Consider the following 144,179-nt stretch of genomic DNA (forward strand, 5'->3'; position numbering starts at 1 on the left):
CTCTTATTAGTTTATCTGGCTTGGTTAAAAAATACAAAATACATAATTTTAGAAAGTCCATTATAATATTGCTAACAACTAGAATAATTATCTTTCACTATTTATTGAGCACCTTTTTCTACATTTTGACATAATTATTACATGTAGGTGATGTTATTTTTTCCTTGGTTTATATTGTGTAGAGGTTAGTGATACCTCAGAGGGTCAACTTATTCATAGAGATATATGCAAAGTCACACAAGCTTTCAGATGAAATTACAATAGAGAAGAGACTTTAAGGTAGCGAAAAACCTCTACAGACTTTATTCTCTCTGGGATCAAAACAACAGTATCCATGTTGCACTAAATTTCATAAAATAAGTTGGAAGATGCCTCCAAAATACAGATTGTGCAAATTCCTTCTTAACAACAAAATTCCTAATATCGTATCAGGCTGTTGATAAATTGTAAACAATGTAGGCCCATAATACAAATCGCTCTATTTCATTGGTTGGACTTATTTACAAGGTGTCATTTTGCAATGGGTGGGGCTTACTAAGCATGCTTTAAAAGACAGAGGGCCAAAAGAATCCTAAATTCTTTCCTAGAGGTCTAAAGACCACATAATACTAGGAAACTAAACATACATACATACGACTCAGGATGCACCTCCCTAGGTCTCTCTTGGTGCGAAACACTGTCCTTGTGATTTCCATCTTATTCATCTCTGGCACACAGTAAGTGTATAATTATATGTATTATATATTTATTTATTTATTACAAATTTAAAGAAAAAACTATTCTCAAAATAATTTCAACAATGGTATTGATTTTGTCTAGAGTCATGTTATCTGTTTAACATAAACAAATAGTTTTTGTAAGAGAACTTGGGGTGGTTTACTAATATGATCTGGCTTACAACCTAGCCTCTGTTTTATTAAGTTATGTTCAATAATATTACAATACATTATGACCTTTAAACTGTTTATTTAACTTTCATACAGGCATGTTGAATTGAATTGTGATTTTTCTTTAAAAACAAACAAACGTTATTTTTACCTTTTAATAACACCTGGCTGCGGGATCACTTAGATCTACCTTTTCATTGTGGTTCTTATCACTCTCTCTTAATCATACGTATAATATATTGTTGCAGATTTTAAAAATGCTAAGACATAAGTCTATTGTGTTTTGTTGTGACATTCGTCTTGTGTTAAAATATCCTGTAAGGAAACGTAACAGAGTATATATATATATGTATATATGCATTGACAAAACATATTCGAAATAACAATTTCAAGAGCATGTACACAAAATGTGTTTTTCATTTTTTTTTCAGACAATTCCACTATGTCAAAACACCTTATTATATTTACCCTGGTCTTAATACAACTATTGCTGTTCACTTGTTTGGAACAAATTACCCAGAAGTGAATGTGACTGCAGAAGTTGTGCATGATGGCAACGTTTTAGTAAATGCCAGCAAAGCATTTAATAATGGTTAGTATCATTAATGTTATTAGTAACACTAAAACAAGCTTATAAATCTTGTGCAAATATCTAATTTCACAAATTTTTCAATGTTACTAAGATTATAAAAGACCTTGGTACATTTTCTTAAATGTTTGTTTTTGTATGTTGCATGTTGAACAAAAAAACATTTTTGTAATTACTGTTGTGTTAAAACAGTGGGATCTATTACCTATAGTTTAATAATTTTTATTACGTCTGTGAATACTTGCATTGTGATCTCAAATGTTGACATATATGTAGAAAATTCACTATAGTTTATCTCCATCCCCCCACAGATTCTATTGGAATGATAACTCTTCCTGCAGTAAGTAATAAGATGATTTTTGGTCTCCATTTCAAAACAATTGCTTAATATGTTTATATTTGATAGAAATTATTGATTCTATTTTATATTTGATATTTTTATTACATTTTTGGATAGTAGCTACGTTATTTTTGTTAAAAATGAAATACATATAAGGTATAAACAAGTCTTAATGTCTGAGTGATGTTTTTGACAATAACATGTTTGTCATTTTATTTGCAGCTTCCAATGAACACATCCTCATCTAGCTATGATATGGTTGTGACAGGATCATTTCAAGATTCCTTGGTTTTTTCTCACAAATCTTCACTGCAGACACAAACATTGAATATGTGCTTTATACAAACTGACAAAGATGTCTATAATCCTGGAAATGCGGTTAAAATTAGAGTCATATCTGTAGATCATGATCTGAGACCATTCAACGGACAAGTGGACCTTATAATAATGGTGTGTGTTTTTTTATTTTTATTACACTTGTTAAAGGAAACTAGACAAAATCAAGGCTATATATCCTTAAACTAATGTTATATGTTTAAAACTATATATTTACAAAATAAATATAAAACTAAACATATATACATTGCTATTCTTCAGCAGGTGAAAAAAGTACTTCCTGAAAATGTCTGCTTTTTATAAAATGTTTTGGATCTACATTATAAATGTATTTGTGTTGCTCCTGTTGCTAACAGACAATCTTTAATACATTTTTTGAAAAGCCTGCAAGCCAAGAGCACCACAAACGTGTCATTTTCTCAGACAGTATATGAATTTATTTGAAATTTTGCATTCATTTTTATTGGTGTGTTTTTCTTTATTCTGTGACAGGACCATAAAAATAATCCAGTCCAGAAGTGGTTGAAGTTGGACACTGATAGAGGAATTGTATCAACTGAGTTTTTTCTGTCTGACAATGCCATGGCTGGCTTGTGGACAATACAGACTACAATAAGTGTAAGTACCCAACATTCAACAATGTCCTTCACCTGACCTGGTGCATATGATGCAAATTGGATTTTAAGTGTTTTATGAATGCTAACCAAATCAAATGGTTTTATATTTTCTTCCTTATTTTTTAGAATCTTGTGAAGAACGCCCATTTTGATGTTCTTGGACAGGGTAAGTTGTCAATTAGTTTACAACACTAAACATCATACACCAGTGTGTTCTACTGTGGCAAGTTGTTTACCATGAGGTGGAGTTTTCATTGCATTATGTTACTTATAATATATTTGTGCTACAAAATAAAATATATATTTTCTTATGTTTCTATCCAGTTGTGCCCAAATTTAGTGTTACATTAAACGTGCCATCTTTCTACATTGAATCAAAGAAGTTGAACCTCACTGGTGCTGTCAGCGCAAGGTAAGTTATGTAACAAAGCCACCATGGTACATGAGGAGATTATAGTTAGTTTTATTTGAGGCCGATAACAGGATGAGTAAAATATAATCTGGAGCGCCATCGATAATAACTGAAGTAAATGACTATATTGATTCCAGATGAGCAAATTAAGTAATTTTTAACATATGTAGCTCAGTATAGTATTGATACAACACATATTTTCTCCATATAAGGCAAATCAAAATTTGACTTTCTTCATTCTGACAATCACAGTTTCTTTTACTTCAAAAAATGCTGACAAAAATACTTTGCCCAAGCTCAAACTTTACAAACATTACACACACACTCTATTTAGTGGCGGTTTAATCATGTTTCCAGCACATTGTTCCAACACATCTAAAGTACAGTTCTAAAACTAAGTGTAAATGCATCATGGGATTCTTTTATGTTCCTCATAATGATGACGATCACTTACCCGGATCCTGTTGGTATGTTTTTACTGCTGAGTGGAGACTTTTGCAAAATAGAGTAACTGGTGTGGAAATATTTGGTATATAAGATGAGCTGTTGGAGAGGGGAAAACGAACGATCATTGTAAGGAACATGGAAAATTTCTGATGAGATATACATACCTTAATTCTTGTATTGGATATTATTGGTATGATTACTATGATTTACATAGACATAAGGGGTGATCAGTCCTGATATTTTTAATATAGTGCTGGTTATATTGAAACAGAAAGGCAGAACGTATGCATCAAATTATTATATATTTATTTGTTTTTTCTTTTAGAAGCATATTTGGTAAACCGCTAACAGGGAATGTAACAGTTTACATGAGCCCATACTTTGACTATTTACCCGCCAATAGCTTTAATAAAACCTATGAGGTAAGTTCACTCAAGTCTTCTTATCCTTTGTTATTTATGTGTTTCAACTTTCAACAAAAATATCCTTTCTTTATACAAAAATATTTTGTGGTTATTTCGAGGAAGAAAATATAAAATGTGGTATCCAGCAGGACTGATAGTGGGCCATCTGATTCATAAATTCTAAAGATGTGTCCCATAAAAATATATTTACATACAAACCTATCACACTGACAATAATTTCCTAAAATACACACATTGGAGACATTGATTTGCTGAGTGCATGATAAAGGAAGTTACATAGATTTTGGAAAGGGAAACTAAGCCAGGCTGCTAAGGAGCCAGTAATTCTTAGTCTGAAAATGAAGAACCAGCATTCCAAAGTCATAATGTAAAATTAACATCGTTCTTTATTGAAATCTAAAATTATTAAAAACAACAATATACATCTTTAGTAGACAAAGAGAGAATCAATGCAAAAAAAATGAAAGAGTGATTGATGTGTTTTGTTTTGCTACTCAAATGTTAATGAATGATGGAGTTGCTTGCTGAATTGTGGTATGCAAATGCATGCACGCTGTGCCAAAGTCGAGGTTTCAACATGACTCAAAACATGGCTTTTAGTGAAGTAACCACTCGGACCTTCAGTACTACACTCCCAAGACAAGCCATGGAATTAGCACATTTTGTTAGGTGCTCTTCTGTGTTCCACCAGAAACTGCTCATTACAATAATCATGTTACCAAAAGGCTATGTTAATCTAATTATAAAAATGTTTGACATTAATTAATGTTTTCATTTTGAATTATAGATGAAGTTAGGATCAGTACATTTTAGTTTCACAAGTGAAGAAGTTTTAACGTTGTCGAATATGAGAGTGATAAATATTACAGCAAAAGTGACTGAAGAACTGACAGGTAAATGATATAAAATATTGAACCATGATTTGACAGCAGATATCAGGCCCATATATCTTGCCTGTCTTACTACACATCTAATGCCTGAACAAATGTAAAGATTTTTCTTAACCGAGATGTTAAAAATAATTACCGCTATGCAATCAGGCAGTAAATTTGTTAGCTTAAACTGACTTTGAGGACCAGGAAGCTTTTAGAATCTAAATTAGTTTGGGTCATTTTCTTTTGACTTATATCTTACTTGCCATGGATATTTTAAGACAATTCAACCAGGAAGCTGTCTGGGGCTCAAACATTTCACTAGGGTCCATTCAACTAGGAAGCTGCCTCTAGGAAATGCTTTCCCAGGCCATCAAATACTTAGGATGAGCGTGTTAAAGCAGGATAATGAAAAAACCTGTAAAATTAAAATGTCTATCAAAATGTATAGATTGTGTTTGTGATACTTTTTGAGTTCCCACTTGGGATTCTCTTTCTGTATGAAATATATGAAGGATATAAAAGTTAATCCCTAAATATTTTTTCCTAACCATATCTTTGTAGGTGTTATAACAAAGGCATCATCGCATATACAAATTGTACATTTTGAGTACAGATTTGTTATCACTACGAAACCATTTATATTTGAAGATGAAATGTATGTCAACACCAAGGTATGTTCCTAAAGTCATTGGACTTAAGTTATTTTATTAAGGTTGATTTCCTAGATTTTCCAATAACCGACACTTTCCTAAAGGGATAACACTGGAGGTTCCAATACTGTTTCTGGACAATGTCTAGAAATGGGCAATTTTAAATGGCTGTACTTAATATAGCGTCTAAATCAAAACACAGTTCTATATTTAGACATATTTTTCAACTAAAATAACATGATGGTTAGTTCATCTGTAATTCCCATACCAAGGGATGTTGTCCAATTAACTTGCCAACATATAATTTCTATGGCCAGGAACTTTGTAAAGTTAACAATTTCATAATTGATTACAAATATCCAACTGAAAATATTTATTATCCATATCATATTCCAGATTATACTCAGTCCTAAACATAGTCACTTCTTGGCCTGCTGCCACTCTGACCACATGCCAACACAAATGTTCTAATTTGGACACCTAGAAAGTTGGTGTATGCACGCCTATATAACATGTTACTCATGTTTGATTGATGCCTTGCTCCAGGAAATTTGTGATAATAGCTTCATAAAGAAAATGCAAACTCTAGAGTTAAAGCCCCACACACAGTTTGCTAACACCAGGCTGTAAGTAGAATCCAATAGATCCTCCACTGAGGGGTCATGGGAAATAAAATCATATTTGCACATAATCCTACTTATGTCTAAGGGAGATGGTAGGGCTGGAAGTATCTGAATAACTTGGAAAATTAGGCAACAGTGATAATGACATCAGCAGTACATGTTTTTTTGTGCTGGATTAGTGCTGGATTCAATTATGATTTCATGTCAGGGGCCACAATTATCCTTAAAAACAAACCATCAATTACATACACAGTAATTAAAGAAGGGACTTATGCAGAAAAATATAAAAAACAAATTTATAGATTTCTGTGATCAGTTTGTTTTTCTCGACCATACACTAATATCTGGCTTATCTGATTGGATGCATTTCGTTTAGTATTGCTTTTGACTTGGTAAAGCAAGGTTGTTACTCCTTAAAGCTTTTCCTGAAAATGAAATGTTAGTCCAATAAAAGTATGTATGATTGCATATTGTTCTACATATCACTAGCTATCTACAACAACCTAACAAAATTTAGAATAAAGACTATGCACACTTGAAACAAAAAACATAAGGTGCTATGCATGATTCTGAATTGTATATCATTCTATGATCTTCCTAAGGACCAAAACATAAAATGTTTATATATTTTTTTTTCCATATAGATTCAGCTACTTCGATTTGATGATGCACCATTAGTAAAAGAAGAAAGAGATAAAAATATTACTGTTACAGTTATTCAAACAAACAATGACACTTTGTTTGCAATGTCAAGCAATAATATAAAAGACAACGTTCATAGTGCTAACTCAAGCTCGTACAGTTTGGCTGTACAGCAATACACAATTCCAGAGTCTGGGGTTATTAACGTCAAATTTCCATTGATAGACCCTTTTCAAATTACAGCTCTTGAGGTATGTACTCAAAAACAACACAAATCATTTGCCTTCTTGTAAGCTTGCGAGCAGGGCTCTCTCCACCAAATGTATCGGTTTGTCCATTCTTGTCTTGTCATATCCCTTGAATTTATGTATTGTATTAAGCGCTGCGTAAACTGTTGGCGCTATATAAATAAAAGATAATAATAATAATATTCATTTATTTTTCAAACCATAAAAGAAAGAAAATATATTTTGATGTAATACATGTCTAATGTCACATACTTATATTTAACATGTGCAATGTAATTTGTCATCTACCATATTACCTTATATATAATTTATCGTATTACCTTTTGTAAATAATTTTTAATAATGTAAAATAAGTAAAAAAAAATGCTTTATGAAATTTTGTCTTTGTAACAAATATATTATATTATATATTATATTAATATATTAGACATTAACTGGTGTACATCCGGTTTTAAAAATCATACTCCTAGACCTGAGAATCAGTTGAAAATCTGTTGAAAACACCATGCTAATCAGAAAGAGATGGAAATGTAAAGAAATAACCATTTATTTTGTTTGTAGGCCCAATATCAAAATATCAGTCAGAAATGGACTCTAAACAAACATATTGGTGATCTGTTTATTCAATTAACAATACCAGACTCAATGAAAACGGTAAGATTTAAAACTGCTTCTCTTCATACTATTTTCACACTGTTGTGCGTTTTACTGCATGTGAAAATGTATTTTTTCTTTTAATTTTGCAGGTTGGTGAAGCATTTGAGGTACACGTTAGTTCCTGCTTAGTGGTTCGGGAGCTGTACTATGTGGTGGGTTTTTTTTTTTTTATAAGGGAATGCATCTATCTATCTATTTACTGTATGTATCATCATCTTGTAATCTGTATACCTATCCATGAGAAAATTCTGAACATCTCGAAAATCTTCCAATGACTGTCCACAATATCCGGTGGTTAATTATTCTTAACAACAATCCAATTGGACCAATACACAAGGCCTGTCATCACTAGATCACATAAGACAAATAATCAAAATGCTTTATTTATTCGATTTCGATTAAATTAAAAGTGTCTATTATGAATCATAGTTAACCACAAATTTGGCTAAACGCCAACCGTATAACACAGTACGATCTATAACGGCTGGTAAGGGCGTAACTACTCCACGTCACCTGTAGAGGCTGCCGGCGTCCAAAGCCCAGCAGCCACCCGTCAACCAACGTATCACCTGAGCAACGCGCCCAGGGAGTGTTCTGCACTTCGGCCCTTAGGCTTGTGCACCACGAGTACAACCATACCTTAGACAGTTGTCTCAAGCACCGAACCAGCCAACCACATTTATACAATGACCATAACATAAACACCAACCGCCACACACAGCAATGGACAATAAATGACAAAGAGGGAAGGGAGGGTGAGAATGTCGCCTACTTAACAAACCTACAAGCACATCTGTGAATAGGTCCCCAAATGTATTTATCTGATGACACCCAGCGCCCTCCCCTTCTTCCTGTTGCTGAATATTCAGAATGGGGGCAAAAGTTCACTCGGAGGCCAAACAGTCATAGAGGATGAGTGTATGTAACAAACATGTAACCCCTTGTTAGGTCATGGGGTGCTCCTTGTTCCTTACCCGGTCATGGTGCCCCTACACCTATTTCTTGCTCCGGGGCTGGTCTTGAACTTTGCTTTTCTTCTAATCAGAGACATTGCTTTACATGTCCTTAAATATGTACCAAAATATCAACTCTAACATGAGTTATAACCCATCAAATCCATTCTCTTCTATCCCCAGGTTATGGCCAAAGGAATGATAGTTTCAACAGGAAGAACAACTAATACATCATTCACCCTAACCCCAGAACACTCCTGGGTTCCCTATGCATCAGTCAATGTTCATATTCTTAATAATAATGGCATTAATGTTGGTATAGTGCATGCTTCCTCTGATGTTTTCTACATCAAGGCTGCACCTATGGAAAAGGTAAACATAGAAAAAATATGTAGTTTTTTACAACATATAGACATTTATAATTCAATAATATTTAGATAATACAACTTTTGGTTAGAATTTCTACATAACAATTGTTTACATTTAGAAAAGTAATTAGGCCTATTTCATACTTTGGATTGTTTTGTACATGCAGTGACAAAGTCTTATTGATTGTGTGTTTTTATCAGGTCTCTTTATTGTGGAATAAGAACAAAGTGAAGCCATCTGAAAATATTTCTTTAACGGTTAATGTGGCAGAACCTCAGTCTTGGATGGGACTGTGTGTTGTAGAAAAACAAGACAATCCTGCAAACAGAAATGGTTTAACTATGAAAAGAGTAAGTATAGAAGTATCTATCTATCTATCTATCTATCTATCTATCTATCTATCTATCTATCTATCTATCCACATATAACATACAAATAAATAAATATATATGTGTGTGTGTATTCCTAGTGCATGCACATATGTCAAGTTAGTAAATCTAGATGAAAAAAACAACTCAAATTTCCCACGTACCGAACATTTTCTGCATCACTCATAGAGAAAATATTTTTGGCCTGGTCAAATCTAGGAAGACCAATTACCTAATCGCCTGTAAATATGGTAGTGGCTGACTTTAACTCTCATTAATGGTGCTGAGTGTGTATTAAAAAATACATTTAACTATGAAACGCAAGAAATAAAAAGCAGTCTATGGAAGTGAACAGCAATGAATGTTGGATTAGTATATTGACTTTCTCATGAATAAAATACCGTTTTTATTATAGGTGGAAATGGAACTTTCTCGCTACATTCAGGTATGAATTACACACATAAATACATGCTAAACTTTGACAATATATGTTGAGAATAGTAAAATATTTGTATGCAAAACAAAAGACTAGAGGAATATAGCACGTTGAAAACACTCCTCACTTTATGGTGGAAATGTGGTGGTACCGCTTATGGTCCTTTTATCCTTTAAATGAGAGTTTGAGTCCCACAGCTGATGGTGCCATTTTATAAGTGAACTAATATATAAATATTGTCTGAAAAATCTTAATCTTTTGTAGTGATCATAATTTACAGTAATACATAATGTAACTTTTTTTTAAATAATTTTCTCCACACTAGGTTATGGCTTCAGATCTAAGTGATTTAGTAATTATAAGAGCTGGCAATGTCTTTCAAGGTGAGTAATTTAGTTTAATACAGAATTAAATATAGTATTTTCCATTGTTTTTCCATTCCATTTTCCACGTGTTTTGTATTTGTATGCTAGGTATAATGTAAGCAAAAATTCTCAAAAATGTACGATGTGCTTTCTTTTTTAGTGAAGAACAGTGAACTGTATTTTGTCTTTTTTTAAAAAAAAACTTGTCATGTTTTTGCACAGCATGATCTAATTCATGTGGTCTTAAAACTATGGGAGGATCTATTGGTTTGTATGGTGATAAGACCACTTATGCATTTATTAGTTTCATGCAACCCATGCAGAGATAGCAACTCTATAAACATATCAGTATATATAATTGTTACATAAACTCCTAGTATTGCTGACACTGTTTAACTAACTGAGAATAAAACCATTTCAGAATGGAGTTCGCTTTCTGACCGAAGAGAAGAACCTGCAATGGAACTTTTGACTTTGCCCACATTTTATCCTGAGACATGGCTTTGGGTTGACAACGACATGTATGTTTGTAAAAATAATCATTTTTCCCAGTAATAATTTCTGCTAAACTTTTGTTTCATATTTGATACTTTAAACATATTTTACTTTTGATATTTTAGCTACTTTATGAGATCAAACCTATATATATATATATATATATATATACACACACACACATTATATGATCAAAAGTATGTGAACATCCCTCCTAATTATTGAAATTAGGTGTTTCAGACACATACATTGCTTGTTTAAAATCAAGCACATAGGCATGTCATCTCCATAAACAGTAGAATGGATCGTACTGACGAGCACAGTAACTTTAAACGTGGCACTGTCATAGGATGCCATCTTTTCTGTGAAGTGTCTGCCCTGCTAGACCTGTGCCAGTCCGCTGTGAGTGCTATCATTGTGAAGTGGAAGCGTCTAGGAGTAACAACAGTGGTAGATCATGTACATTTAGATATTTGGGACGCCGTGTGCGTAGCATGTAAAAATCACCTGTCCTCTGTAGCATAACCCACTACAGAGTTCCAAACTACCTCTGGAAGCAGCATTAGCATAAGGTCCATGTGCTGGGATCTTCATGAAATGGGTTTTCATGGCCAAGAAGCTGCACACAAGCCAAAGTATGCGCAATGCCAAGCGTCATTTAAAGTAGTGTGGATGCTGGAGCAGTGGAAATGTGTTCTCTGGAGTGATGAATCACCCTTCACCATTTGGACATTTGATGGACGAATCTGGATTTGACATGTGCCAGGAGAACGCATATTCTAAATCTTGGTGGAGGAAGGATAATGGTCTGGGGCTGTTTTTCAGGGTTTGGGTTAGGCATTTTAGTTCCAGTAAAGAGTAATGTTAATGCTTCAGCATACAAAGACATTTTAGACAATTGTATGCTTAGAACTTTGAGGCAACAGTTTGTACTGCTCCAGCAGTGGACTACACAGAGCTCTGACTTTAGACCCTTTGAACACTTCCGGGATTAATTGGAATACTGATTGCGAGCCAGGCTTCCTCACCCAACATCAATTCTTGACTTCACAAATGCTCCTTTGTCTAAACGGGCACAAATTACCACAGACACTCCAAATTTTGCATTATGTTACAGCTGCAATGGGAGGCTGACTCCATATTAATGGCCATGTTTTTTTAATGGGATTTCCAACAAGCTCATATTGGTGTGACGGTCAGGTGCCACATACTTTTAGTCATATAATATAATGTCATAAAAATGTACTAATTTAGCTATACATATATGAGAACTTGGAAGCCATTCACAAGCTCTCATTCGAAAAATCTGAGCAGATATTTGAATCTGGTTCTCAAGATCTCTCAGTTAAGACCAACTATCACACATATGTCATTATATTTGTATCAGTATGTATATACAATTATATGTATTCTTATTTGCAGCTCGGGTGTCACTACCACTCTTGAAGTGACTGCCCCACGTAGAAACAGTACTTGGGTGGCCAGTGGTTTTGTTATTTCTGAGAGACTTGGACTACAACTGATAGAGGAACCCATTGAGGTAATATATCATTTATTCAAATCTTAATTCCAGCAGAATGGGAAACACAGTGTCCAGAGGAGCTAAATGTTATATTTATTTGTACTTCCAAATATACCTACTCCAAGAGAAGAGGTATTTAAGGATTTTGTTTCAGAAACAATCTCAGCCATTTAGTTTCTCACTTTGATATATATTTTTCTTGTCTTTTTCCAGCTAGAAGTAATCCAGTCCTTCTTTATTTCACTAAATCTCCCATACTCTGTAATCATGGGTGAACAGTTAGTTCTGGAAGCTACCCTGTTTAATTATTTAGCCGAAAACCAAGAGGTATGTGTTTTTTTGCATGAAAAATGTGTATATTGATATATAATATAGTTGTAATTAGAGTTACATGAGGTGGATCTGGGTTCTTTAAGAGTCACGTAGGAGCATGTAAAGAATTGATGCTGGTGGTCTGACTGGTAGACAAATGGTTTGGTTGTAACACCAGTGCACCACTATGATCAAGCCTGTGCTTTAATGAATTGTGGTGATTTTTTAAGACCCATCTAGACACACATGCTGTTTTGTTATGAATAAATTGCTAACCATGGAATTATTCTTCCGTGTATAGTGTAATATAAGTAGATAAAGGGCTTAATCGATTTTGATTGGGTTAACAATGCATGAATGGAAAGGGTGTTTGATTGCTTAATAATGAGGCAACTTATGATTGTTCTGTACAAATAGCTTAATTGTGATGGTAAAGGCGTATTAACTTGGAACATTCTCCCTGTATTTGCTAGTACCTCTCATTAATGTCTCATTGGTGACATTATCCTTATAAAACAAATGTTATATTTTGGATATTTTTATATCATATTCTTTTTTCAGGTCACAGTTACACTGGAAGATAATGAGTCATTTGAAATTATTGCACTAAATTATGATGCCAGTACAGCAGCTGGTCAGAGTAAAGTGACCGTTCCCAGTCAGGATACCAAGAATGTTCTGTTCCCAGTAAAGCCAAAACAACTGGGTCAGATCTCATTTACAGTGAAAGCAACTTCATCTGCTGCTTCAGATAGTGTAACCAAGAATATATTTGTAAAGGTAAGTCACATCAGCTCATTTGTTTAATTTGGTAATAGAGTACAAAGAAATGTAAACTCCTACATGGTGCTTACATATCTACAGGGCATTTGTCATCCTCAACGTGTGTGTATGTCCACTGTGATAAAAAAATATAGTCGCTGAATGTCGTCAAATTAATGTAATAGTGACACAATATTAAATGTCATATATTTTGCATTTATTTTAGGCTGAAGGAGTGAAGCAGTTCTATTCCGAGTCAGTATTATTTCGATTGGCCGACACAGAAAGTTCACCCAAGGCTATGTCAAAACATTTTTCATTCACCTTTCCTTCAGATGTTGTACAAGGGAGCGAGGAAGCATTTGTCACGGCTGTTGGTAAGAATTTATATTATATTACATTTGTATTATTTTATTTCATGGTTATTTATGTTTATTATATAAAAAAATTGCCAATATGGGTTTTCTTTGTCAACTATTATACAATGTGAAATTTGTTTTTATTTACAATTACAAAGGTATGTAAAAACTAAGATCAATTTGACACACTGTGCTATGTGTTCTCAAAATTTCAACAGGAGATCTTCTTGGACCATCTATAGAAAGTCTTGAGTCTCTGATCCAGATGCCATATGGTTGTGGGGAGCAGAATATTATTAACTTTGCACCAAACATCTATGTTCTTCAATATTTAATGGCGACCAAACAGATAACGGAGAATATTAGAGAGCGGGCAATAATCCACATGTTACTAGGTGAGTAGACGCTTTAATTAAAGGGTTAGCGTTAAATAATTGATATGCCAGGAAGCTTACATGGGCTCCCAATACAATACAGGAAATAAAACCCATTAACATCTATGCTAAAAATGTAGACTTTTGACTTTTATCTAAGTTATCCATTTATCTTTAAAGTAGCATTCATTCTATCAGGAATTCTAGTATTTAGATTGTTACTAATTAAAGAACTGATAAGTGTTCTATGTAGCTCTAGACATTATTAAACATATATTGTACCATTTGTACTGTCTCCATAGGATATATTAATATATTTAAAAGTTTACAACAGTACGATAATAATTGCAGAGTTTAAAAGTTTTTTCTTTATTCAGGTTATCAAAAGGAATTAACATATAGGCGAGACGATGGCTCATTTAGTGCTTTTGGAAACAATGATGCTTCTGGAAGTACTTGGTAAGAAATTTAACACTTAACATGTTTTCAGCACCAGTGCCAAAGTAACTTATGGCCTATTTCACCTTCGAAACATGTCACAACTACTTATGAAATGAATATACTGTACAGTCAGTTGTTACCAAGTACCTAAAACTTTTTTACACAACTAGATGTTTCAAAAGATTAGAAAAAAAAAAGAATTTGTTATTAGAATGTAGTTGCTGAGTGAGTAAATAAGTCTGAAATCGCCTCAATTTCTTATTTATTTACAGTAATTCTGCATTCAGTAAAATGGCAATTCCAATAATTACAAAACAATTGTCTCAGATGCGTCATAACAATCATTATTCACCTGTATGGATAGTTCATTGATTTATTTGCATTTTACCTTAAATTTGTCTAGATTTACATGCTATATGTTTGTAATATATATTTTTAACTGATTTCAAATTGTCAATTGTTATATTTCATTAAAATATAATCATTGACATTTCTAGTGTTAAAAGGGCAACCTAATTGCTGATATGCAGTTACTTTTGTCTGCAATATAGTCAGAAAGTGTTCTTAATGCAAAATCTTACTATTCCAATAGAATTTTGAAATATTATTCGAACAAACTACTTTAAAAAAGTTATTATTGAGATATACAGTATGTCAATCATATGTGACAAGCATAGGAAATTGTCTCACATATACCTCCGTTTTGCTATTTATTTAATACACACTCATTTTCCCCCCCAATTTTTAGGATTTCAGCATTTGTGCTTCGATGCTTCCTTCAAGCTCGGCCATTTATTTATATAAGCCCAGACATTTTAACCCAAACCGTAGAATGGTTGGTTCAGTACCAGGATATGAACACTGGTGTATTCTCAGAACCTGGGCGTGTTATTCATTATGAGCTCCAGGGTGGGTTAAATGGTCCCATCACTCTTACTGCCTACATACTTACCTCACTCATTGAAGATGAGGGATATAGGGTAAGTATGATAAGTAAATCTGCTTTTACAACCAGACACTTAATATACTAATTAAGAAAGTTTAGACATATTGTGATGGTAATTTTAATAAAATTTTCCCTAATAAAATATTGCTACTTTTTTTTAACGTGGCGAATTTTATTTCAGAATCAACATTCATCTAGAGTGCTTAAAGCAGTGCAATACCTTGAGAATGAGTTTGATAAAGGAATTTCCAGTAACTACACCCTGTCGGTAGTAGCGTACGCTCTGTCTTTGGCAAACAGCACTAAAGCAAATGCATCTCTTACTCAGCTCAGTTTGAGAGCAAACAACATTGGTAAGTACTTAAGTACTATGGTTGATATAGATTGTAGGGTCTTGGGATCTATTCTGTTAACCACATTTGACTAATGGGAAATGGAAAAGCAAAGAACACCATTGATGCTTACTTCTGATGCTTTCTGTGTCTTTAGGAGGGCTGAAGTACTGGTCTTCTCCTACTGAACGTTATGGGCAAACTAGCTCATCAGATATCGAGATAGCAGCGTATGCATTAATGTCCCATCATAGACAGAATCGTATTTCTGAGGGGATCCCTATCATGAGGTGGCTGAGTCAGCAGAGGAATGGTTTTGGGGGATATTATTCTACCCAGGTAAAGTAGGCTACTAATGTCATGTTTTTGTAGCATCAGCAGCAGTCATAGCACAATGGATATCCTGCAAACTGTATAAAGATAAAATTATAACCATGAGTTCATTGAAAGTTTAATTGGGGACTTTAGTCAATATTTGACTGATAACTAACCTATACCCAGATCTGTGGGTAACCAATCACCTAATACACATAAGTTGACATAAGGTAAAGCTGCATAGAGATTTTGTTTCACACACCTGTGCCCAGTGTCTGATAAGCCCTATATATAGCTGCATTTCTGATGTCTATAGACAGGATTGGCAACATTTAGCTGGGTGCCACACCAAGCAAATTAGCCTTGTAGTGCAGTGCCCAGAAAAACATTTGTCAGTCAAACTCAGGCTCATAAATACTGCCTGAAGGCTCAACACCCCCTAGTGGATGTACTTAGAATCACAAGTCAAACACAAAAAGAAAAAAATATTCTGTAATTAGCTCGAAATCTTTGAATTAGAACACCTCTGGCAAACAGTTGCCCCCTGCCATGCCTTACCATTCATCCTCTCTATTAATACATTATTCTTTCCTGTTCACCTACTACTGCTTTTCAATACACAATTTTGCATTAATAATCATTTGATTATTAGAAGAATAAATTGTAATTTTTTTTCCCATAAAGACTTCGTCCCCTTGAGTCGTGTGACATGTTTTCTTTTTCCAGGATACAATAGTGGCTCTGCAGGCTTTGTCGCAGTTTATGGTTGCGGTACAAATGATGGAAACTTCTTTAACCGTAACAATTACCGGTCCAGGTTCATTTGTGCCAAAAACATTTCAGATCAACAGTGGAAATATTCTGCTTTTACAAAGTCAGCAGGTAAATTCCATGTACATGACACCATATTTCTTTAAGATTGGGAGGATTCCACATAAACCAGTAAACCAAATTCTCATGATATATATTTGTTTTTTAAATTAGATTGCGGTTTCCCAACCACTAACAATCAATGTTACTGCAGCTGGAAGAGGATTAGTGATTTTCCAGGTATTAATGCATTACACTCACATGTATCAATGTTGACAAAAGATGTAACTTTGTGTCAGCATGTTAATGATAAATAGTTTTTTGTTTACATATACTATTCTGTTTTACAGCTCAATGTAAATTATAACCAGAGAGTATCATCCGCACGTAAGAGAAGAGCGCTTAGCTCAGAAGCATTCAAGTTAGATGTAATAGTTAATGAAGACAAAAACAACATTTATCGACTCTATGTGAATATCTGCACAAGGTAAAATGTCTACTTCATATAATATGTATGTTGAATGTAGCTGCATATATTTAAGTATAGTATATTTAAGCCACCCACGCACAACACCCAAGAATACACACACCGAACACAATATACACTGACTACTGTGATAAGAATCACATTTCAAAGAAGCATTATGTGAGACGGTGTATTTTTGAGCTCACACTGAATTTATAGCCATTAATAAGCTTAGTGAATTTTTTACTGAAGCAAATGCATTACTAATTAATTTATTAGTTGAAATTCAACATTTTATCAACTAATGAGATACAGATTTAGACAGTCTTGAAAGATGTGGCTTGTTATACATGAAGCTTTTTAAGCAGTTTCTCTGGTGCTAATGGAAACATCCCCATGGTTTCCATCTTCCTTTTAATGGGAAAGTTAGTAGAATTGACAGTTATTTATGTTTTTGTGTTAGTTTAACAGGGTTTATTTCATAAACTGCATAAACTACACTAAATATTTTCTAAAGCATTTGTATGGCTTACTTACTGTAATATTGCATTTCTAAAGCTACCAAGGCCTTGGGAATGAAAGCGGAATGGCACTGTTGGACGTTGGATTTCTTAGTGGATTCACATTGGACCCAGCAGGAATTCTTCAACAAGGATCCCTTAAGTTGGTGGAGAAAAAGGATGACAAAGTATACCTTTACTATGATTCGGTGCGTTGAATCAATTCATTAATAAAACAATACAAGTGCTACTATGTCTGCATCTGCATAATAAAAATTATTCTCTTATTGTTTAGCCACATATATTAAAATGATATTTGTAAAGAAATTGGAGAAATGTTTATAGTATATACTTATAATGTTGTGTTGAAGAAATGAAAGTGCAGGATGCTTTAATGTTTTTTGGTTTTTTTTAGGTGACCAAAACCCAGTTATGTGTATCCATTCCAATGATTCGTGTTGCTCATGTTGCTGGTTCTAAGGACGCAGTCGTTAAAATTGTGGATTATTACAACCCAAGTAAGTATTGAATGTTACAGCATTCTTTAGTTTTTGGTTTATTAATTTATTTCATGAAATATAGTTTTAGAAAATAGCATAGTGTTTTAACACTGAACTGTTACATTGAGCATCATTGCTTCACTATATCAACCACCAGCGCAACTGGACCAGTAGAATTAGGAACCCCACTAGCAAAGCAAAATTTACATTCCAAGGGTACCATGACACAAAGCCTAATGATGTCCCTTTACTCCAACAATGTTAAAGTTAAGTGATAATGAATAATGCACTAATGACTCTACAAAGCTGGTTCAGTCTTCACAAGAGAATATAAACTTTTAGCTCTTCCTTGAAGGTGATACAATAGAGTTATTAACCCTTAGTATGTGCAAAGGTTTAAATGAAACAACAATTTGTAAAACAGGATTTAACCTCTGTTGCTGAGTGAATAGTATTTAGTAGCATCTACTAACGAGGTTAGCATCTTACTTATGAACCAAGTTATAAATTCCTTTTGTTTTCTCCAGCAAACACAGCGACAAGATCTTATAATTCTCTGATGATGAAAAGAGTTTCCTTTTGTGACTTCTGCGGACTGAACTGCACTCTTTGTAAATCGAATGTGTTGGTAAAGCCCCAAGAAAGCAACGCTACTTCACTGTCATTCCACTTCTTTTTATTCTTTATACTGAGCATATATTATATTTTGCTGCTTTCATCATAGTAATTAACGATTAGCATTTTCTTTTTGCTATAATCTAACAGCATATTTGGTTTAAAAATATATAAAAGCAACGTTCAACGTTTCAGAATATAAACAAATGTATTACTTCAAGATAAAACACAGTTGTGTTATGCTTGTATTCATTTTTTTATTAAATAAAAAGAATGAGTAAGGATGCAATTTAAATTGCAAGACACCACTAAAACTGTTATATGTATTTTTTTTTATTAAACATTGAAGACACGGGTGTTTTCTACAGCAATCTATTTTGTAATTTGTTTATTAAACTTCTGTAGTTTGTTTACTTTGATCAGTGGTTTGTATATTGATGTATATAGTTGGAGTGTAATATAGAAACATCCTTAATGCCTTTGAGCTGAACATTTTATCTAGTGGAAACATTCTTGGTGGTGGGATAAACACTATTGTTATCCCTGGAGCTCAGGACAAACGTTTATTCCCAGAGGCTGATAAAGATCAAGATGGTATTAACTTTGTTTTTTCTTCGGCTTATACAACAATATCCATATATGTTTATTCATAATCAATAGGTAGCAGAAGCCAATCACATGTATACTCTCCGAACATTGAACATTTTCTAGCCATTATTATTCAAAGATTCCATCACATCATGTGGCCTTATATTGCTTAGCCCAGTACTGTGTAGAAGTACCCACATTTCCAAAGAGCAGGATCAGTGGAATTGCACTGCATGTTAACCCACCGATAGTTTTTAAGCACATAATCATACCTGGGAACTCTCCGGGTTTGACCTGAGATTGCCGGCTGAGCGCTGCTCCTCCGGTTCTTCAGGTCAACACCTGAATCTTTTTTCCTTTACACGGGGGTGTTTCTCGCTGCCATCAGCAGGAACGCCCCTGACATCAGCGGGACCACCCACCAATGTCAGCGGCACCGGTCCCCAGACCTCAGCAACCCTGGCCGCGTCCCGCAAGGGAAGGCTCCGGGTAGCTGGAGCCAAGAAGTTCCCAGGTATGCACATCATAAAAGTCATACACATTCAGATTATTGGGCTACTGCTAAAATAATAATGACCAATAAGTACATAAAACAGGGCAAGAATTCATTGTATACCCAGCAAATCCCCAATATTTATGCCTCAGATCTAAATTCGTGTTTGTTTAGTGAAAATATTAACCATTATTATTGTAGGAGCAACCAGGGAATCTGAATGTGAATCCCCTTTTATATTATTCGGGCTGAGCTCCCCTTTCTGTACATTTGTTAGCAGGGCCGGCCCGACAATGGAGCCAAGTGGGGCAACCACTCCAGGCGACACTTTTTAAAAAAGCGAAAGAGAGAAAGGGGTGCCGAGTGGTTTTCGCTTACCAAGCTGTCAGTACCCGCTCGGCGCCCCTCTCTCTCTCCTCTGAGGCGAGTCTCCCTGTTCGGTCTCGGTGCCGGCTTATAATGCTGAGTGCCGGAAGATTTCCGGAGCTCAGCATTACAAGCCGGCACCGAGACCGAACAGGGAGACTCGCCGCAGGACTGCTGAAAGGTAAGTACAGGGGGGGGGGAGGAAGGGTAGATAATGGGGGGGCGGCAGGGACGGAGGGAGAGGAAGGGTAGATAAGGGGGGGGGGCGGCATTTTAAAATTCGCCCCAGGCGGCATTTTGCCTTGGGCCGGCCCTGTTTGTTAGTAGAAGTGCTACTGAGCATTTGCAAGGAGTTTACATATTAATGCTTTCTAGTTTCAGTAGAGAAAGGGGAAGACTTAACTGAGACCGAAGCCTCATTTTCTAGTGAACGAATGCTTATAGAACAGACTAAACTTGCTTTAATAAAAAAATATGACTTTGTGAGCTAGACTGGTTTATTCATCCATCGTTAATTGTGTAGGTTCTGATTATTTTTTTCACCCTGGTCAATGAGTACTTACAAGGGGAAGGGACAAGCATTTAATTTATATGTGTGCTGATGCCATTTTAACTTTTCAGTAGCAGCAGTTACATACTGATGAGAGTTGGAGTGTGAGACAGCGACAGCTAGGTTAGCAGAGGCTGAGATTAATGCCAGGGCCGGACTGGGTATGAAAAGCAGCCCTGGAAACATTTGGAGACCAGCCCCATATATTGTATCTCGTGGTCGAGCTCTTGTACCCACATGCACCCCTTATACATACCCAAGTCACACTATTTGCCATACAAATAACTAACCTTATTTTTATCAAATTATTTGTATTAAAATACCAGAAAGCAAAAGTGTTAACCCCTTCGTGACAAAGGCTGATTTTACTTTTTGTACCCTTCGTGACAATGGTCTTTTTAACATTTCTGCGCTGCTTGTGTTTAGCTGTAATTTTCTTCTTTCCCGTTTACTGAACCCACACACATTAGATATTGTTTTTTTCAGGACAAGAAGGGCTTTCTTTAGATGACATTGTTTTGATTGTATCATATTATTTACTACTAAAAAAAGTATAAAATATGGTGAAAAATTTAGAAAAAAATGACTTTCTAACTTTTAGTTGAAAAATCTTTTACTCATCTATAAAAGGTAATGAAAAAACCTGCTAAATGGATTCTACTATTTGTCCTGAGTTTAGAAATACCCAATGTTTTTATGTTTTTTTGCTTTTTTCTACCCATTATGGGGCAATAAGTACAGGTAGCGTTTTGCTATTTCAAAGCCATTTTTTCCAAATCTGGTAATTCTTCCCCCCATGTGCCATTTCGGGTATCTTTGAACCCGGCCAATGCAATTTACCCCATCAAATCATATATTTTTGAAAACTAGACAGCCCAGGGTATTCCAAATGCTAGTATTTTAACTATTTCCATGCACCATATCTACCACCAGTTTTTGTCAAACTTTGTGGTAGTCATTTTTTTGCATTTGGTTTTCCACACACATTTTACTTCAGGTATGAATTAAAAAGTTCTCGTATATGTCACTATCACAAAACACCCCAATATGTGTTCAGCAACATCTCCTGAGTACAGCGATACCTCACATGAATGATTTTGCCTGGCCGTTTGGGGGCAAAAGGGCCACATTTGGGGCATGCGCATTTTTCAATGTTGAACTTTGGCATTTGGGGATCCACTGCCCATGCCCTATTTGGTACATCTTTGAGCCGGGCCATTTCAGTGTGCCCAACAAAACCATATATTTTTCAAAACTAGACACCACAGGGTATTTTAAATGCTGGTATTTTAACTCTTTGCATGCACACATTTTACCACCAGCATGTTTTCAAAGTTTGCAGTAGTATTTTTGTGTGTGTATTTTTCCCACACACACCTACTTTATGTATGAATTTACAGCTCCTGGTATATGCCGCTGTCACACGACACCCCATAATGTGTTCAGCAACATCTCCTGAGTGCAGTGATATCCCACATGCATGGGTGTGTCATTTTTGTGGGAACTAAAAGGCCACATTTGGTACGTGTGCATTTTTCTAATTGGAAATTAGATGTGTGGCCATCCTTCCCCCAGTGTTAATTGGGACGTTGTTGAACCCGGCCAATTCAATTTACCCCATCAAATCATACCTTTTTTAAAAGTAGACACCCCACGGGCATTTAATATGCCAGTATTTTAACTCTTTCCATGCGAGAATTGTTTTAAGCTAATATGCTAATTTTAGGACTTGCTCACAAAAATATATTTTTTATATATATATATATTTTTTTTGTCTTTTTAAAAAAAAAAAATTTAACTTTTTTTTTCAACTTGGAGGTTCCCCTGATAGTGACATCAGTGGGAAATGATTTTTACATTTTACTAGTTTTTTTACTATTTTTTTTCTAATTATTATTAATTTTATTTTTTAATTTATTTTTACTAATCACACTGTGATTAGAAAGCTGGGTTCCATTGACTTGCATGGTGAATGCAGTACCTGTATTCAACCTGCAAGTGGAGCCAAAGTTCTCTAGATGGTCTGGACCATCTAGCGAACGTTTAAACTTTGTTGGTTCCTGTTACAGGGCAGCGGCCATCTTGCTTGATGGCGAAGATCATCGGCAGCTGCGGCTGTGACCGCTCTCCGGAGCGGTCACAGCCCATCGAAAGGTAAGTGTTTGGTGTCGCTGGATGCCTCCTGATCGAGGCATTCCAGCGACAGCATTCCAGCGATCGTCGATCGCCTCCTAAACGCTTTTAAAACGGGCGTCCGCCGCCATACAAAGTATGGCGGATGTTGACGCCCCGTGGAGGGGCCAGAGATGGCCCCTTCGTTCCGATCGCGGCGTTGCTGAATGCCTCGAGGTCGAGGCATTCAGCAACGTTTTTTGGGTGCAGAAAGCGAAAACAGATCGCTTTCTGCACCGGTTTAAAGACATGCCGGTCCTGGCACGTCAATTGTCGTAAAGCACATGCTTTTCCGTGTCGTGCCAGGACCGGCAATTGTCGTTAAGGGGTTAAAAGTCCCTAATAAATTAAATACATTAGACGTAATGGAATCAAAACATTTGCAAACATGCAAGCATTTTTAGATGAAAAAGTTCCATTTTATTCAGTGGAACAAAACAGTGATCACATTATTCTTCACGATATCCTTGTAAGAAACATTTGGCTATTAATACCACCAAAACTGTTACCACAACTGTTCTACTACCTCATCCCAGATACATTATTATTACTTTTTTTTAAATGCACACAGTTCATGGTGCAAAGCGGTCTGCCAGTATGTTTATGTAAAAGGTCCTCTCTTAACGGGGAAGGACTGTGAAACCAAAGGGAATAATAAAATCAGTTCTTACACCTAAATTAGGTTTCACTCTGAAGATCCCAACCACCATTCAACTTTCTGTGATTAATCCTTTGTGATAAAATATGCAAATTGAAATGAGTAAATAACATACTTTACTTTTCTGGGCCTAGAAAGTTTTGCCCTCTGAAGTGACTACAAATTCAGGAGGGAGTTTTATCTCTGGATAAGTAAACATTAAATAAATCAATGTATTACTACAGTAAGTACAGTGCACACACCGACACCCAGACACACGCACACCAGGACAGGCTCTGCCACACTGACACCCAGACACACACACACACACACCAGGACAGGCTCTGCCACACCGACACCCAAACACACACACACACACACACACACCAGGACAGGCTCTGCCACACCGACACCCAAACACACACCAGGACAGGCTTTGTCACACAGACACCCAGACACACACACCAGGACAGGCTCTGCCACACTGACACCCAAACACACACACACACCAGGACAGGCTCTGCCACACCGACACCCAGACACACACACCTGGACAGGCGATGTCACAGAGCTGGATTGTCCGAGCGACTACCTCCCCTGACTTGTGGTCCCTTAGCTTGGGACAAAATACTCCTTTCCCGGTTTCCCAGTCACTAGCCGAGACTCAGTGTAGGGTATAACCAAAACAAAGACTGATTTATTTTTCACACACAGGGCTGGATATATCCAGCAAAAACACACATTAAACAAGATATTGGGATACAAACCGCTCTCTTAATCTGCCTCCCAGAGACAACAGGGGCAGTAACGGGATTAACAATACAACAGGGTTCCAACCTCCACTATCTATTACTGGCCCAAATCAGTTCCAAAATTTGGCCGGGGTAAATGTCTGTAGTGGTGGAACTGGGGGTAACAACATAGTAGTGCACCATGGGGTGGGGGGGGCTGATATTAAACTAAAACAATGGTGGTTACTCACTGGTTGCTGATCCTGGCTGTCTGCCAGAGATAATCCTCTCAGTAATTGATGGGATGATATACTGCTGGGGGTAGCCACAGAAGTATTTACAAAGTCAGGGCCCATAGTCAATAGGGAGGAGGCTGGCAGTCAGGCCTCTCAAGTGGTCCCAGTGATGGAGGGTTCCATCACAAGGCTCTACCACACAGACACTCAAACACACACCAGGACAGGCTCTGCTACTCCGACACCCAGACAAACACACCAGAACAGTCTCAACCACATCGACACCAAAACACACACCAGGACAGGCTCTGCCACATAGACACCCAAATACACTCCAGGAATGGCTCTACCACACCGACACACCCAAACACACACCAGGACAGGCTCTGCCACACAGACACATCCAAACACACACCCACCAGGACAGGGTCTACCACACCGACACACCCAAACACACACCAGGACGGGCTCTGCCACACCGACACATCCAAACACACACCCACCAGGACAGTCTCTACCACACCGACACATCCAAACACAAGTTAAAGCGGCCTGGCGGAAGCGGTCTTACAGCCACATGACGGCTGATTTGAACTTTGCGGCTGGGCGGCAGCTTGGAATGTTGGTCTGCCGGCCCATCGGGAACCTGGCCCTGCTTGCTCAGCACCCAGATTGCACTTGATCACCTATCTCGCCCCTTTCTCACTATATATATCTCCCATTTCTCACTATTTATCTCTCCCCCTTTTTAAATCACTTACCTTGAAGTCCTGTGGTGTCAGCAAAACGTCTCTGTCTCACTCTCCTTTGCGGTGGACGTGACTTCACTGCTAATATGATGTCATATTCTGGTGCTCAGCATCAGGCGCCAACACCCTGACGGAGCAGAGAGTCAGAGGCATTGCGCTCCAATCACCGGGGCTGCGCCGAGAAGGGTGGTGGTAGGGAGAGGAGGATAGAGGAGCCGAGCAGTAGCTGAATATTTTTGACATGAACGTGAGAAAGCGTTAAGTGACCACTTGGCACCCTTTAATCCGCACTGCTCCCTGTCACCTGGGCCCTGTGCACCCCAGGCACCCGCCTCGGTGTGGACTTGGTCACTTTTTAGTTTTTCATTTGCGTTCATATGTCATTTGTTTACAGCAATATTTATTGTATTTGCATATTTTTAATCAGATTTTAAATATACCAATTTATTAGATTAAGTATTATTGATCAAAACCATCCAGAAAATGCACTACATTTTAAAGTAGTTTGATGGCAGATAAAAACTCATCCAGCCTGATGCAAAGACTCAGACCTTAATCAGTCATTGGGCTCCTATGCCTCACTGTATTAACCTCTGCCACCTCTGATGGGAGGCTGTTGCACTTATCTACCGCCATCACAGTGAAGCAGAAGCCTGCGATCCTCTAGAATGACATTATTTTTGTAACATTTCTCCTCCTATTTAATACTGAAAAGTTGCAGTCTAAGGGAATTTAGCTTCTGGATGGAAACTTTGGGGATGTAATTTAAACGGTGTACCATGCCTTCATTTGTGACTCATTTGTGGCTAGGGCATATTTTCCACATTATTATTAACTTACTTCACGTCTGAACGGATCAGCAAGGGTGCGGTGCATATTTGTGCTACATGGGCTCATCCTATACACTGACAAGTCCTCTGCAGCCTCCAAACCCTTTGCTTTTCGTTTGGTCACATGATGAGCGCTTTATGATTGTTTACACTTACACGAACCTCGAAGAAAGAGACATCCAGTGGAACTGAAGCAAAAGACAGAAAAGGGGTGGGGCATTGCTGACTGCTTGGCTCCCTTTGCTGCATCTGACCATATTAATACAATTTACTCCTTTCCTCCAATAAGCCCTTCCCGAAGATTAAAAAAAAAGGAGAAAAGAAAAAAAAAAAGAAAAAAGAAAAGGAGCCAGTGGAAACAGGGAGGAATTAAACCAGACAACAAGCAAGATGTTGCTGCTCCTGAAGACACTTCTAAGTCTCCCTTTTACATTTTACCTCTTCCCTTCACTCGCTGCAGCAGGGTAGGAACTCAAACTGTACCTTTTGTCTGAAAAAAGAATAAAAACAAAATTACCTAGAGTGAGATGTAGATTTGTATACACTGCACGTGCAGTACTATTTACAAGTGGCTTTCCCAGTTTATTAGCTTGTTGTGTTACTTGAAATTTGCTCTATTTCCGATTTTTGTTTTTAAAGAGTTAACCCCTTCCGCGCTGGTTGCTATGATTTGTTTAGCCCTCCGAAAAAAAAAACCCTCAAAACATATATTGATGAGATTGGCTTCATTTTAGGTTGTACTCAGCATATGGATTTTGGGAAGAAAGTCTTGTTATTTGATAGCCCCTTCTCTGGGTGTTCAGCCTCTTTCACAGCTGACTGATACAGAACTGGTTAACTGAAGCTAAATACAATCTAACTAGTAAAGGAAAACAAAATCAGGTTTGCGTATATGCAGGATTAGGTTCTGCTTAAAATAGACTTCAGTATATAAAACACACGCACATATAGTCTGTAAATGCAGGAAATGACATTTCACTCCACTGGGATATTCCCTTCTGTAAATGTAATTCAGTGTTTTACAGCCAAAATACTAGAATACAAAGACCAACCCTGTTGGAAGTAAATCTCTAAATCCACTTTCCCGAAATGTTTTGCTGGTTGTTTTGGCAGCGATATACAGTACTGTGCAAAAAGTTTAGGCTAGTGTGAAAAAATGCTAAAAAGTACGAATGCTTTCAAACATAGACATCTTAATATTTTATTTTTTTTTATAAATTAACGAAATGTAAAGAGAGTGAACGGAAGAAAAATCTAAATCAAATAAAAATTTGGTGGGATCGCCCTTTGCATCAATTCTTCTTGGTACACATGCACAATGTCAGGGATTTTGTTGGCTCATAGTTAGGTGAATGATTAAACAACTAACAAAACGTGTTACGTCTTACCATTTCCTCTCCTGGTGGTGTCACTGGCACCTTGCTGCACAATAAAAGAACGTTGCTAAAATTAAACTTTTTCACGTCGCTGGTGGTGCTCGTGGGAGCATCTGATACCCTCTGCACCTGGTTCTGTGCGAAGGATTTGTCCAGTGAACTGATGGTTTTGGTACCTTCGGGGGTGACACGTTGACACAGCATGATAGCCCATAGGGGAAGGTAGTAACTGAAACAGAAACAGCTGCGTAGGAGGAATAAAACTGGGTGAGGAACAGCTAAACTAACAAGGTGAGGTTGCTGAAGACAGCTTAATGTCACACCATTGCAAGAATGAGCAAGGTGTCTCCCGGGCAGAAATTTTAAGGCAGACAAAGAAGCACAAAGAAACAGGTAATGTTGAGGACTGTATATCCAGTGTTAGGAAAAGGAAACAGTACAGCAAATGAAATACACATTATGCTTACTTCTCTTTGTAATCGGAAGATGTCCAGCAGTACCATCAGCTCAGCATAAGCATAAAACTGTGGGACCCTGGTACATCCATCTATTGTCCTGAGAAGTCTGGTCAGAAGTGGGCTTCATGGAAGACTTGTGGCCAAAAAGCCATACTTCTGATGTGGAAACAAGGCTGCCGAAAAATGGAAGCAGGTGTTCTTGACTGATGAGTCAAAATTTTAAATATTTGGCTGTAGCAGAAGGCTGGTTGGCCTGGAGAGTGCTACAAGAATGAGTACAGGCAACAGTAAAGTATGAGGGAGCATTTCTTTCAAGTTTGGATTCTGCAAATGGAGTTGGGAATCAGAATTAATGGTCTCCTCAATGCTGAGAAGTACAGGGAGATACGTATCTATCATGCAATATCATCAGGGAGGTATCTGATTGGCGCCAAATTTATTCTGCAGCATGACAACAACCCAAACATACAGCCCAAGTCATTAAGAACTATCTTCATGTAATATAATGAAATCTTCAGCACAAAGTGGAACTAGGAGTCCTGGAAGTGATGGTGTGGCCCCCACAGAGCCCTGATCTGAACATCATCAAGTCTGTCTCGGATTACATAAAGAGTGAAGCAACTGAGGCTGCCTCAATTCACAGAAGAACTGCGGATGAGTGGAACAAACTACCTGCTGAGTACCTTACAAAACTGTGTGCAAGTATACCTTGAAGAATTGATGGTGTTTTTAAGGCAAAGGGTGGTCACACCAAATATTGGTTTAATTTAGATTTTTCTTCCGTTCACTCACTTTTCATTTTGTTAAATGAAAATGTATTTTTTTGAATGCATTCTTACTTTACAACATTTTTTTCACACTAGCCTAAACTTTTTCCGTATAGTTATTAACCATTCCTTTTTTTTTACACTTCAGAATCAAAGGGTTTTTAGCACTTTTGCTGTTTTGTTTTCAACCATAGCCCTCCTCATTTAGTTTAACAGAACAATCAGTGTTCTATAACACATTGTTTAAGCAGACAAAATGAACAAGCTCACAACACCGAGCACTAGGGCCTCTTGATGACATAAGTGCAGCCAACGCCTAGATACCCTCATATAACATGTGGCCCAGCATTTCCCACCAGTGGCCGCACACTGCAGCACCATAACTGCTACTGGAACAGCAGATCAGGTGAATGTGACTTGCTGTCCAGTTTGCCAGATGGCCAGTCTGGGAGAAAACACAAAATGATGTGGAATCTTGTGGAATGCAGTGTTAAAACATATCACAATCTTCTGTCTCTAAGATGATGTGGCAGTTAACAAATAATTTTACATAAGACATTGTATGGCTTGATTCCGCCTCTTTTTCCCAGATATATTTTTTGGCACGACGGTCGCATTGTAGAAAAAACAGCCACAATCTTTTTGCCAAAAGGGAAGTAAAAAAATAAATAAAAAATCTCCAAAATGTCTAATGAGAATTGGTATTGTCTTTTATGTAGTTGTTCCTCTTTTGTAGATGATGTATTTTAATGTACATAACATTTTGGCATGCCCTTAGCATCATTTCGCATAATCAAAACATAACTGATTGCTGAGAACATGGGAGAAAACATGTTTAAGTGCTTTTGCCGCAAGACGTTTTGTTCTCTAAAAAAGTAGTCTTTCTTCTGCAAAATGAGAGCAGCCAAATTATTGTTTTATTTATGTGGTTCTGACTGATTCTGCAGGGGGAGGCTTATACATTACAACAACGGCTTACAAATTAAAGAGACAAAATAGATAATAATAGCTATATTTTTTTATTGTTCAGAATAGGGAAATTTCAGCTAACACAGGCATACACATTACTATAGTTTTTTTATAGTGTAGTTTTCGGCTGTTATTTTTTACGTAGGCTTAGGTCACTCATTTGATGACCGTTGTCCCTTGTAAATTAAAGTCTAAGGTATACTGAGGAACGTACGTAAAGCTCTATCTGGGTTACAGGTACAGATCATTGAAAATCAGCCCCAAATTGATTAACGTATCTGTTTGGATGTAGGTGAAACAGCAGCTTTAAAAGTGCACTGCTCATATAAAATTTACCTGTAAATAATTTGTCATTATTCTTACTATTATATAACAGTTAACGACTTTGCTTGTTCATTAGACCCACATTCCTGATCACGTTTCCTTTGGATATTCGTCCTGGCGTAAATCTGGCATTAGGCATTGATTTGCTGGCGGAGAGTCCAACCCCAGTGAAAGTGGCAGCTGAAATTCAAAAAGATAACATGACCATGGTTGCAGGAGATGGAGTTTTTCAAAAAGGTGAGGATAACAACTCAAACTTGTCAGAAAATGTACCCAATGAGAAATAAACACTTAAATAATATATGACATCCACAGGAAACCAAACTCTTATATTATTGCCCAAGAAGCAGGTTTATATCTCTAGGCAAGTGCTTACTCTGCCTTTTGGGATACCCTTTCCTGGCAAGTAGGTGAATGATGCATTTTATTATATGTGAGTAAAAACACACTTGATTTTTAAAAAATGTTTTGTTGAATAATATTCATAATCTGATTAAAATTAAGATATTTAAATCTGTGGAACTAAACTATGCTTCTTGGTTATAAAATGGTAAGTCATGCTCATGTTTAGTTTGTTTCTTTTTTGAGACAATTGTACTTAATACTCTGGTATTAAAGAAGTAGCATACATTATCATTATATGTCTACATTGTAAACACATGCTTTAGGAAAATGTATTGTAATGGCAGCTGTTTTAGGTATTGTTACCAGAGCAATTATGTCATAACTGAGTTGTGTTGTCTGGAATAGGCGGGAAAAAGTACATGAGGTGAAAGAAGTGAAATTCTACGGACTACAATGGGGCAGATATACCATTCTTTATTTTTTTTTTCTTTTACTTAGTGCTACAGGTGGTTTATGAGACAAAAACTGTAATATACATATATATATATATATATATATATATATATAATTACACATTTTAACACCATAAAAGAGGGACTTAATGTGGATTCTGGTTTCCTTACACACTACCAGAACTTCATATGAACTTCATCTAAATGTGTGTCTAATTGCTGTTATTATCTTTGATGTTTTACTGTGGTTTTTGGTTTCCCTAGTTTATTTGTTCTGTCCCTTGGTTATCTCTCTACCTCTCTGCATTTCTCACCTCCAGACCTATTATTTACGACACCCCACTCAACCCCAGTGGCGTCGGCAGGGGGGGGCCAGAGGGGGCCATGGCCCCCCCTACATCATGCTGTGCCCCCCCAATTGAAACGCCGTCTTTTTTTTTTTTTTTTTTAATAGACCCGGAGGAGAGAGTGAGAGGCGCCGAGCGGTTGCTGAGGAATAAGTTCTCAGCAACCGTTCGGCGCCTCTCACTCTTCTCCACGACCGCGAGGCCTCTTCCTGGTTCGCAGTGCCGGCATTTCAAGCCGAGCGCCGGTATATGTCGTAATATCCGGCGCCCAGCAGTGAAGCCGGCAGAACCAGGGATACAGAGACCTCGCGATCTCACCGCTGGACAAGCCCAAGGTAAGTGAACTTCAAAGGGGGGGGTTAGAAAGTTAGGAGGGGGTTAGACAGTCAGAAGAGGTAGATAGGAAGTGAGAAGGGGTAGATAAGGATAGATTGGGAGGGAGAGGGGGTAGATAGGATAGATTGGGAGGGAGAGGGGGTAGATTGGGAGGGAGATGGGGGTGGATGGGATACATTGGGAGGGAGAGGGGATAGTTAGGATTGATTGGGAGGGAGAGGGGGTAGATTAGATAGATTGGGAGGGAGAGGGGGGTACATAGGATAGATTGGGAGGGAGAGGGGGGTAAGTAGGATAGATTGGGAGGGAGAGGGGGGTACATAGGATAGATTGGGAGGGAGAGGGGGGGTACATAGGATAGATTGGGAGGGAGAGGGGGGTACATAGGATAGATTGGGAGGGAGATGTGGTAGATAGAGAGGCAGATGTGGCAGATAGGGAGGGAGAGGGGGTAGATAAGATAGATTGGGAGGGAGAGGTCTTTATGGGACAAAAACGGCGTACGTTCAGCTGTTTGGGGACAAAGTTGACATAATGTGTAACTTAGGTGCTGGTCAGGTTCTATGTGGGCAGCGTGGACACCAGGGTTGGCTTTGGGGTCACTTTGTGACCAGTGATCTATGCCTGTAACTTAGGGGGTTTTATCTATACCTTTAATGCAGAGTTTATATGTAATTTCCAATTGATTTATATCTGCAAAGCTGGGTTTTGTGTCATTCTGTATTGGCTATATTTCCATACATTATTAATGTTTACCTGCAAATATAGGATTTGCATGTCTTATTCAGTTGATCAATACCTGGAGTGCTGTTTCCATGTGTTGATTATTTGATCTAAACCTTCAGTGCTGAGTGTACATGTGATTACCAGTTGATATATACCTGCAATGCTGGGTTTGTGTGTTCTGTTGGTTTATACCTGCAATGCTATGTTTCCATACATTATTTATGTATACCTGCAAATACAAGTTTTTTTTTAATCTCATTCAGTTGCATGTGCTGTTTCCATGTGTTGTTTATTTGATCTATACCTGAACTACAGGGTGTAAGTAAAAGAGCGCTATGGTTTAGTGAATGAGGGGACAAAGGGACTCTGGGGATGATTACAGGGGAGAGGACCTCTCAATGTCACGGTGCAGTCAGAAGGAGGGAACACTGCACTGACTATCACTGTCTTCCCCTGATCTGCAGTCAGTGTGGCAAATATATTGGCAGCAGGGTCTAATATTAATATATATTGGCTGCAGGGGCTAATATTAATATATATCGGAAGCTGGGACTAATGTTTATATATATCGGAAGCTGGGACTAATGTTTATATATATCGGCAGCAGGGGCTAATATTAATATATATTGGCTGCAGGGCCTATTATCAATAAATATTGGCTGCAGGGACTAATACTATATATCGGCAGTAGGGGCTAATATTAATATATGTTGGCAGCAGGGTATAATTTCTATGTATATCGGCAGCAGGGTATAATATAAGTATGTATCCGCAGCAGGGGCTAATATTAATATATATCCGCAGCAGGGGTTAATATTAATATATATCGGAAGCAGGGTGTAATATTTCTATATATCTGCAGCAGGGTCTAATATTTATATATATTGTCAGCAGGGGCTAATATTAAAGAATGAAAAATAACTGTCACTTTAGCTGTTATTTTGAAATCATATTTTAATCACAGTCTTTACTTCAAAGAGATAAGTGCATATTATGTAGTTAAAAATGCACGTCTAACGTGTGTGTGTGTGTATATATATATATATAGTGTATATGTACCGTTTTATAATTGGCCCCCCTACTTTGATCCCTGGCCCCCCATGTGCCCCCCCTAAATATGAAAGCTGGAGACGCCACTGCTCAACCCCCCATCCTTCTTTTATACCATCACTTGTTTTAAGTTGTAACCTCTATCATGTTGATTAGTATTGCTTCGGACCTGATGAAGGGAGGATAACTCTCGAAAGCTTGTCTTTTTAATATAATGTTAGTCCAATAAAAAAGGTATCACCGCATACTCTGCAATACTCTATTTTTTGACATCGTGTCTAGTGGACTAATACGGCTTCACCCTTTTACACACACATATATATATATATATATATATATATATATATATAACACAACCTGTATACCTGAAGAAATGTGTGACAATGGCACAGTCCTGCACTACCTATAGGCAAGGTAGGCGCTGGCCTAGAGCGCAGGTCTACGATTAATTGCCATGTGACACAATAGCACACGCTTATAGGATGTTGTATTGAAACTCAAGGAGCTTCGTAAAAGCTTATATGTTGTTTACATATGATTAAATACCGAGAAGAGAAAATAAATTTTTTTCTTTTTTTTATGTTTTGTCAACATAGCACAAAGCCTTTAAATGGTATACCTCTTGTACGTAAGATATTTTGTTAAACACGTAAGAATTTGGTGAAGCTGTGTACAGAAATGATAAGGCTGACAGAGACAGCTTGTCAAGAGGGAAGAAGCATAAGCTGTAACTGAGATAAAACAAACCATTCCTTGTCCACTTTTGAGGACCCTCTATATACAAGGGCAATATATTCCTGAGTCTATGCACTCCTTGCCAATGTCTGTAATGTATCATAATCTCACGTATTCTGTTGTTTGTAGACAAAAGTTATACATGCTCATTAGAGATTAAACATATGGGCTGTAAATTTGTTGGTAAAGGTAAAGGGGAGACTTCCTTAGTGGGATAAGTAACTTCTGTTGCTCTCCTGGTCTGATTATATTTCTCATTTTTGTATTGTTTTCTTAAAATAGGTTCCTTTGGTACACTGATTCTTCCAAAAGTAAGTCACTAGCCATTTATACACTGTTCTTTACTGATTCATTATTTGTATATACCGTATTTCCCCATGTATAAGATACTCCCATGTATAAGACGCACCTTAATTTTGGGGCCCGAAAATTACACTTCTATCATGCCCAGGTTCCAGGTTGAGTGTGATGTTAGCTATACTGGAATCTGGGTATGCCTGGGCATGATAGGAGAGTTATTGATCTTAGCAATCACGTGTATTTAATATAGCAATCACACTCCTATCATGCACAAGCAGCCAACACATGTTCATCACTTTCAGCCTTCCTGTGCCCTGCCCCCCTACTTACACATCCATGATATCACACACACATATTCATTCCCCCATTCATGCTGACTCATACACCCACCCCACCCTTACCTAAACTGCAGATCTTCTAGTGCCGCTTGCAGACTTTGTTTCCCTCTTCGATGCTCGAACTCAGAGTGAACTTCTCTTGTCCAGCCCAGGGGAGCAGGAACGGAGTGGAGTCATGTGATGTGATGTACATTCACGTGACTCCACTGGATTCCTGTGTCTCCTCAATGGAACAAGAGACACAGAGGTAAGTGAAAAAAATAAATAATCCACATCTACTGTATAAAACGCACCCTGATTTTACACATTTTTGGAATTATACATGGCGAAATACGGTGATTTTAATTTACAATTAAGTGTGAGCTACTGAGCAAGTATACTTAATCTTTAATTAAACATACCTTGGCTCATCCTTCTTTTACGTTCCTTGCCTAATCCCTCTTTTACGTTCCTTGCCTCATCCCTCTTTTCAAATTATGTACACATTGCACCTTTCCTGGATTACTGTCTACTGCTGTGCTTCTTTTAGCGGGCTTGAATGAAGCAACTATGGAAAGCTGTGCTGCACCCCCAAGGCTTTTTTCCTAGAAGGCATATAACGCTGTAAATCATAGAAGACTCATAAATAAATTGCTATGTAAATTTTATTAACAATATTATAAAAGGTCTCAAACATAAGGTATGTTATATTGCAAATGATACAAAGGCCTGCAACACGATAGACATTCCTGGTGGAATAAGCTGGATGGCTGCTAATTTAAGTGAATTAGAAGAATGGTTAAGAGTGTGGCAGCTGCAGTTTAATGTTGATAAATGTAAAACAATGCACATAGGATATCAGAGTTTAAATGCAAAATATAGCATTGGGAGTTCTGTATACTTTCTACCTTTTGGACTCCAGGGTTGCTCCCTCATTTCTTTGCTGACCCTTTTAGCCTCTCTACTCTTATTTTCTTTCAGTAGCATACCTAAAGGGGGGCAGGGGGTTGTTCTCCCCAAGTGGCACTCATCAGGAGGGTGCCCAGTGGACCGCCTAACGTGGGTCCCTGCTTCCCTGTGTAGAAACAGAGAGTGTGTGAGCGCAAGCTGCGGGCCTGCGTTAGGCAGCCCCCGGGACGCATAGACTTCTGCGCAAACCCATTGATGCTAGGCAGGCCCCCGGACCAGTGAAATCCGCGAGTGTTTAGGGACAGAAATGAGACATGCAGGCGGTTTAGGGGGGCAGAGGTGGCACAGACAGTCTGCTAGAGGGGCAGAGGTGGCACAGGCAGGCTGCTAAAGGGGCAGCAGTGGCAAGGCTGTTTTAGGTGCAGAGGCCTACCACGTCAATGTCTGGCTCAGTGTATAGTGATAGGAGTTATGCTGTACCACCATCAATGTCTGACTCGGTATATAGTGACAGGAGTCACTGTACCATATACCGTATTTGCTCGATTATAAGACAAGGTTTTTTCCAGAGCAAATGCTCTGAAAAATACCCCTCGTCTTACAATCGGGGTCGTCTTATAATCAGACCTCAACTAGGTCTGACTATGAGACTAAGATCCAGGGACCTGGATCCTCCTGTATTATGCCCCCCCAACTTACCAGTACTTCTGAGTCCCCGGGGCTTAGTCCGGGCAGCGTGTAGAGCTCTACGCGATTCGCCTACACAACTTCCGCTGCAGCCGGGAGGAGGTCGGTTAGCAGCGGGGATTGTCTGAGCCCAGATCAGAGTTCCCCGTGATGCAGCGGAAGTTGTCTACGCGAATCGCGTAGAGCTCTACACGCTGCTTGGACTACGCACCGGGGACTCAGAAGCTCCTGTAAGTTTGGAGGAGGGAGGGGGAGGGAGTGTTAAATGGGGGGGCATAAGGCATTTCTGGAGGCAGAGTGCTCTGTGAAATGCCTTTTAACCCCCTTAATGCCACTTTGCCTCCAGAAATGCCTTTTTACCCTCTATATGCCACTCTACCTCCTGAAATGGCTTATACCTCCCTATATGCCACTCTGCCCCATAATATGTCAAAAGGCATATCATGGGGCACAGTGGCATTTAGAGGGTTAAAAGGCATATCATGGGGCACAGTGGCATATAGGGGTATAAGGCATTTCTGGGGCAGAGTGGCAAGCCAGGGGGCAGGTTGGAAAAAAAAAAAGGAAATAAAAACAAAATAGTTTTCTCAATCATAGCTCTTATTAAAAAAAAAAAATTGTTCACATAGTTTACATGAATTAACATTTACTGGTAAAACTTTTTTCCTATAGGGTCGTCTTATATTCAGGCTTTTTCTTTTTTTCATAAATTAATATTCAGATTGGGGGGGTCGTCCTATAATCAGGGTCATCTTATAATCAAGCAAATACGGTATGTTCAGTAAGTTTTATTTATTTAAACTTATTTCATTTATTTATGTTAATAATTTTTTCAGATTTATATTTTGTTTCCAGTTGACATACAGTTTATAAATTTGTGGAAAAATATTCTTGCCAACATTCATTTTTTTGTATGGGGGTGCCACATATGGGATCCCCCCTGGTGCCAAATACTCTAGGTACACTCCTGCTTTCTTTTAAAATCTCTTGACTTTTTCCACTGATCCTTTAGCTTTTTCTTCCACCTCTGTTATACAGCCTTCCCTTAATACCCCCAGACCTTTCTTTTCTATTTCACTTATTCCTATTCACTTCCCTTTACTGTTCCCTCCTTTCTCAGCATTTTGCTCCATGTTTTTTTGAAACTTTCCCCCCACCACTTTCACCACAATTACAAAAACATGGCTGACATCATCCACCTCCCTTTTTAGCATTTGATGGCCTACGGTTCAGACATACTTCTAGTTTTATGGATGGAAAGAGTAGGGGTATAGGCATTTTCTCTAACTAGACTTTATCTTGACATGATGCTGCTAGACATCAGCACTGTTGGTTGACATCATGTTGGTTGAGTCAGCAAGGCCTTCTTGTAAGTCAACAAATATTGAATTTGAATTACATTTTTTTGTAACTGGAATGCTCTTTGGCATGAAATAAAAAAAAAAAAAAAGATTCTGTTAATGTGGTGTCACTCAACCTCATTGCCACCTGGCTAAGTATTCTTTCTAATAATTGCTTAGTCTCAAAGAGTATTCCCTTTGAAAGTAAATATGTTTGCAGTAACCCATGGACCAATGACAAAATACTGTATTTTGATTATAAGACGACCCCCCAAATCTGAATATTAATTTAGGAAAAAAACGACCCTATAGGAAAAAAGTTTTACCAGTAAATGTTAATTCATGTAAACTATGTAAACTATTTTTTTAAATAAAAGCTATGAATGAGAAAAATATTTTGTTTTTATTTCCTTCTATTTTCCAACCTGCCCCCCCGTTATGCACATCTGCCCCAGAAATGCCTTATACTCCCTATATGCCACTGTGCCCCATGATATGCCTTTTAACCCTCTAAATGCCACTGTGCCCCATGATATGCCCTTTAAAAGGCATTTCTGGAGGCAGAGTGGCATTAACGGGGTTAAAAGGCATTTCATAAACCACTCTGCCTACAGAAATGCCTTATGCCCCCCATTTAACACTCCCCCCCTCCCCAAACTTACCGGTGCTTCTGCGTCACCGGTCATGGAGCCGGGGCAGCGTGTAGATGTCTACGCGATTTGCGTAGACAACTTCCGCTGCAGCCGGGAGGAGGTGCGCTTAGCAGCGGGGGTTGTCTGCGTCCATCGCTCAGGCCTTCCCCGACTGTCAGAGAGAATTCCCCGCGCCGGTGACGGTGCCGCACCAGTGGGGGATGAGACTAAGATCCAGATCTTAGTCTCATAGTCAGATCTATTTGAAGTCTGATTATAAGACGAGGTGTATTTTTCAGAGCATTTGCTCTGAAAAAACCTTGCCTTATAATCGAGCAAATACGGTAATACACAGACATTTTATATGCAATGCTGTATTTATAGAATTGTTTCCCTAGATCCGACCCACAACAGTAGACCCCCAGATCTTTTGTTCCGTTACTAGACTAAATTGTGAGATTTACAACTTTCTTTTTTTCTTCCCCTAGCTTCCACTGAATAGTGTTAAAGGCAAATATGAACTACATGTAAAGGGATTTTCTAACAATGAAGTGGTATTCTCCAAAAACACATCTCTCCAATTTAAATCAAAGAGTTTCTCTGTGTTCATTGAAACAAATAGTGTATTTTATAAACCCGCCCAAGAAGTGAAGATACGAATACTGGCTATTTCAATGGACTTGAAACCATACAAATCTACAATAGATATACATATTTTGGTAAGTTTTATTACACTTTAACTACATGCATTTATATGATGTCCCCTTAATAAAATATATATATTTTTCGTTTATGTTAGTTAAACTCAAATTCCAAGTCTGCATCCACAAATACTAAGAAAAGTAATGTTAAACAAATAAGAAAGAACTTAACCCCCCTGTTAACAAAATGAGGGATTGTGCACATCCATGCCTGCCTTACACCCCATCCCTAATGCAGTTGGATGGAGGGGTAAAAAATCCAAAATACCATATGGCATGTATGAATGTATATATCACTATTCGTTGGGATGTGTTGGTTAAAATGTAAATAAATAAACATAAATTACCACCACCTCCAAGTAAGCCAGGTAGGGAAAGGTAGAGGTGCAAGTGTAAAAAAACAAAAAAGCTTACCTTAATATGCCCATCAAGTGATGTCCACCATCGTCTGTAGCCCATGGTAAAGGATTATTCAAGAAATTAAAACCATACAAAAACCAGAGTTACCTGTATAATTATTACAATTCGGTGTATTATAGTGTCTGAAAACAAGGTGAAAATATACTTTACTGGTAATTAAGTGTATGAAAATTGGATATTATCTTAATTGCCAACGCTCTTCATCAGGTATAAATGTAAATGAAACCAACAATTGTAAACATTTTGTTTTTTCTCTATTAAATCTAAAGTTATTAAAATATAATGGACATTGTCATTTTATCTTTGATTTCCCATCTTATTGTATATGATAATACAGTGATGTAACCTCTTTTTGCTTTGAAGGACCCACATGGAAATTTGATTGAGCAGTGGCTAGAGGAAGAAACTGAGTTAGGGATTGTGTCCAAAAGTTTATATCTAACTGATAGTCCTCCCATTGGTGATTGGTCAATAAAAGTAAAGTTGCACGTGAGTATAAAATTGGTAACCCTATGGTATTGCATAACACATAAACACTGTGTAAATCTCAAATCTTGTATGTATCCCAGAAAATGAATAGAATTACTTGAACACAGAAGAATTCATCTGTAGACCTAAACCATCTGTACATATACATTTGTGTGAAAAAAAAAGTAAACCTCTTTGAATTCTATGGCTTTACATATCAGGACATAACAACAATCAATAACAAGAAGAATGTGTGTTTTGTGAGCCATATACTGACAGCAGAATACAATTGTTACATTGGGAATCATAATATAAAACTATTTGAACAATTACATATTTAGCCCATTAAATTAAGTTATTTTACATATTCAGTAACCAAAAAGAAAATCCAAATAAGTTAAAAGCCCTCAATATACCTAGACCAAGAATACAGAAGACTGGTTATTCGGCTGTAATTTCTGACACTGTGTCAGGTCGGGATGTGGAGCGTAGCACAGGAACTAAAACAAAAGTCCAGCAACACTTATGCAAGAGGGCAAATCAAAAAAAGGGCAGTTGGGGTCACGGTCCAGGGATCGAGGCAGACACCAAGTATCAATAATAGGGTCACAGTCCACGGGTCGAGGCAGGCGGCAATCAGTCAATATCGGGGTCACAAAGCAAGGGTCAAAATCAGGGAGACTTCAAGGTAGTAAGAGCAGGTAAGGTATAGGTACACAGCTTAACTAGTAAGCCCTGTGTGAGGTGTCTGTTGAGTTTATATAGGGGTAGATAGCAGGATCCCCTCCCCCTCTCCTATGCCCCCCCCCTTGGCACCTGATAGGAGGTGAAGTCATAACACTTCACCTCCCCTCCCTTCCCCCTAGCGTCTCCTCGCCAGGCTGCCACACTCACGGAGGTGAAGCCACGCCCCCTCATCTTCGGAGGCTGACCACGAGGTTGAGGATGCGGCCTGTCTCGTGGCAGTGCGGCCGTGTCGTGGAGAGACCGGTGGTCGGAAGCGGCGATTTGGGGTGGTGGTCCCCGAAATGAGGTAGGAGGTGGTCTCCATGCCTCACACAATGAGGGAATACTGATAGAAAGAAGCCATTGCATCAATATATGCATGATTGCATCAATATATGCATGAACGCCCCCACAGCAGTTACTACTTCTCAGTCCCTCCCTGCAGTCACACTGATGATTGGCCCCTTTCCTTATAATATTAATATTTGGGCTGCTGAAAGTTAGAGGAGGTGGAGGTTAATTTAGGGGCAGTTATGGTTAATGGGATCTTTAGGGTTAATTTAGGGGCAGTTATGGTTGATGGGATCTGTAGGGTTAATTTAGGGGCAATTATGGTTGATGGAGTCTTTAGGGTTAATTTAGGGGCAGTTATGGTTAATGGGGTCTTTAGGGTAAATTTAGTGGCAGTTATGGTTAATGGGTTTTTTTTAGGGTTAATTTAGGGGCAGTTATGGTCATGGGCGTAGGAACCGGGGGGGGACAGGGGGGACAGATCCCCCCCAGTAACTCATGCGGGGGGACCGATAATGAAGAAATCCCCCCCAGGGCCGTAGGAACCCCCCCAATAGAAACGCTGCAAATTCGGCCCGCGAGACCTCGAGGTGCGGCCCGTGTAAGATCAGCAGCCAGGGCATCCGATCTTACGCGGTCTGCACCTTGAGCCCTGCTACAACAAGAGCCCTGCTACTTACCTGTGGGAAGCGGAACCCAGCAGAGTTCACGTGACATCACATCACATCCTGCTTCCTCCGTGCAGTACCAGAGAACGCAGAGGGAGGCCGCGCCCCCTGCTGAAGTCTGTGAGCGGCATCGAGGAGCTGCAGTGCAGGTAAGGGGGGTGGGGAGGGTGTTTGAATCAGTATGCGTGATTGAGGGAATGAATCTGTGAATGAATGAGTATATGAATGAGTGTGTGTGTGATAGCATGGATGTGTAAGTGTTGGAACCTAGGCATGCTGTTAGCAATCACACTCCTATCATGCCAAGTCAGCCAGTACATGCTGAAACCTAGCTATCTGCCCCCCTTGTGTATTGATGCTGCCAGCAATATGGGGTCTGCACATCACTTACAGCCACCCTGTACCAACATGTACTGGCTGCCTGGGTATGATAGGAGTGTGATTGCTGGTGATTGATAGTGTGAGAAGGGAGGGTAGGGAGGGGGTAGATAGTGTGAGAAGGGAGGGTAGGGAGGGGGTAGATTGTAAGAAAGTGTGAGAGGGGGTAGATAGTGTGAGAAGGGGTAGATAGTGTGAGAGATGGGGAGAAAGTGGGGATCTGATGGGGGAAAATGCTGTCCCCTCCAGATTTTTAGGGGTTCCTACGCCCATGGTTAAGGTTAGGGGTGGGCCAATTTTAGATTAGGGGGGTGTCCATGTTTAGTCTTGCCTAGGGCAGCACAAAACCAAAATACACCACTGGGCATTATGATATTTGAAACATAGCTATATGAAACATAGTATAATTTTTTTCTTGATGTATGCATCCAGGCCTTAATAATAATATATAATAATATTTAATAATAATATAATGTGTGTTACTGTAATCAGCAATTCATAGTTGCGGTGCTTAAAAGGTGCCACTAGATGGAAACATACCCCAACTTATGATCATGAATTCTAATTAAAGGCACAACTCTTGTAGACTTTAACATTTATTAAGATGATGAAGTAGTTTATAGATCATTCATATTGTTTAAGGTGAGACATAATATAGATATCTCAGAAATAGAATAAATGATTTTGGTAAAATTCGAGCAATTCTAATACAATAGCAAAAGGTATATCCAAAGCACCTTATGCATTTGCTGTCAAGTAAATACAAAGACACCAGCACTGAGGCATTTATATATGAACTCAATTTGTGAGACCTGTATGGTAAATGGTTGTGTTGAACTATTCTTGTCTCTGAGCAAACAGTGCTTTATTGAAATTGGCTAAGCTCTTGGTGGGTTTAGAATTGTCATCATGCAGTGTATTCTAAATTTCAGATGACCTCCTGTATTAGATTAGAACAGATGAGTACTTCACTTATTATGGTCACTCCCTTGCAAATGCATGGGAGAATTCTGCAGAATCACTCTATGTGCATTTACCTGTTTCCCCACACCCCAGCTATTTTCCGTGTAGGAGATGTGTGGCCGAACTTATCTTCAGCCATGTGATATACTTACCTGCAGTCAACTCCGGCGCTGGCTTGTCAAACGTAGTGAGTGGTCTAACACATGTATCTATGCATGTTTAAAGCAGCTAATTAGTGTTCAGTTAGACCGCAGGGGTGGAGAGGAGCTGCAGGCACCCAAGGCATTCTTTTTCATTTTTACTCATAAAGAACTTTAAATGACTTGTTGGCGGCGCTGTCTGGGACATGCTACTGTCTCTTTACCTCCCCTAAAGTTTACAATGTTGATAGAAACTTGCAAGTGCAATATACAGTATGTAGCTATGTATAATAATGAATGGAGAAATTGATCATGAATATGCAGGCTCTTGCTATAAGGGTGGTTTGATCGTTCAGTCATTTGTTGCTAGACTGTTGCTTTACTTTCCTTTCTATCCAGAGAAAATTAAAAACATACTACAAAACATAACAAAAGCCATTGTCCTGTTACGGGAGATTTTAAGATTGCTCTGTTTACCTCACATTTTCCCATTTACAATTAAAGTCTATAGGTTGCTTAATGCTGGCACAAACATGCTTAGAAATTCTGGAGATTTAGCTGACTGAACACCATATCATAGGAGGAGAACACTAAATCTTAATACAAAACATATATTTGGATAAAACTGTTAAAATCTGGCATTTTTGTCAATAAATGCTGGGGTTTCCAGTTATATGCAGCTTCTTGATTCGAGTGCTTTGGAAAAAATAGATTTCTTTAAATAAGTGAATACTTAAAACACATCACTTTTTAACATCTCTTCGTTTCCCCAAATATTAACAGAAAACATATTTGATTTAGAGTGTATTGTTATTTTCTCTAATCATTAATTCAAACCCTACGATAACGGGATGGGACATGCATATGCTAGTAATTAGTTGGTAGTGAAGATCCATGCTGAAATATATTACATAAGTATCACATTTGAAACAAACAATTTTATAATGTGATGAAATGTCAGAACCATTATACTTATTTAACTTATTTATGGTTCAGAATAGCTTGAAATTTTTTTTATCTTTAAAATATGTAAAACAAACAAGCCAGAGTCTTTTTTTAATTGAATTTTTTTCAGGAACATCATATAAATTATTATTATTATTTTGTTTTGTTTTTTTATAGCAGAGTTTAACAGGCCAGTTGGCTTCTCTCTTCACCTGTGATATTCAGTTAAAAGAACTGGGATAATATTGTGAATGGAAAGAAAAAGTGATGACGCCCATCTATTCCAAAATACTAACAATTCATAGCAGATGTTGGGCTTGGAGAAGTGATTGGATGGACAACTTGAACTTGTTTAATCTGTTTCATGATTCATTTTATAACATGTTCTTATTAATAGCACATTGCTATTGTGATATATTCAGGTGGCTTGAGTAAAATGGAATGTCATCTACCAAAAGTTCCCAAGTTATGGTTATGTGGGGTTTAGAATTGTTGTTCATTTGGCAGGCTGACTTATCCTTGGTATCTAAGTAACTAGATTATTCTTATCTCTATCAGGTTTTGCAGAAGTCAAAATATTGGCCATTAGAAAAAATACATAAATTGTTTATGGTCTCACCTCCGCCCTTATGTCTTGAGAGGTCAGTCATTTATGTGCAGATTTAAAGATAGACTGAATTAATCATGAGCCCACAATTTACTCTTGTGTGCTCCGGTTTGAAAGCAAATGATCTATAGGCTTTGAAACCATACAGTGCCCTTTAAACAGTATGTTTCTGTTTGGTTAAACATGTCATTGTATGCAAAGTACAACTTCATAGTGCAGCACTGGGAATCTGTTGGCACTATAATAGAATATGATAATAATAAGCCCATGTTATGTGTAAAAATGCAGAAAACTGTCAACCAAACAAGCATCATAATACAGTTAGTGAACGTAAATATACACGTATGTCCATCAAGAAATAGTATGTATTTTTATGTTTCCCATACTTACATGCAGTGGCGACTCTAGAAACAATATATAGGGGGGGCACACAAGATATCACATTCAAACTGGGGGGGCATTCATAATTTCCAAAAATAATGTGCTATGGAATTATACTTTTGTTATTGGGCTAAAATAATACTTGATCATTCAACATGGGAAGCCTGAAGCCACAATTGAGTGCAACTAATCCTTGAAATAAATATTATAACACAATAAATAACTTTTCCACTAAATGATTTCAGGGGCTTGAACGTTTTGTCCCCTGAAGTCACTACAACTTCAGGAGGGCATTTTATCTCTGGATAAATATAAATTAAATAATTCCTACTGTAAGTTAAGTGCCAGGAACAGATGACCAAACACACACACCAACACAGGATCTGTCACACCGACACCCAGACACACACACCAGGACAGGCTCTGTCACACCAACACCCAGACACACACACCAGGACAGGCTCTGCCACACCGACACCCAGACACACACACCAGGACAGGCTCTGCCACACCGACAACCAAAAACACACACACACATCAGGACAGGCTCTGCCACACCCACATCCAAACACACACACACACCAGGACAGGCTCTGACACACTGACACCCAGACACACACACCAACACAGGCTCTGTCACACCAACACTCAGACACACACACCAACACAGGCTCTGTCACACCAACACTCAGACACACACATACCAGGACAGGCTCTGCGACACCGACAACCAAACATACACACACACACCAGGACAGGCTCTGCCACACAGACACCCACACACATCAGGACAGGCTCTGCCACACCCACATCCAAAAACACACACACACCAGGACAGGCTCTGCCACACAGACACCCACACACATCAGGACAGGCTTTGCCACATCCAAACACACACACACACACCAGGACAGGCTCTGCCACACAGACACCCACACATACCAGGACAGGCTCTGCCACACTGACAACTGAACACACACATCAGGGCAGGCTCTTCCACACCCACATCCAAACACACACACACACACACAGACAGGCTCTGACACACTGACACCCAAACACACACCCTAGGACAGGCTCTGCCACACTGACAACTAAACACACACCAGGACAGGCTCTGCCACACCAACACCTATACACACACACCCGAGGACAGGCTCTGCTACACTGATAACCAAAAACACACAAACAGCAGGACACAATCCACGTCACAGACGTCTGCATCAGGATGGATTTTTCACACTGCATTGTCGTTTATACCCCCCTTAGTGTTTTTGCCCCTGCTGCCCATATATATTAATATTAGCCCCAGTTGCCGATAGCAGGTATAGATCAACACATTAACACACAAACCAAGCTTTGCATGGATAGATCAACTGAAATTCACCTGTGATATCAGCACTGAAGATATATATCAAATAAACAGAATCAGACATACAAATCCTGTATTTGCAGGTATACAATAATAATATATGAAACGTAGCATCGCAGGTATAGATCAAATAAATACATGGAAACAGCATTGCAGGTATTAATCAACTGAATAAGACATACAAACACTGTATTTGCAGGTATACATAAATAATGTATGGAAATATATAGATATGGATCTACAGAATAACGCAAAAACCCAGCTTTGCAGGTAAAGATCAATTGGAATTCACATAAAAACACGGCATTAAAAGGTATATTTAAAACCCCCTAAATTACATTCATAGATCACAGGTTGCGCACCCCAAAGCCGGCCCTGCCGTCCACACTGCCCACACAGCAATCACACTCCTATCATACCCAGGCAACCAGTAAATGCTGGTACCTAGGCATGATGGGACTGTGCTTGCTGTGATTGCTGTTAGCAATCACACTCCTATCATGCCAGGTCAGCCAGTACATGCTGGTACAGGGTGGCTGTAAGTGATGTGCAGACCCCATACTGCTGGCAGCATCAATACACAAGGGGGGCAGCTAGCTAGGTTTTAGCATGTACTGGCTGACTTGGCATGATAGGAGTGTGATTGCTAACAGCAATCAAAGTCCCATCATGCCTAGGTTCCAGCACTTACACATCCAACCAATAAATGCTGAAACCTGGGCATGATGGGACTGTGATTGCTGTTAGCAATCACACTCCTATCATGCCAAGTCAGCCAGTACATGCTGGTACAGGATGGCTGTAAGTGATGTGCAGACCCCATACTGCTGGCAGCATCCATAGACAAGGGGGGCAGCTAGCTAGGTTTCAGCATGTACTGGCTGACTTGGCATGATAGGAGTTTGATTGCTAACAGCAATCAAAGTCCCATCATGCCTAGGTTCCAGCACTTACACATCCAACCAGTAAATGCTGAAACCTAGGGATGATGGGACTGTGATTGCTGTTAGCAATCACACTCCTATCATGCCAAGTCAGCCAGTACATGCTGGTACAGGATGTAAGTGATGTGCAGACCCCATACTGCTGGCAGCACCCATAGACAAGGGGGGCAGCTAGCTAGGTTTCAGCATGTACTGGCTGACTTGGCATGATAGGAGTGTGATTGCTAACAGCAATCACAGTCCCATCATGCCTAGGTTCCAGCACTTACACATCCATGCTATCACACACTTCATTCACAGATTCATTCCCTCAATCATACATTCTCATTCAAACTCCCTCCCCACCCCCTTACCTGCACTGCAGCTCCTTGATGCCGCTCACAGACTTCAGCAGAGGGCGCGGCCTCCCTCTGCGTTCTCTGGTAAAGCACAGAGGAAGCGGGACTGGAGCAGAGTCATGTGATGTCACGTGAACTCTGCTAGGTTCCGCTTCCTCTTTGCAGTACAGAAGACCCTCCCACAGGTAAGTAGCCGGGCTCGAGGTGCGGCCCGCGTAAGATCGGTTGCCTTGGCTGCCGATCTTACTCGGGCCGCACCCTCTCTCTCCTCGGCGTTTAAAAATAAATTAAAAAAAAGAAAGAAAGACGGGATCCAAATTTAGCAGTTGCCCCCCTGTAGCGACGCCACTGCTTACATGTGCTTTGCATATGTGGTAATAGGGCCGGCCCGACAATGGAGCCGAGTGGGGCAACCGCTCCATGCGGCACTTTTGAAGGGGCGGCACTTCGCCCCCCCAAGCCCTTTTTTCTTTTTTTTTTTAAAGCGAAAGAGAGAGAAAGGGCCCCTCTCTCTCTCCTCTGCGGCGAGTCTTCTTGTTTGTCTCGGTGCCGGCCTGTGATGCTGAGTGCCGGAAGAATTTGAAGGTAAGTACGAGGGGGGGGGGCGGCAGGGAGAGGAAGGGTAGATATGGGGGGGGGGGCGGCATTTTAAAATTCGCCCCAGGCGGCATTTTGCCTTGGGCTGGCCCTGGTAATAGTTTTGCCATGGCATCTGTTTCAGAGCTGTTTAAGCTTGCCTTTATTACACAGTTGCGATGACCTTAATAAAGTTGTTTTTTTTCTGATTCTATCTGTAAAGATTAAGAAAACCTACAGAAATTACAGATATTCTCTATCCTGATTAACAGAGCAGGGTATATCAGGATGTTTTCATAGCCTAGGGTGTCTTTATTCAGGAAAAACATGCTTAATTGAGGAAGTTTTCTTCATTCTGTGAGTAGTTATCAGCTGTGTTGTGCAAATACACGTGCCAAACATAAATACATTTATTGTACAGTCATAGTGCTGGTCATGCATGTGCATTAACGTTCATACAGTATGTGTGTATAAGTATAAATAACTAGGACACAAGCCAACAATCTTATACTTAAAAAAGAGGAGCAGATATCCATAAGATGTTTTATTTTGTATACGGAATAGTGCATCACACCATTCTTGGCATTTCAGTCCCTCCCCAGGACTTTTATCAATATTTATATATCAGATATATTATATATATAACAGCTCTGAGTCGTCTCCTATAACGCCTGATGTGGATGGAGAAAATATGGCAAGGGATCTGAGACCATTCCTCCAAAAATCTCTCCAGATCCTTCAAATTTCGAGGTCGACGCTGGTGGACTCTACTCTTCAGTTCACCCCACAGATTATCTATGAGGTTCAGGTCAGGGGACCAGGTTGGCCATGGTAGGACTTTAATATTGTGGTCGTTAATCCTTTTTTGTTTTGGTTTTGATGTATGTTTTGGATCATTGTCCTGATGGTAGATCCAACTACAAACCCATTTTAAGACTTCTGGCAGAGGCAGTCAGGTTTTCATTTAATATATATTTTTTTATAGAATCCATGATGCCATGTAGCATAACAAAATATCCAGGTCCTCTGGCAGAAAAACATTAAAAAGCTACAACCATATTTAACCATAGGCATGAGGTATTTTCTCATATGTGCAAATCTACCTCTGATGTTTATTGCCAAAAAGCTATATTCTGGTTTTATCTGACAATAGAACCTGATACCATTTGAAGTTCCAGTAGTGTCTGGCAAACTGAAGACAGTTGAGTTTGTTTTTGGATGATAGTAGAGGCTTTTTTCTTGAAGCCCTTCCAGACAACTTTTGGTGATGCTAGATTGTAGTTTCGGACCCCAAGACGCAACTAACTTCTGCAGTTTTTTTGCCACTCGAACGATCTTCTTCACGGTGCATTGAGACAATATAGGCACAGCTCTTCTGTGCTCACACATACACACATACATACACAATTCACCATCCATCCACACACACACACAGGTTAACGTGCATGCTCAAACATGCACAAGTACACACACACACACACACATTATATATTATATATATATATATATATATATATATATATATATATATAAACACATATATCCCACCTTCCCCCGCCCCCGCTTAACTCTCACCACTCCTGCAGCTTTCCCTGATACCTTGCTGTCCAGGTCGGAAGGGCCCTTTCTAAACAATTTTGAACCGGTATGAGGAGACAGGAAGAAGGGACACAGCTGTGACCGTTACAACCCCTGTAGTTATGCCAATGCACAGAGCAATTGAAGAAGGTGGCCTGATCTGATAAATCATGATTTCTTTTACATCACATGTGTGGCCGGGTGCATGTGCATCGCTTACCTGGAGAATACATGGCACCAGGATGCATCCATGGAGGCCCCACCTCACAAATGTATTTTTAGTATTTTGGCAAAAATGGTAATTCCCACATTCTGCATACTTGGTAGTGCAGTGGAATTCTGACCTGTACCAGCAAAAAAATGTTTTAGATAAAAACTTTCCTTTTACTTTATCTTCCACAGGAGCAGCTTCATTATCAAACCTTTACAGTGAAGGAATATGGTAAGTATCATCATGTCAGGATGGGATTTCATGGTTTCCTTCATTGTTTAAGTACTGAGGAACCATACATTAAGATCAGGGCCAACCCAAGAAATTATGTTGCCTGGGTCCAAAAATGAAATGCTGCCCCCCCACCAAAGCCATGCCCACATCTATTATGTGACACCCACTTTAGCACACAGACACTCAAAGTAACACACTCACTCAGATACCAACATAAGGCAACCAGACACTCAACACTAACACACATACTAACACACACAGCCAGGCGCTCACACTAAAATGCAAACACACACTACGAAAAACAGACAGTCACACACACTAACATACCCCACACACGTAAGCTGACACACACTAACATACTCGCACACAGACGATCATGCTAACACATACCCACCCAGACACTCACACTAACACTACCACACTAACACTAACGTAACTGGATACACACTGAAACACAAACACACACAGTAGCATACCCAGACACACCCACTAGCACACCAACTAACATACCCAGTCACAGCACCAACATACCCAGACACACGCTAACATACCCAAATCAACAGAGTCACCACACTAACCTATCGAGACCCACAGCCACGCACAACTCACTTATAAATGTGAATCCCCAACCTTTTTATATGCTTCCTCTCGAATAATAATAATTTTGCTGAAAGCATACAAGCACTAGAAAAAACATGCCTTTGGGTGACAAATTGCCACCCCTGTCGCCTGGGTCCCATGGACCCACTGGGACCCATGTAAGGGCTGTATTCTTGTAATAAATATTTTAAGACAAAAAAGATTATTTTAATTTGAACAGTAGCACAATAATGCTTTAACAGTTATGTCTCTTAAACAACATAGAGCAGGGGTAATGGCTTTCTACATATGCCTTACTATTTACAGTTAAACAGTAATATTTTTTTTGTAATGAACACTGATTAATTTGCATTATTTTGTTAAAAATTATATTTTTCTACAGTGTTACCCAAGTTTGAAGTTCTTCTGACTACACCTTTACATCATTCAGTATTAAGTGGACCATTAGAGGGTACAGTTACTGCAAAGTAAGTTTTTCAGCCTTACATATGCTTAGTTACAAAACGTTATATACTACAACTTGTGCATTCGGATGTGTACAAATTGTAATTTTAAGGAAATATGCCAGTTTTGTTAATTTTCTGACAATGAAACAAATTTAAAACAAAGCAGAGACCTCCAAATTTGCTTTTTCACACTCAATTTTACTCTCTCTCACACTCTTACTTACTCTCTCACTTTTGCAAAAGAGCAGCACTTCCACCCCACCTTTCCCCAGATTGGATGAATAAGGGAGAGGCTGGCCCCATGGTGCACACTATGGTTGTATGTGCATGTTATGTAATTCAGCACATATATTATTTTTTATATTTGTGTATATAGTAGTTTTTATCAACTTTATGTGTGCATCAATTCATCTGAGAAATGTTGAAATAAGGTCTGGTCATGCATATCAAGAAATGAGCCTCACACTATATTCAGTTGTGATCAAAAGTTTGCATAAACTTGCAGAATTGGTAGTATATGTACCATTTTTAAAGAACACATGAGTGAGCAGGCAAAACACATTTCTTTTATTCAACTGTAGGTTATAACAGAATGACACAATCATAAAATAAAGCATGGCAACAAAGAAAAAATGTTCAAAAGTCTGCATAACCTTAGTTCTTAATACTGTGTATTGACCACTTTGGCATCAATAACAGTGTGCAGTCTTTTGTAATAGCTGTCTATGTGGCCCCAAATTCTTGCAGGTGGTATAGCTGCCCATTTGTCATGGAAAAATGCCTTTGGGTCATGCGAAGTTTTTGGTTGTCTTGCATGAAGTGCCCGTTTGAGATCCCCCCAGAGTGTCTCAATGATATTAAGGTCAGGAGACTGCGATGACCACTCCAGAACCTTCACCTTTTTTTCTGCTGTAACCACTGGAGAGTGGTGCCCTTCTGATCTGGAGCAGTGCGGTCCAGTTTGGAAGGACCCTTTTTAAACTATTTTGAAGAAGAAGACAGGAAAAAGATTTCTTGTAGTTACCACAGTATATATATATATATATATATATATATATATATCCCTGCCGCTCTGGTCCCGCTAGCTGAAGTATTGTGCGAGGAAACTCTTTTCCCATCCAGGTTCCTGCTCCCCCTGCACTGGAAAAGAGTTTCACTCACACAGTGCGCGGGCACCACAGTGGTAAGCTGCAGGCTAGTTGGCCGTCGGGACGTATAGGCATCTATGTGGCCCCAGTGCAGCTTACCCAGCCCCCGGACCAGTCAAATTTGCAATAGAGGTAATTGGTGTGGGAGAGTGAATGGGTAAATGGATTAATAAATGGGTGTATGAATGAGTGAGTGGTTAGGGGCACAAGTTGGAAAAGGCAAGTTGTTTGGGGGGACAGAGGTGTCACGGGCCAGATGCTAAAGGGACAGAGGTGACACAAGTAGGTTGCTTAAGGGACAGAGGTGGCACAGAGAGGTTGCTTAAAGGGGAGAGGTACAACAGGCAGAGGTGGGCAGAGGTGGCACAGGCAAGCTGCTTTAGGGGCAGAAGTGGCACAGGCAGGCTGCATCAGGGATTGAGGATGTCAGAGGAAGCTCCGCCATATTGGCAGAAGTTTTCCTCCGGGAGGTTATATCTACAGAGATATGGATGAAGAAAGAAGAGAGATGAACCAGAAGATGTGAGTCATGGAAGCAAAGCTGCGAGACATGTAAGTGGTTCACAGGGAAGGTAGGGAGACATTCAGAGGATGTGAGAAAAAGAGAGATTTGTACAAATGTACGATATATGAAAATTTTGTTAAATTGGCAATTCGTATGAATCTAAACAAACAAGTCTACCCTCATTGCCCTTATATCTTTCATCTATGGATGTTATTCTTTCTTGCTGACTTGTCCTGCACCAATTTCCAGTTCCTTGCCTTGCTTAAGTTATCTTGTCCTGTTTTACTGTAGTCAGTGGATCCTGAACTGTGTACCAGGATCCTGCCTTATGCCTGTGTAGTGATATCTTGAGTCCTGCTCCCATATACCTGACCCTGCCCTGCCTTAACTACGATTCTACCTTGTTCTTCTGCACTAAGTTCCTGCTGTTCCTGTACTGTGTTTTGCTGATCAGGTGATACCAGCTCAGCATTGCAGATCCTTATGTTGACACATATACCTAGCGTGACATTTTTGTATGGGCCAAAACCTGAATTCCATGGAGTTGCATCAAGTTCCTTCCAGGCAGAAGCAGAGTCTCATGACTGCCAGCTACAAGCCATCCAACACACCAGCAATATGGCATCCACCCAAACCATGACTTCTCCGTTGTCTCCCATACCTGCTGTCAGCAATGATTCTCTTCAAGCTCCACATACCTGGGATTCCTACAGGTTTCTCAACCTGGGACTTTCTGAGAAATATGCCGGTTATTCTAAAGAGTGCAGTGGTTTTCTTGATCTGTGCTGTCTGCACTTCAGAATAGATCCTGATGCATTCCAGTCTGTGCGTCATTTCATCATTTCCCTGCTGACAGACGAGTCCATGGTCTGGGCTAACCCATTAGTGGATAAGGACTCGTATTTGTTGGGAGACTATGGCAAATTCATCAAATCCTTCAAGTCCGACAATGACGCTCCTGGCCATAAAGACTCGAATATGGCCCTCATGGATCTCCCTCAAAGTTAGTGTGTATATGGTAGAATTCTGTACCTTAGCTTCTGATACTGAGTGGAGCAATGCCGCCCTGAGTACTGCCTTTCGAGGGGCCTGAATAAACCCCTTCTCATCAGTCATGCACTTTCCTTGGGGCAGGCAGACTGATACGTGGATTTAGTCTCTGTAATGGCAAAAACTTGAGATGCTCTCAAGCGGAAATGAACAGAAGGACCTGTTATGAAGCTCTTTGTTCTTGGTGAGCTTCTCAAATTTGTTTTGTTTGAGCAAGATATAGGAGAAAGTCTATGCACATACCATACCAATCCTCCACAAAATTGCTTTAAGGTTCCTGTGACCCTCTCCTGCAAGGGGCATATGGCCACCATGAAAGCTCTCCTTGATTCCGGTGCTGCAAGCAACCAATTACACAGTTAAATTGTGTCTCTAAGTTGGGGTCTTGTGCCCATGATATTAGGACTTCCCTGGTTTCTGTATCCATATTCCCCAGAACTGGCAGTCAGGTCAGACACATGGGGCACCTTTTGCCAAGAGTCCTGTCTACAATATATGAAAGCCAATACTTGTACTTGTATTTAATGCCGTAAATAATCAAACTTTTTGTGACCTTAAAAAGTACATAAAACCGGATATCATTGTATAAAACGGAATGAAAATTGGGTGTTTTCCCAAGCTCTGTGAAGAGAAACTCACATTTTAAGTGAGCAGTCTGTTTGCCCTCACAAGGGCTCAGTTCAAGGGGAAGTCAGTACTCAAATTAATCTCATAAAAAGACAGATATGGTATTATTAGACGACTTTTTAACCCGTGAAAATCTTCTCAAAAGTCGGGGGTCGTCTTATACGCCGGGTACTGAAACTTACCGAGCCGGAGAATCCCACGAAGCCCCTCCCCTGGGCCGGTCTTCAGGGCCGCGCCGAGGTACATGCAAGATCGTGATCTCCCCAACTAGCCCTGATCAGCGGGTGCCCGATGAGCAGGGCTGGTTGGGGAGATCACGACCTCCCTCTAACTAGCCCAACATTAGGGAGCTCGAGGTCTGGCACTTCAGACCTTGGCTTCCGTGCTCCCTAATCACTACGCGCCGGCTATTGATGCAGAGCCCGGGGATGACGTCACGTCCGGGCGCTCTGCATCAATTGCCGGCGCGTAGTGATGAGGGAGCAGTAAAGCAGAGGTCTGAAATGACAGACCTCACGCTCCAACAACTGGATAGAAGATGAGACAGGTAAAAGATGGGGAGAAAGGGGTTTAAGTGCAGTGTATGTGGATAAATGTGTGTGTAAGGTCAGTGTATGTGTATGGTCAGGTGTGTGTAAGAGCAGTGTAGGTATTTGTGTGTTTGTAAGCTGGTGTGTGTATGTATGTCTGTATGTATATATGTGTGTATATATATATATATATATATATATATGTGTGTAAAGGCAGGGGTGTGTGGTGAGGGCAGTGTATCAATGTGTATGTATGTACAGGCGTATATTAGTATGTGTAGATATATATATATGCGGTGAGGGCAGTGTATGTATGTATATGTCTGTGTATGGGCAGTGTATGTGTATGGACAGGTGTGTGTAAGGACAGTGTATGTGTATATGTCTGTAAGCTGGTATGTATGTGTATATGTGTGTAAAGGAAGGGGTGTGTGAGGGCAGTGTATGTGTTTATGTATATGTGTGTTTGTAAGCTGGTGTGTACGTGTATATGTGTGTAAAGGAAGGGTTGTGTGAGGGCAGTGTATGTCTATACATGTGTGTGTGTGTGTGTGTGTGTGTGTGTGGACAGGCATATGTTAGGGAGAGCTGACCCACCCAATCCAAGCAGGCTTTGTATACAACATCCAGCCAATCACCGGTATGGTACATCGCTTGCTGTGATTGGCTGGTTGTTGTATACTGGGTAGAGGGGTAGTCTTATATGGCGAGTATAGCCCAAACTCTATTTTTTTACTGGAAAAGTTGGGGGTCGTCTTATACGCCCAGTCGTCTTATACGCCGGAAAATACGGTACATGTTTTTTAAAGCTAAAATACATTTGACCACACATTATCTTATCCTGTTGTACTGTGACCATTGGATCCTCAACTGTGTACCAGACTTCTGTGTGGCCTTGATCTTTGTGCCTCCTTTTACCTGTGTACTAACATTTCAAGTCTTCCTCCAGCATACCTGACCTCAGCCTCCCCTGACTATGATTCTCCCTTCTCCCTGCTGTTACTGTGCTGTGTTTTTTCCTTCAGGAGATACCAGCTCTGCATTAAGGAACCTTATCTTGACAACTTTACCATGACTATATATATATATATATATATATATATATATATATATATATATATATATACACACACAAAACAGGTGGCAAGGCCACAAATGGGCAGGCTTAAGTAAATGCAGATCCACAAGGTCAAAGCACAGACCTTGACAAATCAAAAGTCAATACCAGAGAGTCAGGCCAAAACGGTACGAGGCAAGATACAGAGTAGGGAGAGGTTGGGGACAAGGAACTGGATGGGAGTAGGAACTGCAACAGGAACAGAAGCAGGACGGTAGTCAGAGGTTTCGACTCTCAACTTGCAGCAAGCTACACCAAAACAACAACTTGGCACCCTGAAAATGGTCCCAGTTGTTTAATAGTCTATGTTCGCCAATGAGGGGGATAAAGCCCATCCATGTAAAATATGTGGGGAAAAAGAAATCATCACCTACCTCTGGTGAGTATAACTGAAGCCACTGATCCTCATTTTCAGCCCAAGGAAAGGAGCCACTCCAAAATAGAATAATAAAAAGGAAAGCCTGTCAAACATGTAAAAAGAAAATCCAGTCTGTGCCCGATGGAAGTGGATTGCAAAATAGTTGTGTATTATGTATAAAACATTATGGTTAAAATGTTCTGGTGCAGTATTAAAACCAATTGAGTTTACCTGTTGACTGGACCATTCCATTAGTTGCTTTACTGCTAAAATCTCTTCAGACTTTCCATCAGAGTAACATATAAATAACCCATGTGTTGATGTTTAAAAATACACTCTATTGCCTAGACGCATATGTGAGTTGACTGTTTAAAACAGAAAAGAGCTTAATGTTGCATGTGAAAGTGTTGTAAATGTTGCCCTACTTAAAATTATTCTATTTGTTGATGGCAGGGTTATTTGTATGGTACAACTTGAGTAATGTTTCAGCATTTTGTTTCTTTGCTACAAATTTTGGCTGTGGATTTAATTCATGTAAATCTGGCCGTGTTGGCTGCACTGTGTAAAAGTAAGTGTATGTTTTAAGACTAATTTATACATTTTATAAAATAACAATGAATTATAGGTACACCTATGGGATGCCTGTAAAGGGAACTCTATCAGTTACTGTAACAGGAAACTACCGGAGAAAAAACAATATGACCAAAATGTTTGAGGCAAGTATAAATGTTTATAAATGTCACATAGGACAATTAAGGAACTAAAAGGCTAGATTCAGTTACCCACTATGTTTATCCCTGGTAATTTAATGCATGCATAATAAAGCAAAGTGAGATAATGTAAATCTAGTCCTGGTGAGTAAAGTAAAAGAAAAGAAACCCAGGTAGAGGGAAGATTTTCATCCAAGTGGGGAAAAAAGATCACCAGTTAGCTTGTTTAGGGTCTAGTTAGGAACTATTGAAGTTATTAATCATTATTTTCAGCCCAAGGAAAGGGGCCTCAAAAATAAAATGGAAGAGAAATCTAAGGTATACTTATATAAAAAAAACCTACATGTTAAAAAGAAAGAGTGGATTATAAAATGGCTGTGTGTTTTATGGGAGCATATATATGTGGTCTCCCTTGCACAAGTGTCCCTAAGTGGTAGGATAATGCATTGTATCCTTCATTCACCTCAATGGGACACATTTAACTCACCTGAGTAGGGGTTGAAGCAAGAGTCACAGACTTGGGAGATATACCTTCTCAGGATTGGTTTTACTATGTTCTACCCCACCATGCACTTTGTTGGGGAAGATGAGAACATTCATTGCCCTAACACACTCACATATAGTACTGTGCAAATGTTTTAGGCAGGTGTGGAAAAACTTACTTGTTAAAGTAAGTGCTTTAAAAAACAGACATATTAATAGTTTATTTTTTCATTTAACAAAATGCAGTGAGGAAACAAAAGAAACGAAAAATCAAATCAATATTTTGTGTGGCCACCCTTCGCCTTCAATACAGCATCAATTGCAAATGTCCTGACCGCAAAGCCTGTTCAAACCTCAGGGACACAGGTTCAAATTCTTCAAGGGTCGAGTCAGGCCTCCATCCTTCCGAGGTTAATAAATGAGTACAATCTTCCATGAAAACCGCTTCTGACCAGACTTCTCCAGACAGTAGACAGGGGCCAACTGTTTTCTGTCAATGCTGAGCTGATGGCACTGCTGGACATCTTTTGATTGTGAAGGGAAGTAAGCATTAGGTTCCCTTGGCCCTGCATTTGTGCTTCCTCGAAAGAGCTTGGACAGAATATCTTAAATCCCCTGTGTGCCTTAAAAATTTCTGCCTGGTAGAGACCTTTCTGGTGCAGTAGAACTACCTTGTGTCTTGTTGCTGTACTCAGTCTTGCAATGGTGTATAACTTTTGACATTAAGATGTCTTTAGCAACCTCCACTTGTTAGTAAATTTGGCTGTTCCTCATCGAGTTTTATTCCCCCCTACACAACTGTTTCTTTTTCAGTTAATAATTGTGTTTCAACTTAAATATTAAATGTATGATCATCATGCCTAACTATATAACTATAAGTGTGCCAAGAACAATTGATGCTGTTTTGAAGGCAAATTCTGGTCACATCAAATATTGGTTTGATTTAAAATTTTCTTCTGTTCACTCACTTTGCATTTGTTAAATGATAAAAATAAATTATTAACATGTCTATATTTGAAAGCATTCTAACTTTACAGCATGTTTTACACCTGCGTAAAACTTTTGCACAGTAATGATATATATACACTTTCCTGCTGTCAAATGAAAATGCGAGTCTGCTGTAAGTAATATGCAAGTCGGTCGTTTGTCCAATTCATGCAAGTTTGTTGCTGCAAATTCAATCTCTTTTTATTATAAATATTTACTTGTGATACAATATTATGTTTTCCTTTGATGCCTTCCTGTATTTTTAAATGACAGATAAATGGAAACACAAAGTTCAGCTTTAGTCCATTAGAATTGAAGGAGCTTATGAAGAACAGAGAATCATCATTTTCAGATTCATCATCCATAACGGGACCTGTAGACATTGAAGCCAGTGTTACAGAAACACTTACAGGTTATTTCTAACACTTATTTCTAAGTTAAACTGTGGTGTATTCTATAAGAAACAGTATAACAACATGTAAACTCCTTTGTCCATAATGATTTAAGTAAGCTTCAGTGATGGCGGCTGTTTGGTTTGGATAGTATAGGCATTGTACAAATTATAGAACTCATTCAGTAGGTATTTAGTGAAGTCTTATTCCCTTTTGGATACTTGCTTGAATCAGTTGATGGATGTGTTAATGTTCATTTGTAAAATAGCTACAATCTGGGTATAAGAATTAGTAATTGTGAAAAGGTTTTAATAAATTCCTTTGAAGACATGTTTGAAGAATGCAAGATTTGATCAAAATTCATGTAAATTTCTTGGATAAAGGAAGCTTGCATCTTTTACCCAGTGATTCACAGCATAAAGATGTCTCATGTTGTTTTTATTAAAAAGCTGGAATTTCACCCTTTAACATTAAGGTGCAAAGAGAGTGCCGGCTGTATAAAGGCAGTTCAAGGCCTATTACGTATTTTCGGACACTGACATTATCTTTCCCATATTAAGTAATTATATTTCCAAAGAGAAAATACAATTTACATTCCTCTGGAAACTCGACTTTGATGAGTCATAATCCACTTTAGCATAGCAACCCTTTATTGTGACTAATTTAATTAAGACATATCATCTCAAAACTATGCTTAGTTTTTTTTTTTTTAGATTTTGCAGTGTTTATTTGGAACATGAGAAATTCCTGCACTTTCTGTTCAGAGCAAATTTGCAAAAGTAAATATGAAATATAATTGTTAATTTGCCAATTGTGAAAAACTATTGCGTAAAAATACAAACATAAAATGTTAATAGAGTCCTGTTGTATGTCGATTAGCAGTTTTTTAAGGCCAACACAGGAGCGAAGTGAGCATGGATAGATTTTCTAAATTGTCTAAATTGTCCCTTGAAACATATGTAAGTTTGACATGAAAAGAGTGTCAGAAAAAGTAACTGTAGGAGTTATTGTTTGGGTCTTGTGTTCGTGTAATGCAGGCTTGTGCGACCCATTACCAGTATCCTACCTATGGAATTAATTGTCTATCATTACAGTAATTGTGAAACAATACTCTTTAAACTACAACAAATGTCCCACCTATTAATTTTGTTAATATTAATCATATGTAATGATAGTGAGTTACATTGATGATGAGTACATCAATATTTCTGGTAGGTTTTTTGTGAGCATTAGTGGTCACTGGAAGAAAAGCGGATGGATATGGGAAGGCGGTTTCCAGGTGTATTTAGTCTGTTACTTGAACAGGTATGATTACTGGTATGGCAGTTGGACCTACACAAGTACTTGGGGAAAAAAAAAAAAGGTTTGTTAACATCTTAGGTATATATTGATGACTGAATATAGTGTCTTCACTGTCTACAGGTATTACCCAGACTGAAACCTCAAGTGTCTACCTAATGGACAAACAATACTACAGTGAATTCTATGACCATCCAACCGTTTTGAAACCAACACTTAACTTCACAACCTATGTACGTTTGTATAAATGTTGCTTGCATCAAAGTATAGAATGTCTAAATGTGTGCTTCTTAAACTCATTCCTTTTCACGCATAGCAAAACAAGACACAAAATGTTCCCATAAACCATATATAACTTATATATCTTAAGCTTAGTCTCCTCTGCAAATGCATATGTGCACCTTTTAGTGCCATGAATGTACCTCTTAAGATGCAGGCTTATATTACTACCTCCCCTTTCTTTCTTTCTTTCTTTCTTTCTTTCTTTCTTTCTTACTAGGGGTTAATAATTGTTTAGTACAGAATATTGCAAACAGCAAGACTTAGCTTATTTGATCAATGGTGAGGATGTTTTAGATATCATTTGCAATTAAACTGCAGTTATTAAATAAACATTATTTTACGTCAATGTCAGTAAAAATATATCATAAAATTAAAGAAAATGTGTCATGGAGTACTAAAATCCTGGCTCTGATACAAGTATCAAAAAGCACTTAGGTTCACTTAGAATTATATACAGTAATATTATAGGTAATTAAAATATTCCATTGTAATAAGAGTATGACCTCCTGTTAAGATTGAACTAATTATGGCTGATACGCTAAATAACACCACTAGAAAACCACTACCTTACAATGGGATTCCTAAATGTAACATTGTTGCTTTTTGTCCACTTGTTCTTCAGAATTATTTATTAATTACTTAATAAATGTATTCATTATTTCATATGTTTCTAAAGTCAATGTTTTAGCTGATGATTAATTAGTTTTTTTATTTTTATATTTAGCTTAAAATACTGAGATATGATGGCAGACAACTGACTGCAGATGAAAGAAAAGAATCAATTGAAATACAAATAACCCAGACAATAGTGGCGCCATCAAGTGATTTGAACAAATTGGACTATATGTACCCTGATAACAGTACTTCGTATGTTGAACAGTCAACATTCTACTCCATTCCAGAAAATGGCATCCTTTACATAGTGGTTCCACTCTTACCAGATGTCATTGTTTTAAGAATCAAGGTATTTTTTACATTTTTACAATACAACTGAAAATCAACTGAACTCAGCGCAAATCCGTGACACAAAAATTCACCATGTGAAGGCAAGCAAAGCTGTTTACTTACTTACAAAAACGATGTCTCAAAAGTGGCAAAAACGAAATAAATCCCATAATAACTTATTGAAAACAGATGAAATCATGTGTTCTGAGAGGGGATTGGAGTACCAAACTTAATTTGTGAATTTAATAGTATTTCATGGAAACAAAATATAATAGGCCAGGGTTCAGTTGATTTTTTGTTAAAATATTTTGCCGTTTGAGGAAAAAAACTAAAACCTTAAGTCAAGAATGTCAGTCTTCCAGGTCCATAATCGTAGTAGAATTTTAGGATTTACATAATACATTTGTTTGCAATTACATTGCTAACACAGTGGATTGACTATTTTAACCTCTACCAAACTGCCTTGAACAGTTCTTTCATATACAGGATCACATTAAAAGGGTAATCATGCCATAAGTGATCCCTGATACAAACTGAAGCAAACTGGAGTAGATTTTCATTGAAACTGCTTCCTAACTACTGGGCATCTGTGCATGCTTGTATGCTACATGAATCAAGATTACTATTCAGGATTGAAACCACCAATGACCTGTCCATTCCATTGGTACACTAGTTTGCTGGAAAAGCTAGCATGCAAGGTCATTGAAGGTGGAGGGGTACATAAAACTACATTAATTTCAATTATGTTTTTTTCTTCATTGATCTTTAAAGTATTGTACTTTTTCATGCGGGGTCTTTCAGGTCTATACATATACATATACATATATATTCTTGATTTTCATAACCAGAAACTGAATAGAGATCAAAAAACAAAACTGCTTAAAGTGATTCTACTGTAACCAAGAGAAATGTTTATTTCACAGGCCGAGTTTATGGATAGCATAAATGAGCTTGTAATCAGCAGTAGATTTTGGTCTCCAGATAAAACCTATATGCAAATACAAAAAACAGATCAAGCTATAAAGGTAAGAAAGAGTATACTGCATTCTATTTTAAACAGGTGTATAGTAAAGGAACAAAAATCATTGCATGTTTTGTTTTGTATCAGTTTGTCTCTAAATTATGTCTTTATATAACACCTGAGCCAATCCACAAATATCAGTAAAAAATGATTTACTACTACCAACTTGGACACACAACCAACAGCAATGTCACTGCAGCACATCAGCTCTTGTGTTGCTGGTGAGTTTTAGTTGAAGATATTGAGAAACCCGACTGTCACCTTCCATATATATAAAAGTATATATGTATTCAAAAACACATACAATAGGTCCCCACTGATACCCTTGTCCTTCGTTACTCATATCCTGTATGCTGTTGGATGGAGGCTGTGGATGTGCCGTTCACACGATCCTTCCCTATCATGTGTGCTTTTGAATTCCAGATTGGATTACTTAAGAAAAAGCATGCACAAAATCGGTCATATCCACAGTGGATGGCAGACAATTGAAAAATACACAGTGGTTGCGTGGCACATTCTTCTAGTTAACCCTTTGATACAACTTTAAGCGAATGTCTTTCAAGCTAATGACATTGAGAAGCAGAATCTTTTATGCGAAGAACAGAGATTGAATCCTTATTTTGAAACACAACAAAGTGCAGCTGTGTGGAAACAAACATTATTGTTAATAATTTCGAACACCACGCCAAAAATGATGACAAACTTAAAGTCACATAAATGGAAAGATGCCTTTCCGTGCGTCACAGTTTAGAGAATAAAACGTAGCCTAGACAGACGAAGCAACATCTACACAGTTGGTGCAACGCTGTTTGCAAAAATGTTTCAAGAAGCTCATCAATTTAAGTGGGGAATGTTTAAAGACTGAAATCTTTTTAAATAGTTTGATAATCACTGAGCGTTATGTCAACAAGCACTATAATATGTACAAATTACATGTTCATTGTGTCTTTGATTTGTTTGTGCTGTGTCTGTCTGAGCTACGACAAAGCTCCATTAAGCACACACTAACTGGCAGGTGTTAAAATGAACATAATATGCATTGTTGTTGTAACGCAGGTGGACAAAAGGTTTCCGTTTCATAAAAATGAGGCTGTCTTTTCAGTTGCAAGGAAATATAATGTCACAGAGCAAACCCTTAAGGCAACATACCCCACTGCCTAGTACATAATCAATTAAAAAATCCTGCTGAGTGTGTGACATGCAGTGGCTCATGATGTGTGTTTTCAACTTTTGGAGAGGAAGACACATGCACTGTATGTGTGTATGTATGTATGTATGTATATATATATATATATATATATATATATATATATATATATATATATATATATATATATAGTAAATGAATAAAATGTACTTGTAAAACACTTCTTACAATATAATAACCAACAGTATACCATACATTAATATGAAAACTGTTGAACTAACACAATCTAACACAATTTGATAAAAGGTGAGGTGTATATAGACAACCCAAAAAGCTCCTTAACAGACAACTGTCTGTTATGTTGTAAATTCTGGATTGTACACATACACAGTGCTTCACAGTTTTATCCAGAGAGGTTTATGTGCAATGTATCTGCCAGTTCCACATTGTACAAGCTGCAATTAGTGAGTATTTCACTTCCTTGAGCACATGCAAAGTTTGTATGATATCACACCACACAAAATGCTTCACAAAAATTGGGACTTCTCCACAATCTATGAAATCTTTGGATTTACAAGAAACATATAATGTTCACATTGACATGTGATTGGTCAGTGAAACTGTCCATGTTACCAGTGACTCCAATATGAACCCTATCACATTGCCCCGCCCAAATAAGATGGAAAAAGTAATAAACCTTTTTGTTGTATTTTAACAACCTTACATCTGGAAATGGACAAAAAAGCCAATCCTCCTTTCTTCATCCTGTAAGAGGGAATTCGTAGGGGAAAAAACCCCTTCCTTTAGTCGAATGAACACTAACTTACCGTATTGGCTCGAATATAGGCCGCACTTTCCCCCCCCACTTTAAGTCTTTAAAGTGGGGGTGCGGCCTATATTTGGGGTCTAGCGCCCGACGCCCGGGACATGCAGTCCCGGGCGCCGGGCAGGCAGCGGGGTTAGGATACAGATCCCCCGCAGCGGTGCAGGGGACCTGCATCCTACTCCCCGATACGCTCAGACGCCCTCCCTTGCCAGCACTTTCCACGGGGGGGGGTGCCGGCACGGGAGGTTGTCCAAGCGCATCGTGTGGACGGTCACCGGCTGCGGAGGTTGTTTACCCGCATCGCCGCAGCCAGTGAACGTCCGCACGATGCGTTTTACCTCTGCCCCCAAGACTTACCAGAGCAGACTCCCGGGTGTCTTGCGGGGCCGGCGGGGGACATCTACGCAATACGCGTATACAACTTCCGGTGCCAGCACATCCGCTGAGTTCTGGCACCGGAAGTTGTATACGCGTATTGCATAGATGTCCCCCGCCGGCCCCGCAAGACACCCGGGAGTCTGCTCTGGTAAGTCGGGGGGGCAGAGTGGCAGCATATCTCGGGGGGGAGGAGGAGGACGGTGGCAGCATATCTCGGGGGGGGGGGAGGACAGTGGCAGCATATCTCAGGGGGGGGGAGGACAGTGGCACAGTGGCAGCATATCCCCGGGGGGGGGAGGAGGAGGACAGTGGCAGCATATCCCCGGGGGGGGAGGAGGAGGAGGACAGTGGCAGCATATCTCGGGGGGGGGAGACAGAGTGGCAGCATGTTTTTTTTTCTTTAAAAAGCACCAAACTTTTAGGTTGCGGCCTATATACGGGGGCGGCCTATATCCGAGCCAATACGGTACTTGACTTGGGCACTATATATTCCATACATCTTGACCAAATTAAAACTTATATAAAGACATAAATAAAGTCACCGGGGGAATAAGGTCGTTGGAAAGTGTGAGGCCACAGCACTTTAGTACTGTGACAATTTATCCTAGAACAAATAGATTATTACACATGCAAATAGAACGTGTTCATACGAAAAATACAAAAAAACAGGGTACGAGAGATAGGTTACGTTAGCTTATGTGTAAACATATAAAATCAAATAACCAAATTACCATAGCGATATCCCGCCAAATACCAACAGAAATCGTTGGGTCGGCACACCCTACCACATGAAAACCCCCAGGGACTGAACCCGTGGAGGGATAAACCAGATAACAGCATCTTGGTGTAACAACCTATTAAAAACATAAAATACTGCCAATCATGAAAAAGGTTGTTTTTTGGGGGAGGGAGGGCGGAAATTCGCTGTAGGTCGCTGCTATCAATCGCAACTAAACCAGTGGCGGGAAAATGCCACATAAATAGCCACCATGACCCCTCCCTGTAGGCCGGGCAACATTGCCCGGTGACCCCCATGTAACCCCTTAACATGTGTGACACTTGCTGTCATTATAGGCCCAGTAATGTAGCCCTTTCTCTTAATATCCAGGGCTTGTCTTAACAGTTTTTAATTTTCAGTCTTAACATTTCTATTTTTTTCTATGTTTCTGTGTTACAGGTCGGAAGCCCATTTACGGTAACATTAAACTGCAACACGCCCTTAAAGGAGATAAGCTATTTGGTAATGATTTTGTTAATTATTTGAATATAATAGTTGCATGCACTGAATTATTACACTAAATCTAGAAAATAGATAACGTACCCTAAATAATAAAATATAAAATTTATGCTAATTGCAATTTTAGTATGAAAAAAATCAACACATTTTCCACCATATTTTTACTTTAATTTAGAAAATGTCATACGTTTTTGTGATCATATTGCATTATTAAAGTAATGTGTTTTATAGTATTTGACTAGTGACATATTTCAAACTTTAATTAAGTGTTGATAACCCCAGCTGATAGACCCGTCTCTGCCTATGTGGTCTGGAGGCATTTAATATTGACACGGCTCTCTTGATCATGACTTGGGTCAACAGCATGGTCCCCAAGCATGGTTGTTCTTGAATATGCCTTCAGAAAAATATTGAAAGGATTCCACAACTGTGACAATGTCAAAATAGCTAAAGCAGAAGTTACACTAACAGAGGAAGGAAGATGTGATGGTCTATGGAATATATTTACAGTTTCTTGTTTTTAGCTGATGGAAAACAGGTTTTTAAATTTTACTTCTAAGGGGCAGAACAAAATATAAATGGGGTTAAATATTCAGCTAAACATTGTATGTTTCAATCATCTTCTTAATTGTAAGATCTTTGGAAAGGGTCTTTATCTCTTTGGAGATCATTAATCCAAAGAGCTAAAGACCTACACCAAAAGATTTGGATTGTTGATGCAGATATATGAGATATGTCCTTTTGACACTCGGCAAAACTTTAAAAACCATGAATGCTTAGAAGTGGAGCTTTTAACTCTTTTTAATTTTGCTGTTGCAGGTTATGTCCCGGGGACAAATTGTGTCTGTAGGGAAAGAGAACTCTATGACTGTAACATTAAATCCTGAAATCTCATGGACACCAGAGGCATGCTTAATTGTGTATAGTGTAGCAGATAATGGCACTATTCTAAATGATGCTACAAGTTTTTCTATTCAGCCTATCTTTAAAAACAAGGTAATGTATTTTATTTCAATTTTAGGTATACTTTTTCTCATTGGCTTGTCCATATTATGATGTTGACTGATGCATTTGATTAGTTAGCTTTGTGGTACAAAGCCCATCATACATTTGTGGTGATCTTTATTTTTTAGATATCCATGTCATGGAATAAATCTCAGACAAGACCATCTGATAAAGTTTCTCTGGCTATCCATGTGACTGAGCCCAATTCATTTGTTGGACTTTCTGTTGTAGACAAAAGTGTGAAGATGCTTGGAGACAGGCAAGAAATCACGGCTAACCGTGTAAGTAAAAAGCTGCTGTCCATTGCTCAAATACGACAAGTGTTACTATAGATAATGTTTGCAAAAACAGTGATCTCGGTAATTTATTATAAATTAAGTGGTTTCCCCTCTGTTCTACGCAGACGAAGGTTGGAATATCTGAAAATTTACACTACCTGCTTTTGTGGCCAAGGGTAGGATGCTATATATACATTTTTCAGTAATAAGGAACATATTGAAATACATAAATCTATTTTTTTTATCATATGAGTATGTTTATGGGTTTGGCAGGTTACTGCGTCATTCCTATTTTCTCAATATACAGTTGTGATCAAAAGTTTGCATACCCTTGGAGAATATATGTATTATTTTTTTAAGAAAACATGAGTGAGCAGGCAAAACACAATTCTTTTATTTCTTAAAGAATTTATATTCATCTGTAGGTTATAACAGAATGGCACAATCGTAAAACAAAACATGGAAACAAAGATGAAAAAGTCTGCATACCCTTAGTTCTTAATACTGTGTATTGCCCCCTTCAGCATCAATGACAGTGTGCAATCTTTTGTAATAGTTATCTATGAGGTCCCAAATTCTTGCAGGTGGTATAGCTGCCCCATTCATCATGGCAAAATGCCCCTAGGTCATGTGAAGTCTTTGGTCGTCTTGCATGAACGGCACGTTTGAGATCTACCCAGAGTTGCTAGATGATATTAAGGTCTATTTTTGTCTCATCGCTCCAAATTACAGTGTGCCGGAAGCTTTTTTGTGGCATTGGCGCAGTAAAGGCTTTTTTTGTGGCAACTCATTTTTGTTCAAGTTTCATGCCATCTTTTTAGAGAGCAGCCTTTATTTCTCCTGAGGTTACCTGTGGGTTTTTCTTTGTATCCAGAACAATTCTTCTGGCAGTTGTGGCTGAAATCTTTCTTGTTCTACCTGACCTTGGCTTGGTATCAAGAGATCCCTGAATTTTCCATAAGTGATTGAACAGTACTGACTAGCATTTCCAAGGCTTTGGATATCTTTTTATATCCTTTTCCATCTTTACAAAGTTCCATTGTTATGCAGGTCTTTTGACGGTTCTTTTCTGCTCTCCATGGCTCAGTATCTAGCCTGCTCAGTGTATCCACGTGAGAGCTAACAAACTCATCGACTATTTATACAAAGACACTAATTGCAATTTAAAAAGCCACAGGTATGGGAAATTAACCTTTACTTGCCTTTCTAACCTGTGTTTGTCACCTTGATCAGGGCTATTTGGGTGATATCTGTTATCATTATGCTTTAAAAAAGGAGCCACATAAATACATGCTAATAAATGGCTTCATATAATGAATAGCCTTAAATAAAAGACTGTTTTTTGCATGATCAGTCATATTTTCAAAATCAATGCCAACATTTCACAATTTCTGCCAGGGTATGCAAATTTTTGAGCACAATTGTACCATGCACCTTTTATAGAGGAAGGCTCTCCTCTATAGTAGGGACCTGGGCTGATATACTACGCAACAAGATCCAAATCTGGCTAAAGGGAACTGTACAGGGAGCTGTTCCCTTTTCTTTCTTTATGCATATGTGTGTTTTCCATTTTATTGGAGAAGAATGGCATACCACTCGAAATAGCAAAGCTTCTATGTAAAATCATGCACGCCTTGTCATAGTGTGTTCAAATGGCAGATTCATTATTTTTCATATATTTAATTTATGCGGAACAGCACTGAAATTATACATTTGGAAAATACCTGAGAAGATAAAACATACATCTGGAAAAGACTCACTGACTCAAAGAATTTATATATTTGCAGGTTTATAATGGTTTTCAATCAAAAGTATATTATATGGCTAGTAATTTAGACATTTTAATTGAGGGCCTCTTTCAGACCTAAATGTTCTTAAAAGTGCTCTGTATTCGATTAAGAGGCTTGTTTTCTTTAAGCACATATGAAATTCTTCAGTTGCATCTTAGGTCTTCCTTATCAGTGAGTGCAAGGAGGGAACACAGCCTTTTAAAGATGTTCTAATAAAAATGTCATTAACGTGGCATGTGGTTTGTATCCTCATCTACTCACATTCCTCTGCTGTGTTATTACCAAAATGTTTAAAATGTCTAAAATTATGAGATTATTTTCTGAACATTTGGCTACAAATTTTAAGAAGAAACAGAACACCTGATTTGTGAAATAAATTGACAATTCTAGTCTTTAAATTTTTTTTCTTTTCACATATCTTGATGTGATATTTTTCTGTAGTTTTGACCCAATAGAGGCATATAACATAATGGAAAAATTCTGCATTATAAGAAAAATACCAAAAATGTTCAAATATCAGTAACATTGCAAGCATCAAACTATTTTACTTATATTAAAATTCTTCTTACAAAATTAATCTCTGTGATGCATAGCTCTTTATAGGGAGTTTGATTTTTATATTGAATACATTATAATAGCTTTTAAAGGTACCTGCTTTTTAAGGCATAATTGTAATTGTACCAGTGACAGCTGTGGCTTTTCAATTGCTGGCCAGTGGGGAATTAGAAATACCCTCGGGTGCCTAGTTTTCGAAAATATATGGTTTAAAGGGGGTAAATTGAATTGGGTGGCTTCAAATATGTCCCAAAGTAGGACATGGAAGTAGGATGACCAGATTTAAAAAAAAAAAAAAAGTTTTGAAATACCAAAATGCTACTTGTACTTAATGCCCTATAACTTGCAAAAACCAACAACCTCCCCCCCAAATGGGTATTTCTAAACTCAGGACAAATATTAGAATCAATTTAGCAGTTTTTTCATTATCTTTTTTAGATGAGTAAAATATTTTTCAAATAAAAGTCAAGAGTTTTTTTCACCATATTTTAATATTTTTGTTATAGTGAATTGGATTATATGATCAAAATTATAATAATATAGAGACGAAGCTTCATATTCATTTATTTTCTGTTGTAGGTGGCTGAGGAACTCCAGGATTACACTGTAAGATATGAGAGACAGATCACTTATTCCTCTGAAGTTTTTGAGGTAAAACTATTTTCAACTTTGTTAATACCAGAAACATTGATATATGTATGTATGTATGTCTGTATATACTTTATTAAAAGGAGAAGTAACACCAAGGTGTATGTTTAGTATGATTGCCTTTTGTGATGCCATACATTAAGTGAAGTCAGTTTGTTTCATTTTCAGTCAAACATTTGACTATGTCATCGTAATTCAAAACTCAGTTATACAGGCACATGCTAAAGGCATAGGGGCCAATGGAGTGAGATCTAAGCCCCACACTGACTAGTTTGCTCCAGGGAACTCATTGCATGGGCATGGCACCACGTTATTAGTTTTCTATTGCTGTTGTAAATGCATATTTTGATTAAAAAAGTGAAAATATAATTTGCATCAATAGATGGCACTGTTTTCTTAAGTATCCATTAAACTGGATACATCAGAATGAGCAACTGAGAAGGAGCTCTTTTAGATTCTAAAATAATCTTTAAGAATTATAAGGCATCCTTGGATTGTGGGAAATTGGTTCCCAATTTATATCCTTGTAATATAAAGGAACATTAATAATGTAGAGCATTGACAAAGAACATGTAAGTGCTCAAGTAAATACCAAAACTGTAATATAAACTAGATTGACCATTTCTGTATGTACAGTGAAATACTTCTCAAGTACTCATCAAAACATAGTGAGAGTTGAAAATTAACTTGTTTTTGGTGCAATCCAAAATAATACATTACAAGTAGTCATTTTCATTGGGTTTTATGACATCGGAAGTAAAATTCATTTGTCTGAAAAATTCACATAGGTTAACAATGATTTATCACATTGAATACCACTGATGTTGCTGTAAAGGTAGTATTCAGTAAACAGTATTGACCTTGGGTATAAGGGATCTGCATAATTAACATCAATTTGACTGTATTAACAGTTTTTGAAACATAATTTTCCTTTAGACTATAGATGGTTTCAATGGGTGATTCCAAAGACAAAAAGGAAATGGGGACAGAAGTTTTAAACACTAGACTGCCTCCTCAACAGAGATATGTGGTAACTCTCAATGTTAACATGCGAAAACCCTTGTGTGCAATGCATACCTTGTATTTTATCTCTCTTTAACCCAGTGTATACTGTGCTAGAATGTCCCGTGTTCTGTTACATTGTGTTTTCAATTTAAGGATACATTCCGTGTCAGATTATTTCAGATGCCTCAGGGCACAAATTTTTACCTGTTCCTAGAAACATACAAATGGAAATCTTTACTGCAAAGGCATAGTTGGAACAGAGACAGGTTGTATCTAAGACTGAACAGGTGATTGCTAAATTCTGAGTAAGAATGAAACTATGTCCAGTTCCCACTTCCCACTGATTTCTGCATGTCTTTAATAGCATTGGGCTATACACAAGTGCGTGGAAATGGTGAGATGCATACTCAAAAATAACTGATGTAAATAAGATTACATTTCTTGCTCTTCAATCCTGCCATTACTCATGTAGTTATAATATTTATTACTTTACAATAACATTGACAATTAGATCCTTGCTGTGTTTTGTCTGTAGCTAGTATAGCACCTGTCAGAAGTGCATACTAGTCAGATTATGTTGGGTCCTACACAAGTCATTTATACCTATTATTCATTTTAAAGGGATTCATTGACCAAAGCAGATGTTGGCAGGAGAGTTATGGTTTCAAATTCATGAATTGACTGTGCATTATAAAGTGCAATACTGTACATGGCAAATTTCTCTTCACCAATGGCTGAGCAGGCCCTACATAATACATAGTTCATTCAGTGAGGTGAATCAGGAAATCCCACTGATTTAAATAAGCTTTAAGTGGGGTTATTCAGGTATTTTGGCGCTAAAGTGACACCTTATAATGCTAAATTAAGTTAGTGAGATGAAACTGCAACTTCCCTGCTACTTTCCTCTTTAGTGTATAAACTGTTTAGTGTTCTCCTTAAACAAAAGTTGACAGACTAAAAGAAACTAAAGCCTGCATTGAACGAATATGCGTGATTGAGGGAATGAATGAGTATCTGTGAATGATTAGTATCTGTGAATAAAAAGAGTATATAAATTAGTGAATTAATGATTGTGAATGAATGTGTGTTTGTGTGTGATAGCATGGATGTGTAAGTGGGGGAGGCACGGCATAGGGAGGCTATAGGTGATGTGCAGACCCCATACTGCTGGCAGCATCAATACACAAGGGCTAGCCAGGTTTCAGCATGTATTGGCTGCTTGTTTATGATAGGAGTGTGATTTCTATATTAAATATATATGATTGCTAACAGCAATCACACTCCTATCATGCCCAGGCATACCCAGATTCCAACATGCACTGGCTGACTTGGCATTATAGGAGTGTAATTGCAAACAGCAATCACACTCCTATCATGCCCAGGTTCCAGCATGTGCTGGTTGCCTGGGCATGATAGGAGTGTGATTGTTGTTAACAAATTTTGTATATATATATAAATTGTTATTGGTTTTCTTTTGGTCAATTTTGGTGTGTTAACCAAACTTTTATTAAAAGTAAGTAACGTGCTGGATACTGAGTATGCATCATAGAAGTGTGATTGCTTTCAACAATTCTGGTGTGTTACTTACTTTTAATAAAAGTGTGTTGTTTTTTTTTAAAGGTGTGGGGGGGTCATTTTCATTTTTGGCTTCGGCCAAGTGAATGCTGAATTTTCGGTTTGGTTTGGGTCCAGAATTTTCATTTTGGTGCATCCCTATTTTTTTGTTATGTTTTCACAGAAGTGCAATGTTGGAGTGTTAACAGACATAGACCTTGATAATGATCACGACACAACTCAACATTCAACATCACTGTTTGGTACAATTTTAGATTAAAAACAAACTGTGTTATGGATCACTAATTAATGCTACCAGTAATCTCTTTCTGTCTGTGTTTCTCTACCTATTTTCCTCTCCTCTTGTTTTGTCTATCTTTGTCAACCTCCCCTCACTCAAAAGAAAGATAAATAATTTAGAAAATATTTCATGTATAGCAATAAGTGGAAACATCTTCACAAAATAGGTAATGCTACTTTTTATGGTTTGAACAAGAAAAGGCTGTATTGTTCAATAAAGTATTATATACTTTAGTTTAATATATTTTTTTAATGTAAAATATCGCCACTGTTTGTAATGTTTTCTAGAAGATTACTTTTTTATGGAAGAAATGCTACCATCAAGCCCACAGGATCCAGTCGAGCTTGGGGCACCTCGTATCAGATCACACTTTCCAGAAACATGGATTTGGAAACATATCAACACTGGGTAAAAATTAACATCATTATCAATCTCAATTATTTTGTTTAATGACATTTATGATAAATTTCTGAATACTAATTACCCTGTGTAATTATCATTTACACAGGGTTTTCTCTAAATTGATTTATGTACAGAAAGGTAGTCCAGCTTCTCCTATGCACATTTTAGTTTAAAATGAATATCTTGCTGTTTAAATTACCAAAATGAATCTTTTTTTATTCCATTCTACAGATCTAAGACATATTTAACATTAGACTATGAAGCACCTGATACTATAACTTCCTGGATTGGTAATGCCTTTGTCATTTCAGAGAATTTAGGCCTTGGAATATTATCAGATCCTGTACAGGTAATTTGCAATTTGCAATGACCATTAATTATTGTTACTTACGTAGAACTCTGTTTATAACCTGTATTTAAACATCTGTATCCCAAAATTAGTAATTTGAAACACTGTTTTTGCTGATTTGGGCTTTGGCTCTCAATGCTTTATGGCCATTTATATTTGCAGTACATTATAAGCAAACATGACAATAAAAGTATTAGGTATGGGGAGTTGATTTGCAATTTATTTTACATATCTACAAAGAGAATGTTATGATCGCAACATTATGTAAAATTAAATTAACTTGCAAACAATATGTTTTCTAACAATGATGATGATGCCCTGTGCTTTTCAGCTGGAAACCTTTCAACCATTTTTTGTTTCCTTGAATCTGCCCAATTATGTTACTAGAGGAGAACAATTTGTTTTGGAAGTACTTGTCTTCAACTATTTGGAAGAATATACTGAGGTAATCTTTCAATAATATGGTTAATTGCTTGTAATTGTGACCTGAAAATAAAATAAAAGATGCATCACAGAAAAATTGCAAAAAAAGATTGGCAAATTGTAATAAGTAAAATGAAAAATAAATACCGGTACATAAATAAATAAAACTTTACTAGTTGTAAATAAGGAGAGTTTCTTCCTCTTCCTGGGGGGATCCTAAATAAACTTACTTTTGTTCAATCCAAGTTCTTTATACACTGGATGTTAACCTGTAACAAAATTAAAGTACCGTAATATGTCACAGTATTAAATACAGTAATATGTCAATTAACAATGTAATCTTATTCTTGATAATTATAGTTTTATTTTTTTTTTCATGTTCCTTGAAAAATGTAGTAAAAACACAATTTGATTTAGATCAAATAAGCTTCAGATGTATTATGTAGATTAATTTTCATGCAATGTTAACATTCGAGTTGGGAACATTACACGTTTAAGTGGGATTTATGCTATGAATCTAGCTACCAGCATTGCCCTGCGAGCCTGTGCATTTATGAATATCTCAGTGTATCTGGACAACCCAAGAAAGTTCTCACCTATCAACAAAAGCTTCCTCCTAAGATATGCAAAATAAGTAATACCTGTAGCTTTATTATAACTGAAAGGCTGTATTGTGCATCCAGATAGATTGTGAGAGAAATATATATTTCTTAAAGTAAATAAACCTTGATTGCTTTGAGCAAAAATCCCTGGTGTATTTTCTGATTTGACTTTTTTAGGTTCTATCCACAGTTGTAGTTGTGCACGTATATGTTGAGAATTTGTGAGGTAAATGACACCCACTAATTTCAAACATTTTGACATCTAGCATCCTTTGTGGTTTTACCAAACCATGAACCCTGAACCCATGCCACACAATAAGCCAGATGTAAGTGTTGCAGTTTGTTAAAGTTACATAGTTAATTAGGTTGAAAACTATAGTCCATCAAGTTCAGTCATTTCACAAACCCATATTAGTTGATCCAGAAGAAGGCAAAAATACCCCACTAAGACAGTAATGTGATCTTAAAAGGAAAAAAACTAATCCCTGAGGCAGTCAGACTCACTCTGGATTAATATTACTTTATCTAATTTTAATCATGATAAACCTGTATGTATTTCATATCTGGAAAAAACATCCAAATGTTTTTGAATATAATGATTGAATTCACAACTTCAGATGGCACAATTTAACCACCAGTAAAGAAACTTTCTCAATGTTTAAGACAAAAGGTTTTCCCCCAATCTTAAGGGATGCCTACATGTTGTCTGGAAGGTATGATTTAAGAAGAGAGCTCCAAAAAGATCTTTGTATTGACCTTGAACATGCCTGTAAAAGGTTATTATATCCCCACAAAGATGCCTTTTCTCCAGAGAAAACAATCCCAATTTGGACAGCCTGTCTTGCTGAAATTTTCCATTCCTTTAATCATTTTTGTAGTCCCTCTCTGATGCCTTTAAATTTACAGCATGCAATTTTTTGTACTAGAGCCCAAAACTTCACTGCATATTCTAGATGCGGTCTTACCAATTATTTATAAATTATGCCCCTTTTAATACATGACAACATCTTGCTTGCCTTATTAACAACTGCCTGAGATTGTGCACAGCTGCCCACTCTATTGTCAACAAGAACACCCAAATCCTTTTTCATAGCGGATTTACCCAACACACAACCATTTAGCGTACAATTAGCATTTTTGGTTTTCTTAAATGCATAATCTTAAATTCATAACGTTACATTTATCTATATTAAAATGCATCTGCCAATTAACTGCATAATTTCCCATTTGTCTAACCCCCTTTGCAGAGAAATGCCATTCTGCTCAGACTTTATTACCTTACATAATTTTGTGTCATCTGCAAAAAACTGAGACACTGCTTCCGGTACCTTAGTCCAAGTCATTAATAAGTTAAAAAGAATCTGCCCAAGGACAGAATACTGAGGAACACCACTTAAGATCTTTGTCTAGATGGAAAACATGCCATTTACAACCACCCTCTGTAATCTACCTTAATACAAGTACTTTTTCCAAATATGTATTAGTTTACTCAGTATCCTATCGTGTGGCAAAACTATACTATATATACTATATACTTTGCAAAATGTAGGTATATTACAGTAAGTAAGTCAGTTAGTTCATTTGACATGACCTATTACCTATAAATCCATGTTGACTATATGTACCAATATTGTTACCTGAGACAAAGTCCTGGATTGCATCTCTTAATGTTCCTTTAAACAGTTTTTCCCACTATGGATTTTAGGCTTACTGGTCGATAGTTTCCCGGGCTCTGAACGGGACCTCTTCTTGAACAAAGGCATCACATTTGCTACTTTCCAATCCAATGGCACATTTTCAGTCAAAATAGAATCCTTAAACATAATATAAATGGGTTTTTTTTATTACAGTGCCAGGTTCCTTAAGTACCTGAGGGTGAATCCCATCTGGTCCAGGGTCTTTCAGAGTATTTAATCGCTCTGGGATTTTGGCGTTTGTCAGCCATAAATATGAGATAGGATACAGCATGGTCTCCTTTATTTGTGCAATCCCTGACACTGATTATTGGGAGGAGAATAAACTAAAGAGAAGAATAAATTGAGCACATCTGCTTTCATCTTTTGTAGCCATTCGGACTCCTTTGGTTTTCAGGTGTCATACATTTTCTGTTTTCATCTTTTTGTTATTAGTATTCTGGAAAAATGTTTTGAGATCGATTTTGCTTTATCTTGGAATCATTTTTTCAGTCTCCGTTTCAGCGAACCTGATTGCAAATTCTCATATTTTCTTGGTATTTTCTCTGATATACCTTAGATGTTATAAAGAGAGTGTTAATACAATATCTTCAAATATATGAGTCAAGATTATAAGATGGAAAAGGTAGAAACAGGGGTCATGCAATGTAATTAAAGAGCCCCACATTTCAAAATGTCACGGAGCTGAATTTCAGTCAGTAAATAAATAAAATGAACATGACTGTAGAGATATTCAAGCTCTAATCTGTCATCCAATTCCGTGTTTAGGAATTTAGTTTCCAGAGCAAAGGGCTTTAAGCGAATCCATCACGGACTCATATACAGTAATAGTGAAATACTTGTCATAACTAATAACATTGTGCCCATTGTATTTTAGGAGTAAAACCCAAAGTAGCACATTTACTGAAAGACAAACTTTGAATGGCTTTCCTTTATTGAGCAAATGTTGCTGTCACTTTCAATTCATATAAATTCATGTTAAAATCCAGAGCCTATCGATATGACTGGAAATATTTCTTTGTAGAATTTCTGATTTAATATGTATAGTTTTCAGCTTTTACTAAAACATATAGAGCTACCTTCTGGTAAACTATGATGTGTCTTATTCCAAATATCTAATGTTTCTATTGTATAGATAGATATAATTTATTAATTCTATCTGTCATAATCTTCCAAGGTAGTTGATATCAATGTTAGTGTGTTAGTGCAGGTTAGTACATGAATTACTTTAATAATATAATAGTATAACATACATAAGCATTTCTAACAGTATATTCATTTTTACATAGGTTGTTATAACCCTTGATCAAAATGATAGTTTTGAAATATTGTCAAACAATGAAGCTGGAAGTCAACAGACAGTAATGGTCCCAAGTCAAGAAGGAAAAATGGTTTACTTTCCCATCAGACCTATTCAGCTGGGTGAAATGGAGGTTACAGTGAAAGCAATGTCGAATCGAGCATCAGATGCTTTAACTCAAAAACTACTAGTTAAGGTAATTTTTTCTATATTTTTTATTCAAACAGCGTTAACTAATTGGGAAAAAATCAATATTGTAACCTGATTGGTTATGTTTTTATTCTGTAAGCCTTCTGTCTCTCTGCTATAGCATGTTTTGTTGCTGTAGCGGTGGACAGGAAATGCGTTGATCCTTTCCTGGGCATCAATTTACGGGACTCACTGCTCCTAAACCGTTGACTTCACATGGATGTACATCTGCTGGTCCAACTTGTTAAAGAAAAAATAAAAAATAAATCCACCCACCCCTTCCCAGAAAGCATCCAATGTTATAGAAGTAAAACATCCCCTTTCCTGTTACAAGGAATATCTTTGATCTCCCCAAGAACACTTTACTCAAGCTTGTGTGCTAATCACCAACCACCCTACACAGCTTTTAAATTAAAACATTAAGTGATACAAACTTAATGTTTTATTTTAAATAATTCTAAACATGTAATTTCACTTACCTTGAGCTTTTAAAGGAAAACTCAACTACCCATGATCTGCTGGCACTCTTCAGTGTCTTCATTTAGCACCTGAAAGCCTCCTGGAACCAATGCAGAGATGTCATACACAGCAAAGGGTGTGTTGTAAATATTTACATAAGGGTTACATAAGGGCGCACATTGCACCCTTATTTTTTGAATACGTGGCATCATGCAAGTGGCACCTGGACTCATTGGCCACAAATGGTTACCGCATCCCATACAGAAGCCACATAACAGTAACAATAGGTAGATAAGCATGCAACATGAAAAAATCTGTGAGCATTCCCCTTTAAAAACCATGGGCAGTGACTTATTGAAACTATCTTAGACCATATTTGCATTTGTGATAGCTAATATTAAGTACAAGGTTGTCTGTTAGTTTCTGTTTCATGTTTTGGCAAGATCCTTACAGAAAAAGTTAATAGTAGATCTTATTTTCCACAGTCTGATAGAGAGGGGGGTATTGGACTTGCATAGTCCAGAGGCAATTATCTGATGATATAATTTATGAAATAATACCTTTGTAATGTTCGTAGTTGGCTCTGCATATGTGGAAAACCAGCATTCACCATATTTAGAACTCATTTTATTGATTTGCAGATAATTATGTAACCTTGCATTATTTGACAGGCTGAAGGAATAGAATATTCATATTCACAAACCACACTTTTGGAACTGAACAACAAACCACAAACCATTTCAAAGGCTTTGGACTTTACATTCCCTCCTGGTGTAGTAAGCGGCAGTGCAAAGGCATTTATCACTGTTGTTGGTAAGAATAAGATAATGGCATGCTCTATTTAAATGCACTTTTTACAAACCGAGATTCTGTTACTCACTGTCTTGGACTATTTTTCGACAACACAATCGCTAACTTATGCTTAAATTAAAATGATTAAGAAGGAAGTATAGTTAGAATGTATTTTTCATATTATTATTATTTTTATTATTATTATAAAAAATATATATTTGTATTTGTCCGAGAGAATTTGGTGTCATGGGCCAACACTTTAGGGACTTTGGAGTTCTCTTCTAGGTGACTCATTTTCTATATTTGCAAAGAAATACTTTGTTATAGTACTATCTCTGTTTTAACATTCTATGTTACATGCCTGCAGTGTCTCTGTTGCATTAAAACTAGAGTGTGTAGCAGCCCCTGGGCCGCTTTATCGGTGTGCCAAGTGACCTTACTAGTGTGGCACAGGTCTCAATGGGGCAGTTGGGAAACCAGGTGAGGCCTAGGGCAATGAGCCCCATAAGTATTAAAAACTCTTGAATTCATTCTGTATGTGTGCTTAGAGATTGAAGGTTTTAACTAGACATGGGCACCAGGGGGCTCTTCGTGTTCGTCTTCATGCTCGTCTTCGGGGAAAAAAAAACCTTCGTATTCCGCGAATATTCGCCCGTTCCTGTCTTCTTTTCGGGCGAATATTCGTGGCCATTCTTCGTGCTCGTTTCATCTTCGTTTTCTCCCAGGTGCGTAGCAGGGGTTAATACGGGGTTAAGAACACATTGGAGCAGCAGCAGCAGATGCGTTCGCGCCGTGAAGGTACGTGTGTGCGACTCTATTGGTCGCCGGAAGGGGGCTGGTCTGGCATCAACAAATGAATTGCAGAACTGCAGAATGCACCTCATTCGTTGATGGCAGGCGAGCCCCCTGCCGAAACGACCAATAGAGTTGCATACACGTACTGAGGTGTACTGTACACAAAATGACCTAGACAAATGCTCCAAGGAACTTGGCCTCCTTTTTATCATACACAGTTACACATCAATAGATGTTTAATAAAACAATAGGGATTATTTTACATTTTTAAATAGATTTTGGACCACTTATAATACATGCCTAACATTTGCTACCTATTTATAATGGCATACTTTGCAACAAACCAACTTTTACTGGACAGGACTGGAAAAAAGCAGGACTGTCCACAAAAATGTTGGGTGTGTTGGCAGGCATGCGAATGGAAAAATGTTGGACAAGAACTAAAAAATAGCTTAGGGTTAATGTACGGTTATTTTTAAGATTATTAGCAGTGCACTGTTTTGGTTAAAGATGTATTATGTCTAAATAATAATTTAATTTTAATTTTAATGGGTTTATTCAATTTTATTTTAAAGTTATATTCATTATTATTTACTTTATTATATTTATTTAATGTTGTAGTGCTACCCTACCCAGCTATACCTATGTGCACTAGCATACCTAGTTTAGCTAAATTTGATGGGACAGGAAAAAAGCAGGACTGTCCCTGAAAAAGTTGGGTCTGTTGGCAGCTATGTGGATGGAAAAATGTTATAGGGTGAAGTGTGAGTTAATGCTAGTGAGTGTAGAAGTGAAGGCCAGGGCAAATAGGAGGAAAGGTCCTTGTGATTTGTGCATTGTACATGTGTGTGTTATGTGTGTTATGTGTTATGTCACTGTGTTATATGTGTTATGTGTTATGTCACTGTGTTATATGTGTTATTGTGTGTGTTATGTTTGGTAGGTTGTGTATCAGACGGAAAAAAATGAAATGGAAATGGAAAAGGCGAATGAGTGGGCAATTGGCGACCCACTCACCTGTTTCACCCCAGGGCAAAGCATCCAAACAACTGACAGTCCTAGATGTTTGGCAGCGGACTTCCAGAGCTCAGACACTAGGCCCTAGCGTAAGCTGGCTACTCTGGCGGAGGTAGAAGGCGTTGCCACACCGCAAATAGAAGCAGCCGGGGGGAGAAGCTACCCTTACCATTAGGGACATTTTGGGCATGACTCTAGCCAGGAAGCGAACTGGCAAAGAAGAGACGCTGGCACCACCACCACCACCATCAGCATTGAAAAATGGAAAAGGCGAATGAGTGGGCAATTAGCGACCCACTCACCTGTTTCACCCCAGGGCAAAGCATCCAAACAATTGTCAGTCCTAGACGTTTGGCAGCGGACTTCCAGAGCTCAGACACTAAGCCCTAGCGTAAGCTGGCTACACCGACGGAGGTAGCAGGCATTGCCACACCGCAAACAGACGCAGCCAGGGGGGAGAAACTGCCCTTACCATTAGAGACATTTGAGGCATGACACTAGCCAGGAAGGGAACCGGAATTGAAGAGACGCTGGCACCACCACCAGCAGCAGCAGCATTGGGAAAGGCGAATGAGTGGGCAATTGGCGACCCGCTCACCTGTTTCACCCCAGAGCAAAGCATCTAAACACTGTCAGTCCTAGACTTTTGGCAGTGGACTTCCAGAGCTCAGACACAAAGCTCTAGCGTAAATTGGCTACACCGGCGGAGGTAGCAGGCGTTGCCACACCGCAAACAGACGCAGCCAGGGGGGAGAAACTACTCTTACCATTAGGGACATTTGAGGCATGACACTAGCCAGGAAGGGAACTGGCAAAGAAGAGACGCTGGCACCACCACCAGCAGCAGCAGCATTGGGAAAGGCAAATGAGTGGGCAATTGGCGACCCGCTCACCTGTTTCACCCCAGAGCAAAGCATCTAAACACTGTCAGTCCTAGACTTTTGGCAGCGGACTTCCAGAGCTCAGACACAAAGCCCTAGCGTAAATTGGCTACACCGGCGGAGGTAGCAGGCGTTGCCACACCGCAAACAGACGCAGCCAGGGGGGGAAAACTACCCTTACCATTAGGGACATTTGAGGCATGACACTAGCCAGGAAGGGAAATGGCAGAGAAGAGACGCTGGCACCACCACCACCACCATCAGCATTGAAAAATGGAAAAGGCGAATGAGTGGGCAATTAGCGACCCACTCACCTGTTTCACCCCAGGGCAAAGCATCCAAACAATTGTCAGTCCTAGACGTTTGGCAGCGGACTTCCAGAGCTCAGACACTAAGCCCTAGCGTAAGCTGGCTACACCGACGGAGGTAGCAGGCATTGCCACACCGCAAACAGACGCAGCCAGGGGGGAGAAACTGCCCTTACCATTAGGGACATTTGAGGCATGACACTAGCCAGGAAGGGAACTGGAATTGAAGAGACGCTGGCACCACCACCAGCAGCAGCAGCATTGGGAAAGGCGAATGAGTGGGCAATTGGCGACCCGCTCACCTGTTTCACCCCAGAGCAAAGCATCTAAACACTGTCAGTCCTAGACTTTTGGCAGCGGACTTCCAGAGCTCAGACACAAAGCTCTAGCGTCAATTGGCTACACCGGCGGAGGTAGCAGGCGTTGCCACACCGCAAACAGACGCAGCCAGGGGGGAGAAACTACTCTTACCATTAGGGACATTTGAGGCATGACACTAGCCAGGAAGGGAACTGGCAGAGAAGAGACGCTGGCACCACCACCAGCAGCAGCAGCATTGGGAAAGGCAAGTGAGTGGGCAATTGGCGACCCGCTCACCTGTTTCACCCCAGAGCAAAGCATCTAAACACTGTCAGTCCTAGACGTTTGGCAGCGGACTTCGAGAGCTCAGACACAAGGCCCTACCGCAAATTGGCTACACCGGCGGAGGTAGCAGGCGTTGCTACACTGCAAACAGACGCAGCCAGGGGGGAGAAACTACCCTTACCATTAGGGATATTTGAGGCATGACACTAGCCAGGAAGCGAACTGGCAGAGAAGAGACGCTGGCACCACAACCAGCAGCAGCAGCTTTGGGAAAGTTGAATGAGTAGGCAATTGACGACCCGCTCACCTGTTTCACCCCAGGGCAAAGCATGAAAGTCTGTCAGTCCATGGCGTTTGGCAGCGGACTTCCAGAACTCAGACACTAGGCCCTAGCGTAAATTGGGTACACCACAAACACGTGCAACCGGGGGGAGAAACTACCTTAAACATTAGAGAAAAAAAAAATTAACTTTCCAAGCTAAGAGCTGGGTATCCCAACTTGGGCAGATTGAATTTAAGAAAAGCAAGATGAGGTGCCATGCGTGAGCGCTGTGGACTCAGTATGTTTCCAGTCATAGAAAACACGCGCTCACTTTGAACAGTGGTTGGCGGACATGATAGAAGCTGCTGTGCAACCCATGAGAGTGCAGGCCACACACTCTTCTTTTCATCCTAGTAGCTAAGAGGATCAACATTAGGTGCAGAAGGAACTTCACAGAGGTAAAGTTTGACCATTTCAGCAGCACTACTCTCCTTTCTGCTGCTAGCTCTGTCAGATGGTCCAACTATACTCCCAAGTGCCTCTTCCCAAAACGCAGCTGCTCCACTCCGCTGTGTTGTGATGCTTGTGGCACTGCTGCTGATGCTGCTGCTAGGAGTAGCAGACCACATAATCTCTTCCTCCTCCTGCACCTCTCCCTCCTCGGACAGCATTCCCATTGTACGCTGCCAGTCACGCACCTTGTTGACCAATTGCTCCCGGTAGCTACTGAGAACATTGAATTTCAAAGCTAGCTTTCCCTTAATTCTTGGATCGCAAAGGCACGCTAGCATCATTTCGGGACTCTCTTCCATGCGTTTGTGAAGGTGTACTTTTAGCAGATCCTTCAGCTTCCTGACTATGGCTGCTACGTCAGGATGTAGAGTGCCACCTTGAACAGCCTCACGGTTTTCAAGGAACACATCCATCTTGCTGCCTAGATGGGAGAACACTGGGATTACCTGGGCCAGACTGTGGCAGTGTTTGAGCTTACATTTTCTGTGGCATCCCTGAATGGTTTAAGGACTGCCACTAGCTGGGCGATCACTGTCCAATCCTCCCTATTCAATGGAGATGTAATCCCAATATTGTGCTCTGAGGCAAGATTATGGATTGCCCTCTGCTGCTCCAAAATCCTCTCCAGCATGTCTAACGTGGAGTTCCACCGTGTACTGACATCCTGACGTAGGCAGTGTACGGGAAGACCTGACCTCTCTTGCTCTTCCCTCAAAAGTTGGCTAGCCTTAACACTATGGTGAAAGTGCCCAGCGATCTTTATGCAGCGGGACAGAACTACTGCTGCCACATTAGTTCCTTCTGACATTGCTGCCTTCACTACAAGATGGATGATGTGGGCTGCACAGCGCACACCAACAATATGACCATCCCGCAGCGCTTTCACCATATTGGTACCTCCGTCAGTTACCACAAAACCAACTTCAACATTGGTGCCCGCCTCTCCTCCCACCCAAAGGCTAAACATTTTCCTCATCGCATGCAGAATATTTTGGGAAGTGTGCTTTTCATCCATCACTTCTGCATGGAGAAGGAATGATCGGTAGCCTGCTGCAGCAGCAGCTTCCCTGGGCACACCGGGCTGCCACCAGTGTGTTGTCAAAGAAAGAAAGGCATGCTGCCCACTAGGTGCACTCCACAAATCTGTTGTGAAATGAACAGACTGACCAGCAGCCTTGGAAAGCTCCTCTTTCACTGCTGCAACACAGGACCGATACAATGAGGGGACAATGTTCCTGCTGAAAGTGGAACGTGACGGAACTGTATATTGTGGAGCCACAGCCGCCATCAATTGTTTGAAAGGCTCCCCATCGATCATAGAGAAGGATGCCCCTCCAACAGCAATGAACTGACCAATAAGTCACGTTACTTTATTGGCCTGCTGTTTGGGCATTGACCTTTTGGATTGGAATGCCACAAATTGTTCCAGGGTGGGCTGGACATGCAGTGCTCCAACCTGCCTTGGTCTCTGGCTGCCAGCACTAGCTGCTGCTGCTGCTGCTGCTGCTTCTATTGGCTCAGAAGCAGCTGTTGGGGTTTTTCCACGGCCACCAGCTATGCTGCCTGCACTAAGTTTTACTTCTGCATCTTTCCCCAATAGCACAGCGTTGTGTTGAGTGCTGAGGTGATGCTTCATGCTAGCACTGGTAAAATGGCCAGACACTTTCCCTCTGCTTATTAGCTTCCCACAATGTTTGCATTTTCCATAGCGCCCTTCTTCAACATTTTCAAAGTGCTCCCAAATTGGGGCGCGCATAGCCTTGGAGTGTGCCTTGGGTGCTGCTCCTACTGCTCGGGGTGGATGAACAAAGGCAGAACTAGTGGTGGTGGGACTGGTGGTAACAGTACTGGCCATAGTGGGACTGCTAATTGCTTTAACTTTAGATTTGCTAGGTTTTGCTGCTGCTGGTGGTGGTGATGGTGATGATCGTAGCGGAAAAGGTGGAGGCTCAGGGGAAAATTGTGCACTAGCCATTTGGACACTGCTCCCTGAGGAATCTGATTCCTGACCACTCATCTCCTCTACTTCCTCTGGCTCATAGTCTAGTTCTTCATTAGCCAGATCGAATGGAATTCCTGCTAGGCTGGAGCTAAGACTGATATCATCGTGAGACTCATGACTAGTAGTAGTGCGAGCAGGAAGAACAGACTCTGCACTTGGCCTCTCAGTCTCAGGCTCCTCTGCTACCTCGCTAGGTGGAGTTCCACTATGTGTAGCCCTCTCTCTAACTGTCTTTACAAAAATATTGTAAGGACTTGGTGGCTTGCTAGAAGTACTAGGAGGACATGGCGTGGCGGTACCGGTGGGAACAGTAGGCGCAGCACTAGTGGTGGTAGAGGTGAGGGTGGTGGTGATTTTCCCTACGAAGGAATGAGATCGCTTTGGTTTGGGACCCCTCTGAGTCTTGCTGCTAATTTGGCTCTGCTTGGTACCTTGCATGCTGCTTGTGGATGGGGAAGATGCTGCTTGGGGCAAAAGGCACTTCTTTTTACTCACTGGGCTAGTAGAAGTACTAGTTGTGCTACCCTTTAACTTTGAACGTGCTTCTGGTGCTTTAGGCTTTCCGTAAAAAAACATAGAGCTTGTGGGCCTAGCCGCACTACTACTGCCTGCTTTTGGTGCCTTTCCTTTACTTGATGATCCTTCAAGCAATGCTTCCCCAAATGATAAGCAAGAGCTTGGCCTACTTGGCCGACTAGACTGACGCAAAGGCTGCATCTTAGAACTGGTGGTGGTGCTGTTGGTGCTGGTGGTGGTGGTGGTGGTGGTAGATGGAGCTTGTCCCTCCTTAGTCCCAAAAGGAGGATCCATTTCAAATTTTGTGTTGTGTGTGTAGTGTAGTGTTTAAAAAAACGTAAAAAATAAATAAAAAAAAGGGGATAAAAAAATTAAAGACTTTGAATTTACACGGGCCTAAGAGCCTATCCTACTACTATGCTAAACCTACAACTATATTAGTATTCTAGTCTGACTCTAGGCAGAGGCTCTCAAGCCCACTAAGCTAAAGTGAAGTTACCGTATTTGCTCGATTATAAGACGACCCTGATTATAAGACGACCCCCCAAATCTTAATATTAATTTAGGAAAAAAAGAAAAAGCCTAAATATAAGACGACCCTATAGGAAAAAAGTTTTACCAGTAAATGTTAATTCATTTAAACACTTTTTTTAATAAAAGCTATGCTTGAGAAAAATATTTTGGTTTTATTTCCTTCTATTTTCCAACCTGCCCCCCAGTTATGCACATCTGCCCCAGAAGTGCCTTATACCCCCTATATGCCACTGTGCCCCATGATATGCCTTTTAACCCTCTAAATGCCACAGTGCCTATAATATGCCTTTTAACCCTATATGCCACTGTGCCCCATGATATGCCTTTTAACCCTATATGCCACTCTGGCACTTAGAGGGTTAAAAGGCATATTATGGGGAAGAGTGGCATATAGGGAGGTTTAAGGCATTTCAGGAGGCAGAGTGGCATTAAAGGGGTTAAAATGCATTTCACAGAGCACTCTGCCTCCAGAAATGCCTCACACCCCCCATTTAACACTCCCCCTCCCTCCTCCAAACTTACCGGTGCTTCTGAGTTGGGGGGGGCGCATAACGCAGGAGGGTCCAGGTCCCCTGCATCTGAGCCCCAGGTGCTTAGTCCGGGCAGCATGTAGAGCTCCACGCGAATCGCGTAGAGCTCTACACGCTGCCCGGACTAAGCACCGGGGACTCAGAAGCACCGGTAAGTTGGAGGGGGCATAACACAGGAGGATGCAGGTCCCCTGCATCCTCCTGTGTTATGCCCCCCCCCTCCAACTTACCGGTGCTTCTGAGTCCCCGGTGCTTAGTCCGGGCAGCGTGTAGAGCTCTACGCGATTGTATCGTGTAGAGCTCTACGCGATTGTATCGTGTAGAGCTCTACGCGATTATATAGCGTAGAGCTCTACACGCAGCCCGGACTAAGCACCGGGGACTGAGATGCACCGGTAAATTGGGTCGGGGGTTAACACAGGAGGATCCAGGTCCCCTGCATCTGGGTCCCCAGTGCTTAGTCCGGGAAGCGTGTAGAGCTCTACGCGATTGTATCGCGTAGAGCTCTACACGCAGCCCGGACTAAGCACCGGGGACTCAGAAGCACCGGTAAGTTGGGGGGGGGGTTAACACAGGAGGATCCAGGTCCTCTGCATCGCTGCGGGGGATCTGGATCTTAGTCTCATAATCAGACCTATTTGAGGTCTGATTATAAGACGACCCTGATTATAAGACGAGGGGTATTTTTCAGAGCATTTGCTCTGGAAAAAACCTCGTCTTATAATCGAGCAAATACGGTATATATAATAGATTAGAATTACTTTTATTATGGATTATAGATAGAATATAGATTATGAATTAGAAACAATTACTTATATATTATAGATTATGAATTTATATTATATTATATAATATATTATAGATTAAGAAGATTAAAGATTAGAATTATTTTAGTACTACAGCTAGTAGCTTGAAGCTTTGCTTAGTACAGTTGTCACACTTCACTGATGGACTGAGGTGAGCAAAACAAATGAAATAAAATGAAATATTATTAATTAAGAAAAATTGACTTGGTCTCTTGCTGTTGCTAAAACAAAGCACAAACTATAGAGCTGCAGCACCAGTACTAATATGATTTGCTGAACTATAAGCTAGTAGTAATTATTAATTATATTTATAGCTAATTTAATTAACTATTAAGATAAGAATTATAGAATTATTGATATTAATGATTTTAGATTAGACACTAGTAGATGTCTTGAATGTCTACAGTACACTCTACACTAGTATACTGTTACTAATACTATACTAACTATAGTATATATAACTGACAAATATATATATAATTTTATATGTATTCAATTATTAATAATATATTCTATTAAATTATTTATAAATTCTATTATTTAATTTATTTAAGCAGGACAGGCAGTAGGCACTAGTGCCAGCCCAGGGCAAGGGCACCCCAGTGCACTGTCAACTCAACAGCACTACACAGTTGATGACAAATTAAATAAAAAAAATATTATTATTAAATATTATTAATTCAGTAGAACTGAAGTGAGGAAGAGTACACTGTGAGAAATGGCAGGCTGAGGCTTACCAGTCTCACACAGAACAGAACAATCTCTCTATAACGCTCGGATGCAGCACAGCAGTGTTGCCAAAGCAGTCACAGTGAAAAATGAATGGATCTCTCAGGCAAGCTCTGGTCTTATAAAGGCGGTTTCAGAAATTAAAAAAGCAGCAGCACAGGCATTGGACGAGACCCTTAGCGTGACGTCACAAGAGTGAGCTGATTGGAGAGACGAGGATCAGCTCACTCCTGTTTGAAATTTTGCGGCTGCGCGGCAAAAAACGAATCTTCGATTCTTCGTGTTTGTGAGTCTTCGTCTTCTCCTACGTTTTGCCGGCACTGTATTCTCTTCGGCGCGTCTTCGGCACGAACAAAAAAACGGCCTCTTCGTGCTCGTTTACATGTTCCCCCGAAGACGAATGCGCAAGTCTAGTTTTAACACACTTTTTTTTCTTTTTTTAGGGGATATCCTTGGTCCATCAATCAGTGGTATTGAATCACTTATTCAGCTTCCATATGGATGTGGTGAACAAAATATGATTAAATTTGCCCCTAACATTTTTGTAATGGAGTACCTAACAAATTCCAAGCAGTTGGATGACACAATCACTACACAGCTGCTTTCATTCATGCGAGAAGGTATGCAGATAGAACAAATCTCGTTTTAAGCGTTATTACTTTTCAAAAGGTTTATATGAAAAACAGTATTCACACATATGTTAATGGATAATTTGGCAAAAGTGAAAGATCTAATAATATATGGAACAATCAAAATTAAGGAATTGTTTGAACAATTTATTTAGAATGATAGAAGATCTGTGAGCTGGCGGATGTTCTACGTAATAAGAATTCCCAAAACATAATAACTATTATCCATCTAGTACCTCTTTTCTGCATTGCCCAAGTTGACTTGCATGCATAGAATTATTTATGTTGAAAACCAGACATTGTCTAAATTGTAGTCATGTAGTTTGAGATTGATGTGAATGTCACATTTCATAAATTCTAACTTATTCAATATTACTTTAATTCCAGTTGCTGTTGTGTAAATCTGTTCTGCCCTGCAATTAAAATGCAATCTAATTTCTATAGATATTTGACCCATATGCATTTTTTAACTTGAGTGTGAAGCATCTGAAGACGACGAGTCATAAAATAAAATGTAACAGTACACTGACCAACATTTTATAAAATGAAACTATTTTCTGCTATACAGCATTTAAATATACAGAAAGAGAAAACTTCATGAAACTGTTCTTTGAACTATATCCTGTCAGTCAGCAAGAAGAAATATTCTGTCCCAATGTACATTGGTCATAGCGATGAACCAGGCTCATAGTGGTTACTACCTAGCCCCCCATCTACAGTTTGCAGCTTACTAGACGGGGGCTAGTTCTAACGCTTCGAGTTGCTATGTACTCATCATGTACATAGAGAGCCACACATAGCAAATTGTCTTACATCTTGGCATTATAATCAAACCGTGATTTTTAGTCTCTCCAGTAAATAGCTTTTAGTGACAATATGTTTCTTTCAGATTACTGCTTTATAAAGCTACATTATGCAGCCATATAGATGGGTTGGACTTGCTGTTGGCAGAAAAAGTTACTTAAAATATCACAATTTACTCATATGATTTAAATATGTTATCTAATCTTTTACTTTATACCTCCTCTTCTCAAATTGACACAGTTGGCCTGTATTCCCCTGAAATAATAGGGTTCAAGAGAAAGCAACGCCTTTCACTGGAGTTGTTCTAGAGAGGATGTTTTCTTTTTTACCTTCTTGGATTATTTCATTTCGCAACTCTTATGTGGGTTGATGCAAGGGAAATTCATTAGCTAGTTCTTTATCTCCATTTATAGAGAACCAACTATAGTTTCTAACTGCAGAATTGGCAAACAATTTGAGGAATCTGCAAAACAAATCTATACATACATAAGCCAGCTAATCTGCATGTGTGTCTCTGCCCTTAGGTTACCAGAAAGAACTTACTTTTCAAAGGACTGATGGGTCTTTTAGTGCATTTGGAAACAAAGATCCCTCTGGAAGTACATGGTAATCAGCTGTTTTTATATATTTTTCAGTTGTAGTCCTTTTAAGATTGCTTATTTTATGGCCATCACCAAATACCGGGACACTCGTAACAACCACGGCATGTCAGGACTGGGGCAGGCTACTGCTGCACTTTGATTTGTTGTTGATGGAAAGTGTTAGCAAATAAGTCAAGTTAGGTACCAACAGCAGAACTTACTAATATTGTGTCTTTTTTAACCTAAATTTCCATTGAGTTGTTTGTTACTTTTGGCAAACCATTGTGTATAGTCAAGCTATGTTCCATTTTGGCATATACTTTTGAAGCAGCTTAGTTCAAAAAGCAATATTATTGTTTGTTCTTGTAAATATGCCAGGGGGAATCTTTCCAAACAAATATGATAGACGAATTTAAGAAATTCTGAGCACTAGAAATTATAATGCACAATAACAAAAAAAAGTCCATAAATAGTATATTGGTGTCCTTTGTTCAAAACAATATTATTAAATTGTTTAGTTAGGATTTTAATTAATATTTTAAATCTCTTACTTTTCAATACATTTGTTTCTCATTAATACTTTAGGTTATCAGCATTTGTTCTGCGGTGTTTCTTAAAGGCACGGGCATTTATACTAGTTGACCCTGTAGTATTACATAACACTTTAACATGGCTTCTCAAACACCAGAAGAAAAATGGAGAATTTTGGGAGCCAGGAAAAGTATTACATACAGAGCTTCAAGGAAGACAGAAGAGCTCTATAACCCTGACTGCTTACATTATGGCAGCACTAATTGAATATCCAGGTCTCAAGGTAAAGAATTATTTTTGGAAAATCTACTGTACTTCTGTATGCGCTTTTATTAAACATCAGTAATACAAAAAAAAGCCTTTCTTGTCTCACATGAAACTTGATTTGTATGTCAGCTCAGTTATTAAAATATCATTTGAGGGAAACTTATCTTGAAATCCTCCCTTCCCTATAGGATTGAGGGTGTAGTGTTTAAAAACGTAAATTGAAAAAAAGCTACTGCCTGCCCCTAAGCCCCCCAGGTAGGGAGTGTAGCACCCATCCATGCACAACTTAGGTGCCGGGAGAGTGGACAGTCAAAAGCACTCTCAACTCAAACTGTAAAAAATATGCTTAAAGTTACCTTTTAAGGGGCATCAACAAGTGGCCACTGATCCTCGTCTACCCAAGAAAAGATTTCCTTCCAAGAATGAAAATATACACCCTTTATTAACTTAATGGGACTCCATTCAAGTAAAAAAATTTTTTTCAGGGAGGTGGCTTCACCGGCCATAGTACCCCTCACTCCTGCCGCAACTTGTATTAGGGTCTTCCGGCCCCACGGTACCTGTGCCCTGCAGTAGAAGGGCTCTGGAGTCATCGGGAAAGATAGTGACACAGCATGCGTCCTGATTGGTCTCTCTTGTGCTAACCTATCAGCTTTAAAGCCCGCCTAATGAGAAAACTAGACCAGTGTCTAATCAAGACCACTAGGAAGCACTCCTCTGAACTTATGGTACCCTTGAAAGAGCAGAGATTCCGCCCCCCCTACTTGACTGGGCCCAGTACACCAGTACTGGTTCGATTCCCCCTGATGGCTTAGCTGTGTCTATCCCAAGCATTCCTTTACTGTGTTAAACTCTACTGCCAGGAGTCTGTTCCACTTATCTACTGTCCTCTTGGTAAAGTAGAATTTTCTTACATTACATGTAAGCCTTCTCACTTCAAGTAAACGTTCCCTTGCACTTTGTGAAATCCCTTTGTGTATTTAAATGCTTCTTTGACATCTTCTCTCCTTTCATTCAAGCTATACATATTGAGATCTCTTGGTCAGTCTTGATTTTTATCCTGCAAACCATTCACCACTTAAGTAGCCCCCCTCTGACACTGAACTGAAATGAAAAGATTTGAGTACAAGGAATTCCTATGCTTTTACACAAACAAAAAATCTCATAAAGTAATGTGCTACATGCCATCCTTAGTATGTCATAATAGGACAATTTAGAAGTGATTTTATCCAGTGATGCAATTTTATAATAGTTTCAAGATTTCAATTGCTTTTAAAACAAAAAAAATAATTTTGTATTTTTTTCTAAATTATAGTTAAGAAACCATTGTTATGGTTCCAAAAATGATTTGCACTCTCGAGATAACCAGGAAAAATATACACATTCTATTGCTGGAAAAAAGAATTAGTGACCAAGTAGCCGCATTCCCATTTGTAAATCAATTACATCTACATAGTTTCATTAATGTCCATCTTAGCGTAATTTTATATGTATGAAGCTAGATATTATTGTAGAGTAATTTCACATTATGCTATGCCGGTCATGTAACAAATTAAAAACAGAAAAATAATGGCGTCAATACTCAAGTATAGTGCTAGCTTTTCGAGGCGGGGGGGCAATCTCTCTCTCTGGGCGGCTTTGGAACAAATGTTTTTTGTTTTTTTTTAAAGTTTACTACCGATTTTAGAGACTTAAGACATTGTTTGTATCCTGACTAGATCATCTCTGTTTGTCTTTTATTTATTTTATGAAACAAAACAAAGTATCAAAGTAAAATCTAAAAGATCCATCCACACCCAGGTGGTATAACTATCTAAAATTATAATTCCCAACAATTATGTCTTCTGCAAAATGTTTAAAATCCAGACCCTCCTAGCAAATGCATACAGGCGACACTCAAGGTTACTCCCGTCAAATAGATTCCGTAAACTTTGCTGTGATGATAATGGTCTTCTTTATTAAACAGGCATCATAAAAAAAGACATAGAGCAAGATATGCTTAATGCATTTTGCACTAGGGAATCATCTTGAGTGCCGTTTACCGGTGTTGCTGTCAAGGTTACCCAGCTGATGATTCAACAAGCTGCATTTCCGTCCCTGTGTCAGGCTACTCAGCTGATGTCTAACAAACTGCCTTTTCTTCTCGTAACCAAGGTTAGACCACCCTTTCCAGGCTTTTTAAGCAGCTAGGCCCGTTTCCTCCCTGCCCTTGTGGTTTTTTTTACTTCCAAGTAAGTTCTTTCTGTGTATTATTTGGCCTGGTCTGACTTCCCTCTTGGCTCCTGTTCCCTGGCATTGGTACCCTGACATCGCTGATCGCTGTACTCCTGACCAGGCTCGTCTGATTGCCCGCTTTGGCAACTGATCCTGGCTTATATCTTGGTTTTTTTCACAATTTGCTTTTTATTCAATAAAGTATATTTATACTTTATTTTTATGTTTCAGTCTGGTCCCTGGTCCCTAACAGTTGCCTGTAGAGATTATAAACATGCACTTCAAACAATAATGTATTTTTTTGTTTGTTTAAAATTTTCATACGGAAGCCATAGCAACCAAATATCACAGTGTCCTAATCCTTGCCACATTATTTTCTAAAAAGATCTATTCAAGCGTATACCATACACAATTTAAATATCAATGCCACTTCCAAATCATCTACTTTCAAAAAAGTTTGCTTTCCATTAAAGAAAATTGATTCCATATTTTATTGGGGAAATTGTATAGAACAAAAACTACCAAAGCTGAGCTGGAAACTTTAAACTTTGTCTTGTATGAAATGAACATTCAGATGGCAATTTCAATTATATGCTATTTAGATTATTCGATCTTATTTGAGAGAAATGTCTTTGTTTTTTAGATCTCCAATCACATTACAGATGCAACAAATTACTTGGAGTCTCAAATGAATGAGATCATTTCTGATAACTACACTCTTAGCTTAGTGACATATGCGCTATCTCTGGTTGGAAGCCCCAAAGCAAGGGAAGCACTAGACATCCTAAATAACAGAGCAGACGAAGATGGTAAGGAGATTGCATTTATTACTATTTAGTTAATATGATGTAACTCTTGCAATGTGAAAATGCTTCCTTATTGTAACCAAGTTTGCATCTCGATGAGGTAATACTGTAGCATATCTTTTTGTAATATTCAGATTCCAGAATCCATACTAATTCTTACACAAATATGCAAATCTCTTATCCTTTTCAATTAAGTATTAATGTTGTTATATTAATATAGTATAATAGTAATATTGTTTTGTGGCTTTGTAGAGAAACAGAAAAAAAATGTAATGTAAGCTAATGTACATGTAGAGTGGAGGGAAATGTGCACTGGGTTGACATTTGTGCTCCAAGGCAATATTCTCTGAGGGATCATGGAATAAAGGGAAATCTACATATGGTGTGACAGCTTTACCTTTGAGAGCTGCAAAATAAAAATAGTAAAGATAATAACACAAATGTTAAAGGGAACCGTCACATCTGTATTTGCATCCAGCACCAAAGCCTATCCAATTATTATCTTTTTGGTTGTTACAGAGGCATAAAATTAGATAGGATACAAGTTCAAGGTCAGTCAAATTATTAAGTTCCTGATAATACTTTTTGTTGTTTTGGAGAAAGATAGTTTAGTTATTAACATATACGTTGAATGTGAACTTGTTGATGCAGTTGTAAATATACATTACTTTTGATAAGGCATTACAAATCACTTAAATTTACAGGAATTGTCCTAGTAAATGTTCCGTTATGTATCAACATCTGGGTTTAAGTAATGTTAATCTGGCTGCCAATCAACCTTATGTTTGCTGGGTGGCGGGTTCCCAGCTTCTCAGAGGTTTTGTTTGTGATTAAATGTACATGGCATGTAAACCATTAGGCAGCTACAATTGTGTTCTAGCTAGCAGCTCAAGAACTGCACAGAACACACAAACCATCTTGAGCCCTTGACCTTACGTTCCAGTCTCTGTTTGCCTCAGTCAGATGCATTTATGTCATTCATAGCTTCAAAGCCTGAAATGCTAGAGAGGCACTGATATGTGAATAATGGTTTTGAAGTCTATGTATCATCACAGCAATCAAAAGATGATATTATTTTTAGGACACATAAGTAAAAAAGGCGGTCATTGCTAATGGGATTATACAATTTAAATGGAATAAGCGCAAAAAGTAGCTCGAGTGGGCATTTCTTGAGTACATAAGCCCTCTATATTTCAATGTCCAATTAATAAGTTGTTTCTGTAGGTGCACCCAGTAGAAGGTAGGACACAAACTCACAAGCATAAGGTTCCATCCAAGTCTAGTACTATATAAGTGGACTTATCAATTATTAGATGGGCAGCATTTGTTCTAAGTGCATTTTGGAGATATTCTGGAGATCTATTTTGTATCCACTTTTATTGACATCTCCATCTTCTCTACCACGTACAGGAAATATTCTATTTGTGAGATTCTGCTTGAAGACAAACATGAAGCCATGATAAAATTAGAAAACAGCTAATCTGTTTGGCGTCAGCCACAGAAACCTAGAATTTGACAGCAGACTAAAGAAATATATATATTTGGGCCATTCTTCCTGAAGCAAACCTTATCCAGTCTTTTCATTTGTCTATACCATGGGTGTTTACATTCTCTCTCTGTATTAGCCTCTACTACTGCCCTCTCAGTAAAGTATCTCTCCTTAGACATTACCTTTTAATAGGGGGTAAATCCCAGATCTTAATGGATCAAACCATCAAGCATGGGTAGCCTATTTACTATAATGTATACGCTATTGGATAGTTTGAGGGAAAAGGGTGTTTTGTGAGGAAACCCCAGTGATATTGTTAAGGGTTGGATATATGAAAATGATAAAGGGATTTGTAGAACACATAAAGTGAAAAATCAGGCCTTTGGCTTTAGAATTACTTTTTATCAATACATTTGTTAGCAAAGTGAATATCTCAATTTTGTAGGTAAAACTTTGTATCTTACACACTGATACCTTTAATGACATTATTGGTATACAGTAGAAAAACAACCAATATTAGATCTTCATACTTAAATATTAATTATTTTACTTGTAAACCAGAATGTGACTTCTTATACAGTAGATCAATATGTTTTTCACATACTGCATCTGTACATTGAAGTTAATTACTAAATATGCTTATTTTATATATGTTTTACACATTCTGACAGGTGATTTACGATTCTGGAAGTCCCCAGTTGAAAAAGCATCTGGTTGGTGGCAGCCAAGTTCAACAGATGTTGAAACTGTGTCCTATATACTGTTGTCACATATTGTACAGGATCGTGTCGCTGATGTTATACCAGTTTTAAAATGGCTGAGCCAACAGAGGAACCACTTAGGAGGATTTTCTTCTACTCAGGTTTGTTATGTTTTACTTTATTTCCTCTACATACTGAATCTACATACTGCATTATGCACCTTTTCCCCACCTAAAAGTTGGAGAATCGCAGATGTTATGTGATAACTGGGCTTAATAGTCACACATTTTCTTAAATGTTCTCAAGGTTTAATGGGGGTAGCAGAGGCATTATGAAGCACTAGTCTACACCAACCGGACAAGCCAGAAAACCCCTCCTGTAGTGCTGCCAAACTGCAAGGGATTCTAGGTAGTCATGGTCAACAATGATCACCTTTTGATTCTATATCTACTTCAAACATGGACCCTTTTGGAGCAAATCTCTGCTGTACCAGACAAAGCCCAGGGCAAAGTGTAGAAGCCAGATCAACATTTATGGGACTCATCAGCATGAGGTTGTGATACTGGCTTACTCCTATGCATGGTACACAGTATATCACAGTACATGCATACAACTTTTAACCCTACTTCTGTTTTGGATTTGACAGGACACCATATTAGGATTGGAGGCAATGTCAAAATTTGCCTCTCTACATAAAGTTGTCAAAACAGCATTAAGCATTTCAGTGACTGGAAACTACATGAATACTTCTGCCAACTTCACGATTAACTCTTCTAACCGTCTGGTGCTTCAAAGAAAAGAAGTAAGATGATTGAATAACTTTATTATTAGTAACGTATGACAACAGTATTATGACATGGAATCTCATTGTATACTCTTATTGTAGGTTACTGTTGGACAACCACTAAATCTTTATATTAATGCTGAAGGAGTTGGCTTTGCAATATTGCAGGTACGTTAGCTTCATTTATTGGATATTTATTACTAAAATGAAAACGAACACGAAGGGTGGGTTTTCGTTGTTCAGCCCGAATAAAACAAACTTCCTCATCTAGCCTACCTTATCTACGCAGCATCGCAGGGGTTAATGGGAGCAGAAATCCGTAGGTTTGCGCAAGGAGTTAAAGGTCCATGCGACCGACTCTATTGGTCGCCTGCAGGGGCCTGCTCCGGACCTTTAACTCTCGGAGTGGGGAGAACAATGGTCAGGAGTTAAAGGTCCGTACGAGTGACTCGTTAGTTGATGGCAGAGGAGGGCCCTGCCGGCGACCATTAAAGTTGCTCGTATGGACCTTTAAAATGCTGGCGCCTAAACTGCCACAGGAACAGGCGAATATTCGTGGAATATGAAGATTTTTTTCCCCCTGCGAACACGAAGAGTTGGCCGGTGCCAAAGTCTACATGAACCTTTTTGCAGTATTTAAGTCGTAGGGTATTAAAAGCATAGATTGTATGCTTCTCTGAACAAGGTGGAATTCAGCACAGATGACTTTTTGGAGACGTAATTGCGAAGTATTTGTATTGGTTGAGAAAAACAAGTCATGAGCAGAATGAACAGGACAGTGGGCAGAATGAAGAGTACATTGTTATGGTAGCCTTGTTTTATTAATTAGTAATGTTTTTATTTTGTAGCTTCATGTTATGTATAATCTGATGGATTTGGATTTGTCCAGAAACCAGTTATCTACTGCAAACCAAGATGCCTTTGATTTAGAAATTATAGTACATGATGACAAAACAAATATAAATGATCTGAATTTAACAATATGTACAAGGTATGCAAACTCGTACTTCACTTTAAAATATATATATTTGACACCCTTGGGCACTGCCCTCGGTCTGTTTGTACAACAGCACAATATCTAGTCTGATGTGGCGTCATGGCAGATGCAAGATGCATTTTTTATATATAAGATGAACATTAGATAGACTGGCTACTAGCACATAGCAAAATTTAATTGAGACTAAGACTAGAAACCTATATCCTGCTTATTTCCAACCAAGAATACTGACATGCAAATACAGACACATTAGGGGAATTCTGACCCTTTGGCCCCTGGCCAGCTCGTCCTTGTTATTATAGTTATTTTCATTAAAATCTTAAAATAAACTCAAACTAAATAATATTGCTCATAACAAAGCAGATTTGGTTTTATATGGATGTAGACAAGTAAATATATTTAAATACAAAAGACTCATATGTATATCTGACATTTGTTGCAAGACGTTAAATGAAATTGTCACAGGAACCACGTTAACCCAAGGTTATCATTTGATGCCTTCCTAGCAGTAATCACTCTTAAGTAATCTTATTGCTCACTGTGTTTTATGTGCATTCTCTTTAGGTATAGTGAAACACAGACCTCTGCTCAAAGTGGAATGGCTGTAATGCAAGTGGATTTACTTAGTGGTTTCAGTTTGTCACCTAAAGGTGTTTTACTTCAGTATCCAGTTAACAAAGTGGAGTCTAGTAACGGCAAAGTCAACATTTATTTTGATTCTGTAAGTACAATAAATAAAATGTTTAAAAATTGCTATTTTATATTTTATTTTAAGAAATAAGTACAATTATATCCTATGTACATTTTATACTGAAAATCCATCACAGCTCAATTTAAATTATTAGACTCTGTATTTTTTTACTTAACCTGAAGTTGTTCCTAATGAGAGTCATTTCTACACCCTAGCTCAATAAAACACATGTTTGTGTGGATATTCCGACAAGTAGAGAGTCAAAAGTGGGCTACACTCAAGATGCATTTGTGTCTGTCATTGATTACTATGAACCAGGTTAGTACAACACATTTCCTATTAAAATGATTTAATCTAAATATTCTATCATAATGTACACAGTATATTATATGATTTAAAGATCTAATATATCTGAAGTTATCCTACAGTTGCACAATGTAAAGGGCATGGGTTTAACTTTACATTGGGTCACTTTTGGGGGAATCATTTGGAGTCTCCGTGCCGGACCCAAGTGGTAAAAATGGTTATTAGGCAAACCTTCATAAAAGGTTGAAAAATGTGCAATAGTAGTGCAAGACAGCAGAATTTGTTGGCAAGAATGTTTGTATATAACTTGATTAAGTACACAGGTAATAAACTCAAAATCTTTTAGGAAATGTGCATTTCCCAGGCTCTCAGAAACCAAACATAATTTCATAACATTCCATGTCGTAGAGAAGTCAGATGATGTAGAGATGTGTTTTGTCAGTCATCAAGTGTACTTTGAATAGCTAGGGGGAACATCAGTGGACCATTCCCAACACCTCTGTTACTCGACTTTCCTGAGAGTTCTGTACTGCCAGAAACTGACAAAGGGAGAACGATCAGTGCTGAATTCCAGTCATTGTGAGGGTTTTATACGAAGTTCATAGTTTAGCTGCTTATAAGGGGCCGCTAATAAATAGCACTTCTGTATAAAAGTACAGTATAATTTATCCTAGGAAAAATAGAAGTTGTAAGCTCAAGCATGTCTAAATGTAATTGCTGGTTAAAAAAAATAAGTGTATTTTATATTAAAAAGAACAGTAATAGCCGTTGGTATACTAATGCTATTTGCTAAAATAAACTTAACAATGTGTGGAAGAACCTATAATAAATAAAAAGACAATAATAACAATTAGGATAATAAATCAAAATATGAGGGGTTAATTAGGTCTTCCATTTTTTGTCAATAGAATAGACTAGTAAGAGATTTTAAAAATGCATGCAATCAGTTTGCTCATTTAATCTTTCTAGTAGTTTGGCCAAAATGTAGTTATTTCTGCTAAAGGGTTTGGTACATGACAAACTTAGAATTGGTACTTTTGGTTATAGCTTGTATGATATAGAACCAGAATAATCATAAAGTAAATATTATACATTAACAAAGGTGTGAAATATTTAGTGTATCTTAAGATGTGCAGAAATAACTTCTTATTATAACTCGTAGTATATAGTGCCAGAATGATCATAAAGAAAATACTTAACATGAACAAAGGTGTGAAATACTGTATCAGCTCGATTATAGGCCGCACCCGATTATAGGCCGCACCCTTATAGGTTGGTGCTATTTTGAAGAAGCATTTATTAAAAAAAAAAAGCATTAAGAAAAAATACACATTAGTGGAATGGTAAAACAGTATTTTATCTAATGAACAGGAATACATTTATTTTAACATTTTGGTATCTATTATGCAATTAGCCAGCCAATACGGTATTTAGTGTACCTCAAGATGTACAGAAACAACTTCCTAAACTGATGAGAATTAAAGCATTTGTTAAAATAAAGTTATTATGAACTTGAAGGTTGTCTCCTGTTCACCCTCAGTTTGAATCAGTTAAAATTATACCAGCAAATGTGAACGGTTTCCATGGTTTGCAAGAGGAAGAACAGATTTAGGTTCATAGTTTTTAACTGCAGCATTCCATTTTACAAGGTTGTCAACTCACTGTGCTCACCCACAGCAAGTAGTAGACTTGTAGATTCAGATTCGTACAAATTTGCTATTTGTTTAAATATCCAAAACGATTAGAAACCCTCAACCAAACTCTTACTCACTCTTTCAAACTCATTCTCTCTCTCACACTCTCCCTACCTTCTCTGACTACTTCCATGTCCCTGTCTCTTATTCCACACCTCTGCTTCTTGTCTTGCCTCTTCTTGTTCATCTGTCTTCTTTCCTCTGTTCTCTTTCTGCATCTGCCCCTCCAGGTATGACCTCTGTTAACCAGACATTCTGGAGCAGTTGAGACAGAGCCATCAAAAGTGTGAATGAGAGTGTGAGAGAGAGAATAAGAGAATGAGAATGCGAGAGTGTTAATGAGGGTGTGAAAAAGTAAAATTGTAAGAGAGCATAAGCGAGGGTGAACACTAATTTTGTTTCCGGATAAAAAAAAAGGCGTTCCGAATTTCATCCAAAACAAAAGTGCAGGAAACGAAATTAAAACAAATGGACCAATACGAAACAAAAACTTGTCTAAATTTTGGTCCATTTGCACAGGTCTAGCAAGCAGGTATGCTTGGAGTAGTTTGTGCATGCATTGAAGTTGGCCATTCCCAGCAGGTCTGCTTTTCTGAAGCCAGAGACAGAATGAAATAAATTATTTTGTTTGCAAACCCCATGGGCTTACAATGCAATTACAATATACTAATGTTGTTATATACCTTTATTGTCTACTTACACTAATGCTTCTGAAATGTTTTCCTATGTGGTTATTTGAACAACAATCTTTCAAATACATTATGATTCTTGTATCCTGTATCCTTGCTTCTTCCCTGCCCATTTTACATGCCACTAGTTTTGTTTATATGCAATACTCTTGTATGCCATTTCTGCAAGCTAATTTAATGTTTTCAGTATTTTTTAAAACAAGAATGGTAATCAATTGTTCCTGGAATGCAAGTCCAGCCCTGTGCGTTCCAAATTATTACAAATATTTTGGCTTGTTCTTTTAAGATATTATAGATTCACTTATTGCCATCAGACTTTTTTAATTTTACACAGTTTTTTTTTCTAAAACAGGCAGAAGAGCTGTACAAAGCTACAATTCGGAGCTGATGCAGAAACTTTCATCCTGTCAGCTGTGCCAAGACAAATGCGTCATGTGTAGAGAAGTCAAAAATTCTGCTGGATTTCAACAAACTAATATAGTCAAGTGGCTTTTCCTTGTGCTGCTTGTATTATATATATAATATTGGTGTAAACTTTTTTTAAATTACCTTAATGTTTGGTAATATAAACTTATTATAAAGAAAATAATTTGTTCCTCCCGGTTCCATGTTTTATTTTGAACATTTTCCTAATTTAATTTACTTGCTTTTTTTCATATTTTTTCATATCTTTGAGTTGACAGTTCAAGTTAATGTTTGGCTTGAGACGTTCAGGCCAACTTGACTAAGTTGGCTTAACATGAGCATCTTGTTTATTAAAGGCAGCTTGATTGCCAACTTGACTGCAGTTAAAGTGAATTTGACTCAAGTTAAATTGCCTGCCAAATAACAACATGCTATGAAAAACAAAACAACTAGTCTATCTGAAATTTAGATTGATTTCAGTTTGTGGTCGAGACAAAAAAAAAGACTTCCAATCAATTTGACTCTTCAGGAGGCAGTAAGATGCTCCAGAACTCTATTAACCTCAAAAATCGCTACCAACTCAACAACCATCTCCACCGACAACTTGATTGGAAGACTTTCATGACAAAGTCAACTGTATGGTTTATAACCACCTTGGCTAACAGACTAAATCAACTTGACAGTTGTCTCTGTAGCATGTTCGACAACACTGTTTTTTCTGAACTGACCTGATTGTTTTATTTCTTCCTTTGAACATATTTGTCATTGCCATCCTTGTATGGATAGTGTCGTAAAAAAAGTAATATTTGTCACAGTGACAACCAAGTTCAGCCTTTCCTATATCTGTTCATTTGTTGCTGGGCAAAAAAACCCAGTTTCGCTCTTTCCAATTTTGCACTAACCAAATTCTCTCTTGACCCCAAAATGCCAGTCAGATTTCTCCTTGGATCAATAAGCTGTTTCTCCATAATTAAAGATTATATCACACTTAAAAGTAAACAAAAATGCAGTCTTTGAATAATGAGTTAAATGATGAATAGAAAAACTATGCAATCCTATGTGGCTCTATGTGAAAAATAATTGTCCCCTTAGTTAAGTCAACCATTTAACCAAATTTAATTGATAATTGGGTTCACTAGACACACCCAGGCACGATTACTACCATCAATTAAATAGAAATTCAAGATCAGTAAGTAATTGACATCTATTAGTCTGGAAAGAGTTACAAATGTATTTCTAAGGCTCTTGGACTCCAGGGAACCATGGTAAGAGCCATTATCTAGGGATGGGGAAAGCTTGGAACAATGGTGAACCTTCCCAGGAGTCACTGACCTAACGAAAATTCCTCTAAGAGCTCATCTACAACTCATCCAGGAGGTCAAAAGAGAACCCATACTAACATGTAAAGAACTACAGGCCTCACTTGCCTCAGTTAAGGTCAGTGTTAACAATTTTACAATAATAGCATTCATGGAAGAATGGCTTGTCTCACGTTTGCCAAAAAAACATCTGGATGACCCTCAAGAGTTTTGGCATAATATTCTGTAGACGGATGAGTCAAAAGTGGAACGTTTTGGAAGACATTGGTACAGTTACATCTGGCATAAAGCTAACACAACATTCCACAATAAGAACATTATACCAACAGTCAAACATGTTAAAGGTAGTGTGATGGTCTGGGACTGCTTCAGAACCTGGGCAATTCACCATAATTAATAAAACCATGAATTCAGCTGTCTACCAGAAAATCTTAAAGGAGAATGTCCGGCCATCAGTTCGTAACCTAAAGCTTAAATGCAATCCACCTCTAAATAGCTGAAAAGAAACCAAAAAAGTTTTGGAGTGGCCTGGCCAAAGTCCCAACTTGAAAGCTAATGAGATGCTGTGACATGACCTTAAAAAGGCAGTTCATGCTCAATGCTCAATGTGGCTGAATAAAAACAATCCAGGCAGGAAGAGTGGACCAAAATTCCTCCACATGGATGTAAAAGATACAATGCTGGGGGGGGAAGTAAACTGACAAGCTGCATGTGTAAGTCATCAATTCTGAGTCCACAGTGGCTAAAAAATGGCAAAACCACCTTACACAACATTTCTATAGCCCTATAAAGCGGGGTATATAGCCACAATGGCATCAATAAAATTAAAATGAACCTTGAACTATCACCATTTAAAAAAAATAAAAAATGAGTACGGCTCACAAACCCAAGATGGTGACGAGATTTTTCCTCCGTCGCAACCTGACATAGAAGAGGAGGACACCTTGTGAAGGTTACAGACTTACAGCATCATGCTCACAGGCACAATATCAGGGTACGGGAGATTCCTGAGAAGGTCCAACATGCCAAGCTCACAGAATATATACAATAATTCTTCCTGTCAGAGCTGCCTGCCTTCTATTTACTGGTCGCATACACAGGTTTCCCAAACCTAAATCAATCCAAGAGGCGCACCTGGGAGATGTGATCTTCCATGTCTACTACTTTCATGTCAGAGAATCCATCAAGCAATCAATGTTGATGAACTTGCCAGCACCCTATGAACAAACATCCTGTCCCAGGCATGACCCTGACGTGCCTTATTATTACCTATAACTTATTACATGCTTTGTTAAGGGCAAGAGTCTGTCTGGGCGTATATTTGACAAGGAAAAGTATTTCTTTAAACAATGCCAAAAAGCTTTGTATGGCAATGATTGTGAAGAACAAGCTACGAGAAAAAATACTGTGATGAGGAAGACAATAGACACTGGAATAGACAAAAGGAAAAACACTTGGCAGAGAAATCAATAAAATAGAGTAAAGGTCAGAAGTGAGAGTGGGAGGCAATTTAATTTTTGACATTTTTATGTTGTGAGTAAACTATTCTTAGTACTCAGGGCAGGTAACATATTTGAGAACAGCCTTTAGCTAGCTTTCTTGGCACATGGATTTTCCTTAAAATAAAATTGCAATCAAATAGACAAGCAGATATATGTTTTGTAGGTGCTCTCTTATGAAGACAACTGTCTTCTAAACCACTTTAACTCAATATTATTTAAAGTATGGCACTTAAGTGCATAAGGTCAGTCCAGAATCAGAATGCGGAAAAGGAAACCAACAACCCCAGACATATATTTCATCCATCATCAGTAGACTGTCGTTATCCCTCTAGGTACAAGTGAGGAAGGAGGTCCATGTCTGGGCTCCCCTTTACACTTGGAGTCAACCCCAAGAGATCCAAGAGGGGAGAAATTGCATACAAACACTTCAAAAGTTTGGAGTCACATAAAAATGTCCTTGTTTTTTTAAAGAAAATAACATCAAATGGATCAGAAACACAGAGTAGATATTGTAACTGACTTTTGTAGCTGGAAACGGATGATTTTAAATGGAATATATTTATAGGCATATAGAGGCCCTTTATGAGCAACTATCACTCCTGTATTCCAGTGGCACGCTGTATAGCTAATAGAAATTCGGACAATAAATTCAGTTTCCTGCCCATTCATTTTGGGTGAAAATCGGGGGGGATTTCTGATCCATTTGATTTTTTAAATTTGAAAATTTCAATCTTACTCTCTCATTCTTATTCACTCTCTGTTTCATGATCTCTTAATGTCTCCCGACCTTCGCCGTCGACCACCTCTTTCTTCACCTGCATCTCTGAAAAAAGGCGGGCATTCTGGGAACATCCTCCAATCAGGGAGGGGTTGTCCCTGGAAGCTCCACTATTGTTGCGGAAGTTCACTGTAGGTTATCTTTACGCCCTCGGGCAAAATTGCTTTTCAGGGGGCTTGCCTTGTTTTTGGAGATTCATATGAATTGCTGAAATATGCAGATTTTGTTACATTTGCAATTTGTAGGAATCTGACAGCACAAGCACTAGATCCCTTTGGCTCCAATTACAGCTAATTACCCATGAATTACTAATTATCTATTGTTAAATATGGAGAAGTATTATACTAGCAAATTTGTATTATAGATTGATTTGCATTGATGTAAGATGGAAACCATATGATTCAGTTAAACCGAATGCGAATTTCCATTGAAATGTTCCATCATTAGGCTTTTATTTTTCTTACACGTAGCAGATTTCCTATGGGATGGTGGGTAACCAAAAAGGGATTAAGCATTACAAAACTCTTGTACTTTTGCAGTCTTGCTTTTGACACTGACAAACTGCTTTGTGGGCAGTTCTGTTTTTCATTCAAATTTTAGATGTATGTGGTTAAAATCCACTAGAAGCTGCATTTCCAATTCATAGTTTTTGCCATTTGCATTATAAATAGATACATTATATATTAGAGGGATTGTAGCTAAATTATAATTCATACCTGGTAATATTAACTATATATCCAGTAACTAAACCTTATCTCCCCTCCCCTCAAAATGTATTGACCAGAAGATTCACATTGCACAATTAAATTAATATTTATCTTTTTTTATGTTTATCAGTTTGGATCAGTATAAAGCATCTACAGGCAATTTATAAATTAAAAAAACACAAGACTTTGGATTGCAGATACTGTATATGTGCAATAATGAAATCTATAATTACTGGCCTGACATTTTGCCCTTTGAGGAAATGCAATGTTTCCTACAATTCCACACTAGAAGCATTTATATCTTAACCCCTTAATGAGACAACTGGTTTTTACTTGTAGTACACTTTGTTGCTAACTAATATTGTTGCAGTGTTGCTGTTAAGCTATTATTTTCTTCTTTGTCATTTAGGGCACCCACTCATTTTAAATATTTTTTTCAAGGTAAGAAGGGCTTTCTTTAGATACCACATACATTGTACCTTAGGAATGAATTTATTATTCCTGTCACTTCCAAACAACACCCCAATATGTGTTTTGCAACATCTCCAGAGTACAGTGATACCACCTATGCATAGGTTTGTCTGATTGTTTAGGGGCTAAAAGGCCACATTTGAGACATGCACATTTAAGCTTTTTCACTTGGAATTTTTGACATCTGGTCATTCTGCATCCATGTTCCTATTTGGGACATCTTTGATGTTGGCTAAATCAAACCATATATTTTTGAAATTAGACACCTCTTTCCATGCAATAATTCTACCACCAGCCTTAGTCGATCTTTTTGTATTTTTTTGCACACATTGTAACTTATGAATTAACAATTCCTGGTATGTCACTGTCACACAACACCCCAGTATGTGTTCAGCAACAGTGATACCTCCCATGCATGGGTTTGTTGGGTTGTTTTTAATCTTTTTAATATATATTTTACTAATCACATAGTGATTAGTAAATTGGGATTCATTGACTTGCATGGCTGGTCTGAACTCGTTAGCTTTTAAATTGGTGCCCCAATCTTGTGAGTGGCAGCAATGTCACTCACAGGGCGATCTAGGGATCTAGGGGGGTTGTGTGTTGTGAATTATTCAATATCAAGGCATTTCAGCAACACCGATTAGGCTTCGCAAGGAATTGCTGATCCTTTCCTAAGCTCTGTCAGCCATTTTTAGAGGGCTTTTTCCTCCCAATATCCTTAGATAATACATGCTTTAAAAGAAAACTATATAATGTCTCCTTCTTTAGTGGCTAGAGTTTTGCTCACCAAAAGAAGAAGAATGCTTTGTATTGTTTTTAGTTAACTAAAAGGTGGCAATCTTATAGCTAGCATAACAAAACCTTGTATTTACTGTTAATTCACTCAATATACATTCTACTTCTAACGTAACGCTTTCATTTTTCGCTTACCGCTGTAGCCCTCTCCCATGGTAGATCATATATATGTTTAGCAGACACAAACCATTCTGCAGCATGATTAAACTATATACATGTGTAATATCAAAGGTCAAGTATCATGCCAAAATCCTAAATTCAAAGAAGATATATGAAGTGCAATGAAAACATTTGCTGCTCACTGATTTCTTTTTACCTTTTCATCATTGTAGCGTGTAACAAGTGTCACTAAAATAAATGAAGACAGTAAGCAACAGCTTTTATGCATACTTTCTAATCTATCATGATCACAACTGTAAGGATTCACTCTACAAAATGTAATTTTCTTGTAACACAGTGTCATCCAACATATTAACAAATGTCTACTATATATATTTTCTTGTTATGTTCTTTGAAGTATTAGTTAAATTTGAATTAAAATGCAATTAATATGTGTCCAGCAAACAACCCAAATACACCTCAATAAACACTAAACCAGCTGTTATACATGCCCATGCTATTTCACAATCAGTTAAACTAGACCATCTGTGCATTCAGCTTTGAAAACCCATATGTTAGTAACCCTAATGATCTATGTTGATGCCCACATTTATGAGGCTCTAGAATCTCCATACTGTCCTGGGGAGCCAACCTATGCCTTCAACATTTTCTCCACTGAATCTTGATGCAAGAGGAAACCAGGGAAGTCTTGATACCATTTTGATTTGACTGGAGTGTAGTAGGCATTTGTAAAATGTTCTCATGTGTTACATGTTTTATCAATGCCTTGGTTAAATGATTTCTCAAGGTAATATAACAGTTAATATTCGTGTACAAATCTATAACATATACACTATATGGACAAAAGTATTGGGACTCTGCTCCTACTTATTGAATTTAGGTGTTTCAGCCACACCCATTTGCTAACAGTTGTATATAAATCAAGCACATAGGCAGCCATCTCCATAGACAAATATTGGAATGGATCATACTGAAGAGCTCAGTGACTTTAAACATGGTAGTGTCATAGAATGCCACCTTTGCCACAAGTCAGTTTGTAAAATATCTGCCCTTCTAGAGTGTAAGTGATATTATTGTGAAGTAGAAATGTCTAGGAGTAGCTCACTTTTGACACCAGTGGCTATGCCTATGTAATTTCCCACCATGGAAGGGCTGATACCTTTTCACCCAGGAGCGGGCTAGTAAGATCAAAGGGTAAGTCACATAGTCAATGCACACATACACTCGCACATTTACACTACTATATACTTACACATACTGAGTAACACAAATTTACACACTCATGGTAACACACATTCCCTCTCATTCACATAAACATGCTAACACACACATACATATTAATGCTAACACACAAACACTACTCATTACAGCGTTACAAACTGCCTCTGGAAGCAACATCAGCACAAGCTCAGGAGCTTTATGAAATGGGTTTTTATGGCTAAACAGCTGCACACAAGCCAAATATCACTATGCGCAATACCAACCGTCGTCTGTGGTCTTTGTGCTACTATGCATTCCATTAGGTAGCGTTCTCCTGGCATCCACCAAACCCAGATTCGTCCATCATACTTCCAGATGGTGAAGTTTGATCGATCACTCCAGAGAACACGTTTCCACTGCTCCAGAGTCTAGTGGTAGTGCTGCTGTTACTCCTAGATGTTTCCATTTCACAATAATAGCACTTACAGTGGACTGGGGCAGATCTAGCAGGACAGAAACTTTACAAACTGACCTGTGGTAAAGATGGTATCCTATGATACTGCCACATTCAAAGTCACTGAGATCTTCAGCAAGACCCATTCTACAGCCAATGTTTCTCTATGGAGATGGCTGCCTATCTGCTTTTGATTTTATACACCTGTTAGCAATGGGTGTGATGAAACACCTAAACTCAATATTTTGGAGGGATGTCCACATTCATGGAAACCTACACACAGCCATTATAACACTTTTTCTGTTAGACCTTTAAATCTCTTTGTACCATTGATATCTAATTTGGGGAGGTACACAGTGATGTTCATTTACTAGCAGAGGTATTATATTTTTTTCTCGAAAACAGAAACATTATTATTAGGCTAGCTCAGATAAGGTTAAAATAATAATCCATTGTACTAACAGCATGGGCAATTTTTCAGTAATTGAAACCCATAACAAAATCACCATACAATTTAATTAAAAAATAAACAGCTGAACAGAGGAGAATGATAGTGCCTTACATGTTGGTACACAGCTTCAATCTTTAAGGATTAACGCAACCGACATACCTGTAATTTAGCACAAGTCATGGGCACTGGCTCAACATAACAAATACTTTATGCATTCACCCATACTGAGCACTGTGAGATTTAAATAAAACAGGGATGCCAACATTTTCTTACTCCTACCCCCTCACTGGCTTTTGGAAGGAAGTGGCTAACGCTGGACCCTACGCCCCTACCCTTCCTTCTTAAGTATCTGAGTACCTAAGTAACAACAAGCACATTTTAAAAGTGAGATCACTAGAGCAAGCTATACATTATACTCCACCTCCATACATAAACAGGTCAGGTATAACCCTGGGGGTTGGGGGCTCCTAATATTTTAAGAATGAGGCTCTCCACCACATTAAACTACTCATATCTAAGTGAAATAAATATTTCTCTTTGTATCACATGCACATCTACAGCATGTAATGGGAATATTATTTATGAAGAAACAGCAAAACAGAAGGAAGATTGAGTTACGGAACCTTTTATACATTTTTTCCAAACCGTTCATTTTAACTACATCAAAATTACTTAGCTGCTCATGCCAAATATGACTCATAATGTGTGCAGGTCATGGATGTGATGCATCTTGACTGGAATTTAGTCATATTGTATAGACTAGACGACTATCAGGAGCCTTGGTTTTATTCAAATTATTATAAGTAATACTATCCTACTGGGATTTTACACCAAAGCTGAGAATCAGTGTACAACAGTACCAGTAAAACCGGAAAGGCAAAAATGTACTAAAATGCGAGTTAAATTGGATTTGGACACATCTTAAGGAAAATCAAAGGATGGACTGGGAATTAATCAGGGTTTGGGGGCCTGCAGCCGATAGATGGTGAGTCCAGGCCTGCATGTAGCCGCCTGTTGGATACACATGGCCACATACTAAAGATTAGATTCTGCCATATGAGCAGCAATAAAGGTATGTGGGAGGCGCAATTACTGAATGTTCAGGGATAATTACTATTATCAATATTTTTTTAATGTTCCTGTTCATATTTAAGCTCTGACATCACTTCTGCCTACACCAAGGGCATAGCCAGGGCATTTAATGCAAATTTCTATTTTCAAGATTGCATAAGAATGCTATAGTCAGCTGCAAAAGAAATGTGTAGCTTTTTGCCCAATTTGCTTTGCTAGGTTGCCCATGAAGTAATGTCTAGCCCCAGATTGTATACATTTGTATGCTTCCTATGAAAAGTTACTATGATGGCAGCGAGCCAAGCAATTTAAAACATATAATATGGCAGCAAAATGGCAGCTTCCACACAACAGCATAACAGAAAAAAAAATAGGTATGTTTTTTAGCGATATGTAGGCAAAAAGACAACATGAGAATATGTCATTTTTCACACAGTCCCCTAGTAAATAACACACATACCCAAACTTGCTCTAATACCATATATAAACTCATATATACATAATACATATATAATAATATATGTATTATGTATATATGAGTTTAATAATACATAATACATATATATAAACTCCTCTTTCCTAGGGGTCACTTGCCCTAGGTGCACTGCTGACCCACCCTAGCACCTTATTCAGATGTACACACTAACATCTTGTGCACACCCCCTAAAGTCACATATCAATACACATGGTAACACCATAAGTTTACACACACATGCTAACACCATACACACAAACTATAGCACCATATGCACGCACACATAGGTTAACATCATACACTCGCACAAACTCACTCTAACCCCAACATCACCTTTTCTGCAGTCTAGTGTAGGCATGTTGTGAGTGCAAATGGGGGTAGACCTTACAAATTGTACTGCAAAATATGCTTCCATTTGCTATGCTGCTTTACTAGCCAAGTGTTCAACCTATACACTATATCAGTGCTCCTCAACCCTCTCCTCAAGGCACACCTAACAGTCCAAGGTTTAGGCATTACTTACGTGTGTCTAAGGTGTTGCATCATTAACAAACAAGAACACCTTAGACACACCTGAGTAATACCGAAATCCTGCTCTGTTAGGTATGCCTTGAGGAGAGGGTTAAGGAGCACTGCACTATATGACCAAATGTATGTGGACACCCCTACTAATTAATGAGTGTATGTCTTTCAGCAAACTCATTGCTAATTGGTATATAAAATTAAGCACATAGGTATGCCACCTCCATAGACAAACATTGGCAATAGAATGGGTCACACTAAGGAGCTTAGCGACTTTAAATATGGCACTGTCACATGATGCCACCTTTATCACAAGTTTATTTCTGTACACAAAGCAAGGTTTAAAAAGACACGGTTTGATATATTTGGTGTGGCCTGCACAGAGCTCTGATCTTAACCCCAATGAACACCTTTGGGATGAATTGTAATGCCAATTGTGAGCCAAGCCTCCTCGTTTGACATCAGTGCCTGACCTCACAAATGCTCTTTTGGCTGAATGTGCACAAATTTCCATTCAAGGAGGCTGTTATAGCTGCAAAGGGGAGTCAATTCCATATTAGTGCTCATGGTTTTGGAATGGGATGTCCAACAACACATATATGTGTGACAGCCAGGTGTCCAAATACTTTTTGTGATATAGTGTATCTTGCAGGGTCATTGTAGCACAAAACAAGAAATGAGTTACAACTTAGTACACATATTTACAGAATGGTTTAATATATATATATATATATATATATATATATATATATATTAACACACACACAAATTACAAAAAATATGTAACTAGATCTCACACTTAATAAGAAAAATATGTTTCTTCTGGTCGTGCATAAAGCTAGAATGCAGGGAAAGAACACGTTACTTAAGTGTGTACGGAAATTATTATTTTTGAGGCTTAATCATCTTTACATCTTTAAGTTCTGCATATCAGTTGTGTAATTTTATCTTGGCTTTCTCCATCTGAGATAAACTGATTATTAGCATTAGTGGTGATCCTTTCTTTTAACTAAGCACCCTTATAAAAATAAATAAGATTTTCCAGATCATTTCATCCAGTAGGTGTCACCACTATGCTACATGTAATAGATGCTATATTTCCTGCCAACTGTCTTCAGTCGCACACATTGCCAACAACTCCCTATTTTTTGTTAAATTCCTCTCCTTCAGTTTTCCAAAGTTTATAGTTATTGCAAAACACATATTTTTCCACTATCGTATTTAACCTAGGAGTTACCTCTGTCAGCAACCCCCCCCCCAAATAAAACCCCAAAACAATATATTAAACTGCATGATTTTTTAAATCAGGAAATAAACATCTTCAATGAGTTTTAAACTAAATATTATATTTGTTGTAACATTCAACAATTCTACACAAACTATATCGATTCATGTAGATATATTTGGTGGGCTACCCTAAGCACATAAGAATTCACAAACTGTCTGTCTTATATTAAACACAGTATGGTACTTCTTTGTATTTTTCTGCTTATTTTTCTATCCTTTCATTTCAGATACAAAGTCATAATAAGAATACTGAGTCCATTGGCTACTTCTTTCCAAATGCATCTGAGTTGTACTGTTTTGCATCTGAATATGTTCAACAGATCTCATGATATGATGTAGATGTGTTAGTATTGTGTACATTATGTGTATATATATATTTATATATATAATTTATATATATTTTTTTACAATATATATCTTTATATGTTAAAGTTTAAATAAATAATTCATTAATAAAAATGGAATCAAAGTAAGATAAAATGCATGTGATCAAATAAAATATTTAGGAAATGAGATAAATTGAATCAATATGGTACACATGTTATTGTTAGAACCAGGGCAGTCTAGTCTAGTTGAGGAATTCCCCCTGGAGTAGTTTGCCTGTCTTGCTCTTGGGTGAAGGATGCTACTGGTGAAGATGCTTCTAACAGGGCTCATATTGATGGAGTGTGGGTGTAAAGGAAATGGTGAAGACAGATGTGAGCCATTGACTATGCTCTAACAGTTTCAAAGCTTTGCTAGAATTTTCTTTTTTTATGCCATCTCTCAACAGCTTGGACCAATCAAAATGCCACTATTGAATTCTGGCTATTACCTAATACCAGCTGTTTAACCATATAATTCCTGATTCATTCCATAACTATATCATAAGTATTATAATAAGTATATTAATAAGCATTGTAATGATTAATATAATGCTAAGCTTTTAAGCTTAATTGTTACAATCTACCAACTGCATCTTTCTAATGAGTTTGTTTCTTTGAGAGCACATCATATTTGGTTTACATTATTTAAAAAAATACATCAGAGATAAATAAGTTTTTTTGATATTTGTATTCCCATTTTCAGATTTTAGGAAATGGTGCATTTTTTTAAATAGTAACTAGGTTATTATATTATTAAAAACCTGTAAAAGGATGTGACTGGTTTACTATAGTGGACCAGAGGATATTCAAGACTGATTGGTACTGTGATTTTATTATTTGCAAGCATTGAGATGCAATTTAAGGCAGTTTAACTTCACTGAGAGGGCAGTAGAGGTTAACATAGTGATGGAATTTAAACAAGCATAGGGTAAGCATATTGTTATCCTGAAGGAAAGACAAGACTAAGGGCCAAATAAAGCGCAAGTTTTTTTTACAGCATAATGAAATTGGATAGACTAGACGGCTTCTTATGCTGTTTTTTAAATTAGTTACATTTTAATACATAGCTTAAACTTTTGGGAATTTTTACTAATGGACAGTGGTCCCCCATGGATCATTGAAATCTTCAGCATGATACATTATATCCTTGTCTTACAAATAAGATTACAAGGGCTGAGTGTTTTGGTTACTCTGATGGATACGATCTTTTCTGATGGCAAGTACAGACTGTTTGCCTGTACTCAGTTTTATGTTATTGTATTTTCCATTTCCTTTGATGATACCATAAAAGCTGTGTAACTGGATCTTCTTTGTTATCAGAAACAGTCTTTTTATTAATGGTGCATTTTGCTTTAATAGCATAAAAGGTGCATATGCAGTAGAATAGCCCGGTCACATATTTTAACAGTGCTCTTTTTTTTTTTTATAAATAACTCACCAAATAATTGGGGCTAACACAAACTCAGAGTATTTTCTCCATTGTAATGGTGTTAAGAAATTTTAGCCTCAAGATAGTGTGGGATTTCTTTATGTGGGTTTTTGTCCAGCAATGCAGTAAGATGAATTTCCTTTTTCCCAAAACATAGTCTGTTACCTTTTAGAAGATGTGTCTATACACAGGACATTGTGTAACGTATCCGCTTGGTGGAAAGAACAATTTGTAAAGATTTGTTGAGGCTCAAAACCTTTCATGGCTATGCTGCTAAATTACATTTTAGCAATGAGGGTTAGGGATTTGGTTCTTCCATCTAATTATTTTACTTTAAACATACATTGCAACTGTCTCAAATTATGTGTTAAGTTTTATGAAAGCTAATGTTAGTGTTGGGGACGCAAATTACAGCTATCATGGAAGTTAGCACAAATGTACCTAAAGTGTGCTTACGGTGTTGCTTCTATTAATAGTTCTCAAACTGTTCTTAAAAGACCACTAACAGGGATTGCTACATAGCAATTAAATAGAAATATTGAAAATCTGGTACCACTGGTGGTCCATGAGGACTGTTTTGGTGCCACTGGTATTTTTATGCTCCCTCATCATGCAGAGATACTACAACCCTGAGCAAGTCAGCCTAAGCAAAAGCTTTTCTATCCAATTATGTGAAGCTGAAGGCTTATGAAATAGACATTACCCATTGCTTGAGATCATTGTTGAGTTTGTCAGTCATGTTGGTTGTGTGACTCAACAGCTGAGTGGCTGAACTGGGAAGTCCTATTGAGTTTAACGGTGCTCAGGGATTGAGTTGATTTTGTTTAGTTAGAGGACTTTTTGACTTGACTTGCAACCTGATTACCAACACAATTAAAGTTGCATTTAAATGAATAGCAACTTGAGTTATCAGTCGTGTCAACTGAACGTGTGACTGTAATTAATTGACAATCACTGAAATTTGCCTTAGTTAAGAGATAAGTTGCTCAGTTTCAGCCAACTTATTTGCGGTTGTTCGAGCAATGCAAATGTCAATAGACATCTTGATTCTTGATAAAATCATGTAGGCTGATGATAGAAACATAGAAACATAGAAAGTGACAGCAGATAAGAACGAGTAGGCCCATCCAGTCTGCCCAACCTCTGAGTACTTTCCTTTAGTACCTGCCCTTATCATATATCTAGCTACACTAAAAGACAAACATAATGTAAATACTATTGGCCATGTTAGTTAATTCGTCTTAATTTTGAGGATTGTTAAAATTGGATATTTACTTCTATTTAGCTTTAATATATTGAATTAATGTCAGAAATACCTGATTTTATTGTTTTTACTAACCTGAATATATTAAAGCAGAAACAATATTTCCTTGAAATAAAATGTATTGAAACTCATTCAGTTTAAGTGAGTAATATTATCCATGTGAACATTGCTCTACTACCGTATCTCACAAAAATGAGTACACCCCCTCACATTTTTGTAAATATTATATTATATCTTTTCATGTGACACCGAAGAAATGACACTCTGCTACAATGTAAAGTAGTGAGTGTACAGCCTGTATAACAGTGTAAATTTGGTTTTCCCTTCAAAATAACTCAACACACAACCATTGATATCTAATGAAAAGATATAATAAAATATTTACAAAAATGTGAGGGGTGTACTCACTTTTGTTAGATACTGTATATTGTATAGTAAAAAAAATATCCCACATACCTTTATTTAACTATAAGTGGGTTTCTTTATCCCCAGTTGTAAACTTTCATAAGTCTTGGATGGAATTCCCTGCACAAAAAGCAATAAATAAAATAGAAAGGGTAAAAGCGCTAGAAAGATTAAACAATTAGGTAGTAAAATAAGTTGTTAAGTCTTGGTATGAATAGTCTTTCTGTTGTAAAAGGTTTTGTAAATATACAGCCGCAGACCTCTTGCCAAGGATCCCTCTTCTTGGCTGGATATTCTTGCGTCGTAATCTTACGGTTCTTTTGGTGATTTTTGGTGAGCAATGTTGGAATTGCTCACTCCTTTGCGCTTAGGTGGTATGATCCCCACCAAGGATATAGTGGTAGTAGATGGTTTTTCCAGATAAAATATATAAAAAGAGTAAAAACAGTTCCAGGAGCAAGAATAACTTATTTTTTATTTTTTTTTAACTATTTATTCAAGCTGGTAATAAAACCTAGTAAAAGATAATAAAAAATAGCACACAATGCGTTTCGCCTAACAGCAGGCTTCCTCAGGGTGTGAACCAGAGCTCCTGGATTCATTTTCCTTTTTTCATTTTTTGGCTTTTTATTTCATCTGCTTGATAAGACACACTATACCATTGTGCTTGTCTTTCTTTTTTTATAACTACTATCCGTGTGAAGCGCAACCACTACCCTGCTGTGACTAAAAAAACAATACACCTGATCCTTGTGTGTTTCATGAGATGAGCAGTTTTATTTGCATGTATTAAAGGTTGGTGAAATAACATAAAATAAGGCAGAGACAATCTATATATTTTTTGTCTGTAACGCTGATAATTCTTTGATACATTTTTGGAAACATTTGTGCATTAACAGTTTTGGAAGAGAAATCAGTATGATTTCACAGACTAAGAAAAAATACTCATAGAGAACCAGAATTTTTTTTATTTTTTTTAAAGTATTACCAAGAATGTGGACAGGAAAAATATCAGAATTAATAAATCAGTCAATATTCGGACTCCACTGTGCATCATGCTGTACTTTTGCCAATATCATCATAAAACAGTTTATGGACATTTCCACTTAGCTCTGAGACAAGAAAAAATGAGTAGTTTTGTGACGTTGTACACGTGTTGTGAATGCTGACTACTCTTTCCAGACACATTTGTCTTTTATTTAGGAGCCTTGCACTTACGTATGAGGTCTGTCTGAAAGGTGCTTTGCATTCCAGACTGCATTGATCAAATAGTGTACAATGGCACAAATCTGTTGTATGTTGTGCAACTCCATTTGTGACTATGTGGGGAAAATAGATTATGCTGTGGTATGCAAACCAATTAGGTAATGTGTTGTCTGAATTACACACATACACACATATTGTTTCCTCCTAAACTCAGTTCAAATAATTGGGAAATCTGTCTGGATGGATTCTTACTATACTAAACTGATCATTCTAGATTGCCTTACATAAATGCATGGCACATGCTCGAATATTTGCATTGGAATCTTAACGCTTTGTTACCTCTTTTGTTATTACACCCTTTTGACACATGTATATACTGTATTCTGATTTCTCTGATCTGTGCTTACTGTTTTAAGAACAAGGTATATGTCAATCAGCATGAATTGAGTAATATTGTGTGCTGTGCTTTGTATGGCATTAGTTCATTACCTTGTGATTAATTCCCAAGGAAATCATAGTCAACAATGTTTAATGTAAAAAACGTTTATACATCAGAAATATATCAATAATGCAACACCAAATTGCACCATTTTGAAAAAAACTAATTAAAGTAAGAATTGTCCAGGTTGACTTCTTATATTGTTTCCACCTCTCCAAAATATGTTTTACATACAATTTTTATTTTCTTAGCAGTACAGTTTATTTCCCTAGTGGGTTTCTCCACTATTTTATTCTGTCCCTCATTTTGTGCATATATTGTCTCACTTTTAGTACGGGTAACATATTTGGCTATATATGAATTATATTAGGATACATGCAGCAAAGGACATTTTTTTCGATTAGACTATGAGTCATCCTTTTAGGCAGACAGAGTCCAGATGAGGCTTCAGAAAAATGTTTTACCCATCTGTCTCTCTGTTTTAGTTGACATTAATATAATGCAAACAATATGCTGGGTCTCTTGACAACACTGTGTTAAATCCAATGCAGCATTCTTAGTTTATTAAAAAAATGTGTTAGGATTAGTAAGTAGTGTCACTGTGAAGAATGCATTATAAAGAAGCTGGCTCCTCCATTTAACTAAGACAATAAAAGTTATGGAGTAGTTTATTGTTTCAAATAAGCCGTGTGGAACGTGTTGGTCTTAAAGAACAAATACAGTCATTATATTTACTGGTCTTTGACTTTCATCCCAGGATATGGAAATCCTTTGTCGCATTATATAGGGAAATCCTTTGTCGCATTATTCTGTGATCCAGAATGACATCTACGGACAGTGCAGGGAATTCCTTGTTTCTCATATTTGAATTTGCCTTTGGAATTTGGTTTTGACTACTCAAAGTACCAATTTCCCAAAGCATTATTTACATGTATGTCTTGTGATAATGCATACAATATAGATGGAAATGTTTAGAATAATAACCATGATTCCATGAAACATGCTTCCCAATGGCAGGTTGTAGTCCTTATTAAGGAGTAATTGTGGCCCAACAATCTGTAGATATAATTTTGTTTGCTTAGATGTTGGCTCCCAGAAGGCATAGATCCTAACACCTGTTTGTAGCAGGTACATTTAAGTGTTCCCATATTTATGGATCTCATAGTGATTTCAGCTTTACTAGTACAGCGTAGCAGCTGAATTCATCTTAATATAACCTATGATTTAAACCCATGAGGAGTTGGCTTGATAATCTGTGGGAGAAATTGTGCGTGTAATCTCAGTATTATAACTATGCATTAAAACTAAGATGAACTATTTACTTCATTATTCAATGATAATATTGGATGCTTATTATGATGTATGTAAGAGAAATGTTAAGCCCAATAGTTTCTCAACTAACGCCATTTTTTTTCTCCATTCCTATAGGTGATAGTGATATTCATTCACAAAAAAATGGTACAGAAACATAGGAGTCATCAGAATATCTGGTATTTGTGAAACTTTTAATAATCGATAATTAATATTTCTAGAGAGGTAATTAGATACACTGTGGCACCTTACTACACTACTAAAGACAACTGGTATGGTTATGCTTTATATAGCCGATGAAACACAACAATAAGACTTCTAAAACAATGTGGTTCCTGGAACATGCTTTATCTTTTTTTTGTTTTGGTGGTGGGTTGTCTTTAACTACAAGAATAATTTAAGGCTCTATATTTAACATCCAGCACCCATTTTCTGGTGCAATTTAATAAAAATGATGTGTAGTGTATAATTGTAACTTTGAAAATATACTGCATTATTTACTGATATAGTGTAATGGAAGGCTGCAGTCTAAAATATGGGACAATAGTGAGGCCACTAAAATGTAATAAAATTGCTATTGTTTTAATCTTATGTCCTCTTGGTTTAAAAATTAATGGGATGTATGATAAATGTTCATAAAATAGGATCATCATTATTATTTTAGATATTTGAACATTTGACATGTTCTTGTCGCTCAGTCTTCTTTGGTTTCTCAGTGACAATGAAAGAAGATTATTTATTGTAAGGCATTAACTAATTTGCCTATATCGGTGCCTGTTCTGCCAGAATAATGAATGCTATAAATGCAAGGGATAACATATTAAGCCATGCCCTCAATTTTCTGAAAACATGTCATTCCAATGTGGCATGGATCCTATGTCATCTTTTACAAACTTGTTGTCCTGAAAACATCATCCTGCAAAAATGATAGTATTGCTGGGATACTGTTCTTTTATAGTATAAAGATGGCAATTCTCCAGTTCTATAACACTGGCTGTTTTTTAATGAAAGCGGAAGGTGGTAGTGGTTTTCCTATGACTACTGCAGCATTGAACATTCCAGTAGCTCTTGACATCCATTGTTGTTATGTTTTCTGCTAAATGACGAAACCTGGGAAATATGATGAGCAAATTCTTCCACTACGCATTTGTTTTTCATTTTGAAAAGCAACATCAAATATCTATTTCTTAAAGTATTCTTGGCAGATCCAAATTACTCATATAAGTTTTAAGAGCATCCTTAATAACAATAACAATATTCATGCTATCACCACTTTTTTTGCCCTGGATCTAAAACACATGCTGTAGTCCACTGTAGCACTGAAACTTTTTGTTATTTTGTTCTTTAATACATTACTCATCTGCAATTATTATATGTACTTTTTTTTACATTTTAAAACAGGATATGCAACTGTCTTCTCCTTTTGGTTACTTTGTACTACAACACATACTGTTTGTTCCAGAGGAAATATTTTGTCTGCAGCATTGTTTCTGTAAAACTTCTTGAAACTACACTCATGGACTTTGCTATAACCCAGCTGTTTTAAAGGATACCTGTAAAATTCTTAAAGTTAATTATATATTGAAACCTGTTGTGAGATCATTTTTTTTTAAATTATTTCTCTTATATCTTATGGTATTCATAATAACACAACAGATGGCTTCCTGGTTTTAGAGAGTCTATTGACATAGTTTGGTGACATCTGTAATATGATTGCTGCTGAATAATATTGTAGAACATTTAACTGGAATGGCTAACATTGGTTGAGACAGGAAACACAGTACTACTCCTAGCTGCCGTAGTAAAAGTAGGAATCACTCTTCCATTTGCCGATTATAACAGTTCTAGTGACATCATGGCCTCAAGGATTTTGGCCTTTAACCAGTATGTGTACTGTCCCAACCAGTAAATACAATTTGCACCAAATAAAGCAAAAAGGAACATCGTACAAAGCAGTGTTAAAAAACATGAGATAGTTGGCTTAGCTGGCCAGTTCTTTGTTAGTCAGGGAAAACTACTGTATAGTTTAATTTGGGGAAATAAAAGCCTGGAAACATACTGGGTCTCCTACTGTCCCCGCTGCACTAGAAGTGTCCTAGCAGGTACCTTACTACTATGGATACAAATGAGAAGAAATGTGATCCTTATCTATGTCATATGCTACACAATCTATTTGTTGTCAAAATTATATTCTTGCACAATTAAAACATGTTTCACTTGTTAAACCAAAGATGTTGCATGACAATGGATCAAAACAATAATCAATAAAATTGAAGCATATACAATATACTTAGATTGCAAGCGCATAAGCAGGGACCTCAAAAGCCCACCATTCCTGACAGGAACTTTGTGTCAGAGGACCATCAGGCTAGATTGGAGGCTTATAGGTAGGGTTCTCAACGCCTGATGTATCTGTATGTATTAATGTATATTTGTTATGTATGTGTTAACTGCCCAATTTAAACTGTATAGTACTGTGTAATTTGCTGACACTAAATAAATAAGATAATTTGGAATAATAATTTCACAGACCTCAGGCCTAAGACACCTGGGACTTCCAGGTCCCACATGGGAGCCCTCACTGCACTGCCGGATGGTCTCCACGCCGGACTCTATCAGCCCCAAGTCCACCAGAGCAGCAGACGCATGCGTTCCACCGGACAAAATGGCAAACGCATGCGTTCCACCTGCAAAAGCTTGCTGTCCACCATCCAATATGGCGGACGCAAGTACCCTATTTAGGAAACTACAGGCACCTGAAGAAGACACGCCCTCTCTGACATCACAGTGTCCAGGAATCTGTATGCTACTCCTCCTCTTCCTTTCGCTTCCCTCGCAACAGAGATGACTGGGATACCAGGAAGTTCAAAGACCCACTGCACCATGCCTTCAGAGTTAGGTTATTCTGAGCCTTTGTGCAGAAGATATCTCAGCATTCTTGTTACTGTTTTTGTCCCTGTCCCTGTTCCCGCTCCTGGTCCCTTGTCCTTCTATCAGACTTCCCAGTTACCAGACTTCGGCTCTCATTTGGACATCAATACCTGCTGCCCACCAGTACCTCAGAACTATTCCTTACTACGGCTTGCCTACTCCTTCTGCTTAGACGTCTCGGAATTTCTATACCTATATCTGGCCCCTGCCACTTGGTTCCAACACCACAAGGTACTATCTCCAGATGTGACAAATAATAATAATAATAATTACAATTAAACAAACTTCAAAACTGATGTTTCACATGTTAATACAGGAATAAGGTCTACAAGCACTACATATTTAAATTAAGCTGTATTTAGTTTCATTCAAAAGTAAACTTGGTGGGTACATTTGAGTAGTAAGCACTAGTCGAAGTGGAGCTCAGTGCCCATTACTGAATGGTCCATTTATATTTTTTATCTCATCAGTCCATAAATCCTTTGAAAAATCTGTGTCCCCCCTCCAGACAAAACACTCCAAGCTAACAAAATAAATCCAGCAAAGTTTTTGTCCTGCAGCTTTCTTGGCTGGAATAAGAAGGAGAGTACATTGCACCATGCTGTACTTGGTCTGGATTTTAGAAAGGTGTTGGAGTACCAGCCCACCCTGCTCTTCTGGATACTCCACTCCAAAAACCTATTACACAATTTATAAGTTTCACACTTATATTTTAATTATTTATTGTGCTTATCTTTCCCTGAGGCTTTAATGTTACATGTAAGGGCAAACAAAATATGCCAAAGTATATACTGCCCATCCACTACTTTACTAGCCTTTCTGTCACTAGCCTTTCTGTCACACTATATATATATATATATATATATGCCAAAGTGGTCCCAGTGGTCATGAGTACTCATGAGTGACTCCTAAGCTGGGAGAGTGGCTCCATCAGATTCCAAGAACGATATCAGAACACTCTGTCCAGAAGAGTACAGAGCTAGGAGTGGCTAAGATACTGCCCAGAACCCTCAAACTTCTCTGATACAGTCTGATAACCCTCAAACAGGTCTCTGATAGAGGATCCGAGGTTGAGAAAGACACATACCATCCAAAGGGGTGAGAAGATTTTTTATACTTTGTTTAAATAAATATTACTGGTTTACTGACACTGATGCTTATCTTTGTTTTGCTTGAGACACATATGGAAGTGGATATTTTATCTAGAAGAACCACAGAAACCACAGCCTTTAAGACAGAACAGTATACTTCTCTTATATGTGTGAGTGTACATTTTGGAAATGCTTCTATTTGATTACCAATAGTTTTAATATATAACACTATACTGAAAATGTTAAGCTAAGTGGTTTGGTGAACCACAATTTCCTTTTTTAGATATATTTGAAGTAGAAAACAAATAGCTTCTCAGAGTTGCTAACAGATACAGATCTATAGAAAGATGTATATTGTAAACTACAGTATTATTCACCCTTTGTCTATCCAACTAATTTAGGATGTTGGGAACTGTAGTGTCTCATAGTGAGAGAGGGAGAAGTTATTTACACAGCTGTTCTGCTGCACAAAAGAACAGAGACTGGTGGTTCTGGGCCTCAAGTCATATTACAGTGATTTGAACATTTTGGAACTACTTGTTGGAAATACACTCAGCTATGAAAATATTGGGAAAGTCTGAATGTACCTCTGCATTCCTATTCATAGTAATGGCACTACATGTGTGTTTAAAGCTTATATTATTTTCCCTAAACGCTAAAAACATTTCATCCAAACATTGGTTACATTAATAATCTGCACATGGGTTTTTGCCTTAAAAAGGAAGCAAAAAATGAATAGTATGTTTCTATGCAACGTGAGTGTCCTTCTTAACACATTCTTTGGCTACTGAATGATTCTTTTTCAAAGCTGCTACTTTTCAACTACAATACTCAAATCACTGATACAATTTTTCTGTCTAACAGGTCTGCATGAATTGGTCCATAGTTTGATTAGATTTTCCACTTTGGAACTATGAGCATAACACAATCTTAACTACTAAATGGAAAGGAAGATCTCTGTCATCTTGGTTACTGGTTGTGGGTAATATTGTACGTAATCAAATTCCACTATGACAGTCTGTATGGAATTAAAATTGTAATCGCCAATATCTACTTGCCATGAATATGTACCAAATTGATGGCAAAAACATTAACTAGGACTTAAGTAACCATTTCATAAGTGAAGGTAAATGTGTCTCTAACTACACAATGTACTTATCTGGCAAAGGATTTATTCATTAAATTAGCTCTGGTGAAACATACATAGGAAAAACCAAATGTCCCATTACCATTTACATTATTCTGCAGCTAATTTACAATTTAACATATTGAGCACACATAATTTGTGCAGGTTTTACATTTCATTAGGCATTATTATAAGTTTAACTATATTTATTAACTATAATAATTTGTGTGATAAACAAAACATTTTATATAACTATCATTGTTTTCATACTGATACTGATATAAAACGTGTCATAATGAAAAGGTTTTTAGTGACATGCTATAGTAGCTAGATATTATGAAGATAGAACTTGTTGGATGACTAAAGTCATAGCACATGTTGATGTTAACAATAGCCTTTGTGTGTCTCTTTTTCAGTTTTATATCCCTTCCCCTGAAGCTCCAGAGTTATCCAGAATTAAAATACATATGTGTAATTGTACAAGGTTATTCATTGGGGTGTCTGTTATTCTATAGTCAGATACTGACAGATACATAGGGAGGAAGAACTTGGGGGTCCTAAACAAACATGCCCTAATTTAAAAGTTAGACTACTTGAGTCTCAAGGAGATGATAACAAGTCACAATATTAGATAATGGTTAAAGCTGGGTGACAGGGCGGGACGATGTTTGTTACAGAACACAGTCTTCTGTAAATTGTAAAAACTCATTGAAAAAGTTCTTAGACTTTCATTCTGTGACCACAGTTGCTATAATGCAGCCTTCCACATCTTACTCACATTGTTACAGTTGCCTTGCAAATTGATCTTGTAGTTAACTATTATTGGAATATATAAACATCATTTTGAAGTCTTTGTGTATTAAAAGTGTCCCTATATTTGCAACGTGCATAGCCAGGTCCAGTAATATCTATCTGAAAAGAGAATTTAGGCCACTCCCCCCGTTTGCCTACCGTCAGTTAATTTTACGTATACTGACACAGTCCAATTTATGTAGTTGTGTAGTTTTGCTCAAGCTTTTACTCATTTATAGAGTTAGTAATTAGATCACATAACCACTTTGAAAGGGAGTATGATGAGTAAGGGGGTAATGCCTAAAGGCTTTATTTCTCAATTACGCACCCCTCTCTTATAGGTGGGAAGCTAACCTGGGTGATTGTTTGGATGGGTGAACTGGGAGCATATGGATAGGTCTGATGCACGAAGAGCAAGAGTTCAAGACACTTCTAAGATGATATACAACTGCTGTACAGCATGGTTGTGGGAAAAAGGTATCTAAATATGTAGTGGTACTGCCCCAGGTTTCCAGCTGTGCAGCGTGAACAGAACTTGCAAAAGTGCTGCGTGACCCCTACATTTTTTTCTGTTGAGATCCTTCATTTTCCTCACTAGGTCAGGGAATAAATTAATTATGAAAGGGGCTCTGGCAGAATGCAGAGCAATCACAGAGGTATGGTTCAACCAATTTAACCAGTTCAATGTTTGCATCATATTCAGGCCAAAATCAAGAAACACTGCTAATGAACAAGCTTGCTTCTTTAGCACACAAAAACCCTACATCTTTCTATAAAATTTGGTCCCCATGGCTAGCAGATACTGTATTGAAGACATTAGGATAGGTAATCACACATAATTTGTCCCTAGAGTATTAGATGAGATCATTCCCTACTCAACTGAAATGATTTGAGTCTGGTATGGGTCCCCCTGGTTTCTGTTTTGATATTACTTTCACCCACGTGTTGTCACTCTGGCTGATAATTAGATAAATCACCATTATTGATGCTCAGTGCTATAAGCTTATTTGATTATTATGACAGCATTACGTTGTTACAATCTTTACTCTTACTTATTCTCCAGTACTGATATTGTCATATACACACAGGATGAGATCTACATTTATAATCCCCACAATTAGTCCTTTTAGAAGTGTGCTCACTGTAACCCCTCAAACATCAAGTGAAACTTGTTAAGAAAACTCAAAGAATTAGAGTGAGACAAAAAGTACCCTAATATATATATATTATCCACACACACTATATGGACAAAGGTAATGGGACACCTGACTATTACACCAACAGGGACTTTAATGACATCACATTCTAAATACACAGACATTAATATGTAGTTGGTCCCCTCTTCGCATCTATAACAGCTTTCACTCTTCTGGGAAGGCTTTTGGAGTGTTTCTGGCAATTTATCCAGTTGTGAGCCTTGCTTTGTTCACTGGGGCACAGTCTTACTAGAAAAGAAAATGGCCATACCCAAACCGTCCCCACAAAGTATGAAAGAATCTCTTGGTATGCTGAAAGGGACATACCAGAATGCAATGTCATAAAAGTCCATGTTGGCGTAATGGTCAGGTGTCCCAATATTTTTTGTCCATATGGTGTGGGTATAGAGATAGATAAATAGATAGATAAAACATTAAAAAGCCCATAAACCTGTTTCTCTTATTCCCATTATTTTCTAACACACTTATTTTATGAAAAAATGCACCTTAAATATCAAACTAACATAAGAGTTTGTCACTTTAAATAGAAAATAATACGGAACAGTATGTCTGTGCCTTATTTCTTTGGCACTAAAAGCCATCATCAGTTCCACAGTAGTGTTTATTACATATGCATATTTAGAGCAGCTGGGAATATCATCTAAAAGATGAAATACATACATAAGTCCATCAAATATATTCAGGTCTGTCAAATTCCTACCGTAACCTTTTTAGCAACAGTGGGAAGTAGGACACTCATTTTACCACTCTTTTATGACGGTGATAATGGTTAAAAATGTACCTTTCAGGAAATAACTGGCACACAAATAAGAACAGACAGGAGAAGAAATCCATACTGGGAGAAACCCCAAAGAAATTCAGTCTCAGCAGCCAATCTTCAAAGAAGCAAACGAGGAAATAATTTTACGGACCTCCAGACTATTAATGTTTAACTAGTACTGACTTCTCAGTCATGTTATACTAACTGTTCCATATAAACAGTTTCCCTTGCTTTTCCTTTTTAAATTGTAAAAAAAATATTAGATATTTTTTATGCGTGTTACATAGTTGTATGTTATTTTCAAAGCAATGTCTAATACCTCTAAACTAAGTTAATGAATTGTGATGACCCATGTTAGACCAACTAACTGGTATTAGACCCAGAGCTAGTAGCCTGTACACAGCTAGCCACAACCCTATCACATACGTTTCTTGCCTCTTATAAGGAGTGAGTGACCGCTAGACAGACAACCCTTTGAAGTTCTCTAGTATGATTATACCCCAGTGTTCCAATTAATAAGTTAAGTGGTTTAATAATACTTTTTGAACCAAGGGCTATTAATCCTACAAAAAAACCTTTCCCAAAACCTACAATACAGGAGACCGGAGTGAGAAATTTTGACCTCATGCATTCGTCACCAATTCAGTCTTTTCAGTTTTAAGAATTTGAGAATAAAGACCACAGGTTCTTGTTCATGAGATTTTTACTCTACATGTATCTAACATTTTGCTTCTAAATGTTGAAAATGAGCCACATGTTTTGCCGCTCTATCATTCTATTTAAATAATATTTAGTACCGTATTTTTCGCTCCATAAGACGCAGTTTTTTTCCTCCCAAAGTAGGATGAAAAATCAGCCGCGTCTTATGGAGCGAAGATGCAGGCAGGCAGGCAGGGAGGGGGGGGCAACGATATACCGTATTTATCGGCGTATAACACGCACTTTTTTAACTAAAATCCGGAGCTTAAACCCTACCTGCGTGTTATACGCCGATAAATCCGGGGTCGCAACTGAGGCAGGCGGCGGCGGCCGCCAGCAGAGGAGTCCTGGATTTCTGCCAGTCAGGGGGGCCCAAGGGGTGCCGAGCGGTTGCTGAAGACAACCGCTCGGCAACTCTCGGGCCCCCCTGCCTGACAGATATACAGGAATCCTTTGCTGGCGGCGGCCGCCACCGCCGCCTGCCTCAGCGCTTCAACTCCTGTGTTGGAAGCGTTTGTCTCGGGTGCCGGCGCTTTACGCTGGGCGCCGGCATATGACGTCAGACGCCGGCGCTCAGCAGTGAAGCGCCGGCACCCGAGACAAACGCCTCACGCTTCCAACACAGGAGTTTAAGGTAAGTGACCGGGGCGGGGGCGGGGGCGGGAGATCCTGAGAAGGGGGGGTTAGGGAGTTAGAGGGGAGATCCTGAGAAGGGGGGGTTAGGGAGTTAGAGGGGAGATCCTGAGAAGGGGGGGTTAGGGAGTTAGAGGGGAGATACTGAGAAGGGGGGTTAGGGAGGGAGGTCTTACTGTGTGTGTCTTACTGTGTGTGTGTGTCTCACTGTCTCACTGTGTCTGTGTGTGTCTTACTGTGTCTGTGTGTGTCTTACTGTGTGTGTCTTACTGTGTTCATAGCTTATTCAGTTATTGTAATAAATATTTTAGCCCATTTTTTAGCTCAAAATATTTTTTCCTTTTTTTTCTCCTCTAAAATCTAGGTGCGTCTTATCAGCAGGTGCGTCTTATAGAGCGAAAAATACGGTATATTGTAAACATAATAAAATTATGTTTTTGTTTACTGCCAACACTGCTAATTATAAAACTGCTAAGAATGAAACATTCAAGAAAGCATTAAGACAATCTTTCTTTATCAGATGACATGTAGTTTGTCACAATGTCAAAAGGCTTTTATTGGTATTTCTTGGGATTTACTTTTTTCTGATGTTTGTTTTTGTTTCAGTTTAAAACCTTACGCAGGACAATCCCTGGAAGGCTGTAAGAAAGGAAATTTGAAAGGCAAACCCTTGCCCTGATACCCCCTCCTGCATGCACTTGATGGTTAATAAAGAGGAGAGTAAGACTCTGGTATCCCCTACTAGTTTAGTCCCCCACGCAGTTGCATAGTACATCTATGTGATAAGGCTGACCTGGTAACCTGAAACTTTTGATCTCTCCAATGTCACAATGCATAATGAAGGGCTCACACCAATGAACTTCTCCAGTTAAAATGGTGACGTTTTCAACTTACTTGTAAACACACATAAACACCAGTTTGCCTTATGTGCCTCTCACATCTTTTCTTCTAATCAGTATTGGTACATAAAAGATTTGTTCGTTCAGTCACCTCTGAGTTACAAAAACTGTATTGATAAGGGATGCTATCAAGTCCACCTACAAATTCTTTATAATGGTCAGATTGTTATTCAATAGGATACCCAGATGTTAACTTGGCATACCTGAATGCGCTTTTCAATAGGTCCAAATTCTTAAGTGATGTACTAATTATTGTGTCCTTTAAGCAATAAAAAATAGCTTTATTATTGTAGTACAAAATATACCGTATTTTTCGCTCTATAAGACGCACCTGCTGATAAGACGCACCTAGATTTTAGAGGAGAAAAAAAAGGAAAAAATATTTTGAGCTAAAAAATGGGCTAAAATATTTATTACAATAACTGAATAAGCTATGAACACAGTAAGACACACACAGTAAGACACACACAGACACAGTAAGACACACACAGACACAGTGAGACACACACACACACACAGTAAGAGACACACACACACAAACACAGTAAGACACACACAGTAAGACCTCCCTCCCTAACCCCCCTTCTCAGTATCTCCCCTCTAACTCCCTAACCCCCCCTTCTCAGGATCTCCCCTCTAACTCCCTAACCCCCCCTTCTCAGGATCTCCCCTCCCCCGCCCCGGTCACTTACCTTAAACTCCTGTGTTGGAAGCGTGAGGCGTTTGTCTCGGGTGCCGGCGCTTCACTGCTGAGCGCCGGCGTCTGACGTCATATGCCGGCGCCCAGCGTAAAGCGCCGGCACCCGAGACAAACGCTTCCAACACAGGAGTTGAAGCGCTGAGGCAGGCGGCAGTGGCGGCGGCGGCCGCCGCCAGCAAACGATTCCTGTATATCTGTCAGGCAGGGGGGCCCGAGAGTTGCCGAGCGGTTGTCTTCAGCAACCGCTCGGCACCCCTTGGGCCCCCCTGACTGGCAGAAATCCAGGACTCCTCTGCTGGCGGCCGCCGCCGCCTGCCTCAGTTGCGACCCCGGATTTATCGGCGTATAACACGCAGGTAGGGTTTAAGCTCCGGATTTTAGTTAAAAAAGTGCGTGTTATACGCCGATAAATACGGTATATCGTTGCCCCCCCCCCCCCTCCCTGCCTGCATCTTCGCTCCATAAGACGCGGCTGATTTTTCATCCTACTTTGGGAGGAAAATAACTGCGTCTTATGGAGCGAAAAATACGGTATTTAAATTCTAAGGTTTTTTTTCATCATGCTTCCAGAATTTGAGCTTTGGTTCAAATATTTGCACAAGTCAAGATCCACGTTTTATAATTTATGAGTGCAAAGGATTACATTTTAATGCTTCTCTAGGGACAAGGTTTAGACTGGTTTATACGACCTGTCAATGCTGTTTTTTTCCCTTTTTTAATGCTAGGTTTAACTAAAAGAGAATGTCAGATTTAATATAAAAAATATACAAAAAATAGTATACATTTCTGATCTAAGCTGATTATGTGATGATGATCAGATATTTTAACTATGCGTTTTTAAAATTAGCACAGGATTCATACAGTGTTGAATATTGACCTTCAAAAATACAAAGATAAAACAATGATAAAACACATTATAAAGTGTAGTATTGTTATGGATGGAATAAATATATGTGAAGATTCAAATACACCCACAATTAAAAGGCAGATCTGAAAGAAATGTTGAGGGGTCCTAGTGCCATAACATAGTGGACTCTTCTGCAAATCATAAACAAAAGGCTCGATACATGTATGTACACTGTTTCGGATGTAAATGGTTGTGTCTAAGAATGTCACTGAATGTGTGAAATTAGTGGTAGCCTATAGGTAGGGGCGTAACTCGTTTTCACTGCAAGGTAACCCCGATACGTTCCTGTTTCCCGTGCTGGGTTAAAATAGTTTAGAAAGGGCCCTTCCGACCTGGATCGGTGTGAGGAGACAGGAGCAAGGGGTCACATCGGGCCCCCTAGAGGCACGGGCCCCGTCGCAGCTGTGACCGATGTAGTAAAGCCAGTGTCTATAGGCAAATATATTATGAAGCAAATAATGTCAGTTTTGACTGAAAGTCAGTTAGCAAACTAAATCATATTTAAGTGCAAACTTAAAAAACAAATTAGGCTTTAGGTTTGGACATAGCATACAATATTTGTAGTGAGTCCTGCATGGTCTAAAAGATACATAGAATTTGACAACAGACAAGAACCGTCCAGCCCATCTTTTCTAAAAAAAAAAAAAAAAAAAGTTGCTACCAATGCTAAATAAATCAAATGGCCATGTTTTAGGTCATGTTCTTTTATTCAGTGTATAAAATACTTTGGTTACCTATATTTTTACACATGAGAATCTATGTTCACAAAATCGTTAACAAGCATACATATTCTTATTTGAGATTTAAGTTAATATAAGAGTTATGTTAATATGAGTTATTAAATTTGGACTACCAACGAGCCAAAAGGGAAAAACAAGTATATTAAAAAGCTTTTCCATCTATCTGACAAGAGGCATCTTGTGGAAAATAATCTGGATCTCAGCTGACAAAAGAGCCACCTGTACTGCGTGCAGCTGTCTTCATTCATTAAATGTTGGTATCTGTACTCTGCATACTCTCAAAAGTACTTATTTAAAAAAATGTCAGTTTGTCGCAACAAGAAACAGATTTATAGTCCTGTGCAGAGACCTTATACACGTCAGGAAAACTTGACTTGAGAATAATGAATCCATTAATTGAATATATTAAAGAGAAGTTCTAAGAGCAACACAGTCAATAGCCAAAAACATTTATTTTTTTCTAGCAGGACACAACAGGCTAAGTTTCCAATTTGTAAGCATTATTTACTCACTGGACTTCTGCTTTAGCTGAACTTGTGGGAGCAAAAGCATTTGGCATGTAATTCATTTCTGTGCACTGTACATGTATATTCCATTCGCAAACACCCTTTTTATTACTTCCCTACATGGCTGGATTATCACTATTATTATTATTATTATTATTATCTTTTATTTATATAACAATTTAAGCAGCGCTTCTTACAATACATATATATTCAAGGGGTATGACAAGACTAAGACAAACCGATACATTAAGTGGAGAGAGACCTGCTCGCAAGCTTACAATCTTGAGGGAGTGGGTTGAGGACAAACATAAGGAATAGAGAAAGGAGAAAAGTAGTGTTGGGGTTGTATCAGTGACCGGGAAGTTCTAACAACAAAGATGGTATGCTTCTCTGAAGAAGTGGGTTTTCAGATTTTTCTTGAATGTTGGGAGGGTGAGAGCTGAAAGTTCATTGGAAGGAGGTTCCAGAGGTATGGAGCAGCACAAGTGAAGTCTTGTAGACAGGAAAAGGATAAGTGAGGAGGAAAGCAGAAGCCCATGCACAAAGATCACTGCTTCCCAATATTACCAGTGTGAAGCAAGCCCTGTTCCCCTAATAACCACCTCTTCTTTCTCAATATCTCCCCATTCTTACTATGTCTCCCCATCTCTCTTCTTTCTCGTTATATCTCCCCTATATCTTTCTCTTTATCTTTTCTCTCTACTTTCTTACTGTCTATTTCTACATTTTCTCCTCTCTTAACTTTCTTAATTCCTATGGAGGGAGCACGAGGTCAGTTCCTACAGAGCTCTGTTTCAGTCTTTCATTGTGGTGCACACAGCTTCAGTGCTAAGCATCGCAAGGAAGTAGTAAAACATAGGTCCGTATGAGCAGAGCTCGCACTCCATTTATTTTGGGCCAGTTATAGGGAGATCCATGACCTCCCCAACCAGCCCTGCTCCTCCAGTGGTGGGCAGTCCAGACCGCCTTTTACGAGAGCTGGCAGGGTTGTGGACACCTTGCCCAACCCTGGGCTCAAGGGCCCTGTGTTAAAGGTGGCCTTGTCTACATGTGCACATGGTCTTATGAGGGTAAACAAAGTTACAATTAACGAATATATCTATAATATAGATTTTTGCATTTATTTCCATGTTTTTCTTGTCCACTGGATGTCTCTCTTGCACTATGAAAGATGATTCAATTAAGTATTTACTTTTTTAAACATTTGATATTCATGTGCTTTTGTGGACAGTTTACATTAATGCATAACTATATAACTAATGTTAACTTTTTGTGTCATGACTACATGCTTATATCTTTCATTAGTTGAATATATTATAAGATATGTGAAGGTATGAACTGACATGCTTGGATTTTTGCTTTAATGTGTGAGAATGTGTTGTAGCCGTATCTAACTAACTACTGTGTGATTGATATTTTCCACCTGGACAGAAGTGTTTCAACTTTACTCCAGATATTTACTACAGGACAGTATTTGGGGATATACCCTCCCAGCACAAATACCGCTGATAATTATTACATTTTATTTTTATTTAATGGTGTCACTTCAAAAATGGAAAAAAGCAATTATGGTTAAACAGACATATGGTAAAAAGGCCAAAAAGCTCCAGCATTTTGGGCAGAAAACCTGGACAATGCAGGGGAAGTGTGTTGTAGCTCTGGAGTTGCCGCTTCTACTCAAGGAATGTGTTTTTTTCCTGCTTTAGGTATCGATTGTACTTAAAGGGAAAGTCCTATGGAAAAATATTTTCCTCCATGAGCATAAAATTCATTTCTCTATACATAAATGTAGGTAAGCATTGACAAAAAAACCTGCCTTTATTTCAACAGACGTGTTCACGTGTTGCAAGTTGCTATAAGATTGGTAGCTGTTTGTTTGCATGTTATAAATTGCCATGGGATTGAGGCCTTTTTGTTTATACATTTACATTTTACATGTATTAGCTTCTAAGGACTCTATTGTTATGCATATCATGCAAGTACAGAAATAAGAAGACTTTATTACATGAGCTGTTTCAACTAAATACCACATCAATTCAGCTCTCTGGTACATTAAGCAAATAGACCTGAAGATTTAATAATCTTTTCAGATGACTTTTCAGTTTCTAGGCAACAACCTATCAGTGCCTGCTTTTATGTCAAAAGATAACTTAAGTATTCCACAAAATATTTTGCGAGTACATGTGGTCCCCCAACAGCTGTATAATGAGCTGCAGGGGTTTTCTGAAATATACATGAGCATTGCTTTAGTAAATTGATTGATATAAAGCTGTTAAAGTGTTGCTATGGTTATAAATATCTTATTTTGAGTATACCTTAACTGTATTAGATTACATTACATGAACACTCATAGACGGGGCCTTCATAAGCCCACCATTCATGCCAGGAACTTCTTGAAGCCCACTTGAAGGGTTCTCAACTCTTGTGTTTGTATGTGTAAATGTATATTTGTGATGTAGTTTTTAATTTTGGTCTATTTAATTTATAAGTTATATACAACTAGTTTGAGGTGATTATCATTTGAATTAAATATGTATGTGATTTTGGACTGTTGTATAATTACTGTTATTATATTTGATCTGCATGTTATAAGTTAATAATATAATCAGTCTCTTGTTCTGTTTATTCTCTCAGACAGGGATAGTTTTTTAGGGTAAATTTCTGTATTTGTTTCCTTTTTGATTCTCCACTTCAACCCCCCTTCACATCTTATGATCTACATTATGCCTACTATAGTAATCCCTGAGTAACCACTATTTTATAATGCATCTGTGATTTGTGCACAATAAAATACATTTTTAATGTAATTGTCAAAGTTGTATTAAACATAAAACTTGAACTTGAACTTCAATACAGCACATAATTGTATTTCTTCTTCATTCCTGGGGAGGCTGGAGTTATTTTATTTGCATATTATTAAACTAATTTGCATATTATGCTATATAGTTCCATAACACATACCTGCCTCTCTATAATTGTATCTCTACAAACCTTTAAACCTCCATACTTACATTTTCTGCAATACAGGGGCAGCTGTTCAGGGTCCAGAAAGCCTCAGTTGTCCATACAAAGCTACTAATTTCCCCATTGTCTTTCATGGGCCCGATAAGCCATGTGTTTTAGAGAACAAATAGAGTAACTGTAACAAGTATCCGCTGGGAAAGTTAAGTAGAAATTAAAATAATACAGAGTTAATGAGAAGTGGAAGAGATAAAGATTTGATTGTTTGATTTTACAAGCTGTGTGACTTTGTGGCTGACATATTTACTTTAATTTTTTTAAATGTATGTAGGGGCAGCAATTCATCCTTTGACCCAGGCATCAGACTTAAAGTAAAACAAAATAATTTTAAAACCTATAAACCAGTATACCATAGTCACTATAAAGTGGTCAGTTGAGGTAAAGGTTAAGGTACTTGATTAGTATTATCAAAGCAACCTATATGTAAGAGCTGCTTAAGAGTGGATGCTGCTTTATATTTTGGAAGTTCCAGATGAGTTCATGTAAGCTGAAGGACAACTTGTACCATATGCTTGCATCTGAAATTCACGTTATTACCTTTAAAAAAAAGTGTTTAGTATAAAATATAAATTACTAAAAAAAAGGGGATATCGCTGTTAACAAAAGAGGGGACTGATAAGTGTCACGATAACCATAAGTTGTTGGAAACCGGATGTGAATACTGGACTTTTGCAGACACCACTGGCCTGATATGCACATAGTTGGGTAAGGCAGTTGGATGAATATTACGATGCCCTCAAATAGGACAAAATAGTGGCAATGTCGGTAGGCATAGTGATGGGAGCAGCGTGAGGGGTGAAAGGTGAGTGCGAGGGGGCGGAGCTTTCACCCCTCACGCTGCTCCCATCACTTGGCGGCCATCGCATACGGCCGCTGGGTACTGATGCCGGCGGTCGGCGCTACTTTAATACTTTTTTTTTTTTATTTAATAGCCGATCCGGCTTGCCATATTACATTTTAAAAAACAAGTATTAACGTAGCGCATCAGCACCCAGCGGCCGTTTAGATTAGATTTCAGGCGGCCTGGGGGGCAATTGCCCCCCTCCCCCCCGGCCCAGCCCGCCCCTGACTGTAGCACTGTAACACGGAGAGTAACAGTAACAGCAACAGTAATATTATTAAATATAGCACAGCCTCTTTCTTTACAATATTATCTCTTCTACCAATTGCGTTTAAAGAATTTGGAGTTTCTCTACCACTGGTTGACCCAGCAGTTTGTTTTTTCCAGTCCCCTGTAATAATAACTTCATCTTTCATTGATATCTAAGGTATATTGTTAACTGTAGATTGTTCATTTGACATCTTTGCTAACCTATAGCTCTATCTCTTATAATATCCATTTAGTGCTATAAACCATGCTTTCCATTTAGGTCCAAATCAGGTACATTTTCTCAAACATCTTGCAGAAACTACAGCCTGACGATAAATGCATTGTGATCAGGACATATTAATGTGTTGGTAGGGTTATTGCATTGAAATGTGTTCTGTATTGTTTGTTTAATAATGTTTTTCTTCTATCTGTTGAAGCCTGAAGTGCATATTCTTTTAAGTTTTACCTGACACATTGTAAACTTTGTGTTTACGGATGTTCAGTAGCCTACTTTTTCGCTTAAGCATAATTTTATTTACATATCAGCGAATAATACATTTACCTAGTAAGTGCTATAGCAACCCAAAAACAAACTATTCCAAGGAAAACATGTTTCTCCAAACTTTGTCTAAATTCAAAATCAGTTAGTAAAAGAAAATATCTAAAATAGCAAACAAACGATGTCATACTGTCATTAGCTAACATTTTAACGACACTTCCTTTTCTTGAATTGCTTGACAAAGTCTCTGTATACAAACCATTGCCGGATTAGCAGAATACAAATATTTTCCTATTGCTCACACTTAAATTAAAATTAATATTTGGCACACAAGCAGATGTGAACTTGACCTTGTTTAAGAGTGAAGATTAGCAGATTTACAATTTAATTACAGAAAGACATTTCCACACTGTTCTCAGCGCATGTCATTTGGTTACACTATCTATAGTTCCACACACATATTAAAGGAAACATGCAAAGCATTGTCACTGAACAACACTCGTGAAATGTCGCAAAATTGGTATAAAGTCTCAATATTTGTATTGAGAGGTTTTATGGAAATAGTTTTCTTTCTTATATTTTCTTTGGTTTGAAAAAATACTGTGAGTTTTTCTGTTTTTTTCCAGGTTATCTGACAAGCCTTAAAAACATCAAACATTACAAAGCCAAAATAATATTGGTGGTACTGTAATCTCAGTAGAGACCTTATCAGACTTTTGGTCTCAGCACTTGTACCTAAGGATTCCCTAAGCCTTTTAACCCCTTCGTGACAATTGCCGGTCCGGGCACGTCACTGAAAATCGTGACGATTATGACAATTGACGTGCCAGGACCGGCACGTCTTTAAACGGGTGAAAAAATCGATCCGTGATCGATTTTTTCACTCAAACGGTGTTGCTCTAATGCCTCGACATCGAGGCATTGAGCAACACCAAAAAAAACATTCCCGCCCCCCCCGATCGCTCCTAGGAGCAAAAAAAAAACATGTTTGAAAGACTGCACGTCTTTCAAACATGGCGGCGCCCGCCGCCGAAAAACGGGTTTAGGAAGCGATCGCGAGTCGCTTCCTTTGCTTAGCTGGTGTTGCTAAGATGCCTCAGTATCGAGGCATCTTTGCAACACCTGTTTAGCAAAGGAAGCGACTCGCGATCGCTTCCTAAATGCTCAACTTACCTTCCCGGTGCCGGTGTCTTCGAAACACACGCGGTGTTTCAAGATGGCGGCGCCCATCAAGCCGGGGGGCGGAGCCTGCTGACATCATCGGGGGGTGTTGCTGGATGTCATGGACATCCAGTGAATAACACCCCTAGTGGTCAGATCACTCATAAGAGTGATCATGATTTGATAAATCAAAGGCAATGTTTTCTAAACATTGCCTTTGATCAGTATTGGATCTGCCCCCCTCCTTCACTTGCTTCTAGTGAGGGAGAGAGACAGATCGGTGTGTTCTGGTATTTCAGGTATTCCCTAATAAAAATATATATATATTGATCCAAAGGCTCTTATAAGAGCCACCCATATAATATTAACCCCTTCATTGCCATTGATCACTGCATAAACAGTGATCTTGCATAGTGGCAATTGTTTTTGGGTTTTTTTTTTTTTACATGTTTTTTTACTTTTTTTAGTTTTTTTTACTTTTTTTAGGTTTTTTTTTTATTTTTTATTATAGCCATTAACCCTTTCCTTCCCCACTATTTTTGCTGCAATTCTTACCATGCAGCGGTATACGGCTGAGGAGGCGTATGCCTTTTTGGCCACAGATTCTGAGGCCACTGATACAGCGTCAGATTTTGACGTTGGTCAGTTCACAGATACATCTAGTGATGTATCTGTGGCTGTTAGGACGCCTACCACACGTAGTCGTGGCAGTGCACCAGAGGCATGGGTAGCGCCTAATAGGTACAAGCCAGCTATCCCTCCTTTTTCTGGAATTCCTGGCATCAATATTGATGTTACAGGATTCACTCCACTGCAATTTGTGCAGGTTTTTTTGGGAGACGATGTCTTGGGAGACATTGTCACACAAACAAACATTTATGCCCAGCAGCACCGTGCTGCTAGCCCTAATTCTTTTTGGGCAAAACAGCCATGGACTCCCATTGATGTGCCAGAATTTCTTAAATTCTGGGCACTCACAATGTTAATGGGCATTATAAAAAAGCCCTCCATCCGCTCCTACTGGAGCACCAGCCCCATCTTTAGTACCCCCATTTTTGCCCAAACTATAACTAGGCAAAGGTATGAAATGATTCTTCGTTTCATGCATTTTAGCGACAACAGCCTGTGCCCCCCTAAGGAGGACCCCCAGTTTGATAGGCTGTACAAAATCCGCCCCCTGATTACCCATCTCGCTGCCAGGTTTCCAGAGGTTTATACACCTGGAAAAAATATCTGCGTGGATGAATCCCTAATGAAATATAAAGGAAGGTTGGGATTCAAGCAGTATATTCCTTCCAAGCGCTCCAGGTATGGAGTGAAGGTGTATAAGCTCTGCGAGAGCGAGACAGGATATACTCATGCCTTCCGGGTATACGAGGGTAAGGATAGCTACCTTGACCCTCCAGGTTGCCCAGATCATCTGGGCACCAGTGCCAAGATTGTTTGGGACCTAATATTCCCCCTTATGAACAAAGGCTACCACTTGTATGTAGATAACTTCTATACAAGCGTCCCTTTGTTCAAGCTGCTGTATTGTTTCGATACGGTAGCTTGCGGTTCTATAAAAAAGAACCGCTTGGGTTTCCCACAACGCCTGGTACGAACCCGGCTAGGAAAGGGGGAGACCTCAGCTCTACGCCAAGAGGAGCTTTTGGCATTGAAGTTCAAGGACAGAAAAGAGGTGTGCATGCTGAGCACCATCCACGATGAGAGAACCGTGGAGGTTTCTGTCCGTGGCAGAGCTGGGGTCACTACAAAGCCAGTGTGCATCAGGGCCTATAACAAGCACATGGGTGGAGTTGATCTGTCAGATCAACTCCTACAGCCCTACCTCATTATGAGGAAGACAAAGGCCTGGTACAAGAAGGTTGCAATTTATCTAATGCAAATTGCAACCTATAACGCTTTTTTGCTGCACAAAAAAGCAGACACTGGGCTGAAGCTGTCTTTTTTGCAGTTTCAGCTCGAAGTAATTTCAGGTATCTTGTACCGTGATGCACCTGGTCCCGAAGTAGTGATGGGAACCAACAGAATTGGGGCTACCCATTTTATTTTTAAAATCCCCCCTACAGCAAAGAAGCAGAATCCCCAAAAGAGATGCAGGGTATGCTACAGCAGGGGGCAAAGAAAGGACACCACATTTTACTGTCCAGATTGCCCTGGAAAACCTGCACTCTGTGTCGGTGACTGCTTCAAGCTGTATCACACAGTTTCCCATTTTTAATTTTTTTTTTGTTCCTGCTCCATTTTTGTATTTTTTTTTAATTTTTTGTTACATTTACTGTTTTTTAGCTTTTATTTGCTCCACCATTTTTAAGCGTTTTTATTTGCACTGTCAAGTGACCCCTGTGTCCATTCCGTGGCATGAGGGACCACTTAAGGTGCTAGATCAAATCCCTTCTTGGAGATAGGCCAGGCTTTCTTGTAACCTGTCCCTACTGATAGTTGGGTACAAGCATTTTTCTTTACCCAGATGTAAAATTCCTACTGAATTTGAATTGCTCATGTTCCAAATGTGGCCCTTTTGCCCCCAAACAATCTGACAAACCCATGCATGTGGGGTATCAATGTACTCAGGAGATGTTGCTGGACACATATCTGGGTGTTGTGTGACAGCAACATATACCAGGAGCTGTAATTTCACACCTGAAGTACAAAGTATGTGAAAAAAACACCAAAAACAATTACTATCCCAAACTTTGACAAGGGTTGGTGGTAGGATTAGTGCATGGAAAGGGTTAAACTATCAGCATCTAAAATACCCTGGGGTGTCTAGTTTTCAAAAATATATGGTTTGGTGGGGTAAATTCAGAGAAAAATGGTTTTGAATTAGCAAAACGCTACTTGTACTTATTGCCCCATAACGTGTAGAAGAAAGCAAAAAAACATAAAAACATTGGGTATTTCTAAACTCGGGACAAATAGTAGAATCTATTTAGCAGGTTTTTTCAGTAGTTTTTTATGATGAATAAAAGATTTTTCAAATAAAAGTGAGAAAATGTGTTTTTTTTTCAATTTTTCGTCATATTTTATTATTTTTATTATAGGAAATTACATCATATGAAAAAAATTTTGGTGTCTGAAGAAAGCCCTTCTTGTCCTGAAAAAAACAATATATAACTTGTGTGGGTTTAGTAAATGGGTTAAGAGAAAATTACAGCTAAACACAAACACCACAGAAACGATAAAACAGCCATTGTCACGAAGGGTACAAAAAGTAAAATCAGCCTTTGTCACGAAGGGGTTAAAGGCACTGTTCTACAACCACTGCAATTGCAATCTAGTATGCTGAGCAAGTAAACCTTAGTGGATCTAGTATTGTATTTTTCCTATGAAGCTTTAATCACGTAAAAAATAAAGCAGCTGCTTTTTCAGTTTTGTTTTATGACAGCAAATGACAATTGCATTGCTATGTTTTCTTCCTTGCAAAACTATAACTTTTTACAATACAACTCAAGAGAAGCTGCATAGTCATAACACTAAAAAAGAAAAATAGTTCTCTCTTCTTGCAATGTTTTATATTTTGCTGAAACAACATGTTTCAAAATATATAGGAGAGACACAAATATCCTTATATGACCTGGCGCTGGTTTGCAGTTGTCCATAAATTATATTTAGTACACAGAACTTCCAGAAAAAAAATCCAGCACAAATGTCCAATCCAGAACTAAAATAACATAGAAAAGCAAACTTTACAGTTATTATTTACATGAATTCTGATGCAAAGTTTGAAAAGCCTTATCTGGAGCTGGATTTTTTTCCACTCTCCATAAACAGGAAGAAAGAAGCACAATCCACCTTGGGAAAAACTCTCTCACACTTCTCTATAGTGGTTTTCTCTAGTTCTACATCACAAGCATCATGATGTACAAATTACATCAAAAGACTCATATCATTTCAATAAACTGCTGAGTTTGTGACTTTCACGAGTATCATTGCTGCCACATTACTTAGCTTGGAAGTTGAGATGGAAGAAGATGAAGAGGTAACTCCTCAAACACATTTTCCAGTTTTTTTCTCAGCTTTTAGTACATAGCCACCAATGGGCAATGCATCCTATCTAAAGAAAATGTTGCAACATCCATGTAAAGTATCAGTACCATCAGATCAACATTCAAAGAGTAAGATACAGAGTCAAGTCCTCAGAGGTCATCTCTGAGATTGTGAACACACCTATGTAGCATAGTTCAGTGGGTAAACAGGACAAGTAGTACATCACATTAGATTTTGAATTTACAGAAAAAAAGATGAGATGGCTCCTGTTCAAACAAGCTTACAACTCAGAAATTGAGTTTTTCAATGTTTGTCTTGATACTAAATTTGTATCATTTGTGCACTTGTGTGTTTTATTTTATGAAACCATGTTTATACGTGTAATTGCGCTGCCTGACAAGTTACAAGCTATGCATTTGCATTGCAGATGCAATCAAAGCTTATGTTTTTTCTTAGTGTTCAGCTTTTTTAAGTGGGTAGCAAAATTAAGTTCTAGTTCTTAAATGTGTTCCCATTTTTCTTCCAGAAGATACCGAGTAATTTGGCATGTTGGAAAGGAAAAGCTTCTGTATGATTATATAAAGGTAATATGTAAAATGGAAAAATGTGGTGATCCATACTGCCTGCTCAACATCTTTCAGTTCAAGTCAGCTCCTGTAATTTATCTGCCAAATGGCTTTTGTCTAGATGAATCTCAGCATGCAATGCAAAAGGCAAAGACTTGCCAGAGTCAACATTTCTGTTTTTTCCACTCTCCCTAAAAGTAGCAGCACTATTTTTTCCGGCAACTTAAATGAGAGAGGCCACAGACAAATTAAACCTAGGGTAAGAACTTTAAAGGTTACTTTCTTGTTGCTTATATTTGTATGCAGTAAAATTTTAAATGATAAAATTATCAAGAACTTTTGCCTGGGTTCCTTTCAGGCACTGGTCATAGAGATAACTAGAAGGGACCAGAGAGGCTAAATTTGGCTTTATTTGGGAAAAAT

At 38.2% G+C, this 144,179-nt stretch overlaps 2 protein-coding genes and 1 non-coding gene across 3 annotated transcripts; all 3 read left to right on the top strand.

Annotated features, from left to right (window-relative positions):
- The first annotated feature begins 642 nt into the window (after positions 1–642).
- On the top strand, positions 643–17,398 carry LOC149302388 (CD109 antigen-like). The gene is made up of 29 exons (XM_089482455.1): positions 643–716; positions 1,319–1,451; positions 2,039–2,266; positions 2,645–2,770; positions 2,896–2,935; positions 3,094–3,181; positions 3,954–4,050; positions 4,841–4,946; positions 5,490–5,599; positions 6,846–7,094; positions 7,653–7,745; positions 7,838–7,900; positions 8,885–9,073; positions 9,271–9,420; positions 9,854–9,883; positions 10,200–10,257; positions 10,661–10,760; positions 12,157–12,274; positions 12,470–12,583; positions 13,130–13,348; positions 13,557–13,707; positions 13,908–14,084; positions 14,441–14,522; positions 15,253–15,484; positions 15,632–15,803; positions 15,940–16,121; positions 16,824–16,979; positions 17,082–17,147; positions 17,258–17,398. Exons 1-29 carry the CDS (start codon positions 643–645, stop codon positions 17,396–17,398), a joined length of 3,744 nt encoding a protein of 1,247 aa, XP_089338581.1.
- A 561-nt stretch (positions 17,399–17,959) lies between these two features.
- Positions 17,960–102,968, top strand: LOC149302389 (CD109 antigen-like). Its single transcript, XM_089482456.1, has 36 exons — positions 17,960–18,082; positions 18,289–18,391; positions 18,901–19,001; positions 28,693–28,853; positions 30,311–30,471; positions 34,508–34,536; positions 38,899–39,129; positions 39,895–40,020; positions 50,309–50,348; positions 51,334–51,418; positions 57,358–57,448; positions 59,186–59,324; positions 60,727–60,836; positions 61,610–61,849; positions 62,754–62,855; positions 66,380–66,442; positions 67,259–67,435; positions 67,573–67,725; positions 70,647–70,718; positions 73,459–73,537; positions 73,863–73,983; positions 74,209–74,326; positions 74,658–74,771; positions 78,335–78,541; positions 79,665–79,806; positions 89,707–89,883; positions 91,221–91,302; positions 91,863–92,091; positions 94,933–95,098; positions 97,256–97,446; positions 97,932–98,087; positions 98,172–98,237; positions 98,918–99,060; positions 99,631–99,787; positions 99,973–100,075; positions 102,799–102,968. Exons 1-36 carry the CDS (start codon positions 17,960–17,962, stop codon positions 102,966–102,968), a joined length of 4,728 nt encoding a protein of 1,575 aa, XP_089338582.1.
- A 38,556-nt stretch (positions 102,969–141,524) lies between these two features.
- LOC149302390 (small nucleolar RNA SNORA35) lies at positions 141,525–141,654 on the top strand. The gene has a single exon (XR_016272090.1). It is a non-coding gene; the product is annotated as a small nucleolar RNA SNORA35 (small nucleolar RNA).
- The last annotated feature ends 2,525 nt before the right edge of the window (positions 141,655–144,179 follow it).

This window comes from Sceloporus occidentalis, unplaced genomic scaffold, assembly GCF_023333645.1.
Source record: "Sceloporus occidentalis isolate IW3139 unplaced genomic scaffold, rSceOcc1.0.p SCAF_19, whole genome shotgun sequence".
Taxonomy (NCBI): Eukaryota; Metazoa; Chordata; class Lepidosauria; order Squamata; family Phrynosomatidae; genus Sceloporus; species Sceloporus occidentalis.

Coding starts and splice junctions, on each gene's coding strand:
- LOC149302388 (XM_089482455.1), top strand. CDS start 643: ATGCACCTCCCTAGGTCTCTCTTGGTGCGAAACACTGTCCTTGTGATT. Junction 10,258..10,660: donor AGCTGGCAATGTCTTTCAAG/GTGAGTAATTTA, acceptor AAACCATTTCAG/AATGGAGTTCGCTTTCTGAC. Junction 14,523..15,252: donor GATGCTTCTGGAAGTACTTG/GTAAGAAATTTA, acceptor CCCAATTTTTAG/GATTTCAGCATTTGTGCTTC.
- LOC149302389 (XM_089482456.1), top strand. CDS start 17,960: ATGGCACTGTTGGACGTTGGATTTCTTAGTGGATTCACATTGGACCCA. Junction 61,850..62,753: donor TCATTGTTTTAAGAATCAAG/GTATTTTTTACA, acceptor TTTATTTCACAG/GCCGAGTTTATGGATAGCAT. Junction 67,436..67,572: donor AGCCTATCTTTAAAAACAAG/GTAATGTATTTT, acceptor TTTATTTTTTAG/ATATCCATGTCATGGAATAA.